The sequence below is a fragment of the Salmo trutta genome, chromosome 1, assembly GCF_901001165.1.
Source record: "Salmo trutta chromosome 1, fSalTru1.1, whole genome shotgun sequence".
In the NCBI taxonomy this organism is placed as follows: Eukaryota; Metazoa; Chordata; class Actinopteri; order Salmoniformes; family Salmonidae; genus Salmo; species Salmo trutta.
This window is the reverse complement of record NC_042957.1, coordinates 27077154-27221332: the sequence shown is the minus strand read 5'-3', so window position 1 is coordinate 27221332 and position 144179 is coordinate 27077154. Positions and strand designations below refer to the sequence as shown.

At 41.7% G+C, this 144179-nt stretch overlaps 3 protein-coding genes across 8 annotated transcripts; 2 read left to right on the top strand and 1 right to left on the bottom strand.

Annotated features, from left to right (window-relative positions):
• Positions 1-69094: 69094 nt before the first annotated feature.
• nmbr (neuromedin B receptor) lies at positions 69095-79163 on the bottom strand. 2 transcript variants are annotated; one of them, XM_029751449.1, is made up of 4 exons: positions 79088-79163; positions 78658-78784; positions 74237-74582; positions 69095-69964 (listed from the first exon to the last, which is right to left on the bottom strand). In XM_029751449.1, exons 3-4 carry the CDS (start codon positions 74558-74560, stop codon positions 69581-69583), a joined length of 708 nt encoding a protein of 235 aa, XP_029607309.1. In that variant the 5' UTR covers positions 74561-74582; positions 78658-78784; positions 79088-79163; the 3' UTR covers positions 69095-69580. The 2 variants fall into 2 exon arrangements, with proteins under 2 accessions (XP_029607309.1, XP_029607299.1); XM_029751439.1 differs by having other exon boundaries at positions 78658-79154.
• A 65-nt stretch (positions 79164-79228) lies between these two features.
• LOC115192699 (gap junction epsilon-1 protein) lies at positions 79229-100783 on the top strand. 4 transcript variants are annotated; one of them, XM_029751499.1, is made up of 4 exons: positions 79229-79292; positions 96933-97028; positions 98364-98546; positions 98848-100783. In XM_029751499.1, the coding sequence occupies exons 2-4, from the start codon at positions 96999-97001 to the stop codon at positions 99241-99243; spliced, it is 609 nt and encodes a 202-aa protein (XP_029607359.1). In that variant the 5' UTR covers positions 79229-79292; positions 96933-96998; the 3' UTR covers positions 99244-100783. The 4 variants fall into 4 exon arrangements, with proteins under 4 accessions (XP_029607359.1, XP_029607366.1, XP_029607343.1 ...); XM_029751506.1 differs by lacking the exon at positions 79229-79292 and adding an exon at positions 79648-79748 and having other exon boundaries at positions 96936-97028; XM_029751483.1 differs by lacking the exon at positions 79229-79292 and adding an exon at positions 79648-79748.
• A 554-nt stretch (positions 100784-101337) lies between these two features.
• Positions 101338-143592, top strand: LOC115192686 (vacuolar protein sorting-associated protein VTA1 homolog). Of its 2 annotated transcripts, none has more exons than XM_029751461.1 (8): positions 101338-101557; positions 116798-116892; positions 123416-123543; positions 130738-130813; positions 132030-132141; positions 138561-138776; positions 140173-140253; positions 142386-143592. In XM_029751461.1, exons 1-8 carry the CDS (start codon positions 101467-101469, stop codon positions 142529-142531), a joined length of 945 nt encoding a protein of 314 aa, XP_029607321.1. In that variant the 5' UTR covers positions 101338-101466; the 3' UTR covers positions 142532-143592. The 2 variants fall into 2 exon arrangements, with proteins under 2 accessions (XP_029607321.1, XP_029607330.1); XM_029751470.1 differs by having other exon boundaries at positions 101339-101557; positions 140176-140253.
• Positions 143593-144179: the final 587 nt, after the last annotated feature.

The following is a 144179-nucleotide window of genomic DNA, read 5'->3' as shown; positions in this document are numbered from 1 at the left end:
TGAGTTCTGTTATACTCAGACACCATTCAAACAGTTTTAGAAACTTTAGAGTGTTTTCTATCCAAATCTACCAATTATATGCATATTCTCGTTTCTGGGTAAGAGTAGTAACGAGTTTAAATTGGGTACGTTTTTTATCCGGCCGTGAAAATACTGCCCCCTAGCCCCAACAGGTTAATAGCATAAATTGGATTGCCTCGATGTGGTTCCCTGACACTCGTAGGTTGATGGGAGTGGTATTGTGAGTGACCTGGCATATAGAGCGCCCGTCCAGCACTCTAACATCCATGGGAATGGAGACGGGCTGAGTGGGGATGCCCAGCTCAGACGCCAGGGTAGCGTCCAAAAAACTCTCACCGGCCTCAGTCAATGAGTACCCAGAGAAATTTCGACTGGTTCCCCCACAGCAGGATGGCATGGAAAGGGATGGGAAAAGGGGAGAGGAAAAGTTCTCCATAAGGCCCACCAGAGAACTCACCCTTTCTTGATGAGCCTGTTGTTTTTAATGGGCAGGTAGCTACGAAATGTCCCGTAGTGCCACAATATAGACAGCTCTGGGTGTGGAGTTGTCATATGCACTCAGCCGGAGTCAATCTAGCCCTGCCCAGGTGCCTGGACTCCGAAGGAGGCGAGTTGGAAACCCTCTGTGATTCTAGAGAGAACTCGGGTGACTTGGGGTTCACTCTGACATGTAGACTTCGGGGGTCTCCAGGATTCTGAGGCAAGGTGGGAATTGAGGGCGAACGAGGGTGCCAGGGCACAGATTCCCTCTCCCTCCTACGTTATCGATGCTGCCCATCGATCCAGATGGTCAAGGCTATGAGGGAGTCAAGGTCCATGGGCATTTCCCTGGCTGCAAGCTCATCTTTGACCACCAGTAATCCTTGAAGGAACATGTCGAACAATGCTTCCGAGTTCCAGGCACTCTCAGCCGCCAACGTGGGAAAATCCACTGCATAGTCACACTACGGGCGTCTTGATGTAGCTGGAGCGGCTTACAAATTAAACACTTCCGAACTTCCACCACAAACTCCTCCAGACTGAGGCAGATGGTGGACTGTTGCTCCCACACCGCATTAGCCAAGGGGAGTGCCCTCCCGGACATCAGCGTTATGATGTACGCTACTGTATGCTCGAGCAGTCCGAGCAGAACGAAGAAGGCTGCACCTCGAAAATGAGGGAGCACTGGAAGAGAAAAGCCTGGCAGGTTCCGGAATCTCCGCGTAGCGCTCTGGAGGAGGTAAGCGGGGATCTCAGAACACTGGGGTAGGATGGGAGATTACTGGTGTGACCCACTGCCCATTGGGAAATCCGCGGAATTGCTCCAGCAAAGTCTCGAAGGCCTGGTCAAAAAAGTTTATTACTAGAACAGGGGGCAGGCAAAACGACAGGTCAAGGGCAGGCAGAGGTCAGTAATCCAGATCAGAGTCCAAAAGGTATAGAACGGCAGGCAGTCTTAGGGTCAGGGCAGGCAGAGGTCAATAATCCAGTGTGGTTGTCAAACCCTGATCTGTTTCACCTGTCCTTGAGATTGTCTCCACCCCCCCTCCAGGTGTCACCCATCTTCCCCATTATCCCCTGTGTGTTTATACCTGTGTTCTGTTTGTCCGTTGCCAGTTCGTCAAGTCAACAGGCATTTTTGTTCTCAGCTCCTGCTTTTCCCAGTCTCTCCTTTTTCTCGCCCTCCTGGTTTTGACCCTTGCCTTTCCTGTCTCTGAGCCCACCTGCCTGTCCAATCTGCCTGTGTTACGCCCCTGAAAAAGGGGAGAAATAATCATGAGTGATACGGTATTGTTTCCTCAATGAGAAGTTTTACTGCAATCATTTTACAAAAGTAACACATTTTACAGAACAACAGATCTACAGGAAACAGTTTTGTAGGGTACAAGGCTTATTCAAGTCACAACAGTATACACTGTAATTCACTGAAACATATACTAATTTCAATATAACTGTCAAGCACAAAGTTTTAACTCAGTAAACCATCACTCAATTTATCAACAGGCAATAAAGTGTTTGAAAAACCATTATACAAATAACACCGCAAAATATCTTATTACCTCTTATATTATTATCAATATCCAATGGTAGCGCCTGGCGCGAAATACGAAAAACCTTAAAAATGCTATAATTTCAATTTCTCAAACATATGACTATTTTACACAATTTGAAAGATAACTCTCCTTTATCTAACCACATTGTCCGATTTCAAAAAGGCTTTAGAGCGAAAGCAAAACATTAGATTATGTCAGGAGAGTACCCAGCCAGAAATAATCACACACTCATTTTTCAAGCTAGCATATATATAGCATATATTCTTCATCAGAATGCACTCCCAGGACTTCTACAACAAATGTTGTTTTGGTTCCAAATAATCCATAGTTATATTCAAATAGCTCCGTTTTGTTCGTGCGTTCAGGTCACTATCCGAAGGGTGACACGCGAGCGCATTTCGTGACAAAAAATTCCAAAATATTCCATTATCGTACTTAGAAGCATGTCAAACTCTGTTTAAAATCAATTTTTATGCTATTTTTCTCATGAAATAGCGATAATATTCCAACCAGGCAATGTTGTATTCATTCAAAGGCTGAAAGAAAAAAATTGAGAATTCTTGTGCACGCGCATCTCAGTCTCACTGTCAAACACTATTTTCAGACCAGGTTGCTATTACTCTTTCCAATTTCAAAACATAAATGAATTGTAAGACAGAGAGCAGAATTTGCCATCCATTGAGTAAGACTCAAGCATGACTTCCATGGTAATAGTCTCAATCTTTACAGGCCAATAAGCTACACAGTAATGATCAATTAGCTGATATAGCAACTGTTGAATCTGAAACAGGGGAATTACTATCAGAACCCAAATTAATCCAAGATTTTCCTGCTTCTATATAGAACTGTACACCTCTGATTGTAAATCCACACCATGCCGGTCTAAGTCCTTTCTAAAATAATTAAGAACTCCTCTTTTCTCAACAGAGGAAGCCGCCTCGCTGGGAGCCCAAATCTCTCTCAATGAACTCAAAAGGTCATTGGATAGCATGAATATAGGCAAATCACCTGGATGGGATGGTATTCCTCCTGAGGTCTATTTAACATTTCGGAAACAATTTAGTCCACTATTGCTCGAAATGATTAATACATCCGTTCACAAAGGTTCATGTAGGAGGATGTGAATACAGCACTAATTTTGTTTTTATAAAAAAAGGTAAAGATGCCACTCAGTGTTCTCACTATTGGCCCCTATCTTTGATAAACACAGACATTAAACAGTTTTCCAAAATGTTGTCGTCCCTTCGTGACTTACCTGTTGGGGGGCTACGAGGCAGTATTTTTACGGCCGGATAAAAAACTACCCAATTTAAACTCGTTACTACTCTTACCCAGAAACGAGAATATGCATATAATTAGTAGATTTGGATAGAAAACACTCTAAAGTTTCTAAAACTGTTTGAATGGTGTCTGTGAGTATAACAGAACTCATATGGCAGGCCAAAACCTGAGAAGATTACATGCAGGAAGTGCCCTGTCTGACAATTTGTTGTCCTTCTAGGGCATCTCTATCAAAAATACAGCATCTCTGCTGTAACGTGACATTTTCTAAGGCTCCCATTGGCTCTCAGAAGGCGCCAGAAAGTGTAATGACGTCTCTGCAGTCTCTGGGCGAAAAAAAGCAGGAGATTTTGTGAGTGGTCAGGCAGGGAACACTGACACTGGAGCGCGCGTGCACGAGAGGACTCCATGTTTTTCTTTCTCTCTTTGAACGAATACAACGTCGCCCGGTTGGAATATTATCGCTATTTTACGAGAGAAATCACATAAAAATTGATTTTAAACAGCGTTTGACATGCTTCGAAGTACGGTAATGGAATATTTTGATTTTTTTGTCACGAAATGCGCCCGCGCGTCACCCTTCGGATAGTGACTTGAACGCACGAACAAAACGGAGCTATTTGGATATAACTATGGATTATTTCGACCCAAAACAACATTTGTTGTAGAAGTCCTGGGAGTGCATTCTGATGAAGAACAGCAAAGGTAAACCAATTTTTCTTATAGTAAATCTGAGTTTGGTGAGGGCCAAACTTGGTGGGTGTCAAATTAGCTAGCCGTGATATCTACTCAGAATATTGCAAAATGTGCTTTCACCGAAAAGCTATTTTAAAATCTGACACCGCGATTGCATAAAGGAGTTCTGTATCTATAATTCTTAAAATAATTGTTATGTTTTTTGTCAACGTTAATCGTGAGTAATTTAGTAAATTCACCGGAAGTTTTCGGTGGGTATGCTATTTCTGAACAAAACATGCTAATGAAAAAAGCTGGTTTTTGATATAAATATGAACTTGATTGAACAAAAACATGCATGTATTGTATAACATAATGCCCTAGGAGTGTCATCTGATGAAGATCATCAAAGGTTAGTGCTGCATTTAGCTGTGGTTTTGGTTTTTGTGACATATATGCTTGCTTTGAAAATGGGTGTGTGATTATTTTTAGCAGGGTACTCTCCTGACATAATCTAATGTTTTGCTTTCGCTGTAAAGCCTTTTTGAAATCGGACAATGTGGTTAGATTAACGAGAGTCTTGTCTTTAAAATGGTGTAAAATAGTCATGTTTGAGAAATTGAAGTTATAGCATTTTTGAGGTATTTGGATTTCGCGCCACGCGATTCCACTGGCTGTTGACTAGGGACATAGCCCAGGGAAGTTAACCAAATTGATCCACACAGACCGGAGCTGGTTTGTTAAAAAGTGTTTATGCTTGGATAACCTCCATCGACTATTACTTATCTTAGATGCTTCATCAGAAATAACATATAGGAATTGGCTCCAATTTCATTAATATGATTAAAATACTATATGCCAGTCCCTCATCCATAGTTATAACAGGTAAAATCTGCTCTGCTCTGTTCAGAATCACTAGAAGCCGCAGACAAGGCGATCCAATTTCGCCTCTGCTATTCCTATTATCCAGGGAACCCTTGGATACTTACTCCCTGAACTTGCTTCCCGACTCTCAGCGCACACATTACACAAATGCATTGAAGATTGTAGATACATTTTATAACTTGAGATGAAGCTGAATTTATCTAACCGAATCAGCCTTACTGCCTCTCAAGTCCCCGATGGATGACTTCATCTCTACTTATGGAATCCCAATCGTTTCCCATTTGAAATATTTGGGAGTAGAGATATTTCCTTCTTTAGATAAAACCATTGCCAGAAAGTTTAACAGAATGCTTAAATCAATTAAATCCGTCCTCAGTAGATGGAATCATGTCCCAGTTGCTTTAACCGGTGAAAATGTTGTCAAAATGAATATATTGCCACGGCTGAATTTCTGTAATTCAATGCTTCCCTTTCTGGCCATTGTGATCAAATTCATAGTGCTGTTTCAAAATGTATATGGCAAGGTAAACCATCCGAATAAAATTAACACATTTACAAAGAGCAAAAGACGTAGGAGGACTAATCGTACCAAACTTTAAATTGTGTTTCCAGGCACAAGCATTTCGCCCTATCCTAAATTGTTTTAGTCTTGATTCTTCTGCCCTCTGGATGAGTATAGAGAGAAATATGGTGTCTCCTATTGCCCTGGAAGAGGTGGTCTTCACTGATATATCCCTTAAACAATATTAAAAAACAGTGTAACTGGGAATCAAAATGGTATGGCCATACTCCAATATATCACAATAATGCCTTGTGATCTGGAGGGCGGCCTTTGTATCCCCCCAATGGTCCAAATGTGGAATCCATACCCTTACCAATATCATGGACAGTAACATTTGAGAACATTCCGAGATTTGAAAGATAAATACACATTTCCAGGAAACACATTTTTTCTATGTTTACAACTTAGATCAACTATGGTGGCCTATGTTGTCCCGTGGGAAACACAGCTACCGAAACATCCTATGATGAGATTTATAAATAAATTATCTGGGCTCCCGAAAGGACTAACCTCTATAATACATTTTTTTAAATTGGAAACCTCATATTCTTAGCTAGCCATTCAAAAATGTGAACCACCCTTTAACTAGAACAGAATATGGAAAAAATATGACCTTGGAATCCCGTAATCCAGACCACCAATTTATGCATGTTAAATTTGTTCACAGACTGTATTTAACACCAAGGAAACATTTTGTGACGAAATTGACCCAAACCCCCAACTGTTTACTGTGTCCCATAAATCAATTCCTTCACAATGATGTGGGAGTGCCCTGCAGTTAAATGCTTCTGATGCAAAGTTACACAATTAATTTAGAAGTGCATGAATTTAAATATGCAATGCTCTTCATGATGTTCTATTGTATGATATTACTTAATGATGATAGCCCTTGAATCTCTCAGTCGGGGAATATTACTGCTGGCAGGCATCACTGCTGCAAAACAAATGTTGACTCTAAGATGGTAACTACCTCACTCTTTCCCAATTAACCAGTGGATACAATTACTAATAGAAGTTATAACATCAGAATTATCGACAGCAGGAATGAATGGTGCTAGTCAACGAACAATTGTGGCCTGGACAAATAAAGCCCCACACATACGAACCCTTTATATATATTTATTTAGACTTTTGTTACTTTCTTGGCTTTCAGGCTCATATACTTCACTGTGGAAAAGAGGCCGAAATACCTGTCATGTTGATCTGCTTTTCAGTTTGCTGAAATATGGCTGGTTTCACATTTGTCTCCAGCGATCAGAAGGTAAAATAGATCCAAAACAATTGTAATTTATATTTACAATCCGCTTATCCAAACGGATTACTCATTTACCTAGGTCTTATCAATAGCTCTCATCAATTTGTAAATGACAGGATCATTTATATCGGAAAGACTCAAGTAGATAGATGCCTTTTACACTTGAAACCAGCAGGTGCGCTAGACCTTATTCATGGTCAGAATATGGCATATCACCACCACACCGTCATTTCTTAGATCTCCACCCCAAACGAATAGCGGGTGAATAAATAGAATGCTATTCTCATGCTTAAATTCACGTTCAGAATACGCATAGAGAGAAAAGTACATAAAGGGAATTGCGTTACATTTATGTGGCTTAACCCTAACTGACTATATTCTCCAACCATCAGAGAATATCTGAAGTGGGATAATTCGTGCATTGGCATGGCATGCCAATGCACTGTTAAACCTCCTAGTCATTCCAGACAGACTCATACAGGATATTACCCCCCAGGCAAGAAACTCTAAATGTGCTTATTCTTTAGAGAAGGTGTTCTCAAACCTCCCTTTCAGACCCCAGATGTTCAAAGTATTTGAATTATTCCAGAGCTAGCACACCTGATTCAACAATTCAAGCCCATGACTACTTGAAACGTGTGCTACTTCAGAGCTACAAAAAAAATGGGGTCCCAGAGGAGAAGTTCGAAAACCACTGCTTTAGAGGAGATTCTCAGTTCCTATTCTGGGTTTGTACAGCCTTACTAAGATCTTATATGTTTAACTAAAGACAGTTATTCTACAAAATACTACCTTCACTTTCTCTCTGCAATTTTGCCCAGACATTGGCCAACTTTTAATGAGCTCCTTAGTGTAAGTGCTTTAGGTTTATGGTGAAACAGGGAGCGGAGAGACATTTTCAAAAAACTGTAAAACTGTACAAATTCTTATATATTTTTCAAATAAACAAAAGAAACAAAGACAACCAAAAACCTTATAATAACCCAGGCAGTTTAGTAAAATGAGATGAGGCTTACAACCTTAGCAGGTAAGGCAATATTTATATTGTTTATCATGTTCTTAATGCTTACACCATGAAATCCAGCAATTGTAGAAGGCCTTGCCAATTGATACAAATTGTGCTTAGCCTTGTCACCCAATGGGATTCATATAGTGGGCACAATGAATGGAGATGAAAGCAGAGACTGCTGCTCGGGGTCTGTGCTGTTCTGATTGTCTGCCTGAGTAGCACAGCTGCTGAAGGAGTGAGAGGAGAGAGAAAGGCAGGTGCCGGTATGTGCTCAGAGAAATGACTCACCCTCTCACCTTTTCCCATTGAGCTGGTCCTTTGTAAAAAGCCATCTCTTAAAATGCTGTTACCATCTCAATAGGTCAGATATCTTACAGCTCTCTGGGCAGGCCATGCAGCCATACAATTTCCATTATCTTCCATCTATTTCACACTGTCAGTCTAAAGTAGATTTTTTTCGGCTAAAATATTGGCAATGATTGGGAATTTTAAAGTGACTCTCTGCTGATATAATGTGCCTAAAGCAGGGTTGGGGTCAATTCCATTTTAATTCCAGTCAATTCAGGAAGTAGACTGAAATTCCAATTATCTCAAATGTTTTTCAATGAGGGAAACTTTGAATTGCAAATTGTTTACTTTCTGAATTTACTGGAATTGACCCCAACCCTGGCCTAAAGTGATGAGTATAGTGTCATAAATGTATTAATTTCAAAACATCAATTGCATTTGCGTCAGTGTTCATACATGTGGGCAAATTAATTTGCAAACATTGCTTTTACAGTATTTGTAAAATCTCCAAATGCACAGTAACACTTCAAGCACCACACATCACAACAGTAACAAAACAGGATCAAATAGAATCCGGTGAGCTATTCACAAGAGGCAACTTTGCTAGGATTTCTTGCCTGGTAGACAGTGGGCATTAAAACCAGTGGCGACCAGTCATTCAGTGCAGGTGGGGTGCTCTTCATGGGAAAATTTAATGGGTGCTCATGGTGGATGTCTTAGTTGTTGTTGCTAGTCAACTTTCAGAGGACACCCCCATGAGTGTCTTTCAGAGCCCCTTCTAAAACCCAACCTGTTTTGTTTTGGTTGTTGACTCTTTGTTTGTTCCCCTTTCTGTTTGAGCCACTTTTCTTTTTTTTTCTTCTGAGGAACGCAGCAAAATGGGGGCTCATCTGTCATATTCTTCCCCGTGAGTATGGTAGTCACCTACTCTGAAGCTCTGCCCAGATATTTGAGTGTTCAAAATACACTTTTGTGGTACAGTTTCTGTCACTGACATCCACCTTGAGGGGTTATAAGATTGAGGGGATTTTGAAAGTTGCATAAACACACAGGCCATTAAAATAAAGCCAGGGACTTTAACTTGGAAATGTTTGTGGAAACCCCTACATGGGAGATGCTAGATAAATGTACAAAGGCGAATCTGCTGTTTCAAAGCATTAACAAGGTGGCATCTGGTGATCCAAAAGCACTAGTCAAAGAGTTGATCTGTACTGCTTAGGTGGGGGATGATGAAAAGGGTCCTACGGGTGGTAGAGTACCCACATAGACATGGGAACTGTGAGAGGTAGAACTAAAGGCAAAATGGGAACAACAGAAATTAGAGCTTGAGGACAAGAACAGGGAAAGAGAGTGAGGAGAGATTGGAACATAAATTAAAGTTGAAGCATAGGGAAAGACAAGATGAGCGTGCAGCCAAACAACAAGAACCTGCAGCCAGCCTAGAAAAAGAAGAATGTGCGCATGCAAGAATGTGCGCATTCGACTTAACCTCTCTGGCGCATGTGGGACGAACTCGTCCCACCTACGTAACAGCCACTGAAATCCAGTGGCGTGATTTTTGAATCGTTAGAAATACTATTACTTCAATTTCTCAAACATATGACTATTTTACAGCTATTTAAAGACAAGAATCTTGTTAATCTAACCCCACTGTCCGATTTCAAAAAGGCTTTACAACGAAAGCAAAACATTAGATTATGTCAGCAGAGTGCCCAGCCAGAAATAATCAGACACCCATTTTTCAAGCTAGCATATCATGTCACATAAACCCAAACCACAGCTAAATGCAGCACTAACCTTTTATGATCTTCATCAGATGACACACCTAGGACATTGTGTTATACAATACATGCATGTCTGTTCAATCAAGTTCATATTTATATCAAAAAACAGCTTTTTACATTAGCATGTGACGTTCAGAAAAAGCATAACCCCCGCAAACTTCCGGGGAATTTACTAACAGTTTGCTAAATTACTCACGATAAACGTTCACAAAAAGCATAATTTTTTTTTTTAAGAATTATAGATACATTACTCCTCTATGCACTCGATATGTCCGATTTTAAAATAGCTTTTCGGATGAAGCACATTTTGCAATAATCTAAGTACATAGCACGGCATCACAGAGCTAGCTATTTAAACACAAACCCAGGTCAGCCTCCACCAAAATCACATTTCCTATAAGAAAAATGTTCTTACCTTGCTTGTTCTTCATCAGAATACACTGCCAGGACTTCTACTTCAATAACAAATGTTGGTTTGGTCCCAAATAATCCATCGTTATATCCAAACAGCGACGTTTTGTTCGTGAGTTCTAGACACTATCAGAATGCTACATCACGGTCTCACAGCATGGCGCATTGGCGTGACAAAAAATGTCTAAATATTCCATTACCGTACTTCGAAGCATGTCAACCGCTGTTTAAAACCAATTTTTATGCCATTTATCTCGTAGAAAAGTGATAATATTCCGACCGGAATATGCATTGAGCCTAAACAGCCGAATAAAATTTCTCCTCAGGAGCGAATCGTGCACGCGCCTCATTCAAAGGTCCCTGAGCCGCCACTTGCCAAAGCCGATAATGTGTTTCAGCCTGAGGCTGCCTCGTTAACCTTCAGTTATTTCCCGGGTTCTGAGAGCCTATCGGAGCCCTGGGAATTGTCACGTTACAGCTAAGATCCTTACTTTTCAATAAACAGATGCAAGACGCACGACTCCTTGTCAGACAGGGTACTTCCTGCTTGAAACCTTGTCAGGTTTTTGCCTGCCATAGGAGTTCTGTTATACTCACAGACACCATTCAAACAGTTTTAGAAAATTCAGAGTGTTTTCTATCCAAACCTGAACAATAATATGCATATTCTAGCTTCTGAGTTGGTGTAGGAGGCAGTTAAAAATGGGCACATATTTTTTCCAAAATTCTCAATACTGCCCCCTATCCCAAACAGGTTTTAAAGAGATGGAGCTGGAGCGCAACATATGGAGATCCAGTCAGGCAATCCGGCACCCTCAACAGCATTTGATCTTGGTCGGAAAAGACGACTGGTACCGCCTTTCAACAAAAATTAGGTTGATGTATATTTTACTCTGTTTGAGCGGATTGCCATAAGATATTTGGTCACTGCTCCTCCAAAGTGTTCTTGTGGGAAAAGCTCAAAGTGTATGCTGCTTTGTCTCTTGACCAGAGTTCAGATTATGACACTGTTAATTAAAGGTGCTATCCTTTGGGCCTACAGACAACAGTTCCGAAAATTACGAAATACAGGACCTTGAGGATTCAATGACTCATACTTATCAAGCAGTTCAATAATTGTTTTCATGAAATGGTTGCTACCTACATTGATGAGCACAAGGATCTCACTGTTGAGAAATCTGCAGTTCTTGCAGATTAGTTTGTTGACACACTACCTTCTCAAACAACACACCCAGTAGTTATCCCTATGAACAAAGCAATCCAGAGAAGTCACCTACTGTGAGGTTTCAGTCCATTTCCACAGTGCCCAAAGTTTAGCAGAAAACTTTTTTTTTTATATCTGCCAGTTTGTCATTATTGCCGTGAGAAAGGACACATTGTCTGTGTCCTAAGTTAAAACAGAAAAATGAGAGAGAGAAAAAGCTGTTTATTTTTGTCGGAGCACTCCTGCCCATTAAGTCTGGTTGGGAATGGTGTATTTCCTGGATCAGATGTGTATGAACCCTTTGTTTCAGACGGGTTCATGTCTCTGCAGAGCGGCGATGCTGTTAAGCAGCCGGTGAAAATACTGCGAAGCTGGGGCGGCCCAGTCCTTCATTGGAGGGTATTTTGCATTTGTCTGAAACTTCAACTGGTTACAGTGTTAGTACAGGGTGTGGAGATGGGTTGCATGGAAGTTCCTTTGTATAATATGGAACTTGAGTCTGATGTTATTTCTGATTCCTTTCTCATTGGAGTGAGGCCTAAGTTTGTGTGCGTTAATTTGACAGAGATGTTCTGATGAGGAAAGGCGTTCTCGTGCCATTTCTAGGCAAGACGATTGGCAGTGTATCAAATTGTTGTTCCAGTTATGTTTCAACAAGAGATACTGAGGTTGGCTCACAATGTTAGTATGGCAGGCCATCTTGGGGCCAACAAGACGTATGACTGGATTGTATTGGTATTGGTCCTTTGGCCAAAGAAAAGAGTGGTAATCAGTTTCTCTTAACCATCATATGCGCTGCCACTCGTTTCCCTGAGGCCATTCTACTGATGAAAATCTCTACGGATATTGCTGTAGTTTCCCCTTGAAATCCGACATGCCCGTGGTAAGGACAACTTGGTTGCTGATCAAATCAAATCAAATCAAATTGTATTGGTCACATACACATATTTAGCAGATGTTATTTCTGTTCCTAGCTCCAACAGTGCAGTAATATCTAACAATTCACAACAATACACACAAATCTAAAGTAAAAGAATAGAGTAAAGAAACATAAATAAGGACAAGCAATGTCAGTGGCATTGACTAAAATAAAGTAGACTAGAATACAGTATATACATATGAAATGAGTAAAGCAGTATGCAAATATTATTAAAGTGATTAAAGTCACCAGTGATTCCATGTCTATGTATATAGGGCAGTAACCGGGTGGTAGCCGGCTAGTGATGGCTATTTAACAGTCTGATGGCCTTGAGATAGAAGCTGTTTTTCAGTCTCTCGGTCCCAGCTTTGATGCACCTGTACTGACCTCGCCATTTGGATGGAAGCGGGGTGAACAGGCCGTGGCTCGGGTGGTTGTTGTCCTTGATGATCTTTTTGGCCTTCCTGTGACATCAGGTGCTGTAGGTGTCCTGGAGGGCAGGCAGTGTGCCCCCGGTGAAGCATTGGGCAGACCGCACCACTCTCTGGAGAGCACTGTGGTTGCAAGCAGTGCAGTTGCCATTCCAAGCGGTGAAGCAGTCCGACAGGATGCTCTCAATTGTACATCTGTAAAAGTTTGTGAGGGTCTTATTGGCCAAGGCAAATTTAGTCTCCTGAGGTTGAAGAGACGCTGTTGCACCTTCACCACACTGTCTGCGTGGGAGATGTGTATGCCGAGGAACTCAAAGCCTTTTACCTTCTCCACTGCGGTCCCATCAATGTGGTTAAGGGCGTGCTCTCTCTGCTGGTTCCTGAAGTCCACAATCAGCTCCTTCATTTTGTTGAGGGAGAGGTTATTTTCCTGGAACCACTCCACCAGGGCCCTCACCTCGTCATTGTTGGTAATCAGGCCTACAACTGTTGAGTCATCTGCAAACTTGATGATTGAGTTGGAGGCATGCATGGCCACGCAGTCATGGGTGAACAGGGAGTACAGGAGGGGGCTGAGCACGTACACTTGTGGGCCCCCACTTCCTGATTCAATTGTCTCCGTTTTTTGCCTGCCATATGAGTTCTTTTATACTCACAGACACCATTCAAACAGTTTTAGAAACTTTAGAGTGTTTTCTATCCAAATCTACCAATTATATCCACATCCTAGCTTCTGGGCCTGAGTAACAGGCAGTTTACTTTGGGCACGCCTTTCATCCGGATGTCAAAATACTGCCCCCTACCCAAGAGGTTAACTCAATCCATTTTTGATTTCTATTTGCCATATTTTTCACAAAAGTTCTGATCCTTTCTATTCTCAGTTTCTACAGATAGTAAATTAAATAAAAAATGTTGCTAAAAGTTTCATTATACTATTGATTGATTGACTTTTCAAATCACCCAGCAGTGCTACAGTATTTGCAGAGTAAGTGCCACGTAAATGTTGCAATTCTTCAGCGACCGAAAACAACCTACATATGGACAGTCCCAAAACAAATGATCAAAGGATTCTGTCTCTTCACAGCAAGATATGCAGAACTGGGATGGTTGCATCCCCCATATAACATTCTATTGGTTGCAAGAATTATGTATAATTTAAATGGAAAAATGAACGTTTTGAATCCAGCGTTGTTTTCCATATCAGTTAATAAACCATGTGCCATGGAATCGGAACATCAAATCTCTTCCCATCTATTTTCCACTCTGTCCATTTTTTGTTGTTAAATTAAACTGGTATACCTTTTTTAATCAATGTTTGTCTTTAATGGAGGGCCGACAGACAAGTTCCTTACTTGTTGCGTCTTGCAATAATGTTGAAAATAGTTGGTTGTAATTTTGGGTAGAGCAGAAATGTTAATATATTTTTGTTAGCTGCGTGTGTGACATAACTGGAAGCTAACTTTACAGTAGTGCTATTGGTCAACAACACTGATTTTGAATCCAAACATGGTAAAATGGTTATCCTTGTGTCTCTCTTTGTTCCTTACCTGCTCTGGTGAGATTCTCTCTCCTCTCACAATTTTAAGGGCCATATTAAGTGGTGATGCAGCCAGTCAAGATGCTCACAACGGTACAGCTGTATAACTTTTTGAGGGCCAGTGCCAAATCTTTTCAGCCTCCTTAGGGGGAAGAGGCGTTTTTTTGTGCCTTCACAACTATGTTGGCGTGTGCGGTCCATGTTAAATCCTTAGTGATGTGGACACCGGGGAAGCTCTCGACCTACTCCAGCGATTTGGATGAGGCCATACTCAGCTTCCTGTAGTCCACGATCAGCTCCTTTGTCTTGCTGATGTTGAAAGGTTGTTCGAGGGCTCATATAACATACTTCCTTGTACTTGTCAAAGGAAGTGATGTGACCTTTTCTTTGCCTTGCATTTTGCTAATTATATCCACTATTCAGACATCTGATTACAGTATTGGCACGGCACATTGTTACCTCTCTGATTTTCTCAGCATTTCCATGGTGGTCTGGTTAAATTAAGCACTCAGACTGTAGTTATAACACCATTCAAATATTTTATTAGTTCTCAATGAGCACCATAGAGAAAAAGTTGACACTCATAGGTCGTCTGCCTTGCATTCATTTTTTATGTAGATTTACAAATCTTCTTCAGAGATTCAGTCTCTCTTTAACCTCCCATCAGTCAGTTTATTCATACTACCAAATGTACTTTTCATCATCTTCAAATGTAACCACTTAATTGTGAAGAAAGTCAAAACATTAGCCGCCATTTCTTATGCATGCTCACACGTTGCCCACACACCACCTGGTGTTCGTGTGAATAGGCCTGGCTGCAGTCTTCCTGTACACTTATACTGTGTGAAAACACTTTAAAAGGTAAAATTAAGGCTGGTGTTTGTATTCTAGTACACTTCTGGAGGAGGTTATGCTCTTCAGTTTAATCTCCTCTCATTGACAAACTGGGAATAGGATTTGCAGTTCGATGTTTAATTTGAATCGTATTTACTGTCAAAGCCTATGTTTACCTTTACGCGTCACTTATTTTTAATTAGTGGTACCATACACTTGATAATCTAATGATATGCTCAATTTCCTTCTATGGCATCTTTAAGGAATTGTAGTCTAAATTCAAATGTATCTAATTCATTTTACCTGGCAGTCGTTTTCATTTGGAGCTTTACCTGGTAAGGCTCTTTGAATATGCCCTCATTCTTCAGAAGAATCTACACTGAACAAAAATATAAATGCCACATGTAAAGTGTTGGTTCCATGTTTCATGAGCTGAAAGAAAAAGATCCCAGAAGTGTTCAATACGCATAAAAACCTTATCACAAATATGGTGCATAAATTTGTTTACGTCCCTTTAAGTGAGCATTTTTCCTTCGTCAAGATAATGCATCCACCTGACAGGTGTGGCATATCAAGAAGCTGATTAAACAGCATGATTATTACACAGGTGCACCTTGTGCTGGGGACAGTAAAAGGACACCCAAATGTGCAGTTTTGTCACAATGCCACAGAAGTCTCAAGTTTGGAGGGCATGTGCAATTGGCATGGTGACGGCAGGAATGTCCACCAGAGCTGTTGCCAGAGAATTGAATGTTCATGTCTACCATAAGCTGCCTCCAACGTAGTTTTAGAGAATTTAGTAGTATGTCCAACCAGCCTCACAACCGCAGACAATGTGTATAGCATCGTGTGGGCTAGCGGTTTGCTGATAACGTTGTGAACAGAGTGCCCCAATGTGGGGTTATGGTATGGGCAGGCATAAACTACGGACAACGAACACAATTGCATTTTATCGATGGCAATTTGAATACAGTGACGAGAACCTGAGGCCCATTTTTTTATTTTTTATTTGTGACAAACAGATACATATCTGTATTTCCAGTCCTGTGAAATCCATAGATTAGGGCCAAATGAATATAATTCACTGATTTCCATAAATGAACTGTAACTCAGTAAAATCTTTGAATGTTGCATTTAGTTCAGTGTAATACAGATGGCACAACGTGAATTCGTCAGTCTCTTCCTTTCTCCAGGTACTTGCTGCTACAAGGAGTTCAAGCAATTAAAACTTAGTTCTCAACTTATTTGACCACCGGCAACTTTCAATGTCAGAACATTGAGTATAACCACGTACGAGATGCATCTATCTCTTTAAGTCCTCTGGACTGTGTTCCTACAATGGACAGATACAGTACCAGGCAAAAGTTTGGACACACCTACTCATTCCAGGGTTTTTCTTTATTTTACTATTTTCTACATTGTAGGATAATAGTGAAGACAAACTATAAAAACACATACGGAATCATGTAGTAACCAAAAAAGTGTTAAATAAATCAAAATATATTTTATATTTGAGATTCTTTAAAGTAGCCACCCTTTGCCTTGATGACAGCTTTGCATACTCTTGGCATTCTCTCAACCAGCCTCACCTGGAATGCTTTTCCAAAATACTTGAAGGACTTCTCACATATGCTGAGCACTTGTTGGCTCCTTTTTCCTTCACTCTGCGGTCCAACTCATCCCAAACAATCTCAATTGGGTTGAGGTTGGGTGATTGCTCCAGGTCATCTGATGAATCACTCTCCTTCTTGGTCAAATAGCCCTTACACAGCCTGGAGGTGTGTTGGGTCATTGTCCTGTAGAAAAATAAATTATAGTGGGACTAAGTGCAAACCAGATGGGATGGCGTATCGCTGCAGAATGCTGTAGTAGCCATGCTGGTTAAGTGTGCTTTGAATTCTGAATAAACCACTGACAGTGTCACCAGCAAAGCACACCCACACCACCTCCTCTATGCTTCACAGTGGGAACCACACATGCGGAGATCATCCATTTACCTACTCTGCTATTCACAAAGACACTGTGGTTGGAACCAAAAATCTAATTTGGACTCATCAGACCAAAGGAAAGATTTCAACCGGTCTAATGTCCATTGCTCGGGTTTCTTGGCCCAAGCAAGTCTATTTTTCTTTGCAGCAATCTGACCATGAAGGCCTGATTTCTCGCAGTCTCCTCTGAACAGTTGATGTTGAGATGTGTCTGATACTTGAACTCTGAAGTATTTATTTGGGCTGCAATTTCTAAGTTGGTAACTCTAATGAACTTTCCCTCTGCAGGAGAGGTAACTCTGGGTCTTCCTTTCCTGTGGCGATCTTCATGAGAGCCATTATCTTCATAGTGCTTGATGGTTTTTGCGACTGCACTTGAAGAAACTTTAAAAGTTCTTGAAATGTTCCGGATTGTCTGACCATCATGTCTTCAAGTAATGATGGACTGTCATTTCTCTTTGCTTATTTGAGCTGTTCTAGCCATAATATGGACTTGGTATTTTACCAAGTAGAGCTATCTTCTGTATACCACCCCTACCTTGTCACAACAAAACTGATTGGCTCAAACACATCAAGGAAAGAAATTCCACAAATTAATTTTTAACTTTTAAGGCACAGCTGTTAATTGAAATGCATTCCAGGTCATTACCTCATGAAACTGGTTGAGAGAATGCCAAGAGTGTGCAAAGCAAAGGGTGGCTACTTTGAAGAATGTCAAATATAATACATTTTGATTTGTTTAACACTTTTTTGGTTACTACATGATTCCATGTTTTTTTTCATAGTTTTGATGTCTTCACTATTATTCTACAATGTAGAAAATAGTAAAAATAAATAAAAACCCTTGAATGATTGTGTCCAAACTTTCGACTGGTACTGCAAATCAGGCTGTATGCCAAACAGCGATCTGGTGGAACACACATTTAATTGCTTGTGCAAGGATTGCTCGTTAGAGGTAGGGTAACGCCCCATTGAGCATTAGCAGGAATATTCTCTCTGCCCCATGAATTTATAGTTTTTGCATGAAATTGTATTTTATTGTGTGCAGCTCATTACTTAATAATGACAGCTACCAATACTAGCGCGGAAGGACATACAAGTAACGGGATCCTAATGGAGGGCCTATATATAACAAAGCTAGTAAATAATGAGAGGAGCAGTTGTCCAAATGTTAAGACTTGAATCTAGATTACGCCTTTTCCCACTGGGCACAGACGTCAGTGTAACAATTTTATTGAAATGACGTGGAAACAACGTTGATTTAACTAGTGTGTCCCCAACAAGTTGGTGCTATGGCTTTCGATTGGAATTTTCTTGTTGATGAGAAAGCTGTAGAGGACTACTGCGTTTCTCTGTAATAAAAAGCTTTTCATTAGAGAACACCAAATGAACAAATTTCTGATTTATTGCAAGCGCTGCCATAAGCAGTATTCTTTCATTCCTGAAGCTTTAACCATAGATGCTATAAACAACTAACAATATTTGAGACTGCCAATAATTAGTCAATTCAACCTGAAATGGTTATTCAACCCTGATGTCAATTGAGAGCTTCAGCTTGGTTATAACATCTTGGTTACGGTGCTGTCGCTGTGCAGTGGAGGTCTCCTCAGCCACCATGTTTTAGTTTTCAAAACAAATGTTTACAGATTCTGATTACTTTCAGGGATACACACGACTGGGAGTTTGTTTTTCCCATGATCAACAACATTGTCACAGTGAAAAATGTCTGCTGGATTTGAGAGGGGATTAAATCAGGATCTGGAGGAGTTAGGTGTAAGTCTAAGACACCAGCAGGGGGGTATTACCAGCTTCTCTCACACAGTGTTGTTGATGCTAGTAAAGAATATAATGTCCCTGAGTTCTGATGAATCTACTGACTAAGAATTTGAAATAAGTGACTGACTCAGAGGGCATATTATCAAGAATCAACTTTTGGGAGCAATTATAGAGTTGTTATTGGAACCAAAATACAGCTTATCTGCCAAAGATAATGTCTATTCTGGTGATATCTATAAAGGCGCCTTGAGTTCTGTGGGTCCTTCAGAAGATGAGTGATTTTGTGAACGGTCGAAGTAAGGTTAAGTGCTTCTAAAGTGTATTTTGTCCGTTGTCTCAAGAGGAAACTGTATTGTTGTTTGAAGGAATGAAGTCTGCTTACACATCTGATCCTGTTCGGGTGTCTAAGAACTTTGTCAAGGATTTTGCCTGTTTTTCAGGACATCATAGAAACCACTTCAAAGCATCATGTTTCACTTTATATTTCGTGTAGAGGTATATTCTATTAATTCTGCAATGCAAGACACCCTCTGGCTTTGGCATCTGCATGTCTTGCATCTGTCTGGTGTTGCTGCCTCAAAAAGAATAATTTGCGCACGCTACAGACGGCTAATACCGGACTATTAAAGGCCCAGTGCACTACTTTTGTAAGCCCTAGGGGTTCTGCAGCACCCTCAGCACCTTTACTTCCCTCGGCCATTTTAATGTGCATGAATGAGTCAGCTAATCCTCAACTCAGAGTTTTATGACAACCAAGACCCATTTCAATATTGAGTGTGGTGGGACGTATGGTCTTACCCAAGAGAACATATTCATTCAATTAAAGAAGTGAATGCCCGTTAGACTCTTTTTATCTATTTGCAGTAATATGCCTGGTTGCTGGCCTATTCTGAAGACAAAGCTTTATTTTCTGTGGAAGAATCTTTAAAACAAATCAACAAAGCAATTCTGGAGTGTCTGGAGTGTGGTTCTACAATAAAATAACATTTTAAATTTATCCACATTTTAAACCATGCCAGAAAAGCTGTTATGGTACAGCTGGTTTTGGATGGATGAATCTGCTGTCTAAATAAATAAGTGCATGCCATAGTTAAGTGACAAATACCTCGACACACACTGGTTAAATCAACGTAGTTTGTTCTACGTATTTTCAATGAAATGATGTTGAACCAACGTGGAATAGATGTTGAATTGACGTCTGTGCCCAGTGGGAAGGCACATAGATCCTCAACTCAAACGCTTAAAAAAAAGATTAAAATCTCTATATACACCAAAGACAGCATCTCAGGATAGGGGGCCCCTGACCCCAATTTTTTTATTTTATAATATGAAATAAATTAGCAATTCAGTCGGTGTCTCAATTTACGGTTGAGTTATGATAGTAGAATACACAAGGTGTATGTGTCACAAAAAAATGTTGTGGTGTTGCAGGGAAGACCAAAATGCAGCAGAGTTGTGGATACTCATTCTTTTAATTCACAAAAACAAGAGTAAAGCATCCACAGAAAAAACCAAAACAATAAACGATACTCACAACACCAACAGTTTTGCAGGCTATACTAACGCAGTGCAAAAACAATCTCCCACAAAAGACAAACACACCCTCATATATGGGACTCTCAAAGGCAAATAGACAACACCTGCCTTCAATTGGGAGTCCCAACCCCAATGAACCCAAACATAGAAACAGACACACTAGATTAAACATAGAATACATGAAAATCAAACAGTGCCCAAAAAACCCGGAATACCTAAATCAACTGCCCTACAACAAACACACCACCCCTAACCACATAAAACAAATACCCTCTGCCATGTCCTGACCAAACTACAATACCAATTAACCCTTATACTGGCCAGGACGTGACAGTATGTTTGAAATTTGGTTGTGCATCAGCAGTTTCTCTTGTTTTGTCAATCACTGACACTCAATTAGCCATGTCAGCCAGTGGAGACTGGTGGGAGGAGCTATAGGAGGATGGGCTCATTGTAATGGCTAGAATGGAATGGTATCAAACACATGAAGCGAATGGCAACTATATATTTGACTCTGTTGCATTTATTTAATTCCAGCCATTACAATTAACCCATTCTCCTATAGCTCCTCCCACAAGCCTCCACTAATGTCAGCTAACAATTTTTAGATTGCTAAATTAGTCTAGCCAGTTATCATGACCGAATGCCTACTGGGCACGTGCCAGGGGATCCCCATAGATTTTCTTTCACTCTCTCAGATATCATTAACACAGCATAAGTCATGTCAAAATGTGTAGAACTGTAGAAAACTTACTTTACAAGTGAAAATGTGTCTCTGCCCCATGGCAAAATAAGTACAATCCATTTTTTGTAAAATTGCCAAATTTTATCTCCACCTCATGGCAGAATGTGGAGAACTGCAGAAAAGTTGCTTTAAAACGACATTTTCTCTGCTCCACAGGAGGTTGGTGGCAATGGCTGGAGCGAAATGGTATCAAATACATCACACACATGGTGTCTATGTGTTTGATGCCACGCCATAACAGACATTAAGAGCTGTCCTCCACTGCTGTACTCCCCCATGGCAAAATGTGGAGAATTGCAGGAAATGTAGGTGGGGGTGGTGGGGTCTTGGTGGGGGGTGGCGGGGTCCCCAAACCAAATCTCGCTCAGGGCCCCCCAAACAGCCCTTGTGGCTGTACCCTGTTTTCATCCCAATAACACAACTTTCAAAAGTGTCTACTACTACAGAGCACTGAGGAATTTAGCGCACAAGTCAATATTTGCTTTACACAGCTAAATAAATAGGGCCATTAGGATTTAGTACAGCCTGGGATGATTGACCTATAGTTCAGAGGTTAAAATAAAGACTGCAGCTTTGAATATCCAACTGAACAGCTGTATTGACAAGTTGCCTAAAACATAGGGTTCTGGACAATGTAGAGTACTGAATATGGTAGAATGCCATTTGAGGTGTCTACTGTAGGTATGTCTAAGTCAGAGCTCAGGTGTGAGAGAGAATAACTCCCTCCCACAGCTCAATCTCATTTCAAATACCACCAAGGTCAAACAGACCAGAGATTGACAGATAAAGTGTCTTGGTCAGGCTTGTGATGGTATGTTTTATTCACACTTCAAGGATGCCGCTTCCCACTGCTATGGTGCAGATGGGGCTTTGGAAAGGCAGCGTTACAAAGCCTGTCACCTTGCATTACAACTTGCTACAATGCTTCAGATCATGAATATTGTAGAGCTGGGATGGGATCAGGCAGAACACTGTCTTTGAATCATTAAGACAATACCTTTAAATAGGCAGAATGGCAATAGGTCTGTCCATTAGCAGACTGGGACCGAGACACTCACAAGGGGCTTCATTACCTTCTGTAGACTATGTTATAAACCTGTCAAAAACATCCCATGTTTCATTTGAGAGGTCAGAATAATTGTCAGCCGTCACTATACCTGATGAACTGAATAATCAAAAAGTTGTGCAAATTAAGCAAACACACAAACTGAGTGTACAAAACTTTAGAAACACTTCCCTAATATTGAGTTGCGTTTCACAGGGATGCTGGCACACGTTGACTCTAATGCTTCCCACAGTTGTGTAAAGTTGCCTAGATTTCATGATACACACGGGAAACTTGAGCGTTAAAAAAAAGCAGCATTGCAGTTCTTGACACACTCAAACCGGTGCACCTGGCACCTACTACCATACCCCGTTCAAAGACATCTTTTGTCTTGACCATTCACCCTCTGAACGGCACACATACACAAAATCCTTCTTTAACCTGTCTCCACCCCTTCTACACTGATTGAAGTACATTTAACAAGTCATAGCTTTCACTTGGATTCACCTGGTCATTCTGTCATGGAAAGAGCAGGTGTTCCTAATTTTTTCTACACTCAGCGTATACTTATACAGATTAACGACACAGAATTGTGCTCTCCTTTGACAGAAACGTATTTTCAGTCGTGATACAGAATGTTTTATTCATGCTATGGACTTCCAGAAAGTTCAAAACAATGTCAGAAAAGAAAAGATGCAGTTGGGATACATCTGCAGGCCATTGTTAAAACAGTGGGTACCTGAATATTGAGTCTCAGTACGCAGAACACAAGAAATCATGCTGAGAGTTGCTGCTCTTACCGTACCTGAACCCTGACATCTCTTATTGCCACTTATGGTACTTATAAATTCGCTCAAGCAGTAACTTTAAATGAAACCCTATTAGTGCAAAGCGAACTGGCTTGTGTTGACAAAACTGAGCAAACACACAAAGCCAACATTATGACCTAATTTATGCCTCACACATTATGGAAAATGAAACTATAATGAAACGAGGTGCACCCTAATGTAAACAATTAAAACTGAAATTAAAATGTACATCTTCAAGGAAACATGTCATAAAATTTGACAAACTGTAGGCTACAGTAACTTAATAATTTCAACATTATTTACAGTTGAAGTCAGAAGTTTAGATACACCTTAGCCAAATATATTTAAAGTCAGTTTTTTCACAATTCCTGACATTTAATCCTAGTAAAAGTTCCCTGTTTTAGATCAGTTAGGATCAGCACTTTATTTTAAGAATGTGAAGTGTCAGAATAATAGTGGAGAGAATGATTTATTTCATCTTTTATTTCTTCATCACATTCCGAGTGGGCCAGAAGTTTACATACATTCAATTAGAATTTGGTAGCATTGACTTTAAATGGTTTTGGGTAGCCTTCCACAAGCTTCCCACAATAAGTTGGGTGAATTTTGGCCCATTCCTCCTGACAGAGCTGGTGTAACTGAATCAGGTTTGTAGGCCTCCTTGCTCGCACACACCTTTTCAATTCTGCCCACAAATGTTCAATGGGATTGAGGTCAGGGCTTTATGAAGGCCTCTCCAATCCCTTGACTTTGTTGTCCTTAAGCCATTTTGCCACAATTTTGGAAGTGTGCTTGGGGTCATTGTCCATTTGTAAGACCCATTTGCGACCAAGCCTTAACTTCCTGACTAATGTCTCGAGGTGTTGCTTCAATATATCCACATAATTGTCCTCCCTCATGATGCCATCTACTCTGTGAAGTGCACCAGTCCCTCCTACAGCAAAGCACCCCCAAAACATGATGCTGCCAGCCTCGTTCTTCACGGTTGGGACGGTGCTCTTTGGCTTGCAAGCTTCCCCCTTTTTCGATGGTCATTATAGCCAAACAGTTCTATTTTTGTTTCATCAGACCAGAGGACATTTCTCCAAAAAGTACGATATTTGTCCCCATGTGAAGTTGCAAACCATAGTCTGGCTTTTTTATGGCGGTTTTGGAGCAGTGGCTTCTTCCTTGCTGAGCGGCCTTTCAGGTTATGTCGATGTAGGACACGTTCTACTGTGGATATAGATACTTTTGTACCTGTTTCCTCCAGCATCTTCACAAGGTCCTTTGCTGTTGTTCTGGGATTGTTTTGCACTTTTCGCACCAAAGACGTTTGTCTCTAGGAGACAGAACACGTCTCCTTCCTGAGCAGTATGACGGCTGCGCGGTCCCATGGTGTTTATACTTGTGTACTATTGTTTGTACAGATGAACGTGGTACCTTCAGGCATTTGGAAATTGCTCCCAAGGATGAACCAGACTTGTGGAGGTCTACAATTTCTTTGAGGTCTTGGCTGATTTCTTTTGATTTTCCCATGATGTCAAGCTAAGAGACACTGAGTTTGAAGGTAGGCCTTGAAATACATCCACAGGTCCACCTCCAATTTACTCAAATGATGTCAATTAGCCTAGTGTATGTAGACTTCCGATTTCAACTGTAGATATTAAAGTGCTGTTTTATGAAACAAAAGCTTTGAAGAACTGAACAATTAATTAGAAAATATGCAGCCGTGCATACAGCCGTTTATACAATAAGGCTGATAATTCAGCCAATACTCATCTCCCCAATAAATTGACAACTTTCAAACCTCCATGGCCTTTGATGGTACTGTTTTGTGTGAAAATGTGTATGTGCAAAAAGTATCCAGTTTCCCCAAAGCCCTCTGATAATCTTGAAATATTTTTGTCGCCGTCACATGGAATCTATCACACACAGTCCGTGCAGAATGGATGATTGGTGATAACATCAGTCTTTGATGACACCATTTTGCGGAACGCAGCTCTCTTTGGAGTAGGCTGGAGATCCCTAACTTTTTTAATGCAAAAATTCAAAACGCACTTGCAGACTTGTTTACGTGCTGCTGTGCGTTTTGTTGCTAACCTTACTTTGCTACCTGACAAGTTTACGTTTTTTCCTTTTTATTACTGTTTATTGTCACGACTTCCACCAAAGTCGGCCCCTCTCCTTGTTCGGGCGGCGTTCGGCGGTCGACATCACCGGCTTACTAGTTGCCACCGATCTATGTTTCCCTGTTCGTTTGCTTTTGTCTTTATTATTCACACCTGTTTTTGATTCCCTGATAATGTTCATTATTTAACCCTCCTGGCTTCCCTGTTTGTCTTGTCCGTGATTGTTTCCTGTTTTGTGATTGATGGAGGTGTTTTCTCCTAACCCTGTATTGGGATGTGGAAGAAGTTCGATTATGATTTTAGTAAACACGTTATTGTTTACACTCATCCATGTGTCCTGCGCCTGACTCCGACACTTCTTCTACTAAAGCTTTATATTTTTAGTTTTTCCCCTCACTCAACTTTTTTTCATTCAACTTTTTCACTCTGGACGCTTTATCTGGACATGGTTCATCAAGACCTCCAACAGCCGAAGCTAAGTAGTAACATTAACATGATGCCTTCTAATTGCAGTCACTGTACTCATAATATACAGGAGAACGATCACCTTACGGCGAGGATAGCTGTGCTGCAAGCCCAGCTTCAGACACAATCGTTAGGCAAGGGTAATTTCAGTGTAGGAAAGGATGAAACAGCGTCTGTGACACCAGTAAGTACAGATAGTAGTATAAATCCCCTCGCACGGTCCCCGCAGCCGGGCAACTTTCTCATGGCTTCTGGAGGGAAATGCTGTAGGAATGCTCAACCGGTGTCACTCATTCAGCCGACAGAAACTTTCAACCGGTTCTCCCCATTAAGCAGCGAGTCGGAGTCTGAGGCCGAGCCTTCTCTGGTCACTATTCCTCCCGTTACGGGGTCTGAGACGCCGAAGGCTCCCACCATTAGCTCTGACAAATTGAAAACCCTAGTCATGGCGACTCCATTACCCGTAGTATTAGACTTAAAACGAATCATCCAGCGATCATACACTGTTTACCAGGGGGCAGGGCTACCGACGTTAAGGCTAATCTGAAGATGGTGCTGGCTAAAGCTAAAACTGGCGAGTGTAGAGTATAGGGATATTGTTATCCACGTCGGCACCAACGATGTTAGGTTGAAACAGTCAGAGGTCACCAAGCGCAACATAGCTTCAGCGTGTAAATCAGCTAGAAAGATGTGTCGGTATCGAGTAATTGTCTCTGGCCCCCTCCCAGTTAGGGGGAGTGATGAGCTCTACAGCAGTCTCACAACTCAATCGCTGGTTAAACTGTTTTCTGCCCCTCCCAAAAGAGAATTTGTAGATAATTGGCCCTCTTTCTGGGACTCACCCACAAACAGGACCAAACCTGGCCTTTTGAGGAGTGACAGACTCCATCCTAGCTGGATGGGTGCTCTCATCTTATCTGCGAACATAGACAGGGCTCTAACTCCCTTAGCTCCACAATGAAATAGGGTGCAGGCCAGGCAACAGGCTGTTAGCCAGCCTGGCAGCTTAGTGGAGTCTGCCACTAGTACAGTCAGTGTAGTCAGCTCAGCTATCCCCATTGAGACCGTGTCTGTGCCTCGACCTAGGCTGGGCAAAACTAAACATGGTGGTGTTCACCTTAGCAATCTCACTGGAATAAAGACCACCTCCATTCCTGCAATTATTGAAGGAGATCGTGATACCTCACATCTCAAAATAGGGCTACTTAATGTTAGATCCCTCACTTCCAAGGCAGTTATAGTCAATGAACTAATCACTGATCATAATCTTGATGTGATTGGCATGACTGAAACATGGCTTAAGCCTGATGAATTTACTGTGTTAAATGAGGCCTCACCTCCTGGTTACACTAGTGACCATATCCCCCGTGCATCCAGCAAAGCCAGAGGTGTTGCTAACATTTACGATAGCAAATTTCAATTTACAAAAAAACCCAGACGTTTTCGTCTTTTGAGCTTCTAGTCATGAAATCTATGCAGCCTACTCAATCACTTTTTATAGCTACTGTTTACAGGCCTCCTGGGCCATATACAGCATTCCTCACTGAGTTCCTTGAATTCCTATCGGACCTTGTAGTCATAGCAGATAATATTCTAATTTTTGGTGACTTTAATATTCACATGAAAAAGTCCACAGATCCACTCCAAAAGGCTTTCGGAGCCATCATCGACTCAGTGGGTTTTGTCCAACATGTCTCCGGACCTACTCACTGCCACCGTCATACTCTGGACCTAGTTTTGTCCCATGGAATAAATGTTGTGGATCTTAATGTTTTTCCTCATAATCCTGGACTATCGGACCACCATTTTATTACGTTTGCAATCGCAACAAACAATCTGCTCAGACCCCAACCAAGGAGCATCAAAAGTCATGCTATAAATTCTCAGACAACACAAAGATTCCTTGATGCCCTTCCATACTCCCTCTGCCTACCCAAGGACGTCAGAGGACAAATCAGTTAACCACCTAACTGAGGAACTCAATTTAACCTTGCGCATTACCCTAGATGCAGTTGCACCCCTAAACTAAAAACATTTGTCATAAGAAACTAGCTCCCTGGTATACAAAAAATACCCGAGCTCTGAAGCAAGCTTCCAGAAAATTGGAACAGAAATGGCGCCACACCGAACTGGAAGTCATCCGACTAGCTTGGAAAGACAGTACCGTGCAGTATCGAAGAGCCCTCACTGCTGCTCGATCATCCTATTTTTCCAACCTAAATGAGGAAAATCAGAACAATCCAAAACTTCCTTTTGATACTGTCGCAAAGCTAACTTAAAAGCAGCATTCCCAAAGAGAGGATGGCTTTCACTTCAGCAGTAATAAATTCATTAACTTCTTTGAGGAAAAAAATCAAGATCATTAGAAAACAAATTATGGACTCCTCTTTAAATCTGCATATTCCTCCAAATCTCAGTTGTCCTGAGTCTGCACAACTCTGCCAGGACCTAGGATCAAGGGATACACTCAAGTGTTTTAGTACTATATCTCTTGACACAATGATGAAAGTAATCATAACCTCTAAACATTCAAGCTGCATACTGGACTCTATTCCAACTAAACTCCTGAAAGAGCTGCTTCCTGTGCTTGGCCCTCCTATGTTGAACATAATAAACGGCTCTCTATCCACCGGATGTGTACCAAACTCACTAAAAGTGGCAGTAATAAAGCCTCTCTTGAAAAAGCCAAACCTTGACCCAGAAAATATAAAAAACTATCGGCCTTTATCGAATCTTCCATTCCTCTCAAATAAAATTGAAAAAGCTGTTGCGCAGCAACTCACTGCCTTCCTGAAGACAAACAATGTATAAGAAATGCTTCAGTCTGGTTTTTAGACCCCATCATAGCACTGAGACTGCACTTGTGAAGGTGGTAAATTACCTTTTAATGGTGTCAGACTGAGGCTCTGCATCTGACCTCGTGCTCCTAGACCTTAGTGCTGCTTTTGATACCATCGATCACCACATTCTTTTGGAGAGATTGGAAACCAAAATTGGTCTACACGGACAAGTTATGGCCTGGTTTAGATCTTATCTGTCGGAAAGATATCAGTTTGTCTCTGTGAATGGTTTGTCCTCTGACAAATCAACTGTAAATTTCGGTGTTCCTCAAGGTTCCGTATTAGGACCACTATTGTTTTCACTATATACACTGCTCAAAAAAATAAAAGGAACACTTAAACAACACAATGTAACTCCAAGTCAATCACATTTCTGTGAAATCAAATTGTCCACTTAGGAAGCAACACTGATTGACAATAAATTTCACATGCTGTTGTGCAAATGGAATAGACAACAGGTGGAAATTATAGGCAATTAGCAAGACACCCCCAATAAAGGAGTGGTTCTGCAGGTGGTAACCACAGACCACTTCTCAGTTCCTATGCTTCCTGGCTGTTTTGGTCACTTTTGAATGCTGGCGGTGCTTTCACTCTAGTGGTAGCATGAGACGGAGTCTACAACACACAAGTGGCTCAGGTAGTGCAGCTCATCCAGGATGGCACATCAATGCGAGCTGTGGCAAGAAGGTTTGCTGTGTCTGTCAGCGTAGTGTCCAGAGCATGGAGGCGCTACCAGAAGACAGGCCAGTACATCAGGAGACGTGGAGGAGGCCGTAGGAGGGCAACAACCCAGCAGCAGGACCGCTACCTCCGCCTTTGTGCAAGGAGGAGCACTGCCAGAGCCCTGCAAAATGACCTCCAGCAGGCCACAAATGTGCATGTGTCTGCTCAAACGGTCAGAAACAGACTCCATGAGGGTGGTATGAGGGCCCGACGTCCACAGGTGGGGGTTGTGCTTACAGCCCAACACCGTGCAGGACGTTTGGCATTTGCCAGAGAACACCAAGGTTAGCAAATTTGCCACTGGCGCCCCCTGTGCTCTTCACAGATGAAGCAGGTTCACACTGAGCACATGTGACAGTCTGGAGACGCCAGTCATGGTGTGGGGTGGCATTTCCTTGGGCGGCCGCACAGCCCTCCATGTGCTCGCCAGAGGTAGCCTGACTGCTAGCCCTGGGTTCCTCCTAATGCAAGACAATGCTAGACCTCATGTGGCTGGAGTGTCAGCACTTCCTGCAAGAGGAAGGCATTGATGCTATGGACTAGCCCGCCCATTCCCCAGACCTGAATCCAATTGAGCACATCTGGGACATCATGTCTCGCTCCATCCACCAACGCCACGTTGCACCACAGACTGTCCAGGAGTTGGCGGATGCTTTAGTCCAGGTCTGGGAGGAGATCCCTCAGGAGACCATCTGCCACCTCATCAGGAGCATGCCCAGGCGTTGTAGGGAGGTCATACAGGCACATGGAGGCCACACACACTACTGAGCCTCATTTTGACTTGTTTTAATGACATTACATCAAAGTTGGATCAGCCTGTAGTGTGGTTTTCCACTTTAATTTTGAGTGTGACTACAAATCCAGACCTCCATGGGTTGATAAATTGGATTTCTATTGATTGATTTTGTTGTCAGCACATTCAACTATATAAAGAAAAAAGTATTTATTAAGATTATTTCTTTCATTCAGATCTAGGATGTTTAAGTGTTCCCTTTATTTTTTAAGCAGTATATTTTACCTCTTGGGGATGTCATTCGAAAACATAATGTTAACTTTCACTGCTATGCGGATGACACACAGCTGTACATTTCAATGAAACGTGGTGAAGCCCCAAAATTGCCCTCGCTGGAAGCCTGTGTTTCAGACAAGGAAGTGGATGGCAGCAAACTTTCTACTTTTAAACTCGGACAAAACAGAGACGCTTGCTCTAGGTCCCAAGAAACAAAGAGATCTTTTGTTGAGTCTGACAATCTCGATGGTTGTACAGTCGTCTCAAATAAAACTGTGAAGGACCAAGGCGTTACTATGGACCCTGATCTCTCTTTTGACGAACATGTCCAGATTGTTTCAAGGACAGCTTTTTTCCATCTGCGTAACATTGCAAAGATCAGACATTTTCTGTCAAATTGATGCAGAGAAATGAATCCATGCTTTTGTTACTTCCATGCCGTCCCTAGGAGGGGTGCGTCACTTGAGTGGGTTGAGTCACTGACGTGGTCTTCCTGTCTGGGTTGGCGCCCCCCTTTGTGTTGTGCCGTGGCGGAGATCTTTGTGGGCTATACTCGGCCTTGTCTCAGGATGGTAAGTTGGTGGTTGAAAATATCCCTCTAGTGGTGTGGGGGCTGTGCTTTAGCAAAGTGGGTGGGGTTATATCCTGCCTGTATGGCCCTGTCCGGGGGTATCATCGGATGGGGCCACAGTGTCTCCTGACCCCTCCTGTCTCAGCCTCCAGTATTTATGCTGCAGTAGTTTGTGTCGGGGGGCTAGGGTCAGTCTGTATATCTGGAGTATTTCTCCAGTGTTCTGTGTGAATTTAAGTTTGCTTTCTCTAATTTTCTCTCTCTTTCTCTCTCTCGGGGGACCTGAGACCTAGGACCATGCCTCAGGACTACCTGGCATGATGACTCCTTGCTGTCCCCAGTCCACCTGGCCGTGCTGCTGCTCCAGTTTCAACTGTTCTGCCTGCGGCTATGGAACCCTGACCTGTTCACCGGACGTGTTACCTGTCCCAGACCTGCTGTTTTCAACTCTCTAGAGACAGCAGGAGCGATAGAGATACTCTCAATGATCGGCTATGAAAAGCCAACTGACATTTACTCCTAAGGTGCTGACCTGTTGCAACCTTGACAACTACTGTGATTATTATTATTTGACCATGCTGGTCATTTAAGAACATTTGAACATCTTGGCCATGTTCTGTTATAACCTCCACCCGGCACAGCCAGAAGAGGACTGGCCACCCCTCATAGCCTGGTTCCTCTCTAGGTTTCTTCCTAGGTTTTGGCCTTTCTAGGGAGTTTTTCCTAGCCACCGTGCTTCTACACCTGCATTGCTTGCTGTTTGGGGTTTTAGGCTGGGTTTCTGTACAGCACTTTGAGATATCAGCTGATGTGAGAAGGGCTATATAAATACATTTGATTTGATTTAAACACTCCTTTGTCAAATCCTGTTTGTGAATACAATTAAAGCATTCATCAAAGTGAGACCAAAACTTAAAGGGGAAGTTTACATTAATGTCCTGGCATCATTAAATGACTCATACAAACACGTTGGCATATTCTTTATTGTTGACAAATACAAAAGACTTGCATGCCCTTAAAATATATTGTGCAATATAAAACATTTATTTTTCACTTAATGAGTTTGCAATGTTTACTTATCAGATGAAGAGGTCGATTCACCCAGTTAATGACATTTGATCAGTCCCAGCATAAAGCACATAAGGTACTGTATTGTTGGTTCATTCATATTTATTTATGTAATTAAGGTCTCAGAATTTCAGTTAGACGTTTATTTGGAGCACATCGTATTTGAATTCAGATTAAGCCTCTTGACTCTTGACTTTCCAAAGTATTCCCATTTTGATTAAACAGTCAAATCTGGTAGTGCTGAGCGATTAAACGAAATGTCAGTTACTTTCACTTTCAAAGGACAGATTTCCACCGGTCTAATGTCCATTGCTCGGGTTTCTTGGCCCAAGCAAGTCTATTTTTCTTTGCAGCAATCTGACCATGAAGGCCTGATTCTCGCAGTCTCCTCTGTACAGTTGATGTAGAGATGTGTCTGATACTTGAACTCTGAAGTATTTATTTGGGCTTCAATTTCTAGGCTGGTAACTCTAACTTTTCCTCTGCAGCAAGGGTAACTCTGGATCTTCCTTTCCTGTGGCGGTCCTCATGAGAGCCAGTTTCATCTTAGCGCTTGATAGTTTTTGCGACTGCACTTTAAGAAACTTTGAAAGTTCATGACATTTTCCAGATTGACTGATCTTCATGTCTTAAAGTCCTTCAAGACTGTTGGAAAAGCATTGCAGGTGAAGCGAATGCCAAGATTGTGCAAAGCTGTCATCAAAGTGAATGGGGGCTACTTTGAAGAATCTCAAATCTCAAATATATTTTGATTTGTTTAACACTTTTTTGGTTACTACATGATTCCATATGTGTTATTTCATAGTTTTGATGTCTTCACTATTATTCTACAATGTAGAAAATATTACAAATAAATAAAAAACCTTGAATGAGTGTCCAAGCTTTTGACTGGTAGTGTATATTCTGGAATTTACAGAGGCTTACTTTCAGAATCGATTCCATAAAAATAACTAAAACATATGGGTCCATTAACTTAGAAAATAAAGATGTGTTGCATCCCAAATACCAGCTGTCTCGATAGTTTCATCCCACTTGGGGTAATTTCTTAGATGTTGGGCTGACAAGGTTACAGTATCTAGATGTTGAACTGACGCAATGTTACAATATGTAGTCCTGCTTGAGCTGCGCCCAAATCAGCTTTGGTGTCAGTGGTGGGATTGTGCGAACATGGTTAATGGAAGTGTTTTATCTGGCTGACCAGGAGGAAGATTATTATGAAAGATGGTTGCTTGTAGATGTTAATGATGGTGTAATCAGTTAGACCTGACCCATGCTATCTGCATGAACACAGGCATCCCTGCAAACAAAAATGTCATTAGGATGTCCCCGGAACATCACAAAATGGTTACCTAAAGTCGTCAGTACGTTGTCTCATGGTCGTGTGGCGGTTTTTGTCTAGTTTCGGGGACATCTCCAAGGACATGTAGGATGTTATGTTTTCATGGCCAACCCTGGATGTTTTTGTCTAGAACCAGGTTTGTTCCGTGGACTTACAAGGACATTTATTGGATGCTCTTAGATCGTTTGACATGGTCCCCTGGAGGTTTTTGTCTAGTTCCCAATTTGTTCCGGGGAAGGCAGGTCTACCCAGGGCATTTAATTACACATCACCCCTTGTTACTGTAGCCAAGCCCTTTAAGGCTCTAACTGGTAAATCACTGATCCATTCACAGCTTTTTTTCGGTTGGAATGTTATGTTCCCCAGCAAGAAAATCTAAAATGTCACTCAAACAGAAGGGGGAACTAACAGTCACTGACAATGACAAAAAAAACAGGTGGGGTTCTAGGAGGGGTTCTGAAAGACACTCATGGGGGTAACTAGCAACAACTGACGACACTGACTATTAGCACCGACTCAATTTACCCAAGAGGCAAACAAAATTAAAACCCAGACAAAAATTGGACCGGAAGCAAACTAAAAACAAAACATTGAAGAAAAGATATAGGATCAGATAAAGTTTTTTTACATTTTTTTATCAAATTGGGAGAGCCAGGTAAAGGTGTTATCTCTCCACATCTCTCAAGCCAACTGGAGCACTGGGCCAGCCGCTCTTAAATATCACTTGTGCCAGCACAGGTGAAATGCCTTCTGACTAACGAGATGACAAGCCAGCACAAGTGTAACACATACAGACTAACGAGGTAACACCAATCATGTGAGCCCAACGTGCTAATGTCCAACCTCGAAATATACAGTACCAGTCAAAAGCTTGAACTTTTCCTCTGCAGGATAGGTAACTCTGGGTCATGAGAGCCAGTTTCATTGTAGCGCTTGATGGTTTTTGTGACTGTAGAGGAAAAGTTCATTAGAGTTTACTGCACCTCAGATTGCAGCCCAAATAAATGCTTCACAGAGTTCAAGTAATAGATATATCTCAACATCAACTGTTCAGAGGAGACTGTGGATTAGTCATTTTTTTTGTGCCTAAAATGACATACCCAAATCTAACTTCATGAAGCACAGAACCTGAAGCATGGATATGCATATTCTTGATACCATTTGAAAGGAAACACTAACGTTTGTGGAAATGTGAAATTAATGTAGGAGAGTATAACACATTAGATTTGGTAAAAGATAATACAAACACAAAAACATGTGTTTTCTTTTTTTTCTTTTTTTCATCATCTTTGAAATGCAAGAGAAAGGCCATACATTGAGATAGGAGTCTAGGTGGAATTTGGATTTTGGCCACCAGATGGAAGCGGAGTGTGGAAAGTTTCAGACTTATTCAGTGAAGAATTACATTACTGCACAGTATTTTGTGTCAAGTTTGCCAGGACTTTGCCCAAATAGGCCGAATTGGTCAATTGATACATTTTCAAGTACATAACTATAGAGAACATACACAAATGTTTACACACTCCCAGGAATGTCATACATGATGGACCATTAGCTTATACACTAACTTTCACACATCTAGATGGCCTGGCGGGGTTGGTGTGGAGCCAGAGACAGCAGTGTGGTGAAACTGTCAACCCCAGTTCCTACATTTGAACATAAAAATAGATTTTATCAAACAAAATTATGCTACATTTAACTCTGGGACCCTCAGGATGACAAATCAGAGCAAGATTACTGAATGTAAGTACATTATTTACCTTCAGAGGTGAATGTATCAAACCAGTTTCCGTGACATTTTTGTTGTTGTTGTGCACGCTTCTCAAACAATAGCATGGTATTTTTTCACTGTAATAGCTGCTGTTAATTGGACACTGCAGTTAGATTAACAGGAATGTAAGTTTTCTGCCCATATAAGACATGTCTATGTTCCAGAAAGTTGGCTGTTGTATACAACGTCATTCAAGTCACATTAGCGCACGATAGCAACAACTGTCCCGGTTTAGGGACACCCATCCCGTAGAGGATAACCCTTTGAGGATCTGAGGACCCATGCCAAATTTTTTCTGACTCCTGAGGGGAAATAGGTTTTGTTGTGCCCTCTTCACGACTGTCTTGGTGTGCTTGGACCATGATAGTTTGTTGGTGATGTGGACACCAAGGAACTTGAAGCTTTCAACCTTCTCCACTGCAGCCACGCCGATGAGAATGGGGGCGTGCTCGGTCCTCTTTTCCTGAATCCACAATCATCTCCTTTGTCTTGATCATGTTGAGGGAGAGGTTGTTGTCCTGGCACCACACGGCCAGGTCTCTGACCTCCTCCCGATAGGCTGTCTCATCGTTGACGGTGATCAGGCCTACCACTGTTGTGTCATTGGCAAAGTTATTGATGGTGTTGAAGTCGTGCCTGGCCGTGTAGTCATGACTGAACAGGGAGTACAGGAGGGGACTGAGCACCCACACCTGAGGGGCCCCTGTGTTGAGGATCAGCATTGTGGATGTGTTGTTACCTACCCTTACCACCTGGGGGCGGCCCGTCAGGAAGTCCAGGATCCTGTTGCAGAGGGAGGTGTTTAGTCCCAGGGTCCTTAGCTTATTGATGAGCTTTGAGGGCACTATGGTGTTGAAGCTGTAGTCAATGAGCTGTAGTCAATGAATAGCATTCTCACATACAGTGGGGGAAAAAAGTATTTGATCCCCTGCTGATTTTGTACGTTTGCCCACTGACAAAGAAAGGATCAGTCTATCATTTTAATGGTAGGTTTATTTGAACAGTGAGAGACAGAATAACATCAAAAATATCCAGAAAAACGGGGTCAAATAAGTATTTGACCCCTCTGCAAAACATGACTTAGTGACTTAGTAGTAAATGACTTAGTAGTAAAGTTTCCACTTTAATTTTGAGTGTGACTCCAAATCCAGACCTCCGTGGGTTGATAAATTGGATTTCCATTGATTATTTTTGTGTGATTTTGTTGTCAGCACATTCAACTATGTAAAGAAAAATGTATTTAATAAGATTATTTCTTTCATTCAGATCTAGGATGTGTTATTTTAGTGTTCCCTTTATTTTTTTGAGCAGTGTATATACAGTACCAGTAAAAAGATTGAACACACCTACTCATTCCAGGGTTTTTCTTTATTTTTACTATTTTCTACATTGTAGAATAATAGTGAAGACATCAACACTATGAAATAACACAAATGGAATCATGTAGTAACCAAAAAAGTGTTATACAGCTGCACCATCGAGAGCATCCTGAATGGTTGCATCACTGCCTGGTATGGCAACTGCTTGGCCTCCGACCGCAAGGCACTACAGAGGGTAGTGCGAACAGCCCAGTACATCCAGGAACTCTATACCAGTCGATGTCAGAGGAAGGCCCTAAAAATTGTCAGACTCTAGCCACCTTAGTCATAGACTGTTCTCTCTGCTACCGCACAGAAAGCGGTACCGGAGCACCAAGTCTAGGTCCAAGAGGCTTCTAAACAGCTTCTACCCCTAAGCCATAAGACTCCTGAACCTAATCAAATGGCTACTATTTGTATTGCCCCCCCCCCCCCCCCTTTTTACACAGCTGCTACTCTCTGTTGTTATCATCTATGCATACTCACTTTAATAACTCGACCTACATGTACATATTACCTCAACTAACCGGTGCCCCTGCACATTGACTCTGTACCAGTACCCCCTGTATATAGTCTCGCTATTGTTATTTTACTGCTGCTCTTTAATGACTTGTTACTTTTATTTCTTATTCTTATCCATATATTTTTTAACTGCATTGTTGGCATTTCACTGTAAGGTCTACACTTGTTGTATTCGGCGCATGTGACTAATACAATTTGATTTGATTTATGGTCCTGAGGTTAACATCACGTTTTAATGTTCCTAGAACTTTCTCAGAACGTCAGTGGGATAACGTCTCGCCGAAATCCTTAAAGGGACCTAATTGGAACATCGCCTAATGTCCTTAGATGTCCCGTTTTTGCTGGGATGTCTAAACATTGACAGAGCAGATCAGATCTTGACAATTACACAAACGTGGAGCCATCAGGAACCAAAATCAATAGCCATCAATCAATTCCATTACCTTTGCCATTCAAAATACGGTGTACTCCAATTAAGGACTCCAAGCCTTTCCTTCCATTGCTAATCAATGAACGTTAATTAACAAAGGAAGGGGCCTGTTTTCTCACTGAGCTGAGGCTTTCTGGTTCAACGAGATAGCCACTCACGGTACACATGTCTCTCAAGGCAGTGGACACTGCATGCAGCGCTTCGTTTTAGTAAAGAAGAATCACAAAGATGGATAAAATCGCAGAATTATTCTATTTCAAACCATTGAAATGGATATTTGACCAATACAATAACAGCTATGATGGCCTAAGCCACTGCTTCAACATTCTCTTTTATACTAATTAAGCAACAGGAAGTTATTACAGGCAGTTTATGGATAAATTACCTGCTATCCCATTCAATGCCCCTTTGGATGTAGCAAAGCCATACAGTGTACACAGACGCTATACTATAACGATATTATGGGTCTGTGATGAGGTGGATTAGGCATTTGTCACATTTTTGTATTGTAATGGAACTTAAATCAGAATACATAGGAGCACCAACCAATATGAACTCCAACATCCCCCTGCCTCTCAATGACGTCCCCAACTCCCCGTCTTGGTCATGGAATATTTATAGCCTTTATTACGATGCTAGCATAATCTCCTGATGTGATACGGTTAAATAGGTAAGCAAATAGAGCACCCACCTCGCTGCCGGGGCATCAGTCCCTCTGCGATGCCCCTGACTGGAACACAAGGTTCTGTGATTAGTTACGCTTCTGAATGGAAGATGAAGAAAGTCACAGTGAGTCATGACTTTGTGAGCTGTAGACCCTGAATGGAGCATTTCATCTTTGTGGTTACTGCTCAAACCTAATATGGAAATGGAAATGCAAATGGAAATGCGCTGGCTGAGATTGTTATCACAAAACTAAGGAAAATTACTTCTCTAAAGGATGCAAAATTTCATGGGAATCCTAGTATACTTTTTTAATGACTATAAACTGAGATTCAGATTATCTAGCAGGCTATCATAACATAGTGTGTTAATGAGGCGCTAGTGGAATGAAGAGTGATTGATTACTCACTCAAACTCAAAAAGTGGTATGGTTATCCCAGGACAATGGACAGAGGAATTATTTTGAAGTCAAAGATCACAGTGGTCTGGGACCGGGAGCTGAAAAGTTGAAAGATAAAGCCTCACTCCATTTGGAGTCTGACATAATGTAGACTCTGGAGGCATCCCTCCCTGGGTACCAGTGAACAAAGAGAAGGGCTTACTCTTGATAAGAGGATTGCCAGGGTCTGGTGCACACAGCAGGTTGTGTCACCCAGACAGGGATCAATACACAGGCTTGAAAACAAGTTTGCGTGCCTTTAAATCCTGGACCACAAACCTCTAGTCGCCACAGACCTCACATCACACATGCCCTATACTGTGGCCTGTTATGCCAAATACTGTCCGCTTGCCCAATAGTGTCCCCCTCTGCGTCCCAATGGAATTCGATTAGCTCTATCGTCTGTTGCTATTTCAATGGTGCAATGAGCTAATGCGTAGAATTTTGGAGAACTTTACAGCCAAATGGACATTATTTTCATCCCAGTTAGCTAGATAAACAAACCTGCGCTCGCAACAATTTCAATTGAATTTGTCCCATTTTCCTCTGTCTTTTGACGGCACGCGCCTCTCTCAATCATAACAATCAGAACATAGCAACCAGCATAGCAATGAACACTATCAATTTTTTACTATCAAAGGCCCTAGCAACGGATGCTAATCCAATCCCGTTGTGATGCAGCGGTGGACACCATTTGAGTTACAGTACTTGGACAGGGTCTGTTCTGAGCACTTATGACTTCGGCTTGATTCAGGTGTGAGATGAGCCGGGGCCATCTTCCATAACCAAGGCCCCTCAGTCTGTTACTATACACTCTGATGCATAACAATGAGTCACTTATTTCCCACGGCTGTCTTGACTGAAGGAGCTGCTGATATCTTTAGCTATACCACTGAAGTATAAGAGAATGTGCACTCGTCTCTTTTGTTGGACAAAGTGTAGGACGTTCATCCAAACCCATGTAATGCAATTAAAAAAAAAATGTATTCAAATTAACCCTCCCTCCCTCCCTCAATGACGGCCTACACTGGAAAAAACCCGGATGACGCTGGGCCAATTGTGCGCTGCCCTATGGGAGCCCCAATCACAGCCGGTTGTGATACAGATGGGATTCCAACCAGGGTGTCTGTAGTGACGCCTCAAGCACTGAGATGCAGTGCCTTAAACTGCTGCGTCAATCGGGAGCCCGTATTGACATCTCATATTGTAGTTTTTCTTGTCAAATTAAACAAATGTGAATTCTACACTCTTAGAAAAAAAGGTGCTATTTAGAACCGAAAAGGGTTATTTGGCTGTCCCCATAGGAGAACCCTTTGAAAAAAACCTTTTGGTTCCAGATAGATCCCTTTTGGGTTCCATGTAAAACCCTTTCCACAGAGGGTTCTACATGGAACCCTAAAGAGTTCTAACTGGAACCGAAAAGGGTTCTCCTATGGGGACATCCCCAGAACCCATTTGGAACCCTTTTCTAAGAGTGTAGAATTTATATTTTACTAGCTATCAACTAACATATTCCTTTTTAGTAATTCTTCCAGCATTGATTTTGTTACTTACATTCTGACTAAACTGCCTAGCATCTCCCTAACTCTCTTCACCCTAGCTTCCGTCTCTGCCCCATGTCTCTCGTCTCTCTTTTGCTCCCTCCCTCATTCTCTGTGACCAGGCATTTCAGTGTACCGGTAGTGAATCAGAGCATTGATGAAATTTTTTGTTGTTGTTGCCTTTGTCACTTTAAATACGTCTTAACAGAAGGGCACTTGTAGAGATAAGATAAAGATAGTAAAGTTAGTGAGGATGTGAAAAGATGTCACTCAAAGTGGTAAAGCCTCGTTAGAGTGTCGGGTCTTTCCTCGTTAAGTCACTGCAGGGACATGGCAGTGATGTCGTAATGTCTCAGATTTCTCTAAGTGACATTTTGAGACTGGTTAGCCACAGGCTAATGCTATGCTCAACAACAATCAGTTCACAGTCTGATCCCTAGCAGGACCAAAGCATAGCACTTATTGGATCACAAAGTAACATGCGTGACATTAAAAAACACTACATTTGTCAAGAAAAACACGTTTTCCCCAATAATGTTGATGCTGACTTCATCCAGCCAGTGTGTGTGTGTGGGGGGGGGGGGGGGGGGGGGGGGGGGTTGACATGTGCTGTGTGTGTCTCCATGCTCACACACATATACAGACACACTTTTTGCTTCTTTAACCAACTCTCTGCCTCAGGGTAGGTGGATCTACTAAACCATAAATAATTGCAGGCGCCTCAGCTCAGTACTTTCACAAGTAATGTCTCTGCTGGGTAAATACATTCACTGTGACAACTTTGACATCAACTTGGCACTTCATGTTTTGTCTATATTTTCTTATTCTGATGAGATGAGCTCATACTGAGAGTTACACAATAAGGTTCATTGTCTCCTTTTTCTGATTCTATGCTCTGTTCAATTCAGCCCTTCTTCAGCCATGCTTTTTTTATGCTGGTGTCCTACAAAACAAGAAAAATGATCATTTAATCAAATTAATATAAAATGAAGAGATGAATGTTTCCAACTACAGTTACCATTGTCAGAGGATATTAGATTTAATAGATGACAGTGTCACCCTTCAACCTTCTTTTTCATTAGATAATATTGCGTTTCACAGATCTGCCGTTGAAAATAAAATTCACAAATAATGGACTTCATTCACAAATTGAGAAAAATTCAGCAGAATTAACTTTAAAGTTTAAATCAGGTTAAGATGATTCTCTCTGTCTCTTTGAAACATTGAAATACTGTTCTCTGCCATGTTAATACGGAAACAGTAATGGCCATTTTGTTCTACTGGGGCCGCTAATATTGAACTTATGTTCACCATCCTTCAGTTATTTGATATTAATTGAATATGTCTTGAATAAACATGACTTGAATAATAAGTACTGCCATGTCACAGGTAACTTATGTTCTGTGCAGGTAAAGAAAGAGGAAAGACAAGTGAAATCTCATACCCTAAAAACTGTTTCGCTGGTCAAAATAGAATAGACATGGTTATGCAATGTAATACAAAGTAAGTACTTTATAACAATAAGCTACTCAATCTTTGCTTTGAATTATAAAGCTTTTTATGTAAGTGTGACTGACTCTGACGTATCCCCTACTTATCCACTAAGAATTATTTCCAGCAATAATAGCGGAACTGTCACAAGTCTGTAATCTCTATTCAGTGATGATAATGGCTGTCTTCTCTATCCATTATAATTAAGTTCACACAACATGTAATTTAGGTGTTGTTGAATACAACTGCAATCACTGTACACAGCTGGAAAAACATTCCCTATAGGCGCTGCCCCTGCAAACAATAATGAGTCGTGGGACGTCCCTGGGATGTTACGAAAATGGTTGCCTAAAGTCATCAGAACGTTGTCATGGTCCCTGGAGGTTTTGTCTAGTTCCTGGACGGTCCTGGGGATATCCCCAATGTCATTTTTAGGATGTTCTTGGGACGTTGTGTCATGGTCCACTGGAGGTTTTGTCTAGTTCCCGGTTGGTCCTGGGGACATTTTTAGGGCATTTTTTGGTACATTGTGTCATGGTCCCCTGGAGGTTTTGTCAAGTTCCCGGTTAGTCCTGGGGACATTTTTAGGGCATTTTTTGGTACATTGTGTCATGGTCCCCTGGAGGTTTTGTCTAGTTCCCGGTTTGTCCTGTGGATGTCACCTGATGGTCGAAAATACATGTTTTCCCCTCCAAAAATGTTTTACCCAGGGCAATGGCACCCTAGTTATATTACACATCACTCCTTCTTACTGTTGCCAAGCCCATCAAGGTCCTGATTGGGGAATTACTGATCCAGTTGTTTGTATTTTGGCAATGCTAGGAACACACCCACCCACACAGTGCTTTTTTTCAACTTACATATTTGAGACACTTTGACATACATGATTGCATTGTGTATGTTTATTCATACAGTAATTATTATTTAACATGTCCTCACCTGGGATTTGAACTCACAACATCTGGTTCACAGCATTCCAATATTCCTGCTACTCCATCTTGTCTGTATCAATGAATGATTTCCCCTGAAGGCCTGTTCCTATACTTTGCACTTCAAAGTACTGCCCCCAATATAGTATGGCATTGGTTGAAGCTCAATGTTAAATTCACTGTTAAATTCAAATCTCCCTACCATCATGTCTAAGCCAATATGACACCAATGTGTTTTATTTTTTTACAACCGTACAGCTGGCGACCGAAGTCAGCGCGCATGCAGCTGGCCCGCCACAAAGAGTCGCTAGAGGGCAATGCGACAAGGACATCCCAGCTGGCCAAACCCTCCCCTAACCCGGACAACGCTGGGCCAATTATGCACCGCCTTATTCGTCTGTAGTGACGCCATGACACCAATGTCAATGAAAATTTGCAAATCAACTCGATTGGAGGTACACAACACACTCCCTGCCTCTCGTCATGAGCTCTCCAGTCATTACCGAGAACCACATACCGGATTAAAATGAGACTATAGCGTCCATAAAGTGACCCTTGGATTAAAATTAAATTGACAAAACTGAATTGACAAAATGTATAGGTGCAACAAATGTGATTAAATTCATAATTTATCGCTCTCACGTGCTAATTTCTTTCTATTAAGAACCAAGGATGTGCTACTTTTTGTAGCATTTCGGAAAATGCTAACATCTTTTCAGCCGAATCTCAGAGTTCTAAAACTGGGGCCAACAACTCAGTTGCTGCGCAAAAGCGGCAGCTAGCTAGTAGCAGGCTAGCAACTGTAGCTAGCTAACTAACACCAGTTGGATGAGAAGCAAGCTGCAAAGGAAGCTAGCTACCTTGATATATTGGGCTATTGAAGAGTTTTCACATGGCTGAAGTCATCTGTGTAACAAAATTAGAGCGCAAACAAATAAGACAGTGAATGTCCTTGGCTGCTATTAAACACATATAGATAGCCAACAACTATCCACAGGAACCGGGATTCATCGGACCAGGCAATATTTTTCCACACCTCAATTATCCAGTGATGGTGATTGCATGCCAGTGTTGTCATCTGCTGCAATAGCCCATCCATGACAAGGATTGACAACTTGTGAGTTCCGAGATGTCGGTCTGCACACCACTGTTGTACTGTGCTGTTATTTGTCTGTTTGTGGCCCGCCTGTTAGCTTGCATGATTCTTGCCATTCTCCATCGACCTCTTTCACCAACGAGCTGTTTTCGCCCACAGGACTGCTGCTGACTGGATGTTTTTGATTGTAACACCATTCTCGGTAAACCCTAGACACTGTCGTGTGTGAAAAGCTCAGGAGGGCAGCCATTTCTGAGATACTGGATCCGGCGAACCTGGCACCGACGATCATACCCCGCTCAAAGGTCACTTGTTTTGCTTATTCTAATGTTCAATTGAACTGTAACTGAATGCCTCAATGCCTGTCTGCCTGCTTTATATTTCAAGCCAAGGCCACGTGACTCACTGTCTGTAGGAGCAATCCATTTTTTCTGAACGGGGTTAAACCCGGCTGTCTACAGTCAAACTGGCTAGCTGGTTTCAGCACAAACAGCTGTTAGCTAGCCTACATTTCCTCAGCAAAGACCAGCCTCTCATAACACAAACTGTAGCTGATTAAAAATGAATTCTCTTGCTAAGAAACAGTTAGCTATGTTGAATCTAAACCCGGCTAATGCACGTGCAAGTAACGCATCGGCTGTGCATTGCAGAGATTGTACACATGCTAGCTAATTAGCTAGATCAACACACGAGATGTGTCGCTGTTTGAGCAACCCGAAAAAATCCTGACCCTTATGATTCCTTAATTCAGTACACTCCCTCCTCTGTCAATGCAATTTTCTTCATGACATTTTAATCCAAATTTTCTCTGACTGATCAACAAGTTACTTTTCAGTGTTCCCAAAAATCTGAACCCATTAAGCAAAATTACATTTAAAATATAATTTTATCCAGACGTTGAAGTTAGGTTCATTTTAGGTTCTGAATGAAAGGTGAAAATATGTATTTTCCGGACGTTGAAAATAGTTTTTTTCGGGCGTTGAAATCTGGTTTATTTTGGGTTGTGAATGAATGTTGAAAAGACTTTCTCTACTTTTTTTTACTTTACTGTACTGCACTGTGCTGTGCTCAGTTGTTCTCAAACCTCTCCTCGGGGACCCCAGACATTTAATAATTTTGCTGTAGTTCTGAACTAGCTATTAATTTGTTTTACATTTTAGTCATTTAGCAGACACTCTTATCCAGAGTGACTTACAGACTTCATCTTAAGATAGCTAGGTGAGATTGAAGAGCTTGAGAATTAATTGACAAGTTGAATCAAGTGTGCTAGTTCTGGAATAGATCAATTACATGGAATGGCCTGGGTCATCATGGAGAGGTTTGAGAACCTGTGCTGTCCAAACTTGTGAAACATAAATGTCTATGATTGGCTCAGATTTGGTCCAGTCCGGACCCAACCAAATCTAAACCAATTATATACATCTATGTTTGGGCCAAATCAAGGCCAGTCCAAATTGGACCAAATCTGAACCAAACATTGATGTCTATGATTGGTTCAGATTTGGTCCGGATTGGACCAAAAATCTAAGTCTGTAGACGAGATTCCCTAAAACCACGCCAATTTGATACAGCTACGACTTTTTCGTAGCAGGTTAGGAGAACTTATGTAGCAGGTTAAGAGAATTAACATAGCAGGTTAGGAGAATTAGGTTAAGATTAGGAAAAGGGTTAGGGTTAGCGAAAATGCTCTCCTAACTTGCTACGAAAAATAACTTGTATCGAAGTGGCGTGGTTTTAGGGAGTCCCGTCCGTGATCATTGAAATCACGGCCTGTCCAGACCGAACCAAAAAAATGACTGCCGGTCCGTAGGTCCCCTTAGTGGGAAGTCGCCAACAACAAGACTCCCCCAGATTTTTGTTTGGATTTCTTTCCAAATGCAGCCCACTTATTCAGCACTTTGTGCTTAATGTAAAGCAACTGTTGTTATTCACCCCCATCCCCTCTTTAAAGGGAGAATCCATATGTTTTGCATAAATTAAAATAGCCATGTCTATGAAGTAATAGCCACGGCCCGTTTTCCCAATAGTGATGGAACTTAAGCTTACTAGGGTTTTAAGGGTGCATCGTTTTTATAAACGGCCAAAACACCATGTAGGGATAACTTTCAATAAGTGCATTATTAGAGTTTGTGTTGATACAGATAGGATCGAAAGAAAGGCAGGACTGCTCTTGGATCAGTGTTCTCCACTCAAATCTTACCTTAACATCAGTTACTGGTGACGGATAAGCTCTTAAAGAGAAATTATAACCTATTTCTGCAAATATTGAGGCGGCTTGTTCTAATGCTTAAAGTATTTGGCACATCATTGCACACATGATGTTACGCCTACATGTCATGAAATTGAGGGGAAAATGACAGACTGTAGCCAACAATTAGCCAAATAGAACTCAATTGATTGAACATCAAATTTATTTCAGTATGATTGAAATATATGGGCCTATGTAGCCTACTGTATTTATCGTTGAATGCAGTCATCTCGGTTTTCATTTGAAGCCTCTTTTAAATCTTTGCTTGTTTGTAACAGTTGCAAAGACATTGTCAACTTTGTATTGTTGTCAACTTCATTCTGAAGTTATCGGAGGTCACAGAGAGACAGATAACCATCTTGATTCTATGTTTAGCAGAAATCTTCTGTGTATCAAGTGACGCAGAAAAACTAAAATGCATCTAACGACCCAGTTTGCTCTTCTACGGGTGGTCTGAGGCAGTCTGTAAATAACAACTGTTTTCAAGTGCAACTTTAGTAACAATGGTTTTGGGAAACAGCTCTGAGATTTAACAATATGCCTATGAAGGTTCTAACGATGAACTTAGCCTTAAGATGGGTGCGAGACAAAACACATCCATTTTTTTTAATCATTTCATGCTCAAATTACAGTTTCGAAATACAGCTTTTGCATGTGGAAATGTTGTAAAATGTTGTACAATCAACTTCAGGTGTAAAAACCAAGGACATTAAAATCCCAAAGTTTTACGTGAAAGGTAGGAATTGGTCTGAAGCTGAAAAAGAAAGGAAATTGACATGAGTACTGCATTTCCTACTCCACCCATGCACTACCAAAGTTCTCCAGCACACAGTTTTGACCTACTACTGTAGATAAGTTGGTATATTGTACTTCAAACAATGTGTATGCAGGTCACTTAGAATTCAAACCTCAAACAGCCTAGTCAGAGGAATAATGGACTTTACAGTGTCCTGCTACTAAAATAATATACAGTACCAGTCGAAGTTTGGACACTCTTACTCATTCAAGGGTTTTTGTTTATTTGTACTATTTTCTACATTGTAGAATAATAGTGAATACATCAAAACTATGAAATAACACATACGGAATCATGTAGTAACCAAAAAAGTGTTAAATAAATCTAAATATATTTTATATTTGAGATTCTTCAAAGTAGCCACCCTTTGCCTTAATGACAGCTTTGCACACTATTGGCATTCTCTTAACCAGTTTCACCTGCAATGCTTTCCCAACAGTCTTGAAGGAGTTCCCACATATGCTGAGCACTTGTTGGCTGCTTTTCCTTCACTCTGCGGTCTAACTCATCCCAAACCATCGCAACTGGGTTGAGGTTGGGTGATTGTGGAGGCCAGGTCATCTGACGCAGCACTCCAGCACTCTCCTTCTTGGTCAAATAGCCCTTACACAGCCTGGAGGTGTGTTGGGTCATTGTCCTGTTGAAAAACAAATGCTAGTCCAACTAAGCGCAAACCAGATGGGATGGCGAATCGCTGCAGTATGCTGTGGTAGCCTGCTGGATAAGTGTACGTTGAATTCTAAATAAATCCCAGATAGTGTCACCAGCAAAGCACCGTCACACCTCCTCCACCGTGCTTCATAGTGGGAATGACACATGCAGAGATTATCTGTTGACCTACTCTGCATCTCTTATCTTATCTTGTCTTATCCAAGATGGCGTAGCAGTCAGACGTCGTTGTCCTTCGTCTTGTCCCATGTGTATATATATATTTACATCTTTTCTTCGCATATCTTTTTATATATTATTTTCTAAAAACTCAACCTCAAAACACTCTCCTGCAACCGGCCTCACCAATCTGAAATCTGAAATCCTCAACAGAAGCTAGCCAGAGGTTAGCCAGAGGTTGGCCAGTTCACTGGCTAACGTTGGAGTTCAGCTAGCCACGGTTGGCGGTCATCAGCTATCCCTTAACTCGAAAAGCTATCGTCAGTTTTGTACAGCGCGTCTCAGACCAGAGCATACCGGACCTATTTTCTCCATATCCCCGGATTTCTACCGCAGGCTCTGGACATTTACACCTGGATCTTGCAGCTAGCTAGCTGCTACCCGAGTGACTATTGGCTAACGTCGGTCCCGGAGCTAACATCAATTATTCCAGAGCTAGCCAGCTGAAGAGTTCCATCAGCCACTCCTGGACTACAATCACCTATCCGGACCCGTTTTACTGCCGATGCGGAGCCCCATCGGGCCTTCACGACTGGACTACCGACGTTATCTGCCCGAGGGAGTTGTCCAACTGGCCCCTCCGTCGCGACGTAACCTGAACGCCCATCTGCGGCTGCTATCTGAATAGGTCTATCGGACAATTTTCTTGGGCCACTATAACTATAACTATTTTGCCAATTGGTCTGGTCCCCCCTACCACACGGAACCCCACTAATCTACAGACGGAAACGCAGGAGGTGGCTAAAAACAGACCTCCCTCCATCTTCTGCCAGCTTGCTACCTATGGCCCTGCTAGCTGTCTGAATCGTACGGGACCCTTATGATCACTCGGCTAAGCATGCCTCTCCTTAATGTCAATATGCCTTGTCCATCGCTGTTCTGGTTAGTGTTTATTGACTTATTTCACTGTAGAGCCTCTAGCCCTGCTCATTATACCTTATCCAACCTTTCAGTTCCACCACCCACACATGCTATGACATCTTCTGGTTTCAATGATGTTTCTAGAGACAATATCTCTCTCATCATCACTCAATGCCTAGGTTTACCTCCACTGTATTCACATCCTACCATACCTTTGTCTGTACATTATACCTTGAAGGTATTTTATCGCCCCCAGAAACCTGCTCCTTTTACTCTCTATTCTGGACATCATAGACGACCAATTCTCATAGCTTTTAGCCATACCCTTATTCTACTCTGTTCCTCTGGTGATGTAGAGGTGAATCCAGGCCCTGCAGTGCCTAGCTCTACTCCTATTCCCCAGGCGCTCTCTTTTGATGACTTCTGTAACCGTAATAGCCTTGGTTTCATGCATGTTAACATTAGAAGCCTTCTCCCTAAGTTTGTTTTATTCACTGCTTCAGCACACTGCCAACCCGGATGTCCTAGCCGTGTCTGAATCCTGGCTTAGGAAGTCCACCAAAAACTCTGAAATCTTCATCCCTATCTACAACATTTTCAGACAAGATAGAACGGCCAAAGGGGGCGGTGTTGCAGAGTTCTGTCCTACTATCCAGGTCTGTACCCAAACAATTTGAACTTCTACTTTTAAAATTCCATCTCTCTAAAAACAAGTCTCTCACCGTTGCCGCCTGCTATAGACCACCCTCTGCCCCCAGCTGTGCTCTGGACACCATATGTGAACTGATTGCCCTCCATCTATCTTCAGAGCTCGTGCTGCTAGGTGACCTAAACTGGGACATGCTTAACACCCCAGCCATCCTACAATCTAAGCTTGATGCCCTCAATCTCACACAAATTATCAATGAACCTGCCAGGTACCACCCCAAAGCCGTAAACACGGGCACCCTCATAGATATCATCCTAACCAACTTGCCCTCTAAATATACCTCTGCTGTTTTCAACCAAGATCTCAGCGATCACTACCTCATTGCCTCCATCCGTAATGGGTCAGCGGTCAAACGACCTCCACTCATCACTGTCAAACGCTACCTGAAACATTACAGCGAGCAAGCCTTTTCGATAAATCCACTATAATTGAGAATTTCAATAAGCATTTTTCTACGGCTGGCCATGCTTACCACCTGGCTACCCCTACCGCGGTCAACAGCACTGCACCCCCCACAGCAACTCGCCCAAGCCTTCCCCATTTCTCCTTCTCCCAAATCCAGTCAGCTGATGTTCTGAAAGAGCTGCAAAATCTGGACCCCTACAAATCAGCCGGGCTAGACAATCTGGACCCTTTCTTTCTAAAATGATCTTCTGAAATTGTTGCAAGCCCTATTACTAGCCTGTTCAACCTCTCTTTCGTGTTGTCTGAGATTCCAGAAGATTGGAAAGCAGCTGCTGTCATCCCCCTCTTCAAAGGAGGGGACACTCTTGACCCAAACTGCTACAGACCTATGTCTATCCTGCCCTGCCTTTCTAAGGTCTTCGAAACCCAAGTCAACAATCAAATTACCGACCATTTCGAATCCCACCGCACCTTCTCCGCTATGCAATCTGGTTTCAGAGCTGGTCATGGGTGCACCTCAGCCCCGCTCAAGGTCCTAAACGATATCGTAACCGCCATCGATAAGAAACAATACTGTGCTGCCGTATTCATTGACCTGGCCAAGGCTTTCGACTCTGTCAATCACCACATCCTCATCGGCAGACTCAATAGCCTTGGTTTCTCAAATGATTGCCTCGCCTGGTTCACCAACTACTTCTCTGATAGAGTTCAATGTGTCAAATCGGATGGCCTGTTGTCCGGGCCTCTGGTAGTCTCTATGGGGATGACACAGCGTTCAATTCTTGGGTCAACTCTTTTCTCTGTATACATCAATGATGTCACTCTTGCTGCTGGTGAGTCTCTGATCCACCTCTACGCAGACAATACCATTCGGTATACTTCTGACCCTTCTTTGGACACTGTGTTAACAACCCTCCAGACGAGCTTCAATGCCATACAACTCTCCTTCCGTGGCCTCCAACTGCTCTTAAATACAAGTAAAACTAAATGCATGCTCTTCATCCGATCGCTGCCCGCACCTGCCCGCCTGTCCAGCATCACTACTCTGGACGGTTCTTACTTAGAATGTGTGGACAACTACAAATACCTAGGTGTCTGGTTAGACTGTAAGCTCTCCTTCCAGACTCACATCAAACATCTCCAATCCAAAGTTAAATCTAGAATTGGCTTCCTATTTCGCAACAAAGCATCCTTCACTCATGCTGCCAAAGATACCCTCGTAAAACTGACCATCCTACCGATCCTCGACTTCGGCGATGTCATTTACAAAATAGCCTCCAATACCCTACTCAATAAACTGGATGCAGTCTATCACAGTGCCATCCATTTTGTCACCAACGCCCCATATACTACCCACCACTGCGACCTGTATGCTCTCGTTGGCTGGCCCTCGCTTCATACTCATCGCCAAACCCACTGGCTCCAGGTCATCTACAAGACACTGCTAGGTAAAGTCCCCCCTTATCTCAGCTCACTGGTCACCATAGCAGCACCCACCTGTAGCACACGCTCCAGCAGGTATATCTCTCTGGTCACCCCCAAAGCCAATTTCTCCTTTGGCTGTCTCTCCTTCCAGTTCTCTGCTGCCAATGATTGGAACGAACTACAAAACTCTCTGAAACTGGAAACACTTATCTCCCTCACTAGCTTTAAGCACCAACTGTCAGAGCAGCTCACAGATCACTGCACCTGTACATAGCCCATCTATAATTTAGCCCAAACAACTACCACTTCCCCTACTGTATTTATTTATTTATTTTGCTCCTTTGCACCCCATTATTTCTATTTCTACTTTGCATTTTCGTCCACTACAAATCTACCATTCCAGTGTTTTACTTGCTATATTGTATTTACTTTGCCACCATGGCCTTTTTTTGCCTTTACCTCCCTTATCTCACCGCATTTGCTCACATTGTATATAGACTTATTTTTCTACTGTATTATTGACTGTATGTTTGTTTTACTCCATGTGTAACTCTGTGTTGTTGTATGTGTCGAACTGCTTTGCTTTATCTTGGCCAGGTCGCAATTGTAAATGAGAAATTGTTCTCAACTTGCCTACCTGGTTAAATAAAGGTGAAATAAAAAAAATAAAAAAATATCTCACAAAGACACTGCTGTTTGAAACAAAAATCTGACATTTGGACTCATCAGACCAAAGGACAGATTTCCACAGGTCTAATGTCCATTGCTCATGCTTCTTGGCACAAGCAAGTCTCTTCTTATTATTGGTATCCTTTAGTAGTGGTTTCTTTGCAGCAATTCAACCATGAAAGCCTGATTCACACAGTCTCCTCTGAAAAGTTGATGTTGAGATGTGTCTGTTACTTGAACTCTGTGAAGCATTTATTTGGGCTGCAATTTCTGAGACTGGTAACTCTAAAGGTCTTGTTCTCTGGGTCTTCCTTTCCTGTGGCGGTCCTCATGAGAGCCAGTTTCATCATAGCGCTTGATGGTTTTACCGACTGCACTTCAAGAAACCTTTAAAGTTCTTTAAATGTTTTGGATTGACTGACCTTCATGTCTTAAAGTAATGATGGACTGTCGTTTCTCTTCGCTTATTTGAGCTGTTCTTGCCACAGTGTGAATTTAGTATTTTACCAAATAGGGCTATCTTCTGTATACCACCCCTACCTTGTCACAACACAACTGATCGGCTCAAACGCATTAAGAAGGAAAGAAATTCCACAAATTAACTTTTAACAAGGCACACCTGTTAATTGAAATGCGTTCCAGGTGACTACCTCATGAAACTGGTTGAGAGAATGCCAAGATAGTGCAAAGCTATCATCAAGGCAAAGGATGGCTACTTTTAAGAATCTTAAATATAAAATGTATTTTGATTTGTTTATCACTTTTTGATTACACTTGATTCCATATGTGTTATTTAATAGTTTTGATGTCTTCACTATTAGTCTACAATGACGAAAATAGTAAAAATAAAGAAAAACCCTTGAATGAGTAAGGGTGTCCAAACTTTTGACTGGTACTGTACAGTATATACATATAATGGCCTGACTGCCATTAGGTACCGAGATGAGATCCTCAGACCCCTTGTGAGACCATCTGCTGGTGCGGTTGGCCCTGGGTTCCTCCTAATGCAAGACAATGCTAGACCTCATGTGGCTGGAGTGTGTCAGCAGTTCCTGCAAGAGGAAGGCACTGATGCTATGGACTGGCCCGCCCGTTCCCCAGACCTGAATCTAATTGAGCACATCTGGGACATCATGTCTCGCTCCATCCACCAACGCCACGTTGCACCACAGACTGTCCAGGAGTTGGCGGATGCTTTAGTCCAGGTCTGGGAGGAGATCCCTCAGGAGACCATCTGCCACCTCATCAGGAGCATGCCCAGGCGTTGTAGGGAGGTCATACAGGCACGTGGAGGCCACACACACTACTGAGCCTCATTTTGACTTGTTTTAAGGACATTACATCAAAGTTGGATCAGCCTGTAGTGTGGTTTTCCACTTTAATTTTGAGTGTGACTCCAAATCCAGACCTCCATGGATTGACAAATTGGATTTCCATTGATTATTTTTGTGTGATTTTGTTGTCAGCACATTCAACTATGTAAAGAAAAAAGTATTTAATAAGATTATTTCATTCATTCAGATCTAGGATGTGTTATTTTAACGTTCCCTTTATTTTTTTGAGCAGTGTATATACACAAATGTTTGCTGTTTTGTTGAGTAAAACATGTCCCAGTATGTTGAACTGCAAATGCTGCAATATGATTGCTGTAAAAAAAATATATATATATATGATTATAATATATGCAGTGAGGGAAAAAATTATTTGATCCCCTGCTGATTTTGTACGTTTGTCCACTGACAAAGAAATGATCAGTCTATAATTTTAATGGTAGGTTTATTTGTGCAGTGAGAGACAGAATAACAACAAAAAAATCCAGAAAAACGCATGTCAAAAATGTTATAAATTGATTTGCATTTTAATGAGGGAAATAAGTATTTGACCCCTCTGCAAAAATTGACTTAGTACTTGGTGGCAAAACCCTTGTTGGCAATCACAGAGGTCAGACGTTTCTTGTAGTTGGCCACCAGGTTTGCACACATCTCAGGAGGGATTTTGTCCCACTCCTCTTTGCAGATCTCCTCCAAGTCATTAAGGTTTCGAGGTTGACGTTTGGCAACTCGAACCTTCAGCTCCCTCCACAGATTTTATATGGGATTAAGGTCTGGAGACTGGCTAGGCCACTCCAGGACCTTAATGTGCTTCTTCTTGAGCCACTCCTTTGTTGCCTTGGCCGTGTGTTTTGGGTCATTGTCATGCTGGAATACCCATCCACGACCCATTTTCAATGCCCTGGCTGAGGGAAGGAGGTTCTCACCCAAGATTTGACGGTGCATGGCCCCGTCCATCGACCCTTTGATGCGGTGAGGTTGTCCTGTCCCCTTAGGAGAAAAACACCCCCAAAGCATAATGTTATTTATTTTAGTGTTCCCTTTATTTTTTTGAGCAGTGTATATATATATATATATATATATATATATATATATATATATGGAGTTGGTCCCCCCTTTGGTGCTATAACAGCCTCCACTCTTCTTGGACGCTTTCCACTTAATGCTGGAACATTGCTGCGGGGACTTGCTTCCATTCAGTCACAAGAGCATAAGTGAGGTCGGGCACTGATGTTGGGTGATAAGGCCCGGCTCACAGTCAGCGTTCCAATTCATCCTAAAGGTGTTCGATGGGTTTGAGGTCAGGGCTCTTTGCAGGCCAGTCAAGTTATTTGTGCAAGGGGGCATTGTCATGCTGAAACAGGAAAGGACCTTCCCCAAACTGTTGCCACAAAGTTGGAAGCACAAAATAGTCTAGAATGTCATTTTATGCTGAAGCGTTAAGATTTCCCTTCACTGGAACAAATGGGCCTAGCCCAAACAATGAAAAATAGCCCCAGACCATTATTCCTCCTCCACCAAACTGTACAGTTGGCACTATGCATTCAGGATGGTAGTGTTCTCAGATTAGTACGTCAGACTGCCAGATGGTGAAGCATGATTCATAAATCCAGAGAAAGCGTTTCCACTGCTCCAGAGTCCAATGGCGGTGAGCTTTACACCACTCCAGCCGACGCTTGGCATTGTGCACTTTGAGGCTGTTGCTCCTAGAGGATTCCACTTCACAATAACGACACTTACAGTTTCTAGCAGGGAAGAAATTTGATGAACTGACATGTTGGAAAGGTATATATATATACAATTGAAGTCGGAAGATTACATACACCTAGGTTGGAGTCATTAAAACTTGTTTTTCAACCACTCCACAAATTTCTTGTTAACAATTTTGGCAAATCTACTTTGTGCATGAAACAAGTAATTTTTCCAACAATTGTTTACAGACAGATTATTTCACTTATAATTCACTGTATCACAATTCCAGTGGGTCAGAAGTTTACATACACTAAGTTGGCTGTGCTTTTTAACAGCTTGGAAAATTCCAGAAAATGATGTCATGGCTTTAGAAGCTTCTAATAAGCTAATTGACATCATTTGAGTCAATTGGAGGTGTACCTGTGGATGTATTTCAAGGCCTACCTTCAAACTTAGTGCCTCTTTGCTTGACAACATGGGAAAATAAAAAGAAATCAGCCAAGACCTCAGAAGAAAAATGGTAGACCTCCACAAGTTTGGTTCATCTTTGGAATAATTTCCAAATGCCTGATGTTACCACGTTCATCTGTACAAACAATAGCATGCAAGAATATACACCATGGGACCACGCAGTCATCATACCGCTCAGGAAGGAGATGCGTTCTGTCTCCTAGAGATTAACGTACTTTGGTGCGAAAAGTGCAAATCAATCCCAGAACAACAGCAAAGGACCTTGTGAAGATGCTGGAGGAAACAGGTACAAAAGTATCTATATCCACAGTAAAACGAGTCCTACATCGACATAACCTGAAAGACCGCTCAGCAAGGAAGAAGCCACTTCTCCAAAACCGCCATAAAAAAAGCCAGACTACGATTTGCAACTGCACATGGGGACAAAGATCGTACTTTTTGGAGAAATGTCCTCTGGTCTGATGAAACAAAAATAGAACTGTTTGGCCATAATGACCATTGTTATGTATGGAGGAAAAAGGGGGAAGCTTGCAAGCCGAAGAACACCATCCCAACCATGAAGCACGGGGTTGGCAGCATCATGTTGTAGAGGTGCTTTGCTGTAGGAGGGACAGGTGCACTTCACAAAATAGTTGGCATCATGAGGAAGGAAAATTATGTAGATATATTGAAGCAACATCTCAAGACATCAGTCAGGAAGTTAAAGCTTGGTCGCAAATGGGTCTTCTAAATGGACAATGACCCCAAGCATAATTCCAACTTTGTGGCAAAATGACTTAAGGACAACAAAGTCAAGGTATTGGAGTGGCCATCACAAAGCTCTGACCTCAAGAAAATTTGTGGGCAGACATGAAAAGCGTGTGAGAGCAAGGAGGCCTACAAATCTGACTCAGTTACACCAGCTCTGTCAGGAGGAATGGGCCAAAATTCACCCAACCTATTGTGGGAAGCTTGTGGAAGGCTACCTGAAACATTTGACCCAAGTTAAACAATTTAGGCAATGCTACCAAATACTAATTGAGTGTATGTAAACTTCTGACCCACTGGGAATGTGATGAAAGAAATAAAAGCTGAAATAAATCATTCTCTCTACTATTATTCTGACATTTCACATTCTTAAAATAAAGTGGTTATCCTAACTGACCTAAAACAGGTAATTTTTAATAGGATTAAATGTCAGGAATTGTGAATAACGGAGTTTAAATGTATTTGGCTAAGGTGTATGTAAACTTCCAACTTCAACTGTATATATGTATATATATATATATATATATATATATATATATATTGTAACGGTTTCAGGGGTTGTGTGGTGAATGGACGGTATGTGCCTGCAAGATTTCTATGTTTTCTGGCTGCCAGGACCACGGACAGCAGTGGGAAGTATTCCCCAGAGGCAGCACCACGTACAGCTCAAGGGCAAACTGCCAGACTGCAGCAGAACAGCCACACCTGTTTGCAGTTGTAATTAGAGACTAAATGGCAGACATTTGAAATCAATCAGAGGCCGCTACTTAACTGCGCCCTGGGTTTGCTCACTTTGTCTATTATTTGACCCTGGCAAGTGAATGAGGAGGAGGAGGAGGAGGAGGAGGAGGAGGAGGAGGAGGTGGTGGTGGTGGTGGTGGTGGTGGTAGTTTACCGGAATAAAGAAACTGAGATTTGAATACGGAGTGAACCCTAAAGACCCAGAGTGGAGGACTTTCCACTGGTGACAACATTTTTACTTTCGAAAAAAAAAGGTGCAGAGGCATATCATTCACGTTTGCATGATAGATGATCAGAATAAGCTGATCAAAGCTTGACTGTTGGAATTGTCATTGAGGACCATATGAATAATTTAACACATTAATATGAATTAAATAATGATCGAAATGATGCATTACTTCATTTGGTGTACCTACAGAGGAATGCTGTTTCTCAAAAGACCCAGCTTTTTGAAGTACATGGTCCTATCTTTAGACTCAAGACATATGGCCCATTTAAATGGTAATTGTCATTAGAATGTGTAGATACTCCAGAGCACCCAGCATCCAGAGCACAGCGGATAAGAAACCTTGACATATGACAGTCTTTACAAGGCTTTCTTCAAGGTGAAAAGTGCTGAGATTTAACAATGTTAAGTGGAAGAAGTATGTTGTGTCAGGAATCAAATGTAATTTCCTTCGAATGAGGAAGTGGCATGAACACAGAGGGTGCATTTGGATTGTTTCTGAGATGTTGCTAGATCAGTGGAGTTGAGTTGTGATGAGTGTGGGCGGACTGTACCTCTGACTACATCAACTGTAAATTGAAACCTGTAAAAATGTACCTCTGATGTAGTGCCCACATTTGATGTACAGTATATACCTATCATGTTCAGCTAAGATGAAACTAAACTGAAATATAAAGCATGAATAAAGTCACATCGTAAGTATTTATTAATCCATATTTATTGAACAAAAGTCAAAATTTAGTGGCATCTACCCGTCAAAATCTTTCAGATAACCAAAGGCATTTGAAACTTTTCTTTAATTCAAATTACTATTAGAATACAGCCATATCCTCTAAAAAAACCATTAAACTATACAGATAATGTAAGCCACGTGCTCCGTGGGATTACTCTACCTGATTATACAACACAAAATACAAGTCTTAATTCGCTTACCTTATATCTTGCTCTCTGATTAGTACAAATATCAAATATACTGAACAAAAATGAATAAAAAAAATATGGAAAGTGTTGTTCCCATGTTTCATGAGTTTAAATAAAATATCCCAGTAATGTTACATACACGTAAAGCTCATTTCTCTCAAGTTGTGCACAAATTTTCTTACATCCCTGTTAAGTGAGCCTTTCTCTTTTGCCAATATAATCCATCCACCTGACAGGTGTGGCATGTCAAGAAGCTGATTAAGCAGCATGATCATTACCCAGGTGCACTTTGTGCTGGGGACAATAACAGGCCACTCTAAAATGTGCAGTTTTGTCACACAACACAATGCCACACAACACAATGCCACAGACATCTCAAGTTGAGGGAGCGTGCAATTGGCATGCTGACTGCACAAATGTCCACCAGAGCTGATTCCAGAAAATTGAATGTTCATTTCTCTACCGCCTCCAACGTCATTTTAGAGAATTTGGCAGTAAGTCCAACCAGCCTCACAATCTGAGACCACGTGTAACCATGCCAGCCCAGGACCTCCACATCCGGCTTCTTCACTTGCGTGATCATCTGAGACCATCCACCAGGACAGCTGATGATACTGAGGAGTATTTCTGACTGTAATAAAGCCCTTTTGTGGGGAAAAACGAATTCTGCGTGATGAACCCAAGAGAACATTCTCTGGGGAACTGCCAGTGGGAGGGCCTGGCTCCCAAATGGGTTGGCCTATGCCCACCCATGGCTGCTCCCCTGCCCAGTCATGTAAAATCCATAGATTATGGCCTAATTAATTGATTTCATTTGACTGATATCTTATATGAACTGCAACTCAGTAATTGTTGCATTTGATTTTGTTCAGTATAATTAGTGTACAAACCATCCCATTTGTTGGTATCTCATCTATAAATTCCAGGTTGACCTTTCGAGGACAATTGGATTTAATTCTGAAGGATGTTTGCAAAAAAAACATGACACCTTTCGGTTTTCTCAATGACATTCAATTCAGCATTGAAAAAAGGAACATGGTTTAGGGCTCTATCCAGTCAGTATCGCTGAACCACTAAAAAGGTAATTTCCGATTGAGCCAACATATGCACCATTTACCATGAACGCAGTCTCCGCTAACGTGTGAACATTGCCTTTAAATTTCAATCACGCTGTAATGCTTTTAGCCTAGCGTTAAGAGTGTTGGGTCAGTAACTTAAAGGTCACTAGTTTGAATCCCTGAGATGAAAGTAATTAGATTACACTGCCTGCCTATCTATCTCTAATAAGAGTGCTATTAAGTGTTAACTGACTGACAAGACAGGAACAGGTTGGTTAGAGGCAGAGGGAGTTAGGAAGCACACCTCCCTCATCTCCTCACACTACCACCTGTGGTGGACATTCCAGAACAGCACCTCTGGCAAGCCTCTGGTCCTGTGATGACAACCTTACTGAGTTTAAAAGTAATCCAAGAAGTAATCTAGTTTTTTGTATGTGTAATATGATTACAATATTTTTCCTGGTAACGGATTACAGTTAGTTTTTGGAAAATCAGATTACATGTAATCAGTTACTTCCCAACCCTGATAATCCTTTATATCCACCAGTGATCCAACCATGGGAGAGCATCAGAGAATGAGGACAGGAGGGTCCTCTAAGGATGGCTTCAACAGGCTCTCAGATGGATGGCATGCTGAGTCTCGTCACCCTGTCACCACCTAGCAAACAGGGGACGTCCCGAGGACATTCCCATTCGCTCCCTTAAGGGTTTCGGTGCAACATTACCCTACTGACGTTCCGAGAACATCGCATGGACATTCTGTGGGACCTTTGTTTAGTTCCCTGTACAGTCCCAGGATGTCGCTGAGGATCATGTCAGGACCTTTTTAGGACATTCTCAGGACTTTTATTTGACTAATCCTTAGGACATTGCGTGATGGACCCAAGGGAACATTCTCTGGGGAACCATATTACTGTAACGTTCATTGTATTGAGTGGACCAAAACGCAGCGGGAACGTGTATACTCATCTTCTTTATTGAGAAGGAATGTGAACACTGAACAAAATAACAAACACCGACGAAGACAGTCCTGTAAGGCTAAACGCGATACACGGAACAACTACCCACAAACACAGTGATAAAAACCCCTTACTTAAATATGGCCTCCAATTAAAAGCAACGAAGAACAGCTGCTTCTAATTGAAGGCCAAACCAAAACCCTGAACATAGAAATAGACTAAATAGACACAGACATAGAAATATACTAACATAGAACATTGCCCCCCAAAAAACGAAACACCCTAAACAAACACCCCCTGCCACGCCTTGACCAAACTACAATAACAAACAACCCCTTTTACTGGTCAGGACGTGACAATTACAGTTGCCGGTTTCTGTCGGGGATGTTTTTAGAACGTTCTTCATCAATTGCTGTGCTAAACAATGTTCATTACCCGTGTCAAATGAATATGTAGCTTAAGGTTGTGTATTTGGATTTCTTTTTGCAATAAAGACGGCGAAGCGACAATAATACACATTTACAATAGGCCTATATGTATCTAACAATACTGTACGTATTTTTTGATATAGGCCTATTGTAAATGTGTATTATTGTCGCTTCACACACACACACACACACACACACACACACACACACACACACACACACACACACACACACACAGTTTCAGCACCATTGATCTTGGTAAGGCAGGGTTTACACATACAAACACACGCACCACCAGTCCACGTGAAGGGTCAACATGGTACCGGCAGTGTTCCTGATACACAAAACTCAAAGAATGTATTATCTACAACTTAACAGGGTTCTTCGGCTTTCCCCATAGGAGAATAATTTGAAGAACCCTTATTGGTTCCTTGCAAAACCCTTTTGGGTTCCATGTAGAGCCCTTTCTACAGAGGGTTCTATATGGAACCAAAAAGGGGTCTACCTGAAACCAAAAAGGGTTCTCCTATGAGGACAGCAGAATAACTATTTTGGAACCCTTTGTTCTAAGAGTGTAGTTAATATATCTAGCTTGAATTGGACCTGTTCTAACTTTCTTAACTATCAGGTAAGTTGGCAAAAAGTATGCTGTTATCATGGTTGCCTGGTTTACTGATTTCTGAGTTTGATTGACCTTATTTCTAATGTTTTTCATGTGTCAGGAGTAATTCCAAACCATGTTGTCTGGCCATGAAGCTGATAGCAAAGTTGATGTTCACCAGTGGCGGCATACCAAATCAGACTTTGGTTCTTCCAGAGATGTCAACCCATTTCAGACCCATTTTAATATTGAATATTGAACATATTTCTCCTGTGAACAATTAAGTAATATCCAGTGTATTTGCAGCAGAGTCATATTTCATGTGATAGATGCACAATAGTGTGGTAGTTCATAAATCATGTAATAGAGTAAAAGCTAAGGAAAACTGTCAGTTATGTTTCTCACTTTATGCCACAGATTTATACTGTTTAAATATCCTTGTCATGCAGGTATAACCTGTGTTGTACAAATTGTTGATGGATAAACAATTTACAGCACAATTAACACAATTCATGAGTAAACCTCCTTTATACTATGAGTCCATTTTCATTGAATACTCACCTCCTATGGCTATAAGCCCATCGTGTTTGCGCTGTGAGCCACGCTATTCGGAATTCGATAATCAGGAGGAAATGAAAAGTCAACCCACTGGGTTCTTTCAAACCAAATCAGGCCTTGAGATGAAGCCAGCTTTTCAACAACAAATAATGATTTATAACATATCCATTATCTCTACTGTGTCAAGTCTGACTGCATGTGCTCTCTGAAATGAATAAAGACAGGTTGCTCACCTTATCATTGGCATGGTCCTGAATAAATAAAACTAATGAATGTTGGAATAAGTTAAGAGGCATGTCAAATATGCATGCAGACAAACATCTTGTGAGTAGAATTTATTAATGGGATCACATTTATATTATGTGCAGTAATGTAATAGCAACACATGCAAAGCAAATATTTTTGCATTTTAAATATCAATATTAAGAAAAAAACATCAGACCTGGGTTTAAATACTATTTATGGTATTTCATTTACTTTTAAAGACATTTGGAAGTAAATATTTCAATATTTTTCATACTGAAAATTGGAATGTATTTGGAAATACACTTGGAAAGTATTTTAAAATACTCAAATACACACCTATGTATTTAACCCAGGCATTTGAAAATATTATTTGAAAATAATAGGTTATTAATAGAAAAAAAATGAAAATACTTTAAAATACTTCTAATAGAAATAGTTGATTCGGGCCACATTATTTGAAAATACTCCATTACACAGAAAATAAGTATTTAAATAACACAATCACATACACAGAACCCAGGTCTGAAAAGCATACGTATCATAACGTTACAATTATTCACAGAATTTTACCTGGCACAGTCAACATGACATTCTTTTAATATTGTTGTGATTATATTACATGCTGTGGATATTTATCACCCAGACACACAGCAGGAGCCTTGGAGGATCCCATTCCAATTCCCCAAGCAGAGCAAATCCACAGTAATTAGGAGGTGGGTGTAGTGTCACATTGCATTGGTGGCAGTGAGGTAGGTCCATTAAATTATGAAGAATTTCAAACACAAATGTATTTTACATTGTACATACCATGTTTCAAGTCATCACAAAATATGAAAGAAGAGAGAACTCTGGTAGAATAACACAAATCAATTTCCATGGTGGTGGAAAATGGACAGACCATAGAAAGTAGTTGAAGATTCAGCCATTGAGTTTGCTCAGTGGTTACAGACACCGATCCCTTTTCCAGTGAGGCACCTGTTGACTAATCACTTGAGATCAGTGTATTAGGACATATCACTAATAAACAGATAGATTGATTTGACCATTATCCTACAGAAATTATGTAAATTATAACTGCTTTCCTGATTGGGAGGATTAAGAGGAAGAGATAGGATTGGATTAGTTAATGTGAGTGGGTTTAATCCAATAATCATGATCTCTTGATAATTGTAATTAAATGTAATTGACTGTAATTGATAGAGTTTGATTAATCATGTTCAGAAAGCACACTTTCTTAGAGCTTATTCATGTACATGTTCAATGAAGCTATGCTGTGCATGGAATTATCAAAGTTTGCAAAAGAAACCACACGATATATACAGTGTCTTCGAAAGTATTCAGACCCTTTGACTTTTTCCACGTGTTGTTATGTTACAGCCTAATTCTAAAATGCATTAAATAGTTTTCTCCCCTCATCCATGTACACACAATACCCCATAATGACAAAGCAAAACAGGTTTTTAGAAATGTTTGATAAATCTTTTTTTTTTTAACAGAAATATCACATTTACATAACTATTCAGACCGTTTACAACTGTATTTGGGGTTGTTTCTCCCATTATTCACTGCAGATCCTCTCAAGCTCTGTCAGGTTGGATGGGGAGCGTCGCTGCACAGCTATTCTCAGGTCTCTCCAGAGATGTTTGATCGGGTTCAATTCCGGGCTCTGGCTGGGTCCCTCAAGGACATTCAGAGACTTGTCCCGGAGCCATTCCAACGTTGTCTTGGCTGTGTGCTTAGGGTCGTTGTCCTGTTGGAAGGTGAATGTTTTCATCAAGGATCTCTCTGTACATTGCTCTGTTCATCTTTGCCTCGATCCTGACTAGTCTCCCAGGCTCTGCCGCTGAAAAACATCCCCACAGAATGATGCTGCCACCACCATGCTTCACTTTAGGGATGGTGCCAGGTTTCCTCCAGAAGTGACACTTGGAATTCAGGCCAAAGAGATCATTCTTGGTTTCATCAGACCAGAGAATCTTGTTTCTCATGGTCTGAGAGTCTTAAGGTGCCTTTTGGCAAACTCCAAGCGGGCTGTCATGTGCCTTTTACTGAGGAGTGGCTTCCATTTGGCCACTCTACCATAAAGGCCTGATTGGTGGAGTGCTGCGGAGATGGTTGTCCTTCTGGAAGGTTCTCCCATCTCTACAGAGGAACTCTAGAGCTCTGTCAGAGTGACCATCGGGTTCTTGGTCACCTCCCTTACCAAAGCACTTCCCCGATTGCTCAGTTTGGCTGTACGGCCATCTCTATGAAAAATCTTGGTGATTTCAAACTTATTCCATTTAAGAATGATGGAGGCCACTGTGTTCTTGGGGACCTTCAATGCTGCAGAAATGTTTTGGTACTCTTCCCCAGATCTGAGTCGTGACACAATTCTGTCTCAGAGCTCTACGGACAATTCCTTCAACCCCATGGCTTGGTTTTTGCTCTGACATGCATTGTCAACTGTGGGACCTAATAAATATAGGTGTGTCCCTTTCCAAATCATGTCCAATCAATGGAATTTACGACAGGTGGACTCCAATCAAGTTGTAGAAATATCTCAAGGATGGTCAATGGTAACAAGATGCACCTGAGCTAACTTTCAAGTCTCATAGCAAAGGGTCTGAATACTTATGTAAATAAAGTTTTTCAGTTTTTCTATATATATATATATACATATGCAAACCTATTTTTCCTTTGTTATTATGTGGTATTGTGTGTTAATTGCTGAGGATTTTTATTTATTTAATCCATTTTAGAATACGGCTGTACTGTAACAAAATGTGGAAAAGTCAAGGGGTCTGAATACTTTCCAAAAGCACTGTATATACATACACACAAATGTTTGCTGTTTTGTTGAGTAAAACATGTCCCAGTATGTTGAACGGCAAATGCTGCAATATGATTGCTGTAAAAAATATATAATAATAATAATAATATATACAGTGAGGGAAAAAAGTATTTGATCCCCTGCTGATTTTGTACGTTTGCCCACTGACAAAGAAATGATCAGTCTATAATTTTAATGGTAGGTTTATTTGAACAGTGAGAGACAGAATAACAACAAAAAAATCCAGAAAAACACATGTCAAAAATGTTATAAAATGATTTGCATTTTAATGAGGGAAATAAGTATTTGACCCCTCTGCAAAACATGACTTAGTACTTGGTGGCAAAACCCTTGTTGGCAATCACAGAGGTCAGACGTTTCTTGTAGTTGGCCACCAGGTTTGCACACATTTCAGGAGCGATTTTGTCCCACTCCTCTTTGCAGATCTTCTCCAAGTCATTAAGGTTTCGAGGCTGACGTTTGGCAACTCGAACCTTCAGCTCCCTCCACAGATTTTCTATGGGATTAAGGTCTGGAGACTGGCTAGGCCACTCCAGGACCTTAATGTGCTTCTTCTTGAGCCACTCCTTTGTTGCCTTGGCCGTGTGTTTTGGGTCATTGTCATGCTGGAATACCCATCCACGACCCATTTTCAATGCCCTGGCTGTGGGAAGGAGGTTCTCACCCAAGATTTGACGGTGTATGGCCCCGTCCATTGTTCCTTTGATGCGGTGAGGTTGTCCTGTCCCCTTAGCAAAAAAACACCCCCAAAGCATAATGTTTCCACCTCCATGTTTGACGGTGGGGATGGTGTTCTTGGGGTCATAGGCAGCATTCCTCCTCCTCCAAACACGGCAAGTTGAGTTGATGCCAAAAAAGCTCCATTTTGGTCTCATCTGACCACAACACTTTCACCCAGTTGTCCTTTGAATCATTCAGATGTTCATTGGCAAACTTCAGACGGGCATGTATATGTGCTTTCTTGAGCAGGGGGACCTTGCGGGCGCTGCAGGATTTCAGTCCTTCATGGCGTAGTGTGCTACCAATTGTTTACTTGGTGACTATGGTCCCAGCTGCCTTGAGATCATTGACAAGATCCTCCTGTGTAGTTCTGGGCTGATTCCTCACCGTTCTCATGATCATTGCAACTCCACGAGGTGAGATCTTGCATGGAGCCCCAGGCCGAGGGAGATTGACAGTTCTTTTGTGTTTCTTCCATTTGCGAATAATCACACCAACTGTTGTCACCTTCTCACCAAGCTGCTTGGCGATGGTCTTGTAGCCCATTCCAGCCTTGTGTAGGTCTACAATCTTGTCCCTGACATCCTTGGAGAGCTCTTTAGTCTTGGCCATGGTGGAGAGTTTGGAATCTGATTGATTGATTGCTTCTGTGGACAGGTGTCTTTTATACAGGTAACAAGCTGAGATTAGGAGCACTCCCTTTAAGAGTGTGCTCCTAATCTCAGCTCGTTACCTGTATAAAAGACATATGGGAGCTAGAAATCTTTCTGATTGAGGAGGTCAAATACTTATTTCCCTCATTAAAATGCAAATCAATTTATAACATTTTTGACATGCGTTTTTCTGGATTTTTTGTTGTTGTTATTCTGTCTCTCACTGTTCAAATAATCCTACCATTAAAATTATAGACGGATCATTTCTTTGTCAGTGGGCAAACGCACAAAATCAGCAGGGTATCAAATACTTTTTTCCCTCACTGTACAGTGTACATACATATATATATATATATACATATTTATTTATATATATACACATACCTATATATATATATACTGTATATATATATATATATATATATATATATTATTATTTTATTTTTTACAGCAATCATATTGCAGCATTTGCAGTTCAACATACTGGGACATATTTTACTTAACAAAACAGCAAACATTTGTGTCACATTGAGCATCTGAAGATAAACACTCAAACATAGCACAGGAAATGGCATTATCAAAGTGATCTAATAAACAAATTCATATGGCATTTATCCTCTTACTGTCCTGCAATAGTGGTGTACAGGTTTCCATTAACAGTTGGAAACCTGGATCACTGGTTTGAGCCCAGTATAGGGTAGTTGGACAGTAAAGGAAGCTAAGCAGCACACTGATCACCAACTACTTCTCCGATAGAGTTCAGTATGTCAAATCGGAGGGCCTGTTGTCCGGACCTCTGGCAGTCTCTATGGGGGTGCCACAGGGTTTAATTCTCGAGCCGACTCTCTTCTCTGTATACATCAATGATGTTGCTCTCGCTGCTGGTGATTCTTTGATCCACCTCTATGCAGACGACACCATCCTGTATACCTCTGGCCCTTCGTTGGACACTGTGTTAACTAACCTCTAGACGAACTTCCTGATATGGATAGGGGGCAGAATTTTCACGGCCGGATGAAAAAACGTACCCGATTTAAACTGGTTACTACTCTTGCCCAGAAACAAGAATATGCATATTATTAGTAGATTTGGAGAGAAATTACTCTGAAGTTTCTAAAACTGTTTGAATGGTATCTGTGAGTATAACAGAACTCATATGGCAGGCAAAAACCTGAGAAAAAGTCAACCAGGAAGTGGAGGATCTGAGAATTGTAGTTCTTCTTTCTAGTCCCTTTCGAAACAACAGTATCTGTGGGGTTACGTTGCACTTTCTAAGGCTTCCATTGGCTGTCTAAAGCCTTCAGAAAGTGGTTTGAGCCTTCTCCTGTCACTGGGCAGAGTATAGGAGCTCAGTTACTGAGTGGTCTGCCTGGCAACAAAGGGATTGGATATGCGCGGTCCCGCGAGCTCGCTGTTTTTTCTTTTTCTTCTTGAATGAATACGCTATTGTCCGGTTGGAATATTATCGCAATTTTACGTTAAAAATACCATAAAAATTTATTTTAAACAGCGTTTGACATTCTTCTAAGTACAGTAATGGAACATTTTGACTTTTTGTGTCTCGAATTGCGCTCGCATTTACCCTTTGGATAGTGACCTGAACGCACGAACAAAACGGGGGTATTTGCACATAACTATGGATTATTTGGAACAAAAACAACATTTGTTGTGGAAGTAGCAGTCCTGGGAGTGCATTCTGACAAAGAACAGCAAAGGTAAGAGCATATTTCTAATACTAATTCTGAGTTTAGGTTGCCCCGAACTTGGCGGGTGTCAAAATAGCTGGCCGTGATGGCGAGCTATGTACTCAGAATATTGAAAAATGTGCTTTCTCCGTAAAGCTATTTTAAAATCTGACACAGCAGTTGCATAAAGGAGTTCTGTATCTATAATTCTTAAAATAATTGTTATGTATTTTGTCAACGTTTATGATGAGTATTTTTGTAAATTCACCGGAAGTTTTTGGTGGGAATACATTTTATGAACATCACGCGCCAATGTAAAAAGCTGTTTTTGGATATAAATATGAACTTCATTGAACAAAACATACATGTATTGTGTAACATAATGTCCTAGGAGTGTCATCTGATGAAGATCGCCAAAGGTTAGTGCTTCATTTAGCTGTGTTTTGGGTTTTATTGACACATGTCCTTGCTTGGAAAATGGCTGGGTGGTTATTTTGGTCTATGTACTCTCCTAACATAATCTAATGTTTTGCTTTCACTGTAAAGCCTTTTTGAAATCGGACAATGTGGTTGGATTAAGGAGAAATGTATCTTTGAAATGGTGTAAAATAGTCGTATGTTTGAGAAATTGAAATTATTGGGTTTTTGAGGTTTTGTATTTCGCGCCACGCTGTTCCATTGGATATTGGCTAGGCGTTCCGCTAGCGGAACGTCTGTCCTCAACAGGTTTTTAACTAACCTCCAGACGAGCTTCAATGCCATACAACTCTCCTTCCGTGGCCTCCAACTGCTCTTAAATGCAAGTAAAACTAAATGCATGCTCTTCAACCGATCGCTGTCCGCACCTGCCCGCATGTCCAGCATCACTACTCTGGACGGTTCTGACTTAGAATATGTGGACAATTACAAATACCTAGGTGTCTGGTTAGACTGTAAACTCTCCAGACTCACATTAAACATCTCCAATCCAAAATTAAATCTAGAATCGGCTTCCTATGTCACAACAAAGCATCCTTCACTCATGCTGCCAAACATACCCTCGTAAAACTGACCATCCTACCGATCCTCAACTTCGGCGATGTCATTTACAAAATAGCCTCCAACACTCTACTCAACAAATTGGGTGCAGTCTATCACAGTGCCATCCGTTTTGCCACCAAAGCCCCATATACTACCCACCACTGCGACCTGTACGCTTTCGTTGGCTGGCCCACGCTTCATACTCGTCGCCAAACCCACTGGCTCCAGGTCATCTACAAGACCCTGCTAGGTAAAGCCCCGCCTTATCTCAGCTCACTGGTCACCATAGCGGCACCCACCCGTAGCACGCATTCCAGCAGGTATATCTCAGTGGTCAACCCCAAAGCCAATTCTTCCTTTGGCCGCCTCTCCTTCAAGTTTTCTGCTGCCAATGACTGGAACGAACTGCAAAAATCCCTGAAGCTGGAGAATCTTACCTCCCTCAATAGCTTTAAGCACCAGCTGTCAGAGCAGCCCACAGATCACTGCACCTGTACATAGCCCATCTGTAAATAGCCCATCCAATCTACCTCATCGCCATACTGTATTTATTTATCTTGGTCCTTTGCACCCCAGTATCTCAACTTGCACATTCATCCTCTGCACATCCTACCATTCCAGTGTTTAATTGCTATATTGTAATTACTTTGCCACCATGGCCTATTTATTGCCTTACCTCTCTTATCCTACCTCATTTGCACACACTTTATATAGATTTTCCTACTGTATTATTGATTGTATGTTTGTTTGTTCCATGTGTAACTCTGTGTTGTTCTATGTGTCGAACTGCTTTGCTTTATCTTGGCCAGGTCGCAGTTGCAAATGTGAACTTGTTCTCAACTAGCCTACCTGGTTAAATAAAGGTGAAATAAATAACTAAATAAAAACACATGGACATAGATTTCCTGTTGTGGGAGCAACTACCTGCTCTTTGGGTTTGCAGTTTGGACAGCATGCTTCGCAGACAGTATATATCTATGCAAACTGTGTAAAGTGAAACATGTATCAGATTGACACAACAAAACATGAAAAATGGAACATTGTGGATACCGGAATCTCTCAAGACAGATTTGTTGACAACATGTCCGTATACGTTCAGTTCATGGGTGATCATCTCATCAGCAGTGATATGTGGCATTTTGGGGAATGTATAGACAAGACAGCTTCAAACAAAGCATTTTCTGTTTAGCACACATGCATGACCTTTTCATAATAGTTCACCTTGTAAAGCTTTGCACGTAACCTTTTTTGGTGCCACTCCCACCACTTACATGTCACCAGGTGACATCCTAAACCTACAGAGTGACCTCCTGGCTGTTGCCATGTCCGTTGATGACAGTAGGGGTGGTCTTCTTGATGGAGGTCATTCTTATGGCTGAGGTGTGCTGCAGGTAGCTAGTGTTGCGTTCGTGGTGGGGCTTCCTCTTGCAGTGCAGTGAGCTGTTGAAGTGCCTGCGGAAGCTCTCGCTCAGCAGGTAGAGGGCAAATGGGTTGACACAGGAGCTGGAGAAACTTAGCACTCGAGCTAGCAGGGTGATGATGAGGTGCGACAGAGAGGAGTCGATCTGACGGTAGTTGAAGGAGCGGTACATGTACAAGACATGGTTGGGGAACCAGCAAAGAGCGAAGAGGCCCACGAAAACCAGAACAATTTTGGCCAGCCGTTTTCTCGTTTCCATCTTGGAAAAAGAAAGAAAATAAATATGTAGTGTTTGAAAATACATGATGATATTCAACATAAAACCCTGTCAATCTTCCAGAAGGATTACAGAGTACAAAATACAGAAGGCCTCCCTCCAGAAGGCATAGAGAAGGCCTACAAAATACAATTTGTCCAAATCACTCTCTTCTGTATTTTGCACAGGCTACAAGTAGTATGGCTATTGTCCTTCAGTTTCAATACAGTATCTACTAGAGACACCAAACAAGTATGAACAAACACACAAGCAAGAGCCACCAGTACTCCCTTAGATTGCCCTTCAGTCAGCTCTCTAAGGCCTTCTCACACCATACATAGGATTTAGTATTTTACAATTATTACATGTCACACTGCAATGTTACCAAATTAAAATCTTGATTGTACTACAGCATGTGCTTCAGTTCTGTATTCACATTCTGCGATTTGTTTGAGGCTATATCAGCCGACATACTGTAGGCTACCTACACTGCAGAGGTGTAGGCCTATTCGTTCTCTGTATGTGCCAGCACCAGCAGCGCAAGTGCCCATTATTATGTGCAGAAACATCAAAAGAGACGAAAGGCGCAGAATGTGGACTCGCAAAAGGTTGGGCAGATATGGAAAGTATGGACTTTCTACAGAGGGAATTGGAAGTAATATACCATGTTTTATTAAAGTTATAGCCTATAGTTAGCATGCTAGATACTTGCTATTCAATATATTTGTTGTTTGTGCCATGGTAGGACACAGAGGTAGGTAATACTGAAAAGGCAGCTGCGTTCTCTCCACAGCTCCAGCAATCTGACTTTCATCACCTCCGTCCACACCGTGCGTGTTGTTTGTTGTTCCTTCTCTCTTTGCGATCATTGTTTTGGTATCTCATGCTGAGTGCTCATTGGCTATTGACAGTAGTCCTTGCCAAATCACGTCGTAGCACTGCTCATACTGCAAGATGCACGATCAAAATATTTCAGGACATCCGACAGGGGTCTGGAGAACGGAACAGGCATCATCTGTGAGTCCTTCACCCGCCCAAACTACGCGAGTCGCGATGTAATGATCCTAGCCCAATTTCATAGAATTTTACTCCGATCGTGAACATTTTCGGGGATGGCAAAAACGTGGCGAATTCGTGTAGTGTATCCCGGCATAAGGGAGTGTCAAAGATATCTTTACTGTGAGAACCTTTCATCGTAAGCGGAAATGTGAAACTAAAAGGTCCAGTCCAATCAATACTTCATTCCACAGTAGAGTGGCTGGCAAATAGTATTGATGGCAGGACTATTGCTTCTGAGTACTGCTAAGATTGTTTGAAAATAGGTTCAAATAGGTAGACTTGAAACTATCAGTGAGGTGAGCAGGAGATGGCACTCTGAAAATCAACCCTGTGTAAATTTAATAGCCTGGGTAAATGTCATGATTTAGCTCGCTGTTCATTGGCAGCCAGCTATCAAGTCAAGTCAAGTGATCCTGGCACTCTTCCCAAGATCCTTTTAGGTTTTGCAACAGAAGAAAATGGCATGATCATTTGACTTTATTTTGTTCATGACAGTATCTTGTATTGAAGTGGACTTTAAATTATTCAGAAGAGAATTAAAAGGTAAGTCAATAATAGTAAGCTGTTATATCTGGTAAGATGGTAACCATTGATAGGGATATCAAATTGAGTCATTTTGTTTGATTTGGCACAGTATCAACAATCTTTCATAGGTAAACTGACATTTTCTGCATTGTTATTAACACATCACAGTTAGTTATTCATTGTTGTATTCGCTGGTCTCTGCAAGAAGTGTGGGATATTAATTATAAATGAGATGGTCATGTTACATGAAGTAAAGATTTGAAAAGCAGAGGAGTACACTAAGATTTCATAAGCTCTACATTTTTGTCTAAGTTGATGAGAACGTGGTGAACATTTCAATTGTTTTTAAAGGATACTTCGGGATTTTGGCAATGAAGCCCTTTATCTGCTTCCCCAGAGTCAGATGAACTGGTCTACCATTTTTATGTCTCTGGGTGCAATTTGAAGGAAGTTGCTAACTAGCGTTAGCGCAATTGTTAACAAGCGTTAGCACAATGACTGGCCATCTGCGGTCACAGCTATCAAGCTATCAAGCTGTGACCATAGACATCCAGTCATTGTGCTAACGCTAGTTAGCATTGGCTCACAAAACTACCTCTAACTTACTGTACGCAGAGACATACTGTAGAAATGGTATCCACAAGTTCATCTGACTCTGGGAAGTAGATAAAGGGCTTCATTGAAATAGAATGTAGTTGATGCGGTTACTAAAACAGCTGTAGCATTGGATCAGTAGAAACTATTTTAATAACAGAGAAGTAGACGGAGATGTTGTGCCCTCAGACCGATTGTTAGTTATCATAACAGCATAACACAGCCCTGGCAAAGGGAGATGGTTGGACTGTATCTTTTCATTCATACATATCACGTCTGAAATTCACTAGCAGTGTCTGCCTGGACAGCATTATTGTTCATATTAAATTGTAAATCTATGTAAAAAAAAAAAAATAATACCATTGGAGGGACCCATCTCTATTCCAGAGTAAATCAAAAGAAAAAAAGATTAGATGATATCTAGAAGCCCTATTTCTAATGCAGTTAAGACCACTGTTACTATAACTATTCATAAAGTCATGCCTGTTAGATGTGATAGTGATTCAATAAATATTTAGTAATGTCTGGAACACTTACCAGAATCATGTTTAGTCTGCATATTCTCTCTCTCTCGTCTTCTCTCTCTCACACACACACACACACACACACACACACACACACACACACACACACACACACACACACACACACACACACACACATACACACACACACACACACACACACACACACACACACACACACACACACACACACACACACACACACACACACACACACACACACACACACAGACTCTCTCTCTCTCTCTCTCTCTCTCTAGCCTGTCTTTCATCAGGCTTCTGCAGCTTGTCATATAATTAATGTTAAATAAATTTCTGCTTTTCAATAGGGACTGATGCTATCAGAGTTTTCTTCTTAATGAAACTTGAGCCTCTACAGCCCGATCCCCATAGGGCATGTCTAATAGAACACAACCACAATGCACCACGTCAATAGTCTGTGTTGTCCTTCTAATCCAAAGGTACACCCAGATTATTAACTCATTTAATTTGATTTCAAATCCAAAAAAAATAAAAAATCTGGAGGCAATAACATTGATTAGTTGGGATTACTGTGAGGCAGAGACAGTGGAAGCTTAAGTGCAATGATTCGGTCATCGTCCTTGCTTCTTGTATTTTTCTGTGTCGCACCCAGTGAATCTAGTATAAATCTGTATCTACTCTAAAAGATAGCTGGGACCCAGCCCTCTTGTTGTCTAACATTATAAATGAGTGGACAGTTAGGGCTCCCTCCATTGGAGGACCTACTGACTGTAAATAAGACAACACATGGAGGCCTTCCAGCACTACTCATCACTAGTGTTTACTATGCATTGCTCATTGTTGATGACAACCTCACATTGGTCAGTGTCAACAAGCTCCTGGGGCTACTTGAATATATTATGACTTGGGTTCAGGTCTAGGTCTGAGTCAGGATGTCAATGATTGGAAGCTGGGTTTGGATTTTGGACTGCATCTGTTTAATCATGCTCTGGGTGGGCCCTGATCTGGATTCAAGCCCATTTGTTTGATGATTCATTGGATGTTCTTAACGGCAAAGAAGCATCTGATTTACTACGCTTTGGTCAATGGACCCTCAATTAAATGTAGTCGACCAGATCATTGGTTACATTTATAATTTACCTCACCCTTCCCCTGACCTATCATTTATTACCCCTGTAGACAGTAAAGATCAAGAATCCATGCAACAATCAGTGATACATCTTGACAATGTCCTGTACTTGCCCTTTACAAACTTTAAATATTTACTTGGTGTATTAGGCTACATATGGAAATATCTGCATTAAAACCTAGAGCCTCCTTCCATGAAAACCTGTAACAAGGGTTCCGGAGTTATGTCAAAAATTGTGAGAAAACGTGATGCAGTTCAGTTTCTTTGACTTCAAACGTGCACTCTAACTCAACGTGCACTCTAACTTAACATGCACTCTAGCAGCCAAAGACATCCAGTAAGTTACCTGATGTTCTTAATATGCCGTCCAGCATTCCAAATAACCACATCTGCAACAGCCAAACCTCATTTGTGACATGTTTGAGATACAGGCAGCGACATGTTGCTGTTGTTGTTACCTACCTGTCTCTTCGTGTGCTCACTGATCTCCCCAGGCATGTCGTGAGCACTCTTGACCAGAGTCCTGGCGATGTGGAAGTAGTATACAGAGATGATCCCCAGGGGAATCAGGAAGTACACCAGGAATATGAGGATGGAGTGGATCTTGGGATGCATGTCGTTGGAAAGGGGATAGGGCACGCAGGCGGTGAAGGTCACATTCTTGTCCTGGATGTGTACTACCTGGGAGAAGATGGCCTCGGGCACCGCCAGCAGGACGGAGATCACCCAGATGGACACAGCTTTCAGACATGTCCAGAACACAGCACTGGATGTCTGGATGTCCATAGGATTCACAATGGCTTTGTACCTGGAAACACAACAAAACCATAGAAAAATATTAGTTCTCCTTCATCTTGATCCTTTGAAATGACATTAAAAGCAGTCTTTTTCATGCAATTAAATGTCCAGCTGTCCTTACTGCTCTAATTTCCTTGTGTAAATTGAAATATCATTTACATTTACATTTTAATCATTTAGCAGACGCTCATATCCAGAGTGACTTGCTATTGTGATTATATTTAATCAATCTAATTAACTTTCTTCCTCTTTGCAAAATTAAGAGGCTTTGACAAAGACATGACATCTCTGAGTCCATTGGCACAGAATAGTAGCTTCATAGATTGTTGGTGATATTGTAAACATGTAGGAGACCTATGAAGTGCATTATGATTGCACTAGCTAATTAATTACTGTCCTGACTACAACAAACTCATATTAATTACAATAATTGCCACTGAATGAAATTCTAATTATTCAACTGAAACAGCAATGTGTTCCTGCACTGCTCCCAAAGTGCATCTACATGTTGAAACAAAAATGTTTACAAGCTGATCAATGCAACTCATTTGAAGGTTAGACTTTGGATTTATCTCCTGTGTAAATCAACACTCAGTGCTATGTGCACAGAATAATCCATTCCTGCTAAGTCATATAATGGGGAGAAATATATTAAATGAGGGTGCAACAGAGGAAGTGTGCTCCACAGGGCATGAAGGCTTTTTTTATGCTTCAATGATGGAAGATTTTTCACCTTCTGACAGTTTTCTAAATGATATTTCTGCTGATAAAATGTCTGGTTTGAAGGAGAATCTCCATTGGAAGCCCTTGACTGTGCTGTTACACCAGCCTCAGCTGCCCTCTGCCCCTGTAGAAATCCCCCATAGTCAAACACCACGCTGCCTCAGGCAAGAACAGACAAGTGCAGAAAAACTGACAGTCTTTGATATCTCACCAGAGAAAACAAGGCTGGGCTTATGCATTTATTGTAGTAAACCGCTGTAATCCCACTTCTTTGTGTTTTTATGCTTGAGAGCAAGTGCCCAAAGGAGTGCTAACAAGATTACATTCTTTATAGCCATCACATAGGGTAAGCATATAAATGGTGTATTTTCCATTGCTCACATTACATGCTCAAATGGACTAAGCAGACCATAGAGAGAACAGCTGTAGACTGTAATCTCACCGTATGGCTGTCCTAATAGCCCCTAGTGACAGGGATGGCCAATGGTCATGGTCATTTCCGGTGAAGAGTGACACAGTCAAACATTTCCTCCAACTGATATCGCTCTGGATTACGGTCAGTGACATAGAAAGGCAAATTACAAAGCCCTGCACCATCTTCCGACCCCTATCATGGCCTGCACAATGGGGTATTATTTTTTATCAGAAAATCCCATGGGCTTTAATTTGATAATAATAATAAAAAAATGTACTAAATCAATATTTGGCAGCCCAGGAATTTTCATGACATCAGTGAACTTTTAGCTGAGGAAGTAGCTCTTAATACCAGAAGACAAGCTATTTGTGGGGGTATAGAATGGTCACTTGAGAAGGTCAATGTCTCCAAGCACCAATGGTCTTGGTGAGGGTATGTGGAGGGTAGGAAAGGAAAGTGGGGGCTGGGTCAAATTAAGGTCCCAAACAAAGATGCGGGCATGCTTGCCCTTTTAACCATCCACACGCAGACAGTAAATGATGCTCTGTGCAGATACTTCTGACTGTGACGCCTCCTGAATTTCTCATGTATCAATCTATTCCAATCTTTGCATTCATGCTGCTCCTTCCAGGGAAGATAAATGGCCATTTAACCACGTGTCGTACCTGAATAAAACAATATAACACAAATTGGGCTTATTGAAGTTACTACAACCAGCAGGTGTACACTATTTGATCCCTTTAAAATAATTCTGGGGATACACTTGGTCTGTCAATCAAAAAAATTAACAGATTTGTCAGTGACAATTGCCCAGCATTCAATTATGATAACACTTGGGGATATAGTTTATGGATCACACACTTGTCATTAAAAATAATCATAGTCATAACAACTGATTAATCAAAAAAAAAAGTAAAGTATTCAGAGCCCTTGACTTTTTCCAAATTTTGTTACGTTACAGCCTTATTCTAAAATAGATTTTTCCTCATCAGTCTACACACAATACCCCATCATGACAAAGCAAAAACAGGTTTAGAAATGTTTGTTAATTTAATAAATAAAACATGGAAATATCACATTTACATAAGTATTCAGACCCTTTACTCAGTACTTTGTTGAAGCACCTTTGGCAGTGATTACAGCATTTAGTCTTCTTGGGTATGATGCTACAAGCTTGGCACACCTGTATTTGGGGAGTTTCTCCCATTCTTCTCTGCAGATCCTCTCAAGCTCTGTCAGGTTGGATGGGAAGCATTGCTACACAGCTATTTTCAGGTCGCTCCAGAGATGTTCGATTGGTTTCAAGCCCAGGCTCTAGCTGGGCCCCTCAAGGACATTGAGACGTGTCCCGAAGCCACTCCTGCATTGTCTTGGCTGTGTTCTTAGCGTCATTGTCCTGTTGGAAGGTGAACCTTTGACCCAGTCTGAGGTTCTGAGCAGACTAGAGCAGGTTTTCGTCAAGGATCTCACTGTACTGCTAAATGACTAAAATGTAAATGTAAATGTACTTGGCTCCATTCATCTTTCCCTCGATCCTGACTAGTCTCCCAGTTCCTGCTGCTGAAAAACATCCCCACCACATGATGCTGCCACCACCATGCTTCACCATAGGGATGGTGCCAGGTTTCCTCCAGATGTTACGCTTGGCATTTAGACCAAAGAGTTCAATCTTGGTTTCATCAGACCAGAGAATATTGTTTCTCATGGTCTGAGAGTATTTAGGTGCCTTTTGGCAAGTGGGCTACAATGTGCCTTTTACTGAGGAGTGGCTCCCGTCTGGCCACTCTACCATAAAGGCCTGATTGGTGGAGTGCTGTAGAGATGGTTGTCTTTCTGGAAGGTTTCCCATCTCCGCAGAGGAACTCTAGAGCTCTGTCAGAGTGACCATCGGGTTCTTGGTCACCGCCCTGACCAAGGCCCTTCTCCCCCGATCGCTCAGTTTGGCCAGGCAGCCAGCTCCAGGAAGAGTCTTGGTGGTTCCAAACTTCTTCCATTTAAGAATGATGGGGGCCACTGTGTTTTTGGGGGCCTTAAATGCTGCAGACATGTGCCTCGACACAATCCTGTCTCTGAGCTCTACTGACAAGTCCTTCGACCTCATGGCTTGGTTTTTGCTGACATGCACTATCAACTGTGGGACCTTATTTATATAGACAGGTGTGTGCCTTTCCAAATCATGTTCAATCAATTGAATTTACCACAGGTGGACTCCAATCAAGTTGTAGAAACATATCAAGGATGATCAATGTAAACAGGATGCACCTGAGCTTAATTTCGAGTCTAATAGCAAAAGGTCAGAATACCCATGTAAATAAGGTATTTATTTGTATACATTTGCAAATATATCTAAACTGTTTTCGATTTGTCATTATGGGGTACTGTGTGTAGATTGCTGAGGGAAAACATATGTTATCCATTTTAGAATAAGTGTCACGCCCTGACCATAGAGAGCCCTTGTTTCTCTATGGTGTAGTAGGTCAGGGCGTGACTAGGGGGTAGTCTAGCTTAATATTTCTATGTTGTGTTCTAGTTTATATTTTCTAGGTTTATGTTTTGTATGATTCCCAATTAGAGGCAGCTGGTAATCACTGTCTTTAATTGGGGATCATATTTAAGTAGCTATTTTTCCTACCTGTGTTTGTGGGATATTGTTTTGTGTTTGTGCACAACGTAGTCACGTTTAGTTGTTCGTTTATTTGTTTTTGCTTGAAGTTTCACTTTGGAATAAAGATGTGGAACTCTACACATGCTGCGCCTTGGTCCCTTTCTTTACGTAACAAAATGTGGGAAAAGGGGTCTGAATACGTTCCTGAAGGCACTGTATGTTAATTGTTCTATCACGTTAGCATGCAATTGCCATAACATTTACAATGACGTAAGTTAGGTACAGTATACATAACAATATTGGCATTAAGGATATTTGACATTATCCTACTCTTCATCTTACCTGTCTGCGCTTAGTGCAGTGAGAGTGAACACCGAGACTCCGACTGAAGTGAGTTGAATGACCGGAATTAGTTTGCAAGCCACAACACCGAAGATCCACTCCTCAAAGAAGTATCTGAACGCATCCACTGGAACACAAGTGACCAAAAGCAAAAGATCCCCAGCTGCCAAACTCGAAATAAATATGTTGGGGACGCTCCTCATTGCACTGTTGGTGATAAAAATCTTAACCAAGGTAATGTTCCCCAACAACCCAATCGTTATGATCAGAATATACACAGTCGGTATGAGACATCTTATAATAAAATCAATAGTTTCCCTTTCAGCAGGTATCCAATCGACAGTAAAGTTATAAAAGACAGAATGTCCAGTAAAAGATACGTTATCTAAAATATTATCCATTGCTTCTCGGGGATTTGTACAATAATCACCTTGATAAAATGGCACTGAAGCTGCCCCTCCAAGAAAGTGCTGAAATGTCAGTGTTGCGCGACTCAAGCCACAATGACTGAAGCGCAAAAGGAGGCACTTTTTCAACGCGCATAGCGTAGCCAACAGCAACGATGACGGAAAAAGAAGTCACACCAATTTTGATGTGTAGCATTGTCAATGCTACTCACATACCGTTTCATAGTGGTACGTTTATCGAATATAAACGGAATGAACTATTGGCTATGCTAGGCCACTGTATTAGCACCAGATACAATTGTCACGTTTAGGATGAGAAAGCTGTGCTTGGAAAGATGTGTGAATTAGGATGAGGTTTTCTTTGGGTCTACTAAGGAAAATCCAATAAGTAATTTTTCAAAACTGAACCCACTCATTGTTCCTTCAAAGTGAGCAGGATGTTGATCTCCTGTGCAGGTGTTTTATTATCAGCCTGCCGGATCTGTAAGAGCTGCATGGTGTCCTTTGAGGAAAGTGAAGGGTTGTAGAAACGCCATAAATACGGAAAGCAGTGAGGGTGGTAAAGTTAGGGGGAGAGACTCACAGAGGTAATTCGAGGGGGGAGTGAAGTAGCCTAAATCAGAACATAAACGAACGTTTCGCTGGCTAATTCCCCATACAGGAGTTAAAAGAAAGCAATTGAAGGTATGGCTGCTGAATGTTAATACCTCTGGACAATGACTGATGTTAGGAACAATATAAATAGGCTAATACATGAGTTAATAAGAGAATTGGTCACATCTATCAAAGCGCAACTGAAAACGTAATACAAATCTTATTTGATATAAAAACGGCCTATTTGGCATCGATATTAGCCAGAAACATTTATTTAAGTGTCAAAATTGACTACAAAGTGTAAATAGGATAATTTGGTCGTAAAGTCAGTCTCGTCCAAAACAGTTTTGTCATGACTTAGGCCTACTTTAGGGTTGGGTTTTGATTTCGACAATGCTCACAGTGGCTACAGCTGCGGTGATTACGGTCTATTCAATCCTACCACAGAACACACAGAAGGCCTTTCCATGCGGCGTTGTTCTTAGCCCCGCGCTATCTTAGCCTCAAGTTAAGACTGGCCCTGGCCTAGCTTATCCTGTGTTCACACAGGCATTTGTTTACCCTGGGCTAACCTGGGCTAAGAATGCACACTTTTGTATTCCAAAGCCCTGCTAATGGACAAACACATGCAGCCAACATTCTATCTCTGACACATGACCAATTTAAAACAATAACACATTTATTAACACATTATTTCCTCTTGCTTCTAGGTTAGCATTTTATTTCCAACAGTGATGGTTTGTATAAACCTTGGTGTCTGCCTGTCTGACCTCGGAAACAAAGTTTAACTTTTGAAATGCCATCTCGCCCCTATACAGAGAATGCTGTGCACGGACAAAACATAAACTTTTCTGATATAGGCGATATCATGCAACAATATTATTATAATGGATAGCTATATCCAATTAAATGTCAATAGAAACACTATGAAAACAGATGAAAATTGAGCGTTTGCTGCCCTTCCAGCTGTAGAGTTTGTGGCTTCAGTTGGCTAACTAAAGGTGCGTTCGTAAATTCACTCTGGCTATCTACCCCTGATTATAGAGCACTCTCCTCTGACTGTGCCAGAGCGCAGAATAACTGATGGATGTATGAACGCTCAACACCGGTTGAGTATGGCTGGTGTCAGTAAACGTCGGCAAAGAAGCATAATTCAGTTACAGTCACCAATGCTCTGGATAGCATGAAAACAGCCTAACCAGCTCTGCTAGGGCTAGTAAAATGGTCAGTGAGGTGTTCTCTCATTGTGTCTGGAAGTAGCTAGCAAGCTAGACAAAGTTAGCCAGTTAGCTTGGGTGCTTGACTGCCATTGTGAGGTCAGAACACTTGGATCAACCTCCTTGGCCAGTGTCCAGTGTGGGCTCCTAAAGCAAAATTTAGAATCTGACAAGCTCTGAATTTACAACGCCCAGAGCGCACTCTGGCACTCCAGAGGGAATTTACGAACGCACCCTTAGTGAGAACGTTAGCCGACCTGCATAGCAACCGTTATTTTTCCATAGCAACCAATGTTTTGCATGGATGAAACTATTTTTTATTTTTTTGTCCTCAAATGTAAGTGTAGCTGGTTTTATATGTACCACAGGAGAACCAAGAAATGAAGAGCGACACCACGGCTGTCTTTTTGGCTTTTATGTTGATCTGCAATAGTATTGTGAAAAGACAGGACCAGAACACATCATTCTCCAATGCACCATCTGACAAGTTGTTCTTTCTCTCTGTGTTTTCTCGGACTCACACAATCACATTCATACATAAAGCCATAATGTATAGTATAAAATAATAACCAGTCCTTAATACAACGGATGTATAATCTTAATTCTTAGACAATAGAACCATACCTGCAATAGTATTGTGAAAAGACACAAAAAAATAAAGGGAACACTAAAATAACACATCCTAGATCTGAATGAATGAAATAATCTTATTAAATACTTTTTTCTTTACATAATTGAATGTGCTGACAACAAAAATAATCAATGGAAATCCAATTTATCAACCCATGGAGGTCTGGATTTGGAGTCACACTCAAAATTAAAGTGGAAAATCACACTACAGGCTGATCCAACTTTGATGTAATGTCCTTAACCTCTACGGGCTAGGGGGCAGCATTGAGAATTTTGGAAAAAATATGTGCCCATTTTTAACTGCCTCCTACACCAACTCAGAAGCTAGAATATGCATATTGTTCAGGTTTGGATAGAAAACACACTAAAGTTTCTAAAACTGTTTGAATGGTGTCTGTGAGTATAACAGAACTCCTATGGCAGGCAAAAACCTGAGAAGGTTTCATGCAGGAAGTACCCTGTCTGACAAGGTGTTGTTGTTCTTGCTTCTGTTTATTGAAGAGTCAGGATCTTAGCTGTAACGTGACAATTCCTAGGGCTCCAATAGGCTCTCAGAACCCGGGAAAAACCTGAACGATGACGAGGCAGCCTCAGGCTGAAACACATTATCTCCTTTTCCAAGTGTCCCATCAGTGGACAATAGAATTAGGCGCGTACGCGATTCGCCCCCGTGGAGTATTTTTCTTCGGCTGTTTAGCTAATTGCATATTCCCGGTCGGAATATTATCGCTTTTCTACGAGATAAATTGCATAAAAATTGATTTTAAACAGCGGTGATTTAGCATTCTGATAGTGTCTAGAACGCACGAACAAAACGCCGCTGTTTGGATATAACGATGGATTATTTGGGACCAAACCTACATTTGTTATTGAAGTAGAAGTCCTGGGAGTGCATTCTGACGAAGAACAGGAAAGATAAGACCATTTTTCTTATAGTAAATATGATTTTGATGAAGGCTAAACTTGCCGGGTGTCTAAATAGCTAGCCCGTGATGGCTGGGCTATGTACTTAGAATATTGCAAAATGTGCTTCATCCGAAAAGCTATTTTAAAATCGGACATATCGAGTGCATAGAGGAGTAATGTATCTATAATTCTTAAAATAATTGTTATGCTTTTTGTGAACGTTTATCGTGAGTAATTTAGCAAATTGTTAGTAAATTCCCCGGAAGTTTGCGGGGGGTATGCTTTTTCTGAACGTCACATGCTAATGTAAAAAGCTGGTTTTTGATATAAATATGAACTTGATTGAACAGACATGCATGTATTGTATAACATAATGTCCTAGGTGTGTCATCTGATGAAGATCATAAAAGGTTAGTGCTGCATTTAGCTGTGGTTTAGGTTTTTGTGACATTATATGCTAGCTTGAAAAATGGGTGTCTGATTATTTCTGGCTGGGTACTCTGCTGACATAATCTAATGTTTTGCTTTCGTTGTAAAGCCTTTTTGAAATCGGACAGTGTGGTTAGATTAACGAGAGTCTTGTCTTTAAATAGCTGTAAAATAGTCATATGTTTGAGAAATTGAAGTAATAGCATTTCAAACGTTTTAAAAATCGCGCCACAGGATTACACTAGCTGTTACGTAGGTGGGACGAATTCGTCCCGCCGGTCCCATAGAGGTTAAAACAAGTCAAAATGAGGCTCAGTAGTGTGTGTGGCCTCCACGTGCCTGTATGACCTCCCTACAACGCCTGGGCATGCTCCTGATGAGGGGGCGGATAGCCTCCTGAGGGATCTCCTCCCAGACCTGGACTAAAGCATCCGCCAACTCCTGGACAGTCTGTGGTGCAACGTGGCGTTGGTGGATGGAGCGAGACATGATGTCCCAGATGTGCTCAATTGGATTCAGGTCTGGGGAACGGGCGGGCCAGTCCATAGCATCAGTGCCTTCCTCTTGCAGGAACTGCTGACACACTCCAGCCACATGAGGTCTAGCATTGTCTTGCATTAGGAGGAACCCAGGGCCAACCGCACCAGCAGATGGTCTCACAAGGGGTCTGAGGATCTCATCTCGGTACCTAATGGCAGTCAGGCTACCTCTGGCGAGCACATGGAGGGCTGTGCGGCCCCCCAAAGACATGCCACCCCACACCATGACTGACCCACTGCCAAACCAGTCATGCTGGAGGATGTTGCAGGCAGCAGAACGTTCTCTACGGCATCTCCAGACTCTGTCACGTCTGTCACATGTGCTCAGTGTGAACCTGCTTTCATCCGTGAAAAGCACAGGGCGCCAGTGGCGAATTTGCCAATCTTGGTGTTCTCTGGCAAATGCCAAACGTCCTGCACGGTGTTGGGCTGTAAGCACAAACCCCACCTGTGGACGTCGGGCCCTCATACCACCCTCATGGAGTCTGTTTCTGACCGTTTGAGCAGACACATGCACATTTGTGGCCTTCTGGAGGTCATTTTGCAGGGCTCTGGCAGTGCTCCTCCTGCTCCTCCTTGCACAAAGGTGGAGGTAGCGGTCCTGCTGCTGGGTTGTTGCCCTCCTACGGCCTCCTCCACGTCTCCTGATGTACTGGCCTGTCTCCTGGTAGCGCCTCCATGCTCTGGACACTACGCTGACAGACACAGCAAACCTTCTTGCCACAGCTCGCATTGATGTGCCATCCTGGATGAGCTGCACTACCTGAGCCACTTGTGTGGGTTGTAGACTCCGTCTCATGCTACCACTAGAGTGAAAGCACCGCCAGCATTCAAAAGTGACCAAAACATCAGCCAGGAAGCATAGGAACTGACAAGTGGTATGTGGTCCCCACCTGCAGAACCACTCCTTTATTGGGGGTGTCTTGCTAATTGCCTATAATTTCCACCTGTTGTCTATTCCATTTGCACAACAGCATGTGGAATTTATTGTCAATCAGTGTTGCTTCCTAAGTGGACAGTTTGATTTCACAGAAGTGTGATTGACTTGGAGTTACATTGTGTTGTTTAAGTGTTCCCTTTATTTTTTTGAGCAGTGTATATTAATAACAACAATAAAACTCAATAAGTTACATGTTTCAATAGTCTCACACTCCCTTATAAAAATATCTACATCATTAACCTTGGGATGTTTTATTTATTTCATGTTATGGACTTCTACAAAGGAGTAATCTGCAAGACATACCTTTCTCTCTGTGTTTTCTCGGACTGAGAACGGGAGCTACGGGTAGTACCAGGGTGTTAGTAGGTGATGCAAGCACCCAGATGAAATAAAATACATTTAATGAAACAAAACCCGAAGGTGTTAACATCATTCAGCTACTGTAGCTGCCTAGCTAACATCAACAGGCAGCACCAATTAAAAATAGACACAAAAAGTAAAGTTCCTGGCGATCATAGCGATCTGACTCCCCCTTTCTGTCTGAACTTGGAATATTCCTGTTCGCGGGCTTGGGCCACTGACCCTCAACCTGGTTGTTCTGTTCGGCGTTGTGTACTATTCTAATAATTTGAAGTTTGATGGAATAACCTTTTTAACTCTCCTACACACACCCCTTCTTAATTTCAGCAACCTTTAAGACATAAGGTAAGAGTTCTTCCTCCACAGGGAGGAACCTTGACCAAGAGTCGTCCAGAAGGACAGCAAAGAGACTTTGCCAGGTAGAAATACGCCCATATACATACAACATATTACCCCCTAATAAAGTATTTCTCATTTCCTTAATCTATTCTCTGGCCTCTGTTTCACTGGGGTACTGTCACTTCAACAAAAGTTGATAGGGCTTGAATAGGGGCAGCTAGATGCTCTCTTTTGTCCGACTCAGCAATCACTTGACTCATTGACTCTAAAAGTCTTGTGACAGGCTTCACAACTCTTCCAGTTCGAGTTCTCAAGGTACCTTCACTGGGTCTCAGGACTGTATCAGTGAACTCAGACGTCTGGCTGTTTCTGCGCTCTACCTCTCTCTGGTTACTCATTCTTTTCTTACTAGATCTTATGCATCCAGAGCCGCTGAATGATGAACTTCTACTGCTGATGCCATCTAGACTGCTCACTGACGTTGCTTTTCTACTTGTGTCATCTTCAGAAGGATCACTTGAATCATCATCAGGCATCCTTGAGGAGCTTCCTGTGCTTGAGTTAGCTGCTTGTCCTGAGATCATGTCCTTCCCTGGGCTTTGAGGATCAGCCTCTCTCATGTTTACTCCATCTTCCAGTCACGAAGATTTTTGAGCTTCAGCTTCCGTGGGCCCCTCAGGGTTCTGGCCCTCGAGAATCCAGAATCCAGACGTTTCTGTCCTCTTCTGAAACAGAAGAGGCTACTGTGGACATCTCGTCTGTCTGTCCCACCGGCAGGAAGTTCACTGGCAGTATGAAGTTTTGATGAACTACCTTACTCTTCTTGGTAGTACGATCTTCGACTCTGTAGATGTGCACAGACGGGTCTTTCCAAGTGATGACATAGACCGTTGAATCCCACAAGTCGGCAAGTTTACCTTTTCCTCTTTCCTTTCGATTTGCCAAGAGAACTCAGTCTCCAATCTCCAGGGCAGTGCCTTTCACTCTCTTGTTATACTGCCTTGCTTGCTTTTTCTGAGCTTCAGTGGTGTTGGCCTGAGCGATTCTGACAGCCTCTCGCAGGTCCTTTTGGAACGAGTCAACATACTCATCATGAGTCAACACGTCTTCGTTTTTCAAGGTACCTCCAAACATGATGTCCACTGGCAGCCGTGGAATATGGCCGAACACCAGGAAGAGCGGTGCGAATCCTGTCGTTTCGTGTGTGGTACAGTTGTACGAGAAGGTGAGTGTCTGTATCATCTGGGGCCATCTTTCTTTTGCTCTCGCTGGCAACAATTGGACCATGTTACAGAGCGTGCGGTTGAATCTTTCCGTCTGACCGTTGCCCATAGGATGATATGGAGTGGTATGGGACTTTTTGACTCCTGACACTTGAAGCAATTCTGCGATTAAGTGACTCTCAAAGTTTGCTCCTTTGTCAGAGTGTATCCGCTGGGGAAACCCATAGACACAGAAGAACTGGTTCCATAACTTCTGGGCAACCACCTTTGCTGTCTGGTTCGGGCAAGGAAACGCATGTGCCAGCTTTGTAAAATGGTCTGTGATGACGAGTACATCAAAGCTCTCTCCATCCCTTCCTTCTGCTGACAAGAAGTCAATGCACACCAGTTCTAACGCTGTGCTGGTCTGTATAGATTCCAAAGGTGCCCTAGCCTCTGACTCCATTGTCTTGCCAACCACACAGTGCTTACAGTAGGAGACATACTTCTTCACTTCCCCTTCCATTCCAGTCCAGAAGAACCTTTGACATACCAAATGGAGTGTTCTAGTCTGGCCTTGGTGGCCAGCTTCGTCATGGGTTCCCCTCAGAACGATGGCTTTAAGGGAGTCTGGCACCACCAGCTGGTACCTCTTCTTGACAACTCTGTCCTTAGATCTTCGGTAGAGGATCTCATCCTTGATTTCGAGTTTATCCCAATGCTTCAGCATTCTCAACACTTGGGCAGTCTCATGAGCCCTCTCTCTCCGCGAAGGTCTCCTCCTCCTCTCAACAAAGTATGCCACTCGGGCCAGCACCTGATCCGCCTTCTGTTTTCTCCATATCACATCAGAAGAAAGGACTGGAAGAGTAGCTGCTCCCCCTTCATGCTGAAAGATGTTGGCAGAATACTGGGCTAATTGGAAGTTGCGCACTGGCACACTCGCATCCCACTCCAGACAGGATTCCAAAACTGCTTTCACTCATTCAGAAGAGACTTGAGCCAGGATCTCACCACCTTGGATATTGACTGACAGTTTGAATGCGTCCTGGATGGACTCTAAAGTCACATACTCTGGGAACTCACTCGCCTTCCTAGCTCCAACGAACGACTGTCGACTAAGCAGGTCTGCTGGGACATTCTGGGGCCCGGGGATGTACTTCAAGTCAAAGTCGATGGGGGCCAGTTTAGAGACCACCGTTGCTCACAGGCGTCTAGCTTTGGTTTCGTCATTATATATGTCAGGGGGTTGTTATCTGTTAGGACTGTGAATCTATTCCCCTTCAGCCAATGGGTGAACTTATCACACACAGCCCACATAAGAGCGAAGAACTCTAATCTGTGTGCTGGGTAACGGGACTGGGACCTCGACAGAGTCTTGCTTGCAAAGGCTACTGGTCTGGGCCTACTCTCACCCTCAAATGTCTGGCTAAGTACTGCACCTAAGCCATCCATTGATGCATCTGTTGATAGGACAAACAGTCTGCTAAAGTCTGGGTGACCCAGCATGGCTGTTTGGGAGACTGAAACCTTTAGCTTCTCCAGCGCCTCCTCACATTCAGTAGTCCAGTCTTCAGGTTTCAGATGTTTTAGGGCCCCGCCATGAGGTTTTCCTTTTTCTCCTTTCCACTTACTTTTCTGTCCTGCAATCAGACGAAACAGTGGTTTGGCTAAACCTGAGAAACTCACAATGAAGTGGGAATAATAGTTTGCCATACCAAGAAATGATCTGAACTTGTTGGGTGAAGGTGTTTTCCCATCATTTTCCATCAGGTCAGCTGCTGTGATGTTGTTGATTGCAGACATGATTGCCGTGACGATATGGCCTAAAAACTTGACAGATTTTCTGAGGGAATTTTTTTTTTGCACTAGCTTCAGGTTGTGTTCCTTAAGGCGGCAGAACACCATTTCAAACGGTCCAGGGCTTCCTGCTCACTCTTCCCGAAAACCAGGAGATCATCCAAGTAGCACAGGAGGGACAAGTAGTTCTGGTCGCCGAAGATTGAGGTCATCATTCTGGCGAATGTTGCTAGGCTGTTACATAACCCCTGAGCCATTCTGTTGTACTGAAATAAACCTGTGGGTGTTGTGCACGCTGTGTACTTGCGGTCATATTCATGTATGGTGATGTTGTAGAATCCCAAAGTCAAATCCATAGTACTGAAGAAGCAGTTCCCTCCCAAAGCAGCGAGAGCATCGACTTGATTGGGCAATGGGTATGCATCTTTCTCTGTCCTCTGGTTCAACCATCTGAAATCAGTGCAAATTCTCAACTCTCGTGATGGCTTCCAAACCAGGACAAGGGGGGAGGCCCACTCACTCCAGGACTTTCGGATGATGCCCCGCTCTTCCATTTCCTCCAACGTCTACCTCAGTTTCTGGTAGTCGGATGGAGAGACCCTCCTGTACAGCAGCCTGAAAGGCTTTTCATCTTTGAGTCGGATACGGTGGATGACGTTCTTCGCTTCTCCACAGTCAAGTCGGTCCCTGGAGAAGATGCCTTCATACTGAGCAATAAGGTCCACTAGTTTCCCTTTCCACATGTCAGACACTTCACAGGACTCTGTCAACTTCTGTTAAGCCCAACTCTTCCAACTTTTGTAGATACTCCTTCTTTGCCCTTTTTCCACTAACTGAACATTCTTCCCCAGCTTGGGTGACATTCTGAAGAGCAGACTGGACCTTATTGGGGTTCTCAGCATGGCTGGCATAGAGCTCAAGGTCTTCTAGGGCTAGGTATGGGTGCACATCAGCCAACTTGGTGTTACGGCAAAGAACAATAGGGTGGTCCAACATGTTGATCACTTTCATGGGGACCCACTTGTCACCCCTCAAACGACATACAGTGTGTCCTACTAGGACATTTTTTGGTGCAGATCGTGCTGTAGTGGCCTCTATGACTACAGTACTACCAGCAGCACCTTTTCTTTCAGTTTTCCCCAGACCAAATGTTCATGTTGAGGCATGAGAGTCACACTCTGCTTGAGCATTACAGTTCCCACTTTGTCTGGTATTTTGTTACCGTGCCAGCGGTTCACGTTGGCTAGCATGCTGAGTAAAAGTCCATGTGGATGTCCTTTGGCAGGTTTGGAGAGGCTGTCCCAATACCACTTTATTTTCTTAACCTGTTCCATTATGTTTTTTATGGAGTTCGATCTAACTATCATGTCGTCTGTCTGTCCAGATACAACTAAAACAGACACTGCCATCTTGCAATCTAAAAGATCAATGTTCAAGTCATATTCATACTTAGGCTGTACCTGGTTGCCCCCACAGCCTACAAGAACTACTTGAGTTGGCTTTCTAGACTCTGGTTTTATCACATTACATCTCAGAAGTGTGTCTTCAGCTGACTCACTTAACATGCAGGTCATAGACCCACTATCTATCAGAGCTTGAAGTTCTACAATTTCTTGCACCATTACTGGGACATAGAAAAGACTGTCATTACTCTCTATTTTCGGATAAATCGCCTCAGTTTTCATTCTGTTTCCAGTCCTTATATCTGTGGTGTTCTGTGGGGGTGTAACATGTTCGACCACACTGCCCCCCTCTTGGCGTGAGCATGTTAGTTTAAAGCGGGCCCAGGGGGAGCCTCGTCAGTTGCCTCTCCAACTTGTTTTCTTGCTAGACATTAGAGGTCAACCGATTAATCGGAATGGCCGATTAATTATGGCCGATTTCAAGTTTTCATAACAATCGGTAATCAGTATTTTTGATCACCGATTTGCCGATTTTGTAATTTATTTTCTTATAATATTTTTTAACTAGGCAAGTCAGTTAAGAACAGTTAAGAACGTTATTTTCAATGACGGCCTAGGAACAGTGGGTTAACTGCCTTGTTCAGGGGCAGAACGACAGATTTTGTACCTTTTTTACCTTTACCTTCAGCTTGGGGATTCAATCTTGCAACCTTACGGTTAACTAGTCCAACGCTCTAACCACCTGCTTTATATTGCACTCCACGAGGAGCCTGCCTGTTACGCGAATGCAGTAAGAAGCCAAGGTAAGTTGCTAGCTAGCATTAAACTTATCTTATAAAAAACAATCAATCAATCAATCATAATCACTAGTTAACTACACATGGTTGATGATATTACTAGTTTATCTAGCCTGTCCTGCGTTGCATATTATCGATGTGGTGCGCATTCGCGAAAAAGGACTGTCGTTGCTCCAACGTGTACCTAACCATAAGCATCAATGTCTTTCTTAAAATCAATACACAAGTATATATTTTTAAACTTGCATATTTAGTTAATATTGCCTGCTAACCTGAATTTTAACTAGGTAAAATGTGTCACCTCTGCAACAGAGTCAGGGTATATGCAGCAGTTTGGGCCGCCTGGCTCGTTGCGAACTGTGTGAATACTATTTCTTCCTAACAAAGACAGCAAACTTCGCCAAACGGGGGATGATTTAAGAAAAGCGCATTTGCGAAAAAAGCACAGTCGTTGCACGACTGTACCTAACCATAAACATCAATGCCTTTCTTAAAATCAATACACAGAAGTATATATTTTTAAACCTGCATATTTAGCTAAAAGAAATCCAGGTTAGCAGGCAATATTAACCAGGTGAAATTGTGTCAGTTCTCTTGCGTTCATTGCACGCAGAGTCAGGGTATATGCAACAGTTTGGGCCGCCTGGCTCGTTGAGAACTAATTTGCCAGAATTTTACGTAATTATGACATAACATTGAAGGTTGTGCAATGTAACAGGACTATTTAGACTTAGGGATGCCACCCGTTAGATAAAATAGGGAATGGTTCCGTATTTCACTGAAAAAAATAAACGTTTTGTTTTCGAGATGATAGTTTCCGGATTCGACCATATTAATGACCTAAGGCTCATATTTCTGCGAGTTTATTATATTATAATTAAGTCTATGATTTGATATTTGATAGAGCAGTCTGACTGAGCGATGGTAGGCACCAGCAGGCTCATAAGCATTCCTTCAAAAAGCACTTTCGTGCGTTTTGCCAGCAGCTCTTCGCTGTGCTTCAAGCATTGCGCTGTTTATGACTTCAAGCCTATCAACTCCCAAGATTAGGCTGGTGTAACCGATGTGAAATGGCTAGCTAGTTAGCTGGGTGCACGCTAATAGCGTTTCAAATGTCACTCGCTCTGAGACTTGGAGTAGTTGTTCCCCTTGCTCTGCATGGGTAACGCTGCTTTGAGGGTGGCTGTTGTCGATGTGTTCCTGGTTTGAGCCCAGGTACGAGCGAGGAGAGGGACGGAAGCTATACTGTTACACTGGTATTACTAATGTGCCTATAAGAACATCCAATAGTCAAAGGTATATGAAATACAAATCGTATAGAGAGAAATAGTCCTATAATTCCTATAATAACTACAACCTAAAACTTCTTACCTGGGAATATTGAAGACTCATGTTAAAAGGAACCACCAGCTTTCATATGTTCTCATGTTCTGAGCAAGGAACTTAAACGTTAGCTTCTTTACATGGCACATATTGCACTTTTACTTTCTTCTCCAACACTTTGTTTTTGCATTATTTAAACCAAATTGAACATGTTTTATTATTTATTTGAGGCTAAATTGATAGTATTTATGTATTACATTAAGTTAAAATAAGTGTTCATTCAGTATTGTTGTAATTGTCATTATTACAAATAAATAAAAAAATTGGCCGATTAATCGGTAACAGGAATATTTAGACTTAGGGATGCCACCCGTTAGATAAAATAGGGAATGGTTCCGTATTTCACTGAAAAAAATAAACCTTTTGTTTTCGAGATGATAGTTTCCGGATTCGACCATATTAATGACCTAAGGCTCATATTTCTGTGAGTTTATTACGAGCTCTGTTTTGGTCCCCCAATAATCGGTATCGGCGTTGAAAAATCATAATCGGTCGACCTCTACTGGATATTCAAAACCTCTGTGGCCTGTCCTGTGACACTTGAAGCATAAACCCTCCTTAAAGCAGTGCGACTGAGTTGAATGGCCTGAGGCCTTACACATTCTACAGGGACCAGCAGCTGTATTAGTTTGTGGCATTCTGGCCGAAGTTCTACTTTGATTCTGTTCCTGGGTTGACAGGAGCTTTTCCAGGAGAGAAATCACATTGTTCAATGGAGCCTGATCACTGTTAGTGGGTGCGGCTGAATTATCATGACCGACTGCTTGTTGTTGAGTCATACACCAAGTGTCAGGGGTCATCACAACTTCTACCTTGGCAGTACTTTGCACCTTGTGTCTGGCTGACTGTTTGTCTCTGTGATGGCTGTCAATCATTGCCTGCAAATTTCCAACGGTCCAATTTTCAATAGGCCTGCACCTAAGAGCAGCATATAGTGCTGGATCAGGGCAGTGCTTAACAAACATCATGGTCACCTCATGACCTGGATCATCCACCTTTTCCCTGTCTTTGCAAGCACTCATTGGCAAGGTCAATTGCTTTGTTCAGTCTAACCCAATAATCCAAGTAGCTCTCTGACTGTCTTGGTAAGTTTTCATAGAAGTATCCAAATGGAATTGTGGATGAGATTGCTTCTCCAAAGTGCTGCCTCAAGATATTGTATATGGCTTCAGGGTCTCTGAGGGTTTCCACGGAGCCCAATTCTGACTATGTCTTTAGCCCACCCCATCAGTCTGTCCTGTATCTCTTGACCCGGTTCTGATATACTGCATCCCTTCTTATTCAAGTAAGCTTGCATAAGTTCTTGCCATTCAGTCACTGTGCACCGGTCTGTGCTATCACCCCGGAAGTGGGGTGGTTCTCTGACGTCTGACTTCAGAATTAGGTTGACCTTTGACCAATCAGGTATTTCTACTATTGGTTAGGGAGGGGGAGTGCTTGGACCAGCTCCTGCTAGACTAGCAGCAACTTGATTTCCTATTTCCCTGCCCAGTTGTTTGACTAACTCTGCTAGGGCTTGCAATTTGTTCGGTTTTCATTTTCACCCCATATGGCCTTCTGGGACTCTTCACTGTTATCGTTGCCTGGTTGGCTGCTGCTAACACTTGGCACTCTAGTATCGACTGCTGGGTATCTAAGAGGACTGGCTCTAGCACTATGTTCCACCATACTGGCCCCCGCCCCACCCCAGTGGCAATACCTTGTGGACCTCTCACAGTAACACCAACCGGAGTAACATGTACATTGTTATCACCAACACCTGATACGTCTTCTCTCTCCTGTTCTGTAATCTCATACAACTGAGGTGTACGCAACATATTGTCCAAAGTTCACCTTGCCCTCAAATGTTCTAAACGTGTGATGTCGATCCAGTTCTGTGTAGGAGTCCCCCGGCGATCTGGGTCACGGCACCAATCTGTAGCGGGTTTTATATGTACCACAGGAGAACCAAGAAATGAAGAGCGACACCACGGCTGTCTTTTTGGCTTTTATGTTGATCTGCAATAGTATTGTGAAAAGACAAGACCAGAACCCATCATTCTCCAATGCACCATCTGACAAGTTGTTCTTTCTTTCTGTGTTTTCTCGGACTCACACACATCACATTCATACATAAAGCCATAATGTATAGTATAAAATAATAACCAGTCCTTAATACAACGAATGTATAATCTTAATTCTTAGACAATAGAACCATACCTGCAATAGTATTGTGAAAAGACAGGACAGGAACACATCAGTCTCCAATGCACCATCTAACAAGTTGTTCTATACAGGAGCATGAAGAAAGGTAAAATACATATCCTGTCTCACATCCCCAATACATTGCTAGGTGCTTTCAGTGTTGACAGTACCAAAATACAACAACTCATGTACAAAAACACTGCAACACAAACAAGTTACAACGTGAAATCGCCTCTATCCCATTCAGACCTTAGAGAGCCAAAACCACTTCTCCCATAATGCAATGCCAGCACCAGTCGGCAGCTCAGCTGATTGTCTGCATCACAGAAAGGCATGCTAGCTAGCAACAGCAGCACTTTTAGCACTCTGTAAACCATATTAATAACAACAATAAAACTCTGAAAGTTACATGTTTCAATAGTCTCACACTCCCTTATAACAATATCTACAGCATTAACCTTGGGATGTTTTATTTATTTCATGTTATGGACTTCTACAAAGGAGTAATCTGCAACACATACATTTCTCTCTGTTTTCTCGGACTGAGGAGAACGGGAGCTACGGGTAGTACCAGGGTGTAAGTAGGTGACGCAAGCACCCAGATGAAATAAAATACATTTAATGAAACAAAACCTGAAGATGTTAACATCATTCAGCTACTGTAGCTGCCTACCTAACATCAGCAGGCAACACTAGTAGCGCAACAATTAAAAATAGAAACCAAAAGTAAAGTTCCTGGCGATCATAGCGATCTGACTCCCCCTTTCTGTCTAAACTTGGAATATTCCTGTTAGCAAGTTTGGGCCACTGACCCTCAACCTGGTTGTTCTGTTCTGCGTTGTGTACTATTCTAATAATTTGATGTTTGAAGGAATAACCTTTTTAACTCCCCTACATAAGGATGAAATAGTATAGACCCCTTTCCAGTACACGACACACTGACATCATGCACAGATGCGCGCAAATCTTGGCTGCAGTAAGAATGCCATCACCATCTGCACTCATTCAATATAGCCTAGAGTTACATTTTTATTACTTTGGGTTCTCATATTCTTACAATTATGTTTTGATTATTGCTTGAACAGTCGCTAAGATTATATTTGGTATTACTCTTTGCAAAATAACTTAATGCAGCAGTTGTTAGCTAGAATGCTAACATTCATTGACAGGCTGTAGCAAAATAGCCATTTTACTGGTTGAGGTTGAAGTGTTTTTAAAAAATATATATAATGCAGTTGATTTGCGATGTTGACGCAACATTATATTAAGCAGCACGTTAATATAAGCCTTAAAATCCAATCATAATCCAAAAGTAGTATGAAATGCACTCATAAGCAACAAGTAAATAGAAGCTTTTTTTGCTGCCATTCTATAAGAACTGTGTTCTGCCACCAACACCGACAACGTTTGCAAACACAGAAAGGGGTCTATACATTTACTTATAAAATAGCGTGCAGAACGCATCGCTAGAATAGGCTAATTAAGTGAGTGTAGCTTTTGTGATTCTATGTGTTGTTCTTGACTTCGTTTCACACTGGCTATTTTGGCACTGTGTTTCTGGGGCTTGCCCAAAGAAGTCTGTGCTAACCCTGCTCCAGAGCAGGGCCAGCTAGTCGTGAGCCAAGGTTGGTGCTAGCCCAAGAATGCACAAGTGTGAACCGACGCTTAGCCCCAGGCTAAAATCTCCTTAACCCTGGGCTAAGGACGTGCAGTGTGAACTCGAGACAGTCAGACTGACCCGCCCAGCACCGTAGCAGATAAGACTTTGTTTACATAAGACAATACCTAATGCATTTTTTTAACTTAAGAAATATGGCACCAAACACCTAAGCTCAGTGTTCCCAAACTCAGTCCTGGGGACTACAAGGGGTGCCCTTTGGGGGTTTTGCCCTAGCACTTCACAGCTGATTCAAATAATTGACTCATCATCAAGATTTGATTATTTGAATCAGCTGTGTAGTGCTTAGGTAAAAACCAAAACGTGTACCCCTTGGGGTCCCGAGGACTGAGTTAGGGAAACGCAAATTGCACCACTAAAAATGTCAAAATGAATTACAGATTTCTTGAGTTATTCATTCTGACTATTTTGAGGAAGTGATTCTGGTTTAGTTGCTATGGTGTCTCATGTGGGACAAATATCCAGAACTGCCACATCGAACCACCACACCCCCAAGACGGAAATGTAGTTTTTCTTAATGGGCAACAGAGAAGCACATGAGGAATCGGAATGTTCAGTCGTTCTTTAATGTGCTTGACCGTTTTATTTGTTGTGATGCTTTCCCAAATCGTGTGTGCTTGTTTAGTGACATCTACTGGCACATGCATCATATTAAGAAACATTTATATGGAGCATAGGCTACAGTGCAGTGCACTTGGGGCAAATCAAGACTCTATAATTTACAATCAGGAAAGCACATTTGCAATTATGTAATATGCACAGTGCTTTGCCATGACTGATTAATATGAATGAAGCCATTTTATGCTAAACTTATTCGTCTCTGTCTATCTATGCAGAGCTCTGCAGTATGCAGTGCCAATGGAAATGGTTTCTGCAGTGAGTTGCATTTGAACATTTATTTAATAACTTGGCAACGACTGAAACCCCTTCAACTGTAGGCCTATCACAGAAACACCTGCTTTAAATGCCAATGTGCCTTGGAGAATGTCCATATCAATGTGGTCTACTGTTGTTTTCTATCCGTTTGTGCGGATTCCTATTCAGACCACATAGTTAATGCAGGTGTAGGCTATTCTATTTGTTGAGTTATAGGCCTATGCCTTGTCCTTATGTTTGTGTGCGTTACCTATCGAAGTTACCGCCTAGTTTCCTGAAACGGGTCACATATGATATACGTCCGTGGTAGAGCAGTCATTTATGTTCCTCAGGTAGGATGTTGCTTTTTACGCTGACTGATGAGGACAGGAACAGCTGAGTGATTGCGTCGTGTGGACCACGTGCTCTCTCTGGATGTTTGCGGGACGGTGTTATCTTTATTTAAGTAATAGTACCTCTGTCCATTATGCTCTCTCTATTGACAGTTCCAAATGCCTGATCTCATTGATGCTTTGCTTATTGGTTTGTTGTTTGTGCTCTGACAAGTATGCGTTCAGTAAAAGAAACGCATCCATCATGGTACTCTTCCAGCAGGTCTCTCCCTGGGAGTGCAAGAGTGGCATGAGTTTAGGACCCAAACTCTGATTGAGAGGGGGAATGAACAGCACTCCGCCTGGATTACGGTTGGTGTGTGGACTTCATTTTAATACCTGCTTTGTTTATTTTGTCGTGTTTTCCTGCTGTGTGTTTGCTCTAGTTTGTTGAAGCTGGGTCAATTTGGTGAATGATCTTTCAGATGTAGGCTACTTACAGTGCAGGGTGTGTATCGCGATGTTCCAACAGGGAGAAGTTCCTTTTGACTGCGTAGTTATATAAATCACTTGTTCGTGTGCCTCATGTCAGTTTAAATATGTCACAGTGAAATTATTCCAAGTTAATTTACTCAAAGATTATAAAAGTTTCGCAGAAATATGTATTTTATAAATGCTCTTTTGTCAGAAGTTGTTTAGTAGCTCCTAAATCACTTCTCTACAATTATCATTTCAAATGTCATCCGTGAAATTAAAAACTAATGGAAGTGGAAATTGACATGCAAATTCTTTAGATGGAGTTAGTTTATAACTTTCAAACACAATTTATCTCATATTGTTCAGTTGGAAGCTCAAAATAACACGCTCTCAAGTGCCACTATTGTATTTTACTATTTTGTTTTCTCTCCTATTGTGTTTTACAAATATTTTTTTTCGCTGACTTTGTTCAATGGGGATTATGGGCCGACCACATGCCCCGTGCCTTTGTTTTTCCATTCTGTTGTCTTTTTTCTACTGAGTGAGTAAATTGATGAAGGCACCGCGGATAAAAGACAAATATGCATTGACAAGGGCTTTCAGCGGCAAAAGGTCATTAGGAGCTTCAGACTTATAGTTGGCTTTGCCCTGATGCCAGCAGATTGACAATGACGGCCCCAGGTTACAATAATTGAACTGGGAGAATAGCAGCCAAGTCATGTCTTTAAACTACATTAAGAACTTTTACGAAGGATGTGTAAGTATGGTGATACCAAGAATATATAGAATATTGGACGATGGTCGTGGTCACTTTGAGCCCAGTGAGTTCTCTGAATTATTCATCCATATCATCTACCTGTACAATAGAGTGGATAGACTGTTGCATTTGTTGATAGATGACTAAGTGTTACATATAGCATAGTAAATATCCTACTTTCTGAATAGGTTTGTGTTTGAAACATGACAGATAACCTATTACCAAAATACTCCATGCATTACTGATTAATAAGCATGTTTGAAATTGTTTAATTTAGATCTGATATTTGGTCCATCTGCTATTTTTTTCATGAGGGTGGTGTATTCCAATGTGTCATCTGTTCACAAATGTTTGTGTAATTCATGAAATGATCATCATACTTCTGCTTCCTCAATCAGTTTTCACACACAATTGTTTTATCTTTTACAAACAAATGCTGTTTTAAAGCCTTTTTCTGTGTCTGTGTGTTTGTTTTAGCTCAGGCCTCCGACAGTGATAGGCCAGTTCCACACACTGTTCTTTGGCTCTGTTCGGATGTTCTTTCTGGGCGTCCTGGGCTTTGCAGTCTATGGCAATGAAGCTCTCCATTTCAGCTGTGATCCAGACAGGAGGGAGTTAAACCTCTACTGTTACAACCAATTTAGGCCGATAACACCTCAGGTAAGACAGCTTCCTGCATTAACTTATCTGATATTAGAATACAAGCTAGACAGAAACCATTGGTAATATGTCAGGATCCACAAACAGTTGTGAATTTTCACTCTACCGTCGTTATAATATTCTGATGATATTGTATAATGTGATTTAAACCCAACAGTATTCATTCCAGTCATTAAATTCCAGTTGAAGTCAATGTAAATAACAACGTCATTAACAGAGGGACTCAAAGATGTGCTGTTGTTCAATGTGGACTTGTGAATAGGTTGTTTTTCCACTAGCCAGAATGTTATTCTGCTTGCAGGTATTCTGGGCATTGCAGCTGGTAACTGTTTTAGTCCCTGGAGCTGTATTTCATCTCTATGCTGCCTGTAAAAACATTGACCAGGAGGAAATCCTTCAGAGACCTATATACACCGTCTTCTACATAATCTCTGTCCTACTAAGAATTATTCTGGAAGTCATCGCTTTTTGGTTGCAGAGCCATCTCTTTGGTTTCCAGGTTCACCCACTCTACATGTGTGATGCCAGTGCTCTAGAAAAGACGTTCAACGTCACAAAATGCATGGTGCCAGAACACTTTGAAAAGACCATATTTTTAAGTGCAATGTACACTTTCACTGGGATCACGGTGCTGCTGTGTGTTGCTGAGATATTTGAGATACTCTGTAGGAGATTGGGTTATTTGACCAATCAATGACCTGTGTGTTATTTGCTACAGAGTAATGGGTCATATTTCAAATTTCTGTGTGTCTATCCAGGTCTCGCATGGACACCAATGCCGAAACTACATACCTCTGCTTTTTTTTTGTTGGGAGTTGACACTCAGACACTTCTTTCCATAATCCCATTGTTTAAGTCAAGTCACACAGATTTAAACCTTATTTTGTCAATAGACTAATGATATTGTTGTGACATATGCAGCTTTTAATCATTGGCCCACTTAAGAAAGAAACGTGTTACCCATAATTCTAATATTTTCCACATCCATACTTCAGTATTTGTACCCAGTGAAAAGTATTATAGCATTGTTGTAGTCTTCTTAGGGGCCTATAGACAAACCTACATCCCATAGTAAAGTAATCTAATTGTCCAGTACAACATATGGCCAATGTCATGTCATCAATGGTAACATCCTGATACCCTACGACACAAGCTGAAAATGGGTAATTTGAAGGCATTGGACTATACCTTCAGATGAAAAAAGGCAGGCAAAAATTTCACCTAATGAAGCTTAGATTTGATTTCAATATTTGGCCTTTATTTTTTTCAGGTCATAATAAATTAGTAATTGTACATTTGTATGAATTGAAGTACCGGACTATATAAAGGTTCTCAAATTAGTTTTAAATTTGAAAGATTTTTGCACATCTCCTTTGATTGTGAAATTAAGGTTTTAAAATACTATATATAGGAATGGTATTAATAACAGTTAAAGAAGATGGGTTTCCATGCTACCAGATGTATCATGCAGATTCTGCACATCACTGTAGATTTAAGTGTAATTGCTGATAAGTCTGCAGGTCACAGTGTGAATGGTTAACCCATATATTTGACTATTTTAAGACCCTTTTCATAGCTTGTAGTATTATGCTTTTGATTTAACTGTACTGAAAATGATTACCTCTTTTGTTTTGTATCTGTAAGTTATTATCAGGCATCCATCCAACTTTTGTTATTATTTTCAGCTAAATGTATCATCTCAGGTACAATATGGCATACTGCTTTCTGGTATTTGTGACAGATGGATAGTTTTAAAGTTTGCCTCTTTCATTTTGTACAACAATCTGAGGTAACTGTTAAAAGAAGCAATGACATTCATTTGGTTGTCAGTAAATCTGAGGAGTATTTTGGGGAAGTGGGATCAATTAGTTATTAAGCTAATTCCGATATACACAGTCTGAAATTCTGCGGATTGTATGGTTCAAAAAGATGTTGAACTTGAAATAAGCTCAAATCCAGTTACCTTTATTAATCAGAAATCAGGCTTGATAGAAACTATGAATATCTAGCTCACAAAGTAATTAATCCTGCATTCTGAAATACCCCACAAGGACACATATCTGTTACGTAGGTTTTTTATTTTTACTAATGTTTGGTTGCAATGTTTACATTTCTTAGGGTAATTGAATTTCATTGCATTACATCTATTGTCTGTTTTGACTGAGTGTTCTTTATAAAATGCATAGAACTTCTCATCTTTGTTTAATAAAAGGGGCACATTTTATGACCAACTCGTATCTTAGGACAATATTGTTCTACAGTATGATGTTTCTAAAAAAATCTGTCTGCGTTGCTTTTTAGCTCAGGATCAAACATTTTCTTATGTTTCAAAAGTATCAGTTAGATTATATTTTTTGTTGTTGTTAGAGGTGGTGCTATGCTGCAGCTTTTTTTGTACTGACAAACTTTTGTATTGACAAAGCAATCCTACAATAACAGGACTGCTGCATGCCCAGTTTCAGTTGTTTTCTATACATACCCTGTGTTCATGATAGCCCCATGCTATCTCTTGGGGGTGAAAGGTCAATATGCAGTGTAATCACAGCACATAACTGTGGTGTCAAAAAACTCCCTAAACCATATAGCTTACAAGCTGCATGCAGTTCCTTGATGAGAGTTTACTGCACAGGTATGCCATAATTCTCATTGATTGTTATTACATTCATATTCTTAGAATATTGTTGGCTACACAGCTCTTGAGATCACAATGGAATGCATTGCAGTACACAGTAATGAATATATCAATATGATGCTGTTTTGCTTTGATAGTCCTCCGGTCCTGCAGATGGCGCTACACGTATTGAACAAAGAGCAGAAGAATTCTGCGCGATTAGGAAGACTTTTTTTTAGAGCTAACTAGCGATCAACATTTCGATTGTTGATTAATCTGTTATAGTTAGTGTTATTGGCATTCTTAGAGATGGCTCTTCCACCACAGCTAAAAGCCATTCAGCACTATCTAAGAACTGCACAGGAACATGAGAAGAGGGATCCTGTCGTGGCTTATTACTGTGAGTTTGTACTAGCCAACTCGGCTAACGTTAGTTGCCAATCATCTGCAAACGTATCAGCATAACTATGCATCGTAATGTTATGAGATGCGTAGAGAGGTTAGCTAGCTAACGTTAGCTATGGAATCATAACACCAGGTAGTTAATGGCAGCGGCTAACGAATCATCTTGCGAGCTACAACTGACAAGTTATCTTGCTGACAGTCTTACTAGTGGGTAGCTAAGTAAGCGCACTTCCTGCACCTTCGCTTGCTTCAGTCGTCTTTTAATTCCACAAAAGTAGTCGAGGTGCATAACATTTATTACTAGTTACTGTTAGTTGTTAGTCAACTGGTTTAGAAAGGTCGGCTTTAGACAATGCTCAAAGTAACATTAGTAGCTAACGTTAGCTAGCTAACATGCTTTGCCTCCTTTGCGAAAAAGCAGTTTATATGGTAAGATCATGGCTGGTTATCTGGCTTGCCAGACAGCGTAAGGACGATATGTGCCTAACGGTGGGTACATTTTGTGACAATCCCTTTTCTCTAGACGAATAAACATAACAAAACGTCCTCAAATTACTTGACTTAGCCCCCTCCTGCAACCTTAAATGCTTTCTGATGGATTGCCGGTAGTTTATTTACACAAATGACGTTTTGCCATCAAAATATTATGACCGACAGCCACCTAAATTTAAAGGGGATACTTCGGGATTTTGTCATTGGTGCCTAGCACGATGGCTAGGAAAAACTCCCTAGAAAGGCCAAAACCTAGGAAGAAACCTAGAGAGGAACCAGGGTATGAGGGGTGGCCAGTCCTCTTCTGGCTGTGCCGGGTGGAGATTATAACAGAACATGGCCAAGATGTTCAAATGTTCATAAATTACCAGCATGGTCAAATAATAATAATCACAGTAGTTGTCAAGGGTGCAACAAGTCAGCACCTCAAGAGTAAATGTCAGTTGGCTTTTCATAGCCGATCATTGAGAGTATCTCTACCGCTCCTGCTGTCTCTAGAGAGTTGAAAACAGCAGGTCTGGGACAGGTAGCACGTCCGGTGAACAGGTCAGGGTTCCATAGACGCAGGCAGAACTGTTGAAACTGGAGCAGCAGCACGGCCAGGTGGACTGGGGACAGCAAGGAGTCATCATGCCAGGTAGTCCTGAGGCATGGTCCTAGGGCTCTGGTCCTCCGAGAGAAAGAGAGAATTAGAGAGAGCATACTTAAATTCACACAGGACACCGGATAAGACAGGAGAAATACTCCAGATATAACAGACTGACCCTAGCCCCCCGACACATAAACTACTGCAGTATAAATACTGGAGGCTGAGACAGGAGGGGTCAGGAGACACTGTGGCCCCATCCGATGATACCCCCGGACAGGGCCATACAGGCATGATATAACCCCACTCACTCTGCCAAAGCACAGCCCCCACACCACTAGAGGGATATTTTCAACCACCAACTTACCATCCTGAGACAAGGCCGAGTATAGCCCACAAAGATCTCCGCCACGGCACAACCCAAGGTGGAGGGGGGGGGGGGTGCCAACCCAGACAGGAAGACCACGTCAGTGACTCAACCCGCTCAAGTGACTCACCCCTCCTAGGGACGGCATGGAAGAGCACCAGTAAGCCCGTGACTCAGCCCCTGTAGGGTTAGAGGCAGAGAATCGCAGTGGAGAGAGGGGAACCGGCCAGGCAGAGACAGCAAGGGCGGTTCGTTACTCTAGAGCCTTTCCGTTCACCTTCACACTCCTGGGCCAGACTACACTCAATCATAGGACCTACTGAAGAGATGAGTCTTCAATAAAGACTTAAAGGTTGAGACCGAGTCTGCGTCTCTCACATAGGTAGGCAGACCATTCCATAAAAATGGAGCTCTATAGGAGAAAGCCCTGCCTCCAGCTGTTTGCTTAGAAATTCTAGGGACAATTAGGAGGCCTGCGTCTTGTGACCGTAGTGTACGTGTAGGTATGTACGGCAGGACCAAATCGGAAAGATAGGTAGGATCAAGCCCATGTAATGCTTTGTAGGTTAGCAGTAAAACCTTGAAATCAGCCCTTGCCTTAACAGGAAGCCAGCACTGGAGTAATATGATCACATTTTTGGGTTCTAGTCAGGATTCTAGCAGCCGTATTTAGCACTAACTGAAGTTTATTTAGTGCTTTATCTGGGTAGCCGGAAAATAGAGCATTGCAGTAGTCCAACCTAGAAGTAACAAAAGTATGGATTAATTTTTCTGCATCATTTTTGTACAGAAAGTTTCAGATTTTTGCAATATTACGTAGATGGAATAAAAGCTGTCCTTGAAACAGACTTGATATGTTCTTCAAAAGAGAGATCAGGTTCCAGAGTAATGCCGAGGTTCTTCACAGTTTTATTTGAGACGACTGTACAACCATCAAGATTAATTGTCAGATTCAACAGAAGATCTCTTTGTTTCTTGGGACCTAGAACAAGTATCTCTGTTTTGTCTGAGTTTAAAAGTAGAACGTTTGCAGCCATCCACTTTCTTATGTCTGAAACACAGGCTTCTAGCGAGGGCAATTTTGGGGCTTCACCATGTTTCATTGAAATGTACAGCTGTGTGTCATCCGCATAGCAGTGAAATTTAACATTATGTTTTCGAATGACATCCCCAAGAGGTAAAATATATATATATAGTGAAAACAATAGTGGTCCTAAAACGGAACCTTGAAGAACACCGAAATTTACAGTTAATTTGTCAGAGGACAAACCATTCAGAGACAAACTGATATCTTTCCGACAGATAAGATCTAAACCAGGCCAGAACTTGTCCGTGTAGACCAATTTGGGTTTCCAATCTCTCCAAAAGAATGTGGTGATCGATGGTATCAAAAGCAGCACTAAGGTCTAGGAGCACGAGGACAGATGCAGAGCCTTGGTCTGATGCCATTAAAAGGTAATTTACCACCTTCACAAGTGCAGTCTCAGCGCTATGATGGGGTCTAAAACCAGACTGAAACGTTTCGTATACATTGTTTGTCTTCAGGAAGGCAGTGAGTTGCTGCGCAACAGCTTTTTCTAAGATTTTTGAGAGGAATGGAAGATTCGATATAGGCTGATAGTTTTTTATATTTTCTGGGTCAAGGTTTGGCTTTTTCAAGAGAGGCTTTATTACTTCCACTTTTAGTGAGTTTGGTACACATCCGGTGGATAGAGAGATGTTTGTTATGTTCAACATAGGAGGGCCAAGCACAGGAAGCAGCTCTTTCAGTAGTTTAGTTGGAATAGGGTCCAGTATGCAGCTTGAATGTTTAGAGGCCATGATTATTTTCATCATTGTGTCAAGAGACATAGTAATAAAACACTTTAGTGTCTCCCTTGATCCTAGGTCCTGGCAGAGTTGTGCAGACTCAGGACAACGGAGCTGTAATTTGCTTTCTAATGATCAGGATCTTTTCCTCAAAGAAGTTCATGAATTTATTACTGCTGAAGTGAAAGCCATCCTCTCTTGGGGAATGCTGCTTTTTAGTTAGCTTTGCGACAGTATCAAAAATAAATTTCAGATTGTTCTTATTTTCCTCAATTAAGTTGGAAAAATAGGATGATCGAGCAGCAGTGAGGGCTCTTCGATACTGCACGGTACTGTCTTTCCAAGCTAGTCGGAAGACTTCCAGTTTGGTGTGGCGCCATTTCCGTTCCAATTTTCTGGAAGCTTGCTTCAGAGCTCGTGTATTTTCTGTATACCAGGGAGCTAATTTCTTATGACAAATGTTTTTAGGTGTGCAACTGCATCTAGAGTGTTGCGCAAGGTTAAATTGAGTTCCTCAGTTAGGTGGTTAACTGATTTTTGCCCTCTGACGTCCTTGGGTAGGCAGAGGGAGTCTGGAAGGGCATCAAGGAATCTTTGGGTTGTCTGAGAATTTATAGCACGACTTTTGATGCTCCTTGGTTGGGGGTCTGAACAGATTATTTGTTGCGATTGCAAACATAATAAAATGGTGGTCCGGTAATCCAGGATTATGAGGAAAAACATTAAGATCCACAACATTTATTCCATGGGACAAAACTAGGTCCAGAGTATGACTGTGGCAGTGAGTAGGTCCGGAGACATGTTGGACAAAACCCACTGAGTCGATGATGGCTCCGAAACCCTTTTGGAGTGGGCCTGTGAACTTTTCCATGTGAATATTAAAGTCACCAAAAATTAGAATATTATCTGCTATGACTACAATGTCCGATAGGAATTCAGGGAACTCAGTGAGGAACGCTGTATATGGCCCAGGAGGCCTGTAAACAGTAGCTATAAAAAAGTGATTGAGTAGGCTGCATAGATTTCATGACTGGAAGCTCAAATTTTGTAAATTCAAATTTGCTATTGTAAATGTTAGCAACACCTCTGACCTTTGCGGGATATGGTCACTAGTTAAAGCCTCGCTCTATCGTAGCAGTAGGATCAAGCTACAACCCACCCAGTTCTTAACAGTCAATTGAGTTGTTTTGAATTTCGTCCGGGCAGCAGAAAAAAAATCACATTCTTGATCACGGAAATGATATAAAAGGACTGCTTTCATAAGCATCTGTGATCACATCATGACGTTACGTTGTACCCATTTGCATTGAATAGATGTTATTTTATATTCTCAAACCAACAGCAGTGCCTATATGATGTCCTTCCATACAGGCATGACATGCTGGAGTGGTGTTTCGATGCAAATGTTGTTGATCAGTAGACTAATATAAGTCCCAAATGGAAGGAAAACAGATTGTCATCTGCAGCACCATAGACTCCAAAACAAGCTCAATAACTCAATGTACACTTCTATTTAATATGCATTCACCTGTGTTGTGAGTAGGCCTATGCCCTTTTAATTTACCCAGTTTATCAAGAAATGTACCATAAAAAATAAATAAAACGTTATGTAGTTTGGTAAAAATGAAGTCAAATGTATTGTTTGATTTTAAAATTGATAAATGAATGCATACATGGCTGTGTCTGAGAAATGTCATCAATATTCAAATGTTTGATTTTGAATATCGGCCCTCACCCTCCTTGACTCCCAAAAATTGGTATCAGTATCGGCCCTAACAAATCTACGTTGGTCGTTTCTACCAGGTTACATATAGGGAACCATGTGTAAAATGGACTGTTGGAGAACGGTTCTCTCACTGATAGACTATACTGTGGCCTTGGTCCCTGCCTGGAAGCTGGAGCCTGATAGGCTCCCATTGAGAGGGGCTGCTGTCTTCCAATACAAGCTTTAACATGGCTTATTACAGAGATACAGTTGACTGACAATGGCTGCCTTTGGTTGAATGGGATGTGCAGAACATGCTGTGAGGTGGATTAGCCAAATATGCTTGGAAACATGTCTTTCCAGTTTGGGACCGCTGTGCTGTTTCACTGCCCGCCTGGGTCGTTTATTCAAATTGGAATGGCGGGTGTGTTGGTAGAATTGAAAGGAAATTAGTAAAGTAATTGGTGTCCTTTGGATGATGTCTGTCCTGTTTTTTTTTGTGTGTACTATTATGAATATTGATCTGCAAAAAAATAATGTTATGGCAGGGGGGATTGTCGGTTGATGGGGTTTAGACAAAGTATAGTTGTGGTAACTTAGTTTTTTTCTTAACTTTTCCAATTTTGTCTGATTTTATTTAGGCTTGTTTGGACTGAAGCAAAGATGGTTGAATGTCTATCAGCGTCAGAGTTCCTTGTTGCACGGCCAATGTGCGGCAGAGTGGACCATTAATTCAGCATGCCACTGGAGGTCAGCACCAACATGTCTCTGAATGACTCAACCATTGTCTTTGGGAGGTTGTAAAGCTGAGAGCCATAATCACTGACTTCTTCTCTCAAACTCATTCTGCCTTTTGTTTGGAAATGTTATGGTTGAGCAATCCTTCATTGTTCTGAATCTATACAGAACAAAAATAGAAATGCAACATGCAACAGTCTCAAAGATTTTACTGAGTTATAGTTCATAGAAGGAAATCAGTCAATTGAAATAAATTCATTAGGCTCTAATCTATGGATTTCACATGACTATGCCGGGGTGGTCCTCTGAATTTGTTTTCCCCACAAGGGGCATTATTGCAGACAGAAATACTCCTAAGCCCCCCCCCCCCCCCCCCCCCGATGATCCCGCAGGTGAAGAAGCCGGATGTGGAGGTCATTGGCTGGTGGTCTGCTGTTGTGAGGCCGGTTGAGTGAAATGCCACATTTTCAAAAAGAATGTTGTTATGATCTAGAAATTAACATTAAATGATCTGGCAACAACTCTGTTGGACATTCCTCCATGCAGCATGCCAATTGCACACTCCCTTTTATTGTCCCCAGCACAAGGTGCTGTTTAAACCGCTTCTTGATATGCCACAACTGTCAGGTGGATGGATTATCTTGGCAAAGGAGAATTGCTCACTAACAGGAATGTGAAGAAATTAGTGCACAAAATTTGAGATAAATAAGCTTTTTGTGCCTATTGAGAATTTCTGGGATCTTTTATTTCAGCTCATGAAAAATGGGACCAACACTTTACATGTTACGTTTATATTTTTGTTTAGTATAATTCAAAGCATCAAGACAGATGTAGCCCCCCACTTGATTGCAGAGTAGCCTATAGCCCAGGCTGTTCTTAGCCTGGCTAACGCGACCCATGTGATTTGGACGCACTGCTCTGGACAGGAGCCCGTTGTCAATTTAGTATTCGCACAGATATTGTGCAAGAGTTTCGATTTGTTCTCTGAACAGCAAATTCCTTGGGGGTTAAAACCTCTCTTTGTTTGGATTAGAAAATCTAACGGTTGTATTGTTAGGAGGCGGCACTCAGGGTCTGTGTGTGGCTGTCCATGTGGGTATTTGAGTGAGAAAGACGCAGAGGAGAACCAACCAGTAAAAAGCAAAGCCCCCTTCATTATAATCACATCATGTTGACAACATCAAGGAGCCTTTCCAGACTCTGAAATCAGGAGGATTCAAGTTAGGTGTCAGCCAGACTAGGCTATTTAGCTTCAAAGGTCCAATGTAAATCAAACTCACGAAGAAAATATCTACCGTTATTTGAACTAGACTGAATAGGATCCAATTGATTAGTCTACCTTTGAAGTAGTGTAACATTAGGATTATTTCATGATTTATGATTTTAAAGAAGCAATGATTTGTTTCCCTATAAATAAAGGGGAATGGAAACACTTTAGGAAGTAAATCTAAGCAAACGGGTGTATTCAATCCACTAATACTAAACATGTGCATGTAGCAGAAAAACATCTCTATATTTAGTATTTTGATCGTCGACAAGGTTTATTTGAGCTATGGTCAGCGCCATTTTAAATTGCCATAGTAACGATAGACGCCAGTTCATCACTGGCAGGAATCAGCAAATTGTCTGGTATAGAGTTTTCGAGTGCTCAGGAAGATGGCAACATCAAGTAGTAATTCAAACATGAACTGTATAGCAACAGGCTGTAGGAATTGGCTCCAAAAAAATCACTCAGTAAATGACAGCTCAGCTCGGGCTAGCAGGATCTGCAGCCAGCACTTCGCGGAGGATGAATTCATCGCAAAGGGAACTTTCGATGCAGCAACCGGGAGTTTACGAATGGAAAGGAGTCATAGGCGTACGTTGAGTCGCTCTGCTTGCCCCTCCCTTTTCAATTTCGAGGGTTGTGGTCTGTAGGGGTTACCGACCGACCATCATCAACATCGCTGACTTCAGAGTCACGCAAAAGCCGGCCCTGCATTAATAAAGACCATAATTGGTTAAAGAAAATTATGATAAATAAAAAAGTATACCAGTTAAATTTAAGGACCAAACAATTGACAGCAAGCCATTATAGATGGGAATATATTTTTGACGTACCTATTCCATGGCACATGGTTTATGAACAGATACGCAAAACGACGCCGGATTCAAAATTATTATACAAAATTCTTGCAACTAATAAAATGTTATTTATGTGGGGGATGCAACCTTCCCAGCTCTGCAGATTTTGCTGCGAAGAGTCAGAATCATTAGATAATTTGTTTTGGTACTGTCCAAATGTATCTTGTTTTTGGTCACAGGTCCAGGAATGCCTGAAGAATTACAATATTTGCCTGGAGCTAACCCTGCAGATAGCACGATTGGGCGATCTGAAAAGTAATCATCAATCGATCAATAATATAATAATACTTTTCGAAAAAATAAACAATGAGAACAGAAAGCTTCAGAACTTTTGTGAAACATCACAGCACAGTAAAAAATATATGGCAAATAGAAATCCAATATGGATGGTGTTAAGAGATAGATGGGAGGGGTTGAATGGAGCTGAAGGGTGGGACTAATAACAACTAATATCAACTAGATAACTAATGTAAAAAATACTGTGCCCGTAAAACATGTATATGTTAAGAACCTTTTTGATACAGCAAAGTTTGAAAGATATGGCAAATGGAAATCAAACCGGATGGACATCAGAAATTGATGGTTAAGGGTAGAGGAAGGACAGGAGTAAAAACTAACAAATTAGAACTGTTGTAAAATAGACTGTGTCCATAAATTGTATATAGTATGTATAAGCTGGAAATGCAGGCCTCTACGTGGGGGATGTGTGGTAGGGTTGCAGGGTAATAAAGGAAATATATCTACATATAAAAAAAAAAGGCTCAGATATATATGGTGGATTGGAGGTGATGCAGACAATTACATTGTAGTTTCCATCAATGTATCTGCGATATTAAACCCCCCCCCCCCCAAAAAAAAACCGTGCCAATATTGTCATTTACAGTTAGTTAGCTGGCGTTCTAAATCCTAGTGTTTCCATTCCCCTTTAACCACCATTATTTTACCCAAGTGCCCCTTTTCTTGACTGTGACACCTGTATCTTTCCTACTAGTGTATGCCCCTTGCACCATGGCACTGTACTACAATATTCATTTATGGAAAAGGCTCTCTTTAACATTGTTTTCCCTCCCGCTTCCTGGAGTTCATCCAGCCTTCGGATTGAAATGCAGCTACATAATAACATCCTTGTAGTGAGGAGAGAGAGTACGCAGGCTAGCATTCCAGAATACACAATTCTGTTCTCACTGCAGATGTCAGTGAAAATACTTGGTCACATCCAAACTGAGGTCTCGGCTCACACAGTTTTACATTAATTTTTTTATGTCTAACGTCAAGCTTGCGTAGGGGATGCATGCCAGGACAAGCATGTATTCTTCCCATTTATAACCGTTTAACAAGGATGCTAGTTACATTCTAATATTTCTGGAACCCGAAAGATTATTGACCTAATGTTATAGGCGGTTTTGTTGCTTCAAGATATATTGACAAGGATGTCTTAGTGTAGGCCTACATAGTGGGGTTTCAACTACCATCCTCCTGTTTCTGTGAAAGAACCGTTGTAGGGGAAAAATATTAAATGGCTGCTTGTAAGATTGGGAAGTATTCTTGAACATTCTCTTCGAAGACAACTGTCTACAGTAGAGGACACTGATCCCTGGAAAATTGGCCACATAGTGCATCACACAGGGATGATTTCTGTATTTTGACAGTTTAAATATCTTGACAACTTGATTGCTGACAAGCAAAACATTTTGTGACTATGTCAACAATGGACTAATGAAAAGAGTTATCCTTTAAGCTGCATTCAATATTTATATATAATCAAAGTAGGCTAGAGGACGAATGACTGCTGCTGACTGTCTATTTTTGTGTCACCTTTTTAAGTCAACATATCATTGGACACTGTAGTTTGTCGTTCTCCTTCATCTCAGTCTGGGCGAGAGATGATTTCCAAAAACTTGTGAGAGAATACTGTAACCACTCTGGCCGTCCATGTTGTTCCCTTACTCAACACACTCGCACAAAAAGTTCTGCCTATGGCAAAATCATTTTTTCCCCCTGAAGTACAGTTGAATTATGGTTTTTATTTTCATGGCCTTGTATTGTGAATGGTCTCAGTGTAGCATTGTTTCACGGGAGGAAAATTGGATGTTAAACTGTATGAGCGTAATGGCTTGACAAAGGATGAGATTGTGAGTTCGCACTGTGATGTGCTGTGACCAACATCATACGAGCAAATTGATCCCCATGGCTTTGGTTGTGGTTAGCTGTTTAGGAAATATCGACAGGCATACTTTGGCATAGTTTTGCGAGACCTTTTCATTCTCAGCTTGCCATTGTCTGTAGTTAAAGACAGGGATTTCTTTCCCCCTAAACTTTGAACAGTGTTCTCAATTATTAATATTCTCCTGTTTTTTGACATGCTTTGTTTTGATAGATGATAGAGGGTGAAGCCCATTAACAATACATGTAATTATGGTGAGCATATTAAATATTGTCTATCTAAACTGAACTGAATAGAATCAAATTGAATGCCTTCAGTAACCCTAAAGTAGTGACTGTGTATTATTATGTTCTGCTTCTGTCTCACAAGTTGGTGACCGTGTCCTTCCTGGGTTTTATGTTCAGTTGTCATTTGAATTGAGTCAGTGTTATCGTTGGAGAGATGGAGATAACCATTTAACAGGCCCAGTCTGGCATTTTGGTTCCAGCCCCAGGCTTTTCCTTGTTCATTTTTAATGCAGCCGCGTTCAACCGGCCATACACTATGATGGCATTCCAGGTGGGGTACTGCTGTCAGAAACTTGAGAAACAAAGAAATATATGTATTTTCTCACTCTTTTAGGCCGTGTAATATAGCTGCCTTGAATGCGGAATTTAGCCTAGATTGTCTAATTTATAATTGAAACAGACTTGAAGTGCATTCGGAAAGTATTCAGACCTCTTCACTTTTTCCACATTTTGTTACGTTACAGCCTTATTCTAAAATTGATCAAATATTTTCTTTCCCTCATCAATCTACACATAATACCCCATAATGACAAAGCAGAAACAGGTGTTTGCAAATGCATACATCTTTAAAAACCTGAAATATCACATTTGCCTAGTTAAATAAATAAAAAAAGTATTCAGACCTTTTACTCAGTATTTTGTTGAAGCACCTTTGGAAGCGATTACAGCATCTAGTCTCCTTGGGTAAGATGCTACACGCTTGGCACACCTGTATTTGGGGAGTTTCTCCCATTCTTCTCTGCAGATCCTCTCGAGCTCTGTCAGGTTGGATGTGGAGCGTCTCTGCACCGCTATTTTCAGGTCTTTCCAGAGATTTTCGATCGGGTTCATGTCCGGGCTCTGGCTGGGCCACTCAAGGACATTGAGATTTGTCCCCAAGCCATTCCTGCATTGTGGCTGTTTGCTTAGGGTCGTTGTCCTGTTGGAAGATGAACCTTCGCCCCAGTCTGAGGTCCTGAGCGCTCTGGAGCAAGTTTTCATCAAGGATCTCTCTGTACTTTGCTCCGTTCATCTGTCCCTCGATCCTGACCAGTCTTGCAGTCCCTACCCCTGAAAAACATCCCATCAGCATGCTTCATCCTAGGGATAGGGCCGGGTTTCCTCCAGACGTGATGCTTGGCATTCAGTCCAAAGTGTTCGTTTCATCAGACCACTTAATCTTGTTTCTCATGGTCTGAGAGTCCTTTAGGTGCCTTTTGGCAAACTCCTAGCGGGCTGTCATGTGCCTTTTACTGAGGAGTGGCTTCTGTCTGGCCACTCTACCATGATTGGTGGAGTGCTGCAGAGATGGTTGTCATTCTGGGAGGTTCTCCCATCTCCACAGAAGAACTCTGGAGCTCTGTCAGAGTGACCATCGGGTTCCTGGTCACCTCCCTGACTAAGGCCCCTCTCCCTTGATTGCTCAGTTTGGCTGGGCGGCCAGCTCTAGGAAGAGTCTTGGTGGTTCCAAACTTCTTCCATTTAAGAATGATGGCGACCACTGTGTTCTTGGGGACCTTCAATGCTGCAGATATTTTTTGGTACCCTTCCCCTAATCTGTGCCTCGACACAATCCTGTCTCGGTGCTCTACGGACAAATCCTTCGACCTCATGGCTTGATTTTTGCTGTGACATGTACTGTCAACTGTGGGACCTTTATATAGACAGGTGTCTGCCTTTCCAAATCATGTTCAATCAATTTAATTTACGACAGGTGGACTCCAAGTTGTATAAACATCTCAAGGATGATCAATGGAAACACGGTGCACCTGAGCTCAATTTCGAGTCTCATAAAAAAAAAAAGGGTCTGAATACTTATGTAAATAAGGTATTTCTGTTTTTTATTTTTAATAAACTGTTTTCGTTTTGTCCTTTTTGGGTATTGTGGGTAGATTGATGAGGAAAAATGTATTTAATCAATTTTAGAACAAGGCTGTAACGTAACAAAATGTGGAAAAAGTGAAGGTCTGTATACTTTCCAATGCACTGTAAGCTATCTGTTACTTCCTCACTGCCTCATACCTATCACTGTTCATCTGGACAAGAATGATTACTGAATTCCTTGGTCTGTAAACATTGACATTTACAGTAAAACATTTAATTTTGCCCACTCATAGGCTTCATACTGAGAGCAGCCTTGTATCAAAGACAGGTGCCTTTATTTAAATTAACCCACTGTATTTTTGCCTTACTTAGAGCACTCCCAGCTGGGCATATTTGCTTTTTTCTTTTCTGCTGGGAATCACTGTGTTTTACAATGTACTGACTGGAAATGTGACTTTTGCTGATTTAGTCTAACTGAATATTTTATTTGACTAAAAGGCCTATTGATGTGCTGCTGAAATGGAAGCTGATGTTGGCTTGCCTACGTTCTGGCCTCTTCAGCTCACAGGCAGGTCTATAGAAGCCTGTTGCATTTGAGGCAAAGACAGTTGGCCAGGTAGTTGTCAAAACTTATAGGTCAGAATGACAAGTGCATCACTGGTCTTACTGAAGAGCTCAATAAAATACAGTACTTTACATTGTCATTTTGGTAACAAACATTAGCTGAAATATTGTGCTTGCTCATGGTTTGGTGTAGCCTATTCTATGATCCCCTGCTTAGCAAATTGCATGGTCACTCTTTGAAGAATGGCAGACCCTTGTTCCTTGGCTAGACAGGGTATATGCTACAAGCTGTTCTAGTGGCACACCTTTTAATTTCCTTTGGGACAGCAGCATCCATCAACCTGTGTTCATTTAAATTGCAAATGTGTGGGTGGTGAAAGGTGTTATCTTCATTAGAGAGGAGGACACCTACATGGGTTCTGGGTAAGCAGAGTCCATTTGCCTGCCTTACTTTGTCTAGCTAATGACTTTGAACTACAGCTGGAGCGATTTGTTGTTCTCTCCCGGTTGGAGACGGCACATTATTAAGGCTCTGACTGAAGTCCTTCAGGGACTCAGAGCCTCACACCTCAGGCTCTAGACTACACGTTCAAAACAGTCCGTATTCTGCTTTTTCTTCTACCCTTTCCTGGTTATACTCGTTTTCTCACTGGCTTCTTCCAAGTATTGTTTTGTATTATTGTTCTACAGCCTGCATATGTAGGATCTTAATTTGACCAATTTCTGCAACCGGTTCATCAAATTAAGATCCAACACCTGTAGTCATAGGTGTCACTTCCCACATCTTCATTCATGTATCACGTGTGAATAGAACTGTCAATTTGGTTGTTCCTGAATTTGCAGTAGCTCATTTTGTAAATTCAGGACCTCAATCTGCAGTAGATTTAATTGGAATTTAATTGGGGTTTATGGTAGGGCCAGCCTTGGTACGAATGATGATGTTAGGCAACATGCTCTAACGGGACTGATAATGATATTGTAGTGAAGTAGCATTAACGTTAGTTAAAACGTGCATTATAGTCGAGTCATACCAGTTATTTATGCTTACTAAATATTGGTGGGTCGAGTTGTCCGTCATCATCATAGGGGTTAAGGAGAGGGTCAGAATGCTGGGGAATCATCTTGCATATCTTCTGGGGGAGAGGATCAATTCCCTTGGATGGATGTCTCCCTCCGGTCTGAAATAACCCCCACCCTCTCCTCTGCCACATCCTTTTTGGCTTTTAAGTTTTTCCAGCACGTCTTCATCTGATTTGTGTCCCTCTTCTCTTTAATCTGTCAATCCATTAAATATTTCGCATAAAAGACCCAGGTGTTTTCCCTCTGTTTTACAGTCATGTTGTCTGTCTTTTTATCCTCCAGTATGTTATTTGCTTTATTATTTTTTATGGAATATTAAAACATACAATCTACTTGCAGTGAAGCCATTTACGCTCAACATTTACATTACATTCAGTCATCTAACAGACTCCCATCCAGAGCGACCCACAGGACCAACCAGGGTCAACGCCCTGCCCAAGGGCAAGTGGGCAGATCTCTCACAAGGTCAAAAATGGGGACCCGAACCAGGGACCCGAACCAGCGACCTATCGGCCACCGGTCCAAGCTCCCAACCGCCAGGCCACCAACTCTCCAAGATCCCCCCCCCACAGTTCCCTGAGAGCTGCCCTTCAACCATCCGAGCCCCCCCACACACACACACACGTCTCCCACCAAGTCAAAAAAAGAGGACCTGAACTTAGACAGTTCTTTGTTGGTTGGAAACTGCAGCACTCGAAACAGCTGTAAGCCCAGAGTTGTTGGACTTGGCAGTGACGACTCAAACATTCAGTGTGCGTCCAAAAGTTGCACACAGCGAAGACGTTAAGGCTCATGGGACTATCCTTCACCAGATGTCTGGGTGTGCGCATGTTTTAAATCTCTGAAAACTAGAGAAGGGCGCTAATGGTCCAGAGCCTGGATGCATACAATTGAAGCATGCAAGGATCTGGCAACATGGAGGAGAGGGTGGACGGACAGTGTGTTTTTAAATACATGAGAGCCAAGACTGTGTATCCAGGCTGTTATGTGCTCAGTGGTACAATGCTAAGGAGACAACCGCAATAATGCTAATATTTACACAGCCTCTTTCACAGACTTGCACTGTTGAGAGGATGAATAATTTCACCCAAAGTGAGTGGCATAACTAACAGAAGAATGTGAAAACAATCAAGTAAGGCTCAAGTTTTAAGAAACTAGTAAGGCCTATTTCTAGAGGTTCTCAGACTGCATGCTGGACAAATTATTAGGGTACTTTTAATTTGAAAGACCTCATCGTGAACGCAAAAACACATTTTGGATTTCTTTCCTCCACATAACATACAGAACAATGTACCCAGTCCACTTTTGCTCTTACTATATCAACTTGGTGTTTTAATCTTAAAACATCTACGATAACCAAAAATCTCAAATGAAATACTTGACAGATGATCAGATCTGGGAACCAGAGGGTGTTGACATTTTGATATTGTAGAAACATTTTCAGTGAAACATGAAGCATCACCAGTGACGCATTGCTCTGAGATTAAATAGTGATACCTGTTTCCTTCTCTGTCAGGTCGGCTTTATGCCATGCAGACGGGAATGAAACTGGACAGCAAAACCCCAGAATGTCGGAAGTTTCTTGTGAAACTGATGGACCAGTTAGAAACGGTAAGATATCAGCTAGCCTACAATTTGCAATGTTTAAACAGGTTTGCTCACAGTAGAACAAGTCTATCTACTATTGTCCCATTGTATTCACATTATTATTTGTTGATTTAATAGATTTTTGGTCAGATATCATAATGCACTAAACACTAGAATGTGAGGTAGGCTAGATGGATAATGCTATCTAGTTCCTCAACTCTGTACAAATATCCGCTAAGTAAAACTTATCACACCACTTATGTCTGTTAGGGAACTCTAGTAATGAATATCTTCAAACCCATCCTAGCTGCTAAGAGCTCTTTAGGAGTATTGGCATTTAACTTTTTTTTCAAAGCTAGTCAGGGACAGGCCTTCTAGCAGATTCAATTTCCCTTCAGAAGTGGATTATGGCACTGCCTCACAGAAAGGCCATTAACAGCAGTGGCAGTCTCCCATGGTTGAGTTCTGCAGACATGATTGAAATGTCTGCACCTCATTTTCAATTATAGGAGTGAGATACTCTTTGATTCAACTAAACATCTGTAATGTACAGTCATTGCTGTGTAATCCAATTTGAAGATGAATTCCTTGATTCACATTCGCGATGTTCTCAAAAGTTGAATGCCAAATGTTTTATTTCAGATGCCAAATGTCTAGCAGTTATGATTTAGCTTTTCCATCAGGTATTCACATCTCTCTAAAATAAATAATGTAGCTCACAATTTGATTAGGTAAACTTTTAAAAGTTATCGAAGGACAATTTGGAATTTTTGAGAAAGTCGGCTCACGCATTTAGTCAAAGCTTAGGTAAGTTATGGAATTTACAATGGATGAAATGTTTTTTTCCCCCTCATCAATCTACACACAATACCCCATAATGTCAAGGCTAAAACATTTTTAGAAATGCAAATGTGTATATATTAAAAAACAACAACAAATACCTTATTTACATAAGTATTCAGACCCTTTTGTGAGACTCAAAATTGAGCTCGGATGCATCCTGTTTCAATTGATCATCCTTGAGATGTTTCTACAACTTGATTGGAGTCCACCTGTGGTAAATTCTATTGATTGGACATGATTTGGAAAGGCACACACCTGTCTATATAAGGTCTCACAGTTGACAATGCATGTCAGAACAAAAATCAAGCCATGAGGTCGAAGGAATTGTCCGTAGAGCTCTGAGACAGTATTGTGTCGAGGCACAGATCTGGGGAAGGTTACCAAAACATTTGTGCAGCATTGAAGGTCCCCAGAACAAACCACCAAGACTTCCTAGAGCTGGCCGCCCGGCAAAACTGAGCAATCAGGGGCAGAAGGGCCTTGGTCAGGGAGATGACCAAGAACTCGATGGTCACTCTGACAGAGCTCTGGAGTTCCTCTGTGAAGATGGGAGAACCTTCCAGACGGACAACCATCTCTGCAGCACTCCACCAATCAGGCCTTTTATGGTAGAGTGGCCAGACGGAAGCCACTCCTCAGAAAAAGGCACATGACAGCCCGCTTGGAGTTTGCCAAAGTGCACCTAAAGACTCTGGAAACAAGGTTCTCTGGCCTGATGAAACCGAGATTGAATTTTTGGCCTGAATGCCAAGCGTCACGTCTGGAGGAAACCTGGCACCATCACTACGGTGAAGCATAGTGGTGGCAGTATCATGCTGTGGGGGTGTTTTTCAGTGACAGGGACTGGGAGACTAGTCAGGATTGAGGGAAAGATGAACGGAGCAATGTACAGAGTGATCCTTGATGAAAACCTGCTCCAGAGCACTCAGGACTTCAGACTGGGGAGAAGGTTCACCTTCCAGCAGGACAACGACCCTAAGCACACAGCCAAGACAAAATAGGAGAGGCTTCGGGACAAGTCTCAATGTCCTTGAGTGGCCCAGCCAGAGCCCGGACTTAAAACAGATCGAACATCTTTGGAGAGACCTGAAAATAGCTGTACCGCGACGCTCCACATCCAACCTGACAGAGCTTGAGAGGATCTGCAGAAAGAATGGGAGAAACTCCCTGAATACAGGTGTGCCAAGCTTGTAGCGTCCTACCCAAGAAGTTTTGAGGCTGTAATCGCTGCCAGAGGTGCTTCAACAAAGTACTGAGTAAAGGGTCTGAATACTTATGTAAATGTATATAAAATTTAAAAAAACGGAAATATCACATTTGCAAAAAATTCTTAAAACCTGTTTTTGCTTTGTCATTATGGGGTATTGTGTGTAGATTGATAAGGGGGAGGTGGAAACATTGAATCAATTTTAGAATAAGGCTGTAATGTAACAAAATGTGAAATGTCAAGGGGTCAGAATACTTTCCGAATGCACTGTATGTTTTGAATAATGAATTCCTTCAGAAATGTACTTCAGAAATCCTTTGAGTGCAATTGTGAAATGTAATGAAAAATGCGTAATATCTACTTGAAGTTTCAAGCTCTGCATTTTATTGTAAGACCAGATCACCATATATTTTCCCAGAGATTTTCGAAAAAGGTTTTAATGCACCATAGGTCGAATCGCATGAAAACTAAGATTTGGTATATGACGATTAATGTTCTCTTTATCTATTCTCTGTCAAACATTCACTCTTTGATATGTACATCCTTCATTGAGGAATGTTTGTTAGATGTCGTGGAAAGGAAGCTCCAATAATAAACCAATCTATTTACGTAATTATGAAAAAATTGCCATTTCTGAACAGCTTTTCTATCTTTTTAAATGGTTTCCTTTGAGAAATGTGGTGACCCCAACGTTTTGAGAGCACTGTATTCACATCAGAGTTCAAAAGACAGGGTTTATGGTGTTCCTCTAAAATGGGGAGCAGGAAGCAACCTCGGATACTGTTTGCTCCTGTGCCCAGGGATTTTTATAGACATTTTGGAACCAATTAAAGAAAGCCCTGGGATTTCTTGTCCCCTGAGCCAGGTTTTACTGTTGCTGTAGTAAGATTCATTAAATGTCACAGCAACGGGATGTCTTAGCCAGCCCCAGTGGATACATCCGGTCTAAAGGGCTTTTAAAAAGGTGGTGAAGAAACCATGAAATTACACGTTTAACTTTTAACCCACTATCGCAAATTAGGTCAATATGGACTCGGTACAGATTGTAAAACTTGTCTTGTGCCTTGTATGATATTTCTGGAAGTGAATGTGGAATCATTGTTTTATGTTTCCCCCCTAATCATGGGAAAATGAGTAAGGAAGACTTTCATTTCATTCCAGAAGTGGATGCAGGGTATGAAACTGAAGAAACAGAAATCTTACACCACACCATGTGGAACTTTCTCATTTCAGCAAATGACAGTTTAATTTCCACTAAAGCCACACATTTCTAGGTAAACAAACAACCAATTATTGTTATTTTGAGCAGAGAATGGATAATTAAGATGACAATCGGTATTTTGTTCTGGCATTGAAAAGCTTAATCGTGCCCGCAGCCCAGCCCTCAGCATATTGACCAGTATGGCTGGCTGAGTGCCATCACTCAGGCTGCTGATTGCTGTTTGGGCCGGGGTAGAAGCAATCTTGGCTCGTTCCCTGCATCGTTTAATTAGCTTTCTTAGAGCAGTGGATTAGGCAAGAAAGGTCTGGTGGAAGATATTGCCAGTAGTTAGGCTATACACTAATGGGCAACGGTTTCATGGAAACGGCTGTTGTTGTTTTCCTGATCGCAGCATTGGGCGTCTTCAGCATTGCATGCCCAGTCACTTCAATGCATTGGCTGTGTTTGTTTTTGTTCTCCTACAGTCCCTCTACAGGAGTGTCAATAGGGTCTGGTCTGTTAGGGTTTTCTTTAAGACGCTTGAAAAGGGCTACAAGAAAGACATGTCACTCACACCATCAAAGAAGAAGCGGCCCTTCATGGAAATATTGTCCTGAACTATGGGAAATTGTGTTTTTTAAAGCTGTTCTCGTACCACATGGATTTCTAGAGAACCCAGAGTGGTGGTGTGATCCAAACTGAATCCTTTGATTTAATTAGGAGTTTGATCCTTGACTCTTCTTTCTATAAAGTCGGCATGCTTCCTTCCAAGTTGGTTTTAAAGTCCTCCGCTACACTTTAGCACAAGTGATGTACTGTGCTGTGTATTGCCTTAAGGATAGGTTGAGATTTCATTAAAACGTGAACAGTACGTCCATTCAGAAGAGCAGAGTCCACCTGTTGAAATGTAACCAGTATTATTTGCTTTACTGATTTTACAAGGAAACCTGACGCTCTCTAGCAGACTGTAACATCTCAGAGAGCGGCTGCCTCCGCCGCAGTAAGTGAGCTTTGCGGATGCATTTTTGGGCACTGGCCACTACAAACCATTAAGACACAATAGCATTAAGACACAGCAATCATTTAACTTGTCAGGGGCAAACGGGTTGAACATATAAGGATGTAGACAAAATCAACTTGACAACACTACCCAATCACAATTAGGGTAGAGAAGAATGACTTAAGTTTTAAAGTCACTGGTATTGTCATAGATGACTCATTGTCATGTAAGAGAGGTGTAATAAAGTTAAGTGCCAGTTCTTGGCTACTGGCTTTGATGTTTCCGGGGAAATCCAATGTCCTTTTGGTCAGTGGTTTACTAGTGGTCTTCTGTACAAGGTTTATTGTCCAGCGTTATTGAAATGAGTGTGGTAAAACCATCCCTTGGTTATTGTCCATGTTATTATCTGTTGGTGCGTCTCCAGAGACCCTCCACCCCACCATGCTATACTCTATTAATTATAAGAGTGTTCTGGAGTGGAATTAAAGTGTGTGCTCTCTGCTGCATCCCAGGAATCAATGAGTCACACATGGAAAGCCTCACTTCTCAGAAAAAACACAGCCATTGCAGATTTGTCACACGGTCCATGCACAGAACAGTACACAGGCTCCCTTTATGTATGCACTGCGTCTGTGTGTGCTGTTCAGCATCCAGGAATCTAGGAGGAGCACTTTGTGTCAGTTGAAAGATTTACAGTGCCTTCAGAAAGTATTCATACCCCTTGATTTATTCCACATTTTGTTGTTACAGCCTGAACTCAAAATGGATTGTTTCTTTCTCACCCATCTACACACCCCATAATGACAAAGTGAAAACATGTTTTTAGAAATGTTTGCACATTTGAGAATGAAATATCTCCTTTACATAAGTAGTCACATCTCTGAGTCAATACGTTGTAAAAGCACCTTTGGCAGTGATTACATCTGTGAGTCTTTCTGGGTAAGTCTCTAAGAACTTTCCACACCTGGATTGCGCAACATTGGCCCTTTTTAAAAAAAATATGTATTTTCAAAATCATTCAAGCTCTAATAAATTGGATGTTGATCATTGCTAGACAACCATATTCAGGTCTTTCCATACATTTTCAAGTAGAGTTAAGTAAAAACATTAAATGTTGTCTTGGTAAGCGACACCAGTGTAGATTTGGCCTTGTGTTTTAGGTTATTGTTCTGCTAAAGGGTGAATTAATCTCCCAGTGTCTGATGGAAAGCAGGCTGAACCAGGTTCTCCTCTAGGATTTTGCCTGTGCTTAGCTCCATTCCGTTTCTTTTTTATCCTGTAACACTACCCAGTCCTTAGCGATGACAAACGTACCCATAACATGATGCAGCCACCACTATGCTTGAAAATATATAGTGGTCCTCAGTAATAACTTGTATTGGATTTGCCCCAAACAGAACACTTTATATTCAGGACAAAAAGTGAATTGCTTTGACACATTTTTTGCAGTATTACTTTAGTGCCTTATTGTGAACAGGGTGCATGTTTAGGAATATTTATATTCTTTACAGGCTTCATTCTTTTCAACCTATCAATTAGGTTAGTATTGTGGAGTAACTACAATGTTGTTGATCCATCCTCAGTTTTCTCCTTTCACAGCCATAAAACTCTGTAACTGTTGTAAGTCACAATTGGCCTCATGGTGAAATCCCTGAGTGTTTTCCTTCCTCTCCGGCAACTGAGTTGGGAAGGACGCCTGTATCTTTGTAGTGACTGGGTGAATTGATGCACCATCCAAAGTGTAATTAATAACATCACTATGCTCAAAGAGTCTTAGTGGTTGAATCTGTGTTTGAAGTTCACTGCTCGACTGAGGATCCTTACAAATAATTGTATATGTGGGGTACGGAGATGAGGTTGTCATTCAAAAATCATGTTAAACATGCAACTTATTATGTGACTTAATTACTTTTTACTCCTGAACTTATATAGACTTGCCATATCAAAGGGGTTGAATAGTTTAAATGTTTAATTCATTTACAAAATATTCAAAAAACGTAATTCCACTTTGACATTTATGGGGTATTGTCTGTAGGCCAGTGACAAATAATCTCAATTTAATCTAGTTTAAATTCAGGCTGTAACACAACGAAAATGTGGAAAAAGTCCAGGGTTGTGAATACTTTCTGAAGACACTCTAACACCTGAAAAAGTAGTGAATGCGTTTCCAAACTACTCTGTATTGATTGATTTGCCTTTTGAAAAATGTTTGCCACTTAGAGCCTGTGGTTTTTCAGTTTGGATGTGCCTGCCTGCAGGACATAGTGGTGTGATTTGATGCTGTTGTGTTTTTCAGATGAAGAAGGAGCTGACTGACAGTGATTCAATCACCCATGAAGTTGTCGGCAATGCACACATCGAAAACTATGCCTTAAAAATGTTCCTCTATGCTGACAACGAGGATCGGTCAGGAAGATTCCACAAGTAAGGCTATGTCTTCACTCACCATTACTACCCGCGTAGCTTGTGTAGAGTCAGCCTGCTGTACTGTAGCTGCAGGTCGCTCCCTGCCTCTTGAATTTCAGCATGGTAATGGACTGGTTCCAATGTAGTTTTTTTTTTTCTTCATCTTCTTCTGGTTCCAATACGTAAGCCCTCATGATTACCATTTCCTTTCACTGAACCACGACACAAAATAATCACACTGTTGCTTTTGCACATGGAGTCCAGTCCAGAGTCTAAAATTAGCAACAAAGCCATGTCTGTGAATATATTGCCACAGGGGCCAGATGATTCCTATTGGCCATTCAGGTGTAGCGTTACAGGTCTGGCTGGCATTATGAGTGTGTTGTGGGTACTGACAACAGCAGCAGGACTGGACAGTAAAGCAGAGTCTTCCATAAACTGTGGGTGCCAGGCCAGCCAGGGCCTCCATTTATGCAGTCCGGGTCTGGACTGGAGCAGCTCCACTGCCTGTGAGAGATAACAGCCCTGTTTTACACAGCAGCACTCCCATTACTTCAGGAACCACAATCAACACTAATGCGTACAGCAGGAGTTTACAACAGGTCAATCGCGAGCTACCAGTAACTCGCAGCCCACGTATGAGTAGCTTGCCAAACAATTCTGAATGTTCATGCAATGTTCATGTGTTTCACTGCAAACTGTCGTAAACGAATCTCAGAAGTATCCGCAAGCTACCATTCTAATCAACGCAACATTGACGTTATTCCACCCCTAGTTAGCCACTACTGGCTTAAAAAGCCAAACCTAACACAAAACGTGCCAATTAATTTCCAGCAATATTGCCTGTCTGTCTGTGTGTCTCACTCCACGTGTCTCACTCCACGTGTCTCACCCCACGTGTCTCACCCCACGTGTCTCACCCCACGTGTCTCACCCCACGTGTCTCACTCCACGTGTAGCCAGTTGATGTGATAACCGTCCTGTTGGTTGACAGAGATACTTCCTCAAAACCTTCTCAATTAAATGTTAACTGCAAAGTAGGCTTACCTGGCAGAAGTATATAATTTGTATGTATTATTTGTTATTTGCGAACTTTGGCATGAAATGAGCAGCAGTACAGAGCCATCACTAGACCGGCACATTAGACACACATTCTTCTCTCGCTAGATGCGCAATAAAGGGCCAGATGACCAATTAAAAAGGGGAATTACACCAACAAATCTAAATGTGTTAGTTTTCTTCCAGACCTAAAAAGAATTGTCTTCAGATGTAATTTAAGCGTTGACATGGACTCATAACATCCTATTTTGTTTTTTTATCTATGAACAATTTACATTTTAAGAGTGAATTTTATTTTTTTAATCATCTAAAACCAGCAAAAATGTAACTGAGAACATAATTTGGGAAAATATAAAACAGAAATGTGGGGGACAAAAACACAGATCTTACCAGGTATATTGACAGGAAAAAACCTGGGGAAGAGTTGCAGTGGAGAGGGGAAGAAAATAATGTGCCAATTTATAAGGAGCTCTCATGCTAGAAAAGGTTGGAGAACCCTGGCGTACAGGATGTTGTCTCCTATGTGGTGACTCCAGGCCCCAGATATAGTGCCAGCCACAGTCCTGAACACTGGAGAGAAGTTGAAAATGTTAGTTTAGCAGGTCTAATTAAAGACGATCCGTTTTGCATATGTCTCTCTCCCCCATTCATCCTGTGCAAGGTAGCAATTTAGATTTTAAAAACGTTGCGCCCATATTTTAAGCTGACAAGTTTTCACTAATCCGCTTATTTATTTCTAAGCAACAAGCAATGTTTTTATTAAAGCCTCATTAAACTCACTCATCACTTGAGTTGCAAGAAAAATGGTTCTGATGATTCATATCCTGTTCTCAACAAGTTAACTTTTGATGAAACAAAAGTAGCTTCCCTAAATGCATCATTTAAAAAAAAAAAATGTTTCATCTGTTGATTGCCATTAAGTGTGTACATAACTTAGTCTAGTCTTAAATGGTGGTAATTGCAGGAATAACAGCATGGTCACGTATTTTAGGGAATCCATTGAGTATAAAAGGGAAATAATTTAACATGCATTGGACTTTTATCCTATTATGTTTCTGTCCAGTTATGGGTTTGAATTTCAAAGGCTTAAAATCTTGTCAGTACCAGTGTTAATCTCGTCCACCAGCTGGCTCTTTCTCTGTCGAACCGTCTGGTTTCACAACGCCTCAGAATGGAACTTGAATGAAAGCCTATGGCAGGAGTGGATGAAACAACTGCTGGTTTTAATTGGCTGATCTCATAGTCCATTACCATCTAGCATAACCCTTAGAACCTCCCCCCTACTGTACATTGTGGACTTCAAAGCGGGCAGCGCATGTGATTTAAACAAATAAGTGAGTTTGGAAAATCTCAAAGTACGCATCTGGAAATATTTTTCACATTTATACTTTATATGTCCGAACTCCGAATCAATTTCTAAATAATATGGTCAATGTAATACATTCATTTTGCTAGGTGATTTTCTAAATTGTTCATAGTCACATCTAATGCAACTGTAACTTTGTACTACACCATTTCAACTTCCATTTTGAAGCACAGTGTTACCAGGCTCTATATACAGTACGGTGTCAATTAAGCCTGGGGACGAGGTTACCAGTGTTGACATTTCTTTCAGAATTAAGCTCAGGTCAGTTGTAAAAAAAATAAGTGTTTTCAAATCCATCTGTTCCAGTGAAAGATTGTTTCCTCATATTGAAAAGAAATACAGTGCATGAAAGTGGGGTGAGATAAAATATCTCATAGCTGAAGGGTGGAAGTCCATCACTGAGTTCTTGTGAGGATCTCTGTCCAGAGCCTTTGACATAATGCATGTAAATAGCCCGAGGCAGGCCCAGTTCCTGTCCAATGTGCTGAACAGCCAGATAAAAGCCATGAAAGCGCACACTTGTGTTGAGAATATAGGCTGGAATGTGCTGTAAATGAACCTCCATGGTGTTTCAGCTCTTCCTGTTTTCACATTTACCTCCCCTTCCCCACCCTCTATGTCATGACACCAAATGCCAACGACGTACATCAGATGTGTACAGCTGAGAAATGGGCAGAGTTGAACAATCTGCAATAGGCCTGGGTCTCCATTTGTCAACAGGCTTTCCACAACACCACAGTGAGATGAACAACAAACCCACAAAAACATTGCACAACCTTCAGTTAGGTCTGCAGAAGTAGCGGTCTGGCCTTGAATCGTCCTCTCACTGAATCCAATCTTAATTAACCTCAGGTTTAAGTGAGCCGGTGTGGAGGCATTTACTGGGATTGTCCCAGACATCAGGATGGTTTCCACGGCGCTGTGCAGGACTGGTTTTTAGAGAAGCAGTCCATTAAATGGGAATGGATGAAATGTGGTCAGCCTGGATTAATGATGGCCACAGACAGAGTGGCTGCTCTACACTGTATATTGACGCAGTATGGTTTCGAGCTCACAAAATCTGTTTTTATAGGAAATTGAAGACATTAAATGAACCCAGTGTCTAATAATTGAATGCACTTAAGGTCAATGTGTGTGTGTGTGTGTGTGTGTGTGTGTGTGTGTGTGTGTGTGTGTGTGTGTGTGTGTGTGTGTGTGTGTGTGTGTGTGTGTGTGTGTGTGTGTGTGTGTGTGTGTGTGTGTGTGTGTGTGTGTGTGTGTGTGTGTGTAGGTATGTATATTGTGTGTGTATATATATATTGTGTGTATATATATATATATGTGTGTGTATAGATTGATATATAGATCTATCTATCTAATTTGTGTGTGTATATACAGACAGAACCAGTCAAAAGTTTGGACACACCTACTCATTCCAGGGTTTTTCTTTATTTGTACTATTTTCTACATTGTAGAATAATAGTGAAGATATCAAAACTATGAAATAACACATGGAATAATGTAATAACCAAAAACGTGTTTTATTTTTGAGATTCTTCAAAGTAGCCACCCTTTGCCTTGATGACAGCTTTGCACACTCCTGGTGTTCTCTCAACCAGCTTCATGAGGTAGTCACTTGGAATGCCTTTCCAACAGTCTTTATGGTACAATGGCCAGACGGAAGGCACCTAAAGGACTCTCAGACCATGAGAAACAAGATTCTCTGGTCTGATGAAACCAAAATTGAACTCTTTGGCCTGAATGCCAAGTGTCACTTCTGGAGGAAACCTGGCATCATCTCTACGGTGAAGCATGGTGGTGGCAGCATCATGTTTTGGGGAAGTTTGTCAGCGATAGTGACTGGGAGACTAGTCAGGATCGAGGGAAAGATGAATGGAACAGAGAGATCCTTGATGAAAACGTACTCCAGAGCGCTCAGGACCTGACTGGGGTAAAGGTTCACCTTCCAACAAGACAACGACCCAAAGCACACAGCAAAGACAATGCAGGAGTGGCTTCGGGATAAGTCTTTGAATGTCCTTGAGTGGCCCAGCCAGAGCCCAGACTTGAACCCGATCGAACATCTCTGGAGAGTCCTGAAAATCGCTGTGCAGCAACGCTCCCCATCCGATCTGAAAGAGCTTGAGAGGATCTGCAGAGAAGAATGGGAGAAACTCCCCAAATACAGGTGTGCCAAGCTTGTAGCGTCATACCCAAGAAGACTCAAGGCTGTAATCGCTGCCAAAGGTGCTTCAACAGAGTATAGGGTCTGAATACTTATGTAAATGTGATATTTCCAGGTTTTTTGTTCGTTTTTTTAACTGTTTTTGCTTTGTCATAATGGGGTATTGTGTGTAGATTGGGGGGGGGACCAAATTAATACATTTTAAAATAAGGCTGTAATGTAACAATGTGGAAAAAGTCAAGGGGTCTGAATACTTTCCAGATGCACTGTATATAGAGATGGATGGATAGATTGTCATAATTTCTGTCTGTAGTGAAACTGGTGCCATCAGTTCTATGTAGAACCACATTTGGGAAAAACTTTGAAAATACATGTCGGTATTACGAGAATTAGGCTATATTAATATTCTACTCCGGCACAAAAAGTATTGATTTACAAGAAACTGGACCTATATAAACAACCCATAAATGTTACGTTATGTCATGTGTGGAGGTGCAGAGTTGAATGTTTATGGGAACTAACCCTGAAATAAGAAACTTCCTTCAGCTTTTCAATACATTGGTCTACTTTCCGCTCTGCACTGCTCTGTTCGGCTCCAATACAAGGCTTACATTGACATGACACACCTCTGGACTGGAAGCCCCTAGAAAGCAAGCCCCTATGTTTCTGTGTTTTTTACATCCCTGTTTTTATGCTTTCTGGAACCAGCTGTGGGATTTTATGACATGTTTACCTTCCCTGGTTCCGCTCGTGTGATCTACACTGAATGCCCACAAATGGTGTCCTCTCTGAACTCTAGCTCCAGACCCACAGTCCTCTCTCTTAGTGTCATGACTAATGTTGTATCAGGGCAAATAGTTTGCTATTTGAATCCCAAGACAGTTAGTTTAGTCATTCTGGACCTGTTTGGATCCTTGGATCCAATTATCATGCAACCACATAAGAGACAAACCCACATAAACTCAGCAAAAAAAGAAACGTCCTCTCACTGTCAACTGTGTTTATTTTCAGCAAACTTAACATGTGTAAATATTTATATGAACATAACGAGATTCAACAACTGAGACATAAACTGAACAAGTTCCACAGACGTGACTAACAGAAATTAAATAATGTGTCCCTGAACAAAGAGGGGGGGGGGGGGGGGGGGGTCAAAAGTAACAGTCAGTATCTGGTGTGGCCACCAGCTGCATTAAGTACTGCAGTGCGTCTCCTCCTCATGGACTGCACCAGATTTGCCAGTTCTTGCTGTGAGATGTTACCCCACTCTTCCACCAAGGCACCTGCAAGTTCCTGGACATTTCTGGGGGGAATGGCCCTAGCCCTCACCCTCTGATCTAACAGGTCTCAAACGTGCTCAATGGGATTGAGATCTGGGCTCTTCACTGGCCATGGCAGAACACTGACATTCCTGTCTTGCAGGAAATCACGCACAGAACGAGCAGTATGGCTGGTGGCATTGTCATGCTGGAGTGTCATGTCAGGATGAGCCTGCAGGAAGGGTACCACATGAGGGAGGATGTCGTCTTCCCAGTAACGCACAGCGTTGAGATTGCCTGCAATGACAACAAGCTCAGTCCGATGATGCTGTGACACACCGCCCCCAGACCATGACGGACCCTCCACCCCCAAATCGATCCCGCTCAAGGGGTACAGGCCTCGGTGTAACTCTCATTCCTTTGACGATAAACGCAAATCCGACCATCAACCCTGGTGAGACAAAACAGCGACTCGTCAGTGAAGAGCACTTTTTGACAGTCCTGTCTGGTCCAGCAACGGTGGGTTTGTGCCCATAGGCGACGTTGTTGCCGGTGATGTCTGATGAGGACCTGCCTTACAACAGGCCTACAAGCCCACAGTCCAGCCTCTCTCAGCCTATTGCGGACATTCTGAGCACTGATGGAGGGATTGTGCGTTCCTGGTGTAACTCGGGCAGTTGTTGTTGCCATCCTGTACCTGTCCCGCAGGTGTGATGTTCGGATGTACTGATCCTGTGCAGGTGTTGTTACACGTGGTCTGCCACTGTGAGGACGATCAGCTGTCCGTCCTGTCTCCCTGTAGCGCTGTCTTAGGCGTCTCACAGTACGGACATTGCAATTTATTGCCCTGGCTACATCTGCAGTCCTCGTGCCTCCTTGCAGCATACCTAAGGCATGTTCACGCAGATGTCTTTTGGTGTTTTTCAGAGTCAGTTGAAAGGCCTCTTTTTAGTGTCCTAAGTTTTCATAACTGTGACCTTAATTGCCTACCTTCTGTAAGCTGTTTGTGTCTTAACGACCGTTCCACAGGTGCATGTTCATTAATTGTTTGGTTCATTGAACAAGCATGGGAAACAGTGTTTAAACCCTTTACAATGACGATCTGTGAAGTTTTGATTTTTATGAGTTATCTTTGAAAGACAGGATCCTAAAAAAGGGAAGTTTCTTTTTTTGCTGAGTTTATTTGAGAATTATTGAATTATCCATGTTCTGTGAAGCAGCATTTCTTGTTGTAGACATTTGTCACAATTGGCTGGCAGGTTTTCAACACTTGAGTTTAATGGCTTCAGTATGCCTTAATTAAGAATCCAACAGTGTGATGAATTTTAACATTTACAAAAATATATATTTGTCTTTCTTTGCAGGAATATGATTAAGTCCTTCTACACATCTAGCCTTTTGTTAGATGTCCTGTCAGTTTTTGGCGAGTTATCGGAGGAGGTAAGTCATCAATATAGAATACCCTTATCCTGCCCTATAGACTATATTGTAAATACATCTACATTTTTATTTCTGCACATTTAATACATTTACACTGTGTGAATGTGTCTGAAGTATTATGAACTGGCTATCCACATTTCCATCCTTCCATCGGTCCACAGCTGCTCTCAAAACCATAAAAAATCCAAGACATGGAAAGAATAAGAGGGGGAAAATAGTGAAGACTGTAACGTATAGACTCTCCAGGACAGTAGACAACTAGACCGACTATATCTCCGCAGCAGAGGCCTTTTTTAAAGCATCTCCATGGGTCTCCATTGCTGCAGATGTACTGTGGCAGATGACAATGTTTCATTGAATGGCTGCTCTCTCCCCCCTAAGGGCCAGGCATTTTCCCTCTGTAGAAAGCTCATTGGACAGGCTGCTTTAACACGGAGCATTCTCTCTGTAACACTAACCCAGACAATGGCGCCTCAGAGTCCCCCACTCGCTGATTACTGGAGATACGTTTTTATACAAAGCACGTCACAATGCATTGTGGGAGATTGGATTTCTTACAAAAAAAAGGGACATTTCAGCACCAGAGAGAGGAGGGACAAAACTTTTTTAGTGGATGGTGATCTAGAGAGCTTCTTCAGATTGTATGTGAGCCTGTTAAATCGTAGCTATCATCAGACCTTCCCTCAGGTCTAGTATATTGTTATCTCCAGGGGTAGATTAGATTAGAATTATGATAGTGTTAGTTGCTTTAGAAGTTACTTGACTTTTAGTTTTCATTGCACCGTGCAATTACGTCTGCGACCCTGTGCATATGACTGATTTAGTCATCTAATTGAATTCATTGTGGTAAATCAGAAACTACCTGGATTTGCTTGTTGACTAAAGTCAATCTGTACTTTAGTGAAGTTTTTCACTAGCTCCTCCAAAGAACTTCCAGTTAATTCATCCACAGATAAGATTACCAAGGAGGGAACTTTTAAATGAGGTCCATAGAACTTCTAATGAATTTCGTGACCTGGGTGTTAGAAACCACAGCAATTTCTTCACCTTGTCCCCATCCCTCCACCGTAAGCCAAAGGAAAATCAAAACAGTCGTATCATAAGCCCTTTTCCTCCAGTCGCCATTGTTTATCTAATTGCTTTTAATTCACTTCTCTTATCTTGATTATTTCTGTGTTATTCACCACCACCTCCCTCTCTCCTTACCCTTTTACAGAACATCCAGCACAGGAAGTATGCGAGATGGAAGGCCACTTACATCCACAACTGTCTGAAGAGTGGTGAAACCCCCCAGGCTGGCCCTGCTGGCTATGAAGAGGAAACATATGGTAAGGACTGATATTCTATCAGCACAGCCACCCAAACAAACTATGACCTGTTAAGAAAATACCTCTTCTCCTGGCCTTTCCTTCAGGAACCTTTTAGACCCGCTTTCCTCCGTCTGGGTGACGTGCTACTTCAGTCAGTAAAGGTTGGCCGTCATTGTGTGCCTTATCAAGTCTGAGAGTGCAGCAGCGGGGGCTCGCAGTGGCTTTGTGTGTGTTTGTGTGTGAGAGAGAGCTGATATTTGTTTAATGATTTTCTTTTTTCAACCCCTTATCCTTAGAGGGTCAGGAAGGGCCCAGGGTAGGTAGTTTTACCCCGTGGCTGTGGTGTAAGAAGTATATGTTACTAAACCTTTGGATTGAAGGTTGCGGCTGACATCCACTGGTTAAGAACAGTCTTAAAATGAGTGTGTATTATTGTGTTACATACGTCAGTCTTATGTTGGTTTGTGTGTGAGGGCCCATGTGTGTCTGTCAGTGTACATTTTAACACCCTTTAGAGACCAAGACTCCCAGAGTAACTACATCTCAGACTTAGAACTGAGTGGTCGGCCAGGCGGGGCGGATGTTGCCTGTGGTGGACAGGGCCGGGGGACCCTCCTAACCACCGGTTAGAGTGTGATATGAAGCAGAGCATGGCGCGGTTAGATCACTGTGCTCCTCTCCGAACATCTGCTGGGCGTGATACAGTACGTTTTGACCTGAGCACCACGTGTCAGCGATGAAGTCACCTCTGGAGCCCTCCACTCTACTGCAACCCAACCTGCACTCAGACTGAAACTATGGGGACAGGGTCTCTAAATCAACATGTGGCTGGTCTGTCACCTATTTCATCTCTTTTGTTTTAGCCACACAAATGAATAGAAGTTACAGTATGACTGTCTGAAGGCTAGTTTTAGACAGCCTACTTTCTGGTGTAGTTCATCTCTTTGTGTGGGGAGAGTAACGTCCCTCCCCTCCCTCTCCGCCTGTTTTGAATGTGGGCCTCCCTCTGTAAGTGGTGACATCATGCATGGTTATTCCCACTGATATGTAACATTGCCAAGAAAAAGCTGATATCATACTCTCTCCTCTCCCTCGTATTGAGTCTAACTCAGTCCACACACATCAGGATCTTATCACTGCATCTCACTGTTTCCACATGTCTGTCAAACAACTCAGGAAGAGGGTGGTCCGTTGCTCATTATTACATGAAAACAGAGTGTAAATGGAAAATAAAATAGCACGTGTTACAATGATGAGCACAGACTGTACTTTGGGTGTTCGTTTTGGGCTTTTTGCTCTTGATTGGTTTTACTGTATTTTGATATGGGATAGATTTTCAGATTTTTCTATTAGCTTATTTTAGATTCATAGCCATTTTGACTTTATTGGTTTTACTGTCTTATATTTGACCTGTTTAGTAGGTTATTGAAACCTACGTGTGGGAATAAATCTTGCTTTGTTTAGGGCCCACAGTGACTGCATTGTCTCAGATACATATTTGCTTGACTTTCCACTTCCAAGGAGGAAGAGATGATTAGCAAGGGGAACGGAATGGAGGAAAACACTGTTGAAATGACAGAGAGCCAATAGGAAGCAACTTTGTTGATTAGCATATTTTCCCCAGGCCTCAACCGTGGTGCTGAACCCTGTCCCGATGGAAGAGTGAGCCAGAGGCAGAACAAACAAGTGCAAGCTGCTTGCCATGTTGCCCACAAGTCCAGTCCAGTCAGTGAAGGCACGCTTGTTTTGTAGCCATGCCACCAAACGATGGAAACTAGTACAGACGTATTTGATTCCTTAACATTTCACAAAAAAATAAGGTCACATCTCAAATAAGCAATGTGTTCAGGGCAAAGCATGGAAAGTCGAGTTTAACTCCAATTCAACTTCACAAGCTACAAATACGGTCAACGTTTTCTCACAGGGCATCAATAATGTGCTGAAGTGTCTTTTTCAGTCTATCATTAGGATTAGAACATTCAGAACATTCAGTACCTCTGCAGTTGCCAATCAATTACATTATCCATCATCTGCCATGTTTGAGAGTTGTCCTTTTGGCCAAGTAGAAGACTGTCACCAGCTCAACTCTGATAAGAAGCAGCACAAAAATTGCCTTGCGGCTACTTTGTTTGAATCTTATTATTGGTTTAAAATATTTTTTATTTATTTTTTATTTCACTTTTATTTAACCAGGTAGGCTAGTTGAGAACAAGTTCTCATTTGCAACTGCGGCCTGGCCACGATATGTGTCGAATTGCTACACTTTACAATAACACAGAGTTACACATGGAATAAATAAAACATACAGTCAATAATACAGTAGAACAAAAGAAAACAAAAAGTCTATATACAGTGAGTGCAAATGAGGTAAGTTAAGACAATAAATAGGCCATGGTGGCGAAGTAATTACAATATAGCAATTAAACAGTGGAATGGTAGATGTGCAGAAGATGAATGTGCAAGTAGAGATACTGATTTATCATTTCGGAGTGTCATTACGAGGAGGAAAGTTTCTATGCAGTGTATCACTGGGCTGTGACTGCAGGACTGAATTGAATGCATATCCTTTCAGTCTTTGGGATTGTCTGTCCTATGCACAAGGCAGCATTCCGAGCCTCGAGACTTGCATTCGATAAAATCTTTCCATCTGTTTACGATCCCTTCTTCACAGTCTCTGTCACTCATTATCCCTGTGCATTCTTTCACCCTGCTGGCCATTTATTGGGTCAGACTGAACCAAGCCCTTGTGCTAGAGTCGCTGTCAACACCCATTTAAAACGCCCATCACTCCCAACTGTTATTGGCACAAATCAAGATTAAGTGGGCCATTGGCGAAACACTCAACTACAGCTCCTGTCTCTGCTCCTTTCACTGATTCAGACATAATGTGAGACTTTATCTTTACTGTCTGTCTCTCTCACGTGGCTCTAATCGTGGGAGTTTCATCTGATCCAAAGAGAGGAGCGAGGTAGGGGGGTTTTATCTCGGAGCAATCAAGATCCCCCCTCTGTAAGTAAGTAGGATACAATGCTGCTCAGTGTGTGAGGCTGAGGCTGTGCAGAGCTGGGCTGTGAGTGACCAGAGCAGAGCAAGGAGAGTGTCTGCAGGGAAAATACCCGGTTCCGGTTACACAGCTCCATAGTTCTCCATATCTCAGAGAGATGTTCTGGGACCAGGCCTCCCCATCCTCATGTGGCCTACTCCCTCCAATTAGCCCCTCAATCCTCTGGGTCTTCCCGTAGACTAACGGCCTTTCGCACCACGACAAATGCCGACGTTGTCACATAAGCCTAGACGGTTTATTTGTGTTAGCCTCCCCCAGCCATATTATTTCACCTCGAGTCTGGGGGAAAACGGGACAATATGCTAGAGAAACACAAATATTGGCAGAGGAAGTGGTTTTAAGACTGACACAGAAACATCTATGAAAATGTGTTGAGGTCTGTTTTTCATAATGTCATTTTATGGAGGTTAGGGATCTATGTCCAAAGTGGTGTCAAATATAGCACATGTAGGCACATACAATGTATGATTTTTAATCTCTGAAAATATGTTTGAGGTTAATATTTTCTTTAAATTAAATCTGGTCACTCCAAAATATGTTTGGAGCGTAGTATTACGTTTAATGAGTCTAAAAAACAGGCGCCATACCCATGAAATGGAATTTCCTCTTTTTTTTTCTCCCTCTCTCGGCATTACAGGATTTAAGCTTGTTCTTCTGGGGTTTGGCTCACTGTGCTTTAGAAACATATGGTGTATATCGCAGCTCAAAGACTGAGTAGATAACCTTTTCCTGTTAAGCCAATTGAAGTTCAGTACACACAAAACACTTGACACTTTTTGAAGTCTATTCAGACAAAAACAAGTCTTTTAAAGACAAATATGTTTAGTCTTTTATGTTGTCATTACTCAAGTACTTCTCTTTCAATCTTAGGTTTCATCTTTGCATAAGAAAACTTAGGCTTAATGCCTGGTATGTTTCTCCACAACTTAGTGTTCACATCGTTCCGTTTGAGCAGTATGTCGGCACTTGGCACATTGCCCCAAAGTGGCCATCTCTAATTCATCTCAGCCAATCCATGCCAAGAAGCTGTCCTTGTGTGTTGGAAGCTCAAATCCACTTCCATGGCTATAAGGTTTCCTGTAACGTTCCTTTGCATCACTGGTTGCATGAAGGAAAAAAGGGCCTCCTTGGTGACTCATTCCTCCTGTTTGCACAAGACGGCGTGAGGAGAGGATGGCTGGTCTAGGACCTGGTGGTGCACGTGGTTTCATCTTGAAACATACCCACGCCATGGTCTCCACAGTGACAAATGAACCAATCATGGTCTTCGGATTAGATTGAAGCATATTGCGAATTTAAGCTTCAGAAGTAAAATCCACATGATTGGAGAAAAGAAAAATTTGGGAAATGTTTTTCAAAGAGATTTACCGAGATAAAGTGTAACATCCTGTTGTGCTTTGATGAAAAAGTGTTTGTGGCCTATTTGGTTGAGTTATTGTTGTATCCTACAATCTTGAGTCAGCCTCTAATATTGTTGCCACAGCAAGGAAATGATATAACTCAGTGGGCAGTATATCTGCATGTTGTCCTCTGACTTCATCTGCCGTAATATATTTTATTGGGTTGTTTATAGATTTATACCTCATATCAGTACTTAACATTCAGTCTTGCGTAAGTTCAGCCTTATCAGATGATAACTGACGTGATATGGGGGCAGGCTAGTTGTCCATTGTCAACGTGAAAAGTTTAGTATAAATCTGTGTGCAAACAATATGAGCTCCATGACCGAGGTCTGAGGGACTGCAAACTACATTCAGTTGAAGTCGGAAGTTTGCATACACCTTAGCCAAATACATTTAAACTCAGTTTTTCACAATTCCTGGCAGTTAATCCTTGTAAAAATTCCCTGTCTTAGGTCAGTTAGGATCACCACTTTTATTTATATAACGTGAAATGTCAGAATAATAGTGATTTTATTTCAGCTTTTGTTTCTTTCATCGCATTCCCAGTGGGTCAGAAGTTTACATACACTCAATTAGTATTTGGTAGCATTGCCTTTTAAATTGTTTGACTTGGGTCAAACTTTTCGGGAAGCCTTCCACAAGCTTCCCACAATAAGTTGGGGGAATTTTGGCCCATTCCTCCTGACAGAGCTGGTGTAACTGAGTCAGGTTTGTAGGCCTCCTTGCTCGCACACGCTTTTTCAGTTCTGCCCACAAATGTTCTATAGGATTGAGGTCAGGGCTTTGTGATGGCCACTCCAATACCTTGACTTTGTTGTCCTTAAGCCATTTTGCCACAACTTTGGAAGTATGCTTGGGGTCATTGTCCATTTGGAAGACCCATTTGCGACCAAGCTTTAACTTCCTGACTGATGTCTTGAGATGTTGCTTCAATATATCCTCATAATGCCATCTATTTTGTGAAGTGCACCTGTCCCTCCTGCAGCAAAGCACCCCCACAACATGATGCTGCCACCACCGTGCTTCACGGTTGGGAGGGTGTTTTTTGGCTTGCAAGCATCCCCCTTTTTCCTCCAAACATAACGATGGTCATTATGGCCAAACAGTTCTATTTTTGTTTCATCAGACCAGAGGACATTTCTCCAAAAAGTACGATCTTTGTCTCCATGTGCAGTTGCAAACCTTAGTCTGACATTTTTATGGCGGTTTTGGAGCAGTGGCTTCTTCCTTGCTGAGCGGCCTTTCAGGTTATGTCGATGTAGGACTCGTTTTACTGTGGATATAGATACTTTACTGTTTCATCCAGCATCTTCACAAGGTCCTTTGCTGTTGTTCTGGGATTGATTTGCACTTTTCGCACCAAAGTACGTTCATCTCTAGGAGACAGAACGCGTCTCCTTCCTGAGCGGTATGACGGCTGCGTGGTCCCATGGTGTTTATACTTGCATACTATTGTTTGTACAGATGGACATGGTACCTTCAGGCATTTGGAAATTGCTCCCAAGGATGAACCAGACTTGTGGAGGTTTACAATTTTCTTGGTTTTGGCTGATTTCTTTTGATTTTCCCATGATGTCAAGCAAAGAGGCACTGAGTTTGGCATTAGGCCTATAAATACATCCACAGGTACACCTCCAATTCACTCAAATGATGTCAATTAGCCTATTAGAAGCTTTTAAAGCATGACATAATTTTCACTCAACTTAGTGTATGTAAACTTCTGACCCACTGGAATTGGGATGCAGTGAATTATAAGTGAAATAATCTGTCTGTAAACAATTGTTGGAAATATTACTTGTCATGCACAAAGTAGATGTCCTAACTGACTTGCCAAAACTATAGTTTAACAAGAAATTTGTGGAATGGTTGAAAAACGAGTTTTAATGACTCCAACCTAAGTGTATGTAAACTTCCGACTTCAACTGTATCTTAAATTCCTCCCTTCTTTTTTTCCCTCCTCGTCTCCCCAGATGAGGAGTATGGTGCTGAGGGTGGAGGGGGACCCTCCTCCCAGTCTGCTCAGCCCCAGTCTCCACCTCATTCCCAGCCCGGCTTCGGGGATCCAAACCAGGGGCCTGGGTCCATGGGGGGTCCCCCCTACCCCCCCACCAACTACAACAATATCCACATCCCCCCTGGAGCCCACTGCCCAGCCAACACACCTGCAGAGCTCCCTCCACCTGCAGGTACAGTCATCCACAACACTCATCAGAGCCTTTAGATTGCATCCCATGAGCTGATCATATCTTTAGATGGATCAGTGCAGTCTTTCTTTGTGATTACAAACATGATCAGCTCTAGCAGAGAGACAGAATGGTCATGATGAAGACTACATAGACTTGACTAATTATTTGCCTGCCTAGGTTGACTAGGCTAATTCTTCATCTGACCATTTTTCGCAAACTTCTCCTGATGTATAACAGAGTGGTGTTCCCCCTGGCATAACTTGAGTACAGCTCTGCTCAAGCCTATGGGATACACTTTGCCATTATACCATTTTGGCATTTTTCCTTGGCAGGTCTTTTGTGAGCGGAAAGACAGGATTGTGTAATGAACCCTAATGACTGCTTTCTTTGCGGCTGACTTGTTGTGTCCCATATCACCCAGGGGACAGTTGCCTCACACAAAGCAGCCAACACTCAGTCATTTGTAACAGCCTCACCAGACAAAGACCAACAAGATATGTTTGTTTATTCATTCTCTAGTGGTTATTATTAATATGCCACAGGCTCATTAAGGTTGCTGTTGATGATAAAGGACACCAACATAGGTTGTGGATGTAATATGGACAGTTGAGATTTATCATAGTTTCCTTATTGACTCAGTCTTGGCAGGCCGTGGGCGGGAGAGGTCTGTCCTGGTCTTGGCCTTGCTGACTTTACCCTGCATGTCTTCCTGTTTTCCCTGCTATCAATCTCTCACTCTACCTTTTAAAGATCAGAGCCAGAGCAGAGCCAGGGGTGAAGGCAGGGGGTCAGTGAGAGCAGGGTCCATTCTGAAGCCCTGATAGGGTGCTTTCCCCCGGAGGCCCAGGGCCTGCCTGTGTCCTCTGTGATTAGCCCACTGGCTCCCAGGCACAGAGGAAATGACTGGTATCCACCCAGTGACCCCAGAGGTGCTCAGGCGCTAATTGAATCGGGGGCGGCACGCCACGCTGCAAACCCCAGATCCTGCAATACAAACACATGAAATATAGCTGCACAGATTTCCCCCAGGACTTTCCTTGTTTTTTTGGACCAATGTAGCTGGAACCTGTTTCAGGAGTCTATACATTGGCTGTGAGGAGAAAAATGAACATTGTTCCAGATTATGATCATCAAATGTGACCTGTTTTCATCATAGATCTGCAGTCAATCATCCGTTTGGCTGGAGTGAATGGACTGAGGGCTGGTCTCCAAATGCATTCTCAAACCACTTGTCTTTATACATCATAAAGTCATATCCCAGCGTTAGCCAACACATTTCTTGGTTGTGGCGTAGCAGAAGTTGAAAGTTCCCTGTGTTGTTTTTCCTGGACTCTAGAGGTTCTGGGTGGACTAGAGAGGTGGACTGGACTAACTCTGCCCTGTTCCCCTGTGTTAGCAGGAGAAGCCATTAAACCAGTGCCTGTTCCCCGAAGCATTCCAGCGGTCGACCCCTCACTGCGGAGTGCCACTCAGGAAGGTAAGGAGTAAGAGCAGGAAGGTAAGGAGTGAGAACAGGACAGGGACCGCATAGTACCCCCCTTCCCTTCACCAGGCACCCTGGGGCTCAACTCACCTCACCTCACCCACACCCCAAAACCACCACCTCCTGGCTGTGAGGAGACGAAGGGTGGGGGGCGTGAGGGGTGGAGAAAGACTGGCACACGGCAGGTCTCTTCATAAAATGCTTTATGGAAAACAGACTTTGGGCTCTTGGTTTCCAGCACTGGTGGGAAAAATATGACTACAGACAAAACCCAAATAATCACATGCTGATGAAAAGAAAATGACTACATTACCAATTGCAGTGTCATGACAATGCAGCCTTAATAAATGTTAATGAATAGAGAGCAGAAAACACAGCGTTTGGTTGGCATGAGAGGTGATAATTACATGGCTTACTCAGCAGGAGCCAGTGTGACAGTGTTACACAGGACGTACGGTGCATTCGGAAAGTATTCAGACCCCTTGACTTTTTCAACATTCTGTTACGTTACATCCTTATTCTAAAATTGATCAAATTAATGTTTTTCCTCATCAATCTACACACGATACCCCATAATGACAAAGAAAAGTTTTTTTAAATTTTTTGCAAATGTATTAAAAATAAAAACAGCATACCTTATTTACATAACATTACCAAATACACTGAGGCAAATTTTTTAAATTCTCTGCTAGAAGTTTATAGAATAAAAGTGTACAGCATAATATTTACACAATGCTGTTCACCTGTGATTTGGCCTGATCTGTTCCTAGCACTAGCGCAATTGCTAACTAGCGTTAGCGCAATGACTGGCATGCTAGCAGATACCCATAGACTTCCAGTCATTGTGCTAATACTAGTTAGCATTGGCTCACGAAACTACCTCTAACTTCCTTTTATATTGGACACAGAAACATAAATATGGTATCCACGAGTTAATCTGACTCTAGGGATGTAAATACAGGGCCTCATTGCCAAATTCCTGAAGTATCACTTTAATTTATGACCTTCAAAGCCACGCAAAATAAGAAGAAACAGATAAACGTTAGAATATTGACATTCTGTTTCTCTATTTGAGGAGGCTTTAGCGATGTTTTGAAAACAGTTGAGAGTGCAGTGATGGTCTTTGACCAGACCATTTAACCTGCCCCCAAATATTAAGCGGAGTAACCACCCTCAGAGCTGTGCAGATCTTTCCTCAGATGGAACAGCATTTGCATAGTGGTATATTCTGAAGGGCCAAGGTTATAAAATGACCTTAATGCCCACCAGCGTCTGCCTTGATTTAACACAAGTGTTCAGAATCTACCCAACCTCAGCCTAACCCTATCATTTAAATGCCTGGTGGTAAATGGGAGCTTCTTGTGGCAAGCCACAAATGCATCCTTTGCCATGTGGCTAATACATGAATACTTTCTGCCCGTAATGTTTATTTAAACATTTTTGTAAATGGGACCGGTAGACAATGCAAGATTGGGGAAATTTGGTCCATGATCATCATATTTTAGTATATCACTCACTGTAGCGGAGTGAAAGGGTAAGCAATTATCCTGAATCATGTTATTATTCACCTCAGTTTTTCCTCCCTCTAGTTTTTAACAAGTTTCAAAACCACATGTTCTTAGTCATTGTCCATACCGATAAATAGGCATTAACATTACTTAACATATACACAAGAAACCTATCATTTTGAAACACACCATTCAATGTTTATGCTCATGTTACCGCAAATGTGCTTTAAACCATTTTGAATTCTGAAGAAATTTAAAATGCTTAGCATATGTGTCTAGACCGACATGGTTCTTTAAGAGTTTTAAATAGTGTCTTATATTGTAAAAATGGGCATGGGACTCATGGCCAGTGTCTCAAATTCTGGTGATATTGCAGAGTGTGGTTGGATTTGTGAAATACGTTTTGAGTTAAGGGAGAAATCAGAGAGCTGTTTCAGGCTCGTCTGCCTCAGACAATTTATGACCTAATAGGGCGGGTCAGTGAGGGAGTAAAATAGGAGCGGCGTGTGTTACTCGCACACAATCTCTCTTAATTAAGAGATCACATTATAGAATGTAACTTTTATTTTCAATAATTACACTTGTCTCAAAGGAACTTCGTATTCTTCGTCTCGGCAGGTGACGTGCGCCTCACGCCAGAGGACTACACCAGAGCTCAGAAGTACTGCAAGTACGCCGGCAGTGCCCTGCAGTACGAAGACGTGGGCACGGCAGTGCAGAATCTGCAGAAGGCCCTGAAGTTGCTTACCACTGGCAAAGAATGAGACCCATTGTCCCCCGGAATCACTGTATCACTATAGCGCTGATCTGGCCCAGAAGAACTGAGACCGTTACCCTATAATCTACAGCAACCCCAGCTGTATCCGTCTGAAGAAAGCAATTCTGTCCCAACATCACTGTAAACAACAATGACATCTGTGTCTCCATATTGGCCTCCTGCTGTGGAGCTTCCAACATGGCTGTCTGTAACTAGTGAGTTGCTCACTAAAGACTTCCTGAGGCTGTATGTTAAAACAGTGCATTTATCCCCTGCTAAAATACTCCTTATATTAGTTTACACAAACAACCTATTCACTGTAGTTTGATAACACTTTTGTGTAACACACATATCCCCTTTTGTATGCATGCACGTTTTGGGAACGTACTCGTTTTGCGGTTAAAAAAATACCACATTTCTCATGGATTTTACGTACAGTAAGTAGCCCAATGCTTCAAGCAGACAGTACATATAATCCCCTATTTTCAGGCGACATCGATCTGCCCTTTACTGTGTTTTCAATACAGTATCTATTTGTCTTATTTTCTCGGGTGAAAGGACTGTCATTTCTGCATCAACACAATTTAAATAAAATGTGTAAATTGATTGGTGGTTGGTGACCTGTTTGTATATACTGATACTGTCTGCTTTAGTAAACAAAACTGTCCAAGCAAGAGGAGGACTTTTGTTCAACAAGAAGGGGACATATACGGTTGGTTTCCTGGACATAGATTTAGCCTAGTCCTAGACTAAAAAGCTATTTTAAGGGAGATTATCCATTGTGCATTCTTTTTAGTCTAGGACTAGGCTAAATCTGTGTCCAGGAAACCGCCCCATAGAGAAGTAATTCCAGGGGTACAGTATTGTCACTTTAGTTGAAAGCCCTTCACGAAACTTGTACTTTTGTATGCTCTTATCTTTGACTGAGCAGTAGATCGGTCCATCCTCAAATATGCAGAAGTTTGAGTGAATTTTGTGTTTCTAATATTTCTAAATTGTTCATTTTATTTATCGATGTGTACTTAAAGGAAGGACTCATTTGCCCGTTATTAAAACAAATCAATGAAAGTATTTGGGTCATTGTTCATCATTTTATACATTTCCATAGTGATGTTGAACTGGGAAATATTGAAGCATGCCAGTGCTCCACACCGTAGAGACAGCAACAGTCTGATGGGTTATTTGAATAGATTTATCCAGCCAAGCTTTGAAGATGACCTTCTCTTTTCCCTTTTAGTGTTTGTTTGATAACAGTAATTGAACTGTAATGTACAGCCATTGGCGATTATTAAAATGTGCTGAAACTCTAAGAGCAGATAATTGAGTGGACCTCACTGGAATGTTCACTCTGAAGTCTCATCATATTAAAAAAAATCTTAAATGGGTAAATCAATGACATGAAAGGAGTGAACAATTACATTTAGAACATGTGTAATATCACCCTGCTGCATTACAAGGGGCATTGAAATGAAATGCTGGAAATTAAACCTTTAATGAACTGCATGATCCCTGACTGACATTTTTGAGTCCTGCATTTCCAAAATACCACACTGATACCTTCCAGCACATTTTGTTTATTAAATAAATCAGCTTACACTCCATTAAAATATGAATGAGACAGGAGAGGTACCATGAATAACAAGTCCTTTGAGTGT

Bases quoted from the DNA above. Each gene is read 5' to 3' on its own strand.
- nmbr (XM_029751439.1), bottom strand. From the start codon at position 79,058: ATGGATAATATTTTAGATAACGTATCTTTTACTGGACATTCTGTCTTT. The intron at 74,583-78,657 runs GTAAGATGAAGA...TTGTGTTTCCAG, and splicing joins ACTGCACTAAGCGCAGACAG to GTACAAAGCCATTGTGAATC. The intron at 69,965-74,236 runs GTAGGTAACAAC...TCTTTTTCCAAG, and splicing joins GTGAGCACACGAAGAGACAG to ATGGAAACGAGAAAACGGCT.
- LOC115192699 (XM_029751499.1), top strand. From the start codon at position 96,999: ATGAACAGCACTCCGCCTGGATTACGGTTG. The intron at 97,029-98,363 runs GTGTGTGGACTT...TGTTTGTTTTAG, and splicing joins CTCCGCCTGGATTACGGTTG to CTCAGGCCTCCGACAGTGAT. The intron at 98,547-98,847 runs GTAAGACAGCTT...TTCTGCTTGCAG, and splicing joins TTAGGCCGATAACACCTCAG to GTATTCTGGGCATTGCAGCT.
- LOC115192686 (XM_029751461.1), top strand. From the start codon at position 101,467: ATGGCTCTTCCACCACAGCTAAAAGCCATTCAGCACTATCTAAGAACT. The intron at 116,893-123,415 runs GTAAGATATCAG...TGTGTTTTTCAG, and splicing joins TGATGGACCAGTTAGAAACG to ATGAAGAAGGAGCTGACTGA. The intron at 130,814-132,029 runs GTAAGTCATCAA...ACCCTTTTACAG, and splicing joins TTGGCGAGTTATCGGAGGAG to AACATCCAGCACAGGAAGTA.